The sequence below is a fragment of the Leptosomus discolor genome, chromosome 22, assembly GCF_034619465.1.
Source record: "Leptosomus discolor isolate bLepDis1 chromosome 22, bLepDis1.hap2, whole genome shotgun sequence".
NCBI classification, from domain to species: Eukaryota; Metazoa; Chordata; class Aves; order Leptosomiformes; family Leptosomidae; genus Leptosomus; species Leptosomus discolor.
Genome location: NC_141412.1, coordinates 3139228 through 3278692, shown reverse-complemented (window position 1 = coordinate 3278692; position 139465 = coordinate 3139228). Strand labels below are relative to the sequence as shown.

General features: G+C 47.0%; 4 protein-coding genes across 4 annotated transcripts; all 4 read right to left on the bottom strand.

Moving 5' to 3' along the window:
* Positions 1 to 39558: 39558 nt before the first annotated feature.
* On the bottom strand, positions 39559 to 40712 carry LOC104341978 (TLC domain-containing protein 5). Its single transcript, XM_009947137.1, has 2 exons — positions 40514 to 40712; positions 39559 to 40097 (listed from the first exon to the last, which is right to left on the bottom strand). The coding sequence occupies exons 1-2, from the start codon at positions 40710 to 40712 to the stop codon at positions 39559 to 39561; spliced, it is 738 nt and encodes a 245-aa protein (XP_009945439.1).
* An 8068-nt stretch (positions 40713 to 48780) lies between these two features.
* TLCD5 (TLC domain containing 5) lies at positions 48781 to 50163 on the bottom strand. The gene is made up of 2 exons (XM_009958719.2): positions 49968 to 50163; positions 48781 to 49319 (listed from the first exon to the last, which is right to left on the bottom strand). The coding sequence occupies exons 1-2, from the start codon at positions 50161 to 50163 to the stop codon at positions 48781 to 48783; spliced, it is 735 nt and encodes a 244-aa protein (XP_009957021.2).
* A 7167-nt stretch (positions 50164 to 57330) lies between these two features.
* POU2F3 (POU class 2 homeobox 3) lies at positions 57331 to 99248 on the bottom strand. The gene is made up of 14 exons (XM_086476855.1): positions 98963 to 99248; positions 94569 to 94622; positions 93713 to 93781; positions 82695 to 82729; positions 69045 to 69149; positions 67339 to 67441; positions 64042 to 64124; positions 63719 to 63901; positions 63187 to 63328; positions 62162 to 62298; positions 60729 to 60890; positions 59074 to 59140; positions 58352 to 58484; positions 57331 to 57370 (listed from the first exon to the last, which is right to left on the bottom strand). The coding sequence occupies exons 1-14, from the start codon at positions 99246 to 99248 to the stop codon at positions 57331 to 57333; spliced, it is 1599 nt and encodes a 532-aa protein (XP_086332981.1).
* Positions 99249 to 104921: 5673 nt separating this feature from the next.
* OAF (out at first homolog) lies at positions 104922 to 115252 on the bottom strand. Its single transcript, XM_086476956.1, has 4 exons — positions 115016 to 115252; positions 106456 to 106590; positions 105711 to 105891; positions 104922 to 105196 (listed from the first exon to the last, which is right to left on the bottom strand). Exons 1-4 carry the CDS (start codon positions 115250 to 115252, stop codon positions 104922 to 104924), a joined length of 828 nt encoding a protein of 275 aa, XP_086333082.1.
* Between the last annotated feature and the right edge of the window lie 24213 nt (positions 115253 to 139465).

Genomic DNA, 139465 nt, shown 5'->3' with positions numbered 1-139465 from the left:
ATGCCTTTCTGCAGATAATTCCCAGAATTTGATCTTGAAAGACATGGGAAGAAACAAAAAACCCTCAAATCAACCAACCAAAAAAAAAAAAAACAAAAAACCAACCCAAACACAACACACACAAAAAAAGAAAGTCTGTTTGTTTTTTCAGTTTGCAGATGCACATATCCACCAGAGCAGTTTTTTGCAGGGCTTAAAAGCCCCGAGAAAGGTATTATGGGAGAGTGCTGACATGACCTGAACAAAAGCAGTACCAACGTGACCTTAATGTAGAGCTACAGGCAGTCTTCTGTCACAACAAAAAGGGGTAGACATGGGGACAGCGAGTGAGTAAAAGGAACTGATGAGATAGCAAATGACAGGCAGATAGAGAGAAACACAGATGCAGCAAGTGGACAACTATTAGCAACCAAGAAAAAACGCAGACAGAAGTCTGCCATTTCACTGTACTGCCCACAAACTACAGCTGTAACCACATCAGCTATTCTGGGAACAACACTGATTCAACATATCAAGTCTATTTACCTTAGCATTACCCCACTTAAAGAGCAGCTTCATGCAGTGTCATCTTTTCCCCATATCAAATTCGGTACATAAGCTCAGAAAACGACAGTTTTCTTCCTCAAAAAAGCCCCACTGCATACTGATGACAACAGATTGTAACGCAAGGTGCAGAGAAACAGCCAGGCTGAAGAAGGGACCCCAATGGCGTGGATTCCTGGGAGCTGTCAGAGCCTATGGACAGATCTTAGGAACTTGTAGCAAGTGCATAAGGAAGCGAAACCGAGCTAGGCAATAAAAGTTTCTGTGTTATTTTTGTAGGAGTCCAAGGCAGCAACCACAGCTGACGCAATGACTCATGGAAGAATTGTTTGTGGCATTATTAGCTTTAGATTACTGACAGCTTTGAGAACAGGCCTAGTCACTGCCTTCTGAGAAGTAACATAGGAAGTTTAGTGAAGTGACTGGAGAGCCCTTATAGCTACTCCACACAATTCTCCACCTTCTAAACATTCCCAGCAACTTCAGCATCAGACTTGCCCTAATAAAGCACCAGTGAGTATCTCCAACTCAGTTTATTGTTTTTCTGGCCCACCAATGTTTCTGTGCATAACTACAACATGCCCTTCAATTTTCCTTTTAGGTTAGAAGACACAGAGTAGCCAGAACAGCCCGTCAACATGCTTCTTGATGGATCAGTATAAGGATCAATGCAAGGGACCAGCACCATGGCAACCGACAGTGCTCAGTTAAGCAGTTAATGCAAACTAGGTTAAGATAAATTTGACAGAAATCAAGGAGAAAAAAAAAAAAAGTTATGGCTTTTCACAAGTCTGGAAAGCTAGCAGGTTTCTGATGGTCTTTAAGAAGAGAAGGTCAGGACTCCAAGAGGAAGGTATTTCTACAGGGAAAGAGCATTCCACTGATGCTATTAAGAGCATCTTTCGCTCACAGAGATGTTTCCTTTTTGAGCTTTAAAAAAATATTTCCCTATATCTATATATATATCTGTATCTATAGATATATCTCTCATTCTTGCAGTTAACCAGAGATTTATTTTGGGTGAGGGTTTCATTAAGAAGGGTGAAGAGTAGGTGGCAGGATGAGAAGTGAGCAAGAAAAGAGAAAAAAAAAATCAGTGTAAAAAGATGTAAGAAAAACAGAACGCAAAGACAAAACTTCTTCATGACACAGATTACAAGAACATGGGGATTTTGCCTCCACACAAGGACATACATGGAATTTCCTGATGATACAGGTAATATGTCCATCCAAATGAACATTGCTCTCTCTGGGAAATACTCCTTTGCAAAGAGATGTGACCAGCTCTAAAAGCAGCTTGCAAGTGTCTGTAAAGCTGACAAAATAAAAATAAATGAAAAAGCAAAGCAACAATCAGGGTACTCTGAATATACTATAGCCAACTGCAGTTCTTTCCTTTGCACCCTTTTGCTGTAAAACTTTCAGATGGGAAGGGTTTATATTTCTCTATGAACAGTAACGTTTGGAAAGGGTAGAAGAAAAGCATCTCTAGAGAAGTTTCATCCACAGTTCAGTCATTCAGTCCCAGCCCAAGCAAGTGCCTCAGCTATTTTCCATGACACAAGCACTTGGATTTTTCCAAGAGCTGATGTCAGGGCTTTTCATGGAGAAAGAACTGCATTTACAGAGCAGGCAAGGAAGGAGGGCTTCCCCAGCAGCTATTCTCAATGTGGCCTTTGTGTTGCTCTGCTGCTGAAGCCAGGACCCTGCAAGAACTTTTAGTCCCTGCAGAAACTCTACAAAGGGGAGGGGACAGAGACATTTTCAGCAGCCAGTACTGTTCTTCCACTCCTGACTGACTTCCAAGGCTCAGTAGCATCAGCTTTCCATCTACAGGGCCTGAAGTTACAGCCTTTTAAGACAAGGCCACCTATTGTTTAACATCTCTACAATGGGGTAGAAGCAGATAAACAAAACCGGCCAGGGGGGCAGTAGAAGAGAACATAAATGAACCAGGTTGCTCATGTTACCCTAGTGATGCTTTCAGATTCAGCCCAAAAGCAAGATTCGAGCAATAGAGATGCGGTTTGCCCACAGAATGTAGTTCAGAGCAGGAATAAACTCTGTTCAGAAACCCATGCACAGAGGTTGCCAAATAACAGGTGACTTCTTACTAGTTTCCCAAGGTGACTGGATACAAGTAACTACATCCATCAGCTCCCACCTCCAGGAAAGAAAACCTGACATCTTTGAACTGGAAAAAAATTTAATTAATTAAACACCACAAATACCAAAAAAGGCCAAGTATTTTCCTAAAGAGACCTTCAGAAAATGTTATCATTAACAAAAATTTAAGCAAAACTCCAGTGTACTGCAGAGAAGAAATGTCCAGATTTGTTCATTTGTTGCAAGCTTTTATTGCATGACCCACTTAACAGAATTGACCAGGTAGAGGAGAAAGGTCAAGCCTTGTGATTGCAGAAGTTATGACCCAGTTTTTACACTTACTTATTTTTAAGTAGGCTATAGACAAATAGTCCCAGGCATAGAGAGCTCAAGACTCCCTGAAGTAAGGAAAAGCAGCTGAAGTATGCACCATTTGGCCATCCCAGAGTACCTCCAAAACAGCCCTTTTCTTGATGTTCTCACATCATCTTGGCAACCTGAGCTTCTGCTCTTTGAGGGGAAGAAGTGCAGAACATGTGCGTTCCAATTCCTTTCTCCCTTTTCCATTTCTGAAAATCATTTGAAATCCCTTTGCCCACAGACTGCTCCTCTATGAAAGAATGAAACAAAGCAACAAGGTTTCTTGCGCAGACAGGGTGTGGCAGTCAAAATTAACCTGCCTCCCTAAACTGGAGCTAATTACGGGGAAATGAAATGTTTGCTTTGCTTGCCAATAATTGCAATACAGAACTGGCTCAATGGAAGCAGCCCTACTCCCCGCCTCCCTACCACCACTCCTCCTACACGGCGTCTGGAAAAGCTTTCTAGTTAGATGCACAAAAATCAAAGCAAGAGACAAAGGAACAAGAGCGCTGCACCAGACAATTTTATTTTCCTAGACCAACCACAGCAACCTAAAGCCATCAACTGCCATGGGATTTGCTTTCACCCAACGCACGCATAAGGGCTTGGAGACATTCGTGTTGCCCTAGCGTGTCAAGCAGTTTTTGCATTTCATTAGCCACACAGCCTAGTTCCTTATTAATGCCATACCTACCTTGTGGTTGTTATGAACCAGCAACGAGACTAGTGTGGAAACAGTTCTTAAAAACCAGCAAAAGACAGCAATTAGAAAGGGAGGAGAAAAAACACAGCGAATGTACTACAACCGGACGTGTAGTTTTTAAAATACCGTAACACTAACCCCAATTACCCAGCTTTAAGTTTTGCAAATATATGTACAAGCTTCAGAGCCACAATCCAATATTTGGCCCAGAGTTCACATTTCTGGTGAGTAAGTGAGTACAGTTGGCTGGCACAGGAACACCACACCTCTATAGCCTGTAACTAGTCAATGTAGCTCAGGTGCTACATACCACTATGAAAGTATTCACATTAAGACATATTTACTATTCCTCCAACACATCTTTCAAAAGATGTTTTAAAGAACCACAAGGTTCAGTTGTTTTTCTGCTCCTCAGCTTTATGAAGTCATGCCCGACTTAATATTTCACTGGAGATTCACCTTGATACAGATGTTACTGCAATTTGAAACACGAGCAGAAGTTCACAGCTCAGCCACACCTTCACCAATGGATTTATATATTCAAAATATATTATCAGTTTGTCTGACCGACTGTACAACGCAAAGTTATATTAAGTCACTCCTATGCTAAATAAGGTCAGCATGACTAAAATGCTTAGCTCCAAGAAGGGCAGCTTCCCTTAATTTAATTTAAATTTAATTCTTTGTTACCTTGTTTTAAAGGTTAATGCGCGTTTACTGGTCCAGAAATGTAATGCAAACACTTGGAACCCAAGACTTGCCTGCTTATCAGAACTAGAAATTTATCAGTTCAAAGCTAAGCAGACACTCAACCAAAAAGCTTTTTCAGCCCTGCCTTCCCTTCTCCCACCCAGTCATGAACCTTTGGCCAAACTACACCCATTCTGCATGGGACGTGCAGACAACATCCACCCTCACGACCTTTGCAAAACTTCTACATATTTGCCAGCTGCAATAAACTAATTTACAGCTAATGTGTCTTAAACTACCCAAAGGCAAAGTGCTCCCAGTGGCCTAATTTACACCAGGGAAAAACTGGATACACAATTTTACAAACCAAAGGTGTAGCACAGGGAGGACCAAGAAATCATACCACATTGTTGCTTAACCTGCACAGTGTATTATTAGCTTAGTCCTCTGCAGCTTCCAAGCCATCTAATTCTGCTGGTGAAGTTGTACTCGTATAGATGCAAATGCCAAGGGTAACAGAAATCTAAACTATTTGAGACCAAATTAAAAATATGCAACTAACTGAACATTTCACCTTACTTGCTTCAACACCTCCCAAGAGGGTTTCTATCCTAGCATTAGCTCATATTTTAAAACTACACATGCAAAATTTCTCAACCATACATCTCAGTTTGTCAGAATTGACAAAAAAGAAAGTATGTGATGTAAACTGAACTATAAAGAGATTAGCAATGCTATGTACTAAAGTTAAAGCTATCTTAGTTATTTACATGGTCTAAGAAAAATAAAGAGACTTCTGTGATATGGAAACCTATTATTTCTCCCCTTAAATGCACGTCTTGCCTATAAAACACAAGACAAAAGACACACATAGCATACATTGCATGAGAAGTGAAAAAAATTTACACAGGCATTCGTGGCATGCTTTGGGTCCTTCGAATTTCATCTTCCCCCCTCATCTAAATTACAGTATAAATCCAGAAAGACCAACTGTAAAGGACTGCAGCAGAACATAGGATTAGGATTTCACAGCAACATCAAGCCCTGCTTCTTCTAGTATAAAATGGAAGAGAAAAAAGTAGCAAAGCCATGGTACTCGTAAAATGGCTCAAGATCCCGAGAACAGCATGTGAGTTAAATACATAGCTATTAATAGGCCTCTGAATATGTTTGTATTAGTATTCTTCTCTTGGGTCTCTTAAAATAAATAAAAATACAAGAAAAGGAAAAACATTTACTCGGGAAACCTACCAGCTGCTAGGAGGTGATGGCAGCAATATTCCGCAAGATGTGTGGCAGCAGTATAGAGATAACCAAGCTACCAGAAATATCAATATCAGTTTTAAGCCGTTTCCCCACCCACTTCACTTACACCAGTTCTTGGTACCTTCTCCTCATACAGGCACAATGCTGAGAGCTGCCAACTCTCACTGCCTTTGGCGAGTACAGAGCTTGCAATAACTCGCAGATTGTTACTCCGTATTTTAGACAGTTACCTCTTCGTGTCAGAGCCACCTACAGCGCTGCCTTCCTGGAAAATGAGCATCTGTCCACAAAGGCAAGTAACCATTTTATAGCACAACCACGCAAAAAAAAAAAAGGCTTTTTACATATATACTTTTAATTTTTTTATATATATATATGTGTGTGTGTTTAAAAACCAAATCCCCCCAGCAGTGATTAGTATCTCACAGCCCTTCTACATCAAATTCTCACACTCATACATTAGCAGAAACTATTGCAAATGGAAAGAAGTCTCTCAATGCTCTGATGGCTGTCACTATATTAACGCTGTCTCAATTCTGTACCAACAGTACGCTCAGACCATCCTTGTGACTACCCTACGCAATTTGCTTAATTTTTAGAACACTTTATAATAAAATAATTTAAAAAAAAAATCAGTGAAAACCGTATTCAGAAGAAAAAAAAAACCAAAACCCACAACACAGCACCCAAAGCACTCAAAGATGGTTTCTTTAACACCAATAGCTAATTTAACATCAACATGCATAAAACATCAGCTTATGAAAAAAATCACATTCACTTGACTGCAAAAGCTGGTGAGAAGGTTCTGCTAACACACTGGTATGTAACTCAGCATTGGGAAATGTAAAGGCAGTGCTCCAGCATCTATATCTAAGGCATCTTTCCCAGCTGTCAAAACCTTTGTTCTTGAGCTGAGACACTGAGGCACAGATTTTCACAGCAAGCATATTTAATTGGCCATTTTCACAATGAAAATAGAAAAGAGTAACTAACATTCACACAACAGCTATTAAAAGAGGAAAAAAATCCCAACAAACCCACAAACCCTACAAGAAAAACACAGACACACCCCTTTCCAACAGATATTAAAGGAAAAATCCTTTCTCTCCTCTGCATTCAAGGAAGCTATTTTCTCATCTTTCACTGTATTCATACATCACAGAATAGGAACAAAGACTCTCGGATATTACCTGTTTCACAAGATAAAGTCAGCTGAACAGGGAGATCCCAAAGGCCCATTTCCAGGGGGAGCACACTGAGACCAAGTCCTCTCCAAGGAGCACAAGCTACCCCTCTTGCAAGCTTTCTGGGTATTTTACGCTTATCCGATATCCTTGAGAGGCATCTGCCTGATCGTTTCACTGACCACTTGAGGGAAGGGAAGAAACTCCACCTCTTCTTTCCCACCTCCTCCCAACCACTATCAGCCGCGGCCCAAGCTGCGCTGCTAATGGACAGACAGAGAACAGCATCCACATACACCCCAGAGACCGCATGCAACAAGAAAGCAGAAGAGAGCTAGGATTTTAAAATTTAGCATTTCCAACTGTCCTGAGGGACAGAACAATATATAACTATCTATGTATTTTTATATATATATACACATACATAAACACATAGATATGTACGTTCTGTATTCATGTATATGTACGTATGCACGTATATGTCTATATAAATCTATATATGAGCATGCATGTCATTACATCAGCTCATTGATCAAAGAAATTGCACCACACGAGGCACGTGAACAAAGGCTTGGCATAGGACAGTGAGATTCTTCCTTCAATCCACTTTCAGGGATTTTCAGAGACCCCTTTTACAGGGTCACCCTATGCCACGTAACGTGTTTTGTTCTCAGGCAAACCCCACCACCGTGACACCTGAAAAGCACACACAGCCTCAGAAAAACAGAGCCTCTGTATTGTTTTAGAAGAGAAGAGGGCAGAAAAGAGGGCGAGAATGAAAGCATGCCTCTCTCTGTCATCCAGGGAAAGAAACTGGGAGGTCAAAACAGGGGGGCAATGAGCTTACTGCTCTTCTAGCTTATATGACTGGTCAAGCCCTGGGGAAGAAGGATTGGAGGGTGAAGGGGCTGTTTTCTTTTTCTGCCCCAATAACCTAATTAAGTTTGTGAGCACTGCTAGCGGGATAGAAATTTCTTCACGCTACACTGTCTGTTTGTGTTTGATTAATGTAAATCTTCCCAGGGCTCTAACCGTGCCCCAGGCAGTGTGATGCCTGGCTCTCCATTAACAAGCATCCAAGCCACCACTTACAGCAGGATGAGAGAGAAAGCAAGATCTCTATTTTAGCCTTTGCCATAAAACCACCCAACTCAATCAAAATAATTTTTGGTGATTTTATTTGAATTACCATTCCTAATTCAATTCCACTTTTTCCCAAATCATGGGGCCTATTAAAATGATGAAACTGTAGCAAACCACTTAATATATTACGAGTAGTTACTTTCTTTTGCATTTCCTCAGTTCTCATGACCAGATTTTTTAGACTACACTCACCACAACTTCTGTGCTGCCCAGTCCAATGCATGCTGGTACCACATATAATCTCCAAGCCACAACTACACCAAGGCTACAATTACACAGCAGACAGGAAGCCAAAGAAATCAACTCCTACCCCTACATCTATCTGCTCCATGGTTCTAAGCATGCAGTAACTTCCCAGCCAGAGCTTGTATTTTCCATGCTTCTATCTTTTCCAGTGGCATGCATTATCATTTTCTAAATAGTAGTAAGCTGTATTTCATTGGTTGGTATTTTGAAACATTTGCCCAGCTCCTCATTTTCTAGGAATTTCACAAATCAGAAAAGAAAATGTCAGCTCTCAAAAAGAAAATGGTAACCAGAGGAAAGCAAAAAAACCCAGTACATAGCCAGCTGCTCAGATACTTCCTGGCTAGCACCCCTTCCTTTCAGAGTCCTTGTATACGACCCAAAGCACAGGGGGAAAAAAAAAAAAAAAAAAAAAAGAACAGTACATTTTCTTAAGCAAACACGAAATCACAAAGAGTTAAGGGAGTGAGGGAAAAGTCGTTGCAAATCCCAGAGCAGAGCTTCATATCCAGTTTATTCGTGCCTGAGTGAGAATCACGTGCACCAAACAGCCACTGCTAAGGCATAAAGAGGGTGTCAAAACAAGAGATATTTTTAAACCTGGATTACAATTTTAAGATCAAGTATTTCCTAATTCTTTTCCCTAATGCTCCACATCATTATGTGAAACACAGATGAAACAATGTGAGCAGGCCAATATGCCTTAGTTCACTAAACTGTATTTTGCCTAAAAGACTGTTGTTTCCCATTCCCTTCGTTGCACAGAGTACTCTTTTGCTGACTGCAGCAGTCCAAACAATGCACTCCAACAAGAAGAGCTTGGAACGGATGGTCAGAACCAGATCTGCTCACCTCCACAGAAATTCACATTCCCTAGCTGCGTGCCTTAGTCTACCCTTCAATAAAACTGTGTATTACTCTACTTCAGGGAAATACCACAAGTTTAAGATTTGTAAGTTGCTTTACAATTATAAGAACACATAAATACCACATTGTAGAGTATTATTTATTATATCCTTGCAAAACTCAAATTCCTCTGAGCAGAATGTTTGGGTTTTGAAATTTGCACGTAAAATATTTAATTTGAAACCATTGACATCAGTGAACAAATGGAGGAGTACAACAGGAATATGCTTCAAGGCTGTGCTATGCCTTTACTTCAGAAGGGACATTTTCAACTCCCTTAAACATGAAAAACCTCTTACTGGTATCAACACTTGGAAAAAGAAATGTGTGTGTACCATGAAACAATCTTAAAAGCTTCAGAAATAGATATTGCAGCCTTCTCTTCATTGTAATGAAGTCAAAAACACTTCAAAAAATCCAAATGAAATTTCAGTCTATCAGGAAAAGTATCAGGTAGAAAAAGGATTTAAGCACAGGGCACAGCAACAGCTCTTTTGGAAAACTATTATGAGAATGAACTCTTGAGCCCAACATTGAATTTGTTCATTTCTTGCTCTGAGGTCTGTTTCACACAGCAAAAACAACATAGAAGGGACTGGTCCTGTAGATTGCTGCTTTCCTGAAATACTGAATTTCTGAAAAAACAGCTTTCTAAAGCACCAATCACTTTTTGAAGGCTGTTACGTCCAGACTCAAGATATCACAAAGGTGGTATGTATCACAACTTGAAACAAAGTTCTCTTTCTTACTTACAATGAGGAAGGTTATATGAATAACTGATTTTTTTAACAGGATTATTATCCAGCATGATCACTGCAAAACTACACAGATCAGTCATGCAAGACTTAACCGTTGGCTGCCATTTTTTTTGCTCATGCACATAAACTCATAATTTTACATCACTTTACAGTATTAATTTTTATTTATATTTTATCTACAGCTTTTGGGAAAATGCAACACAATGCATTCCTTTCAAGTACAAACCAATGCAGCTGCCAGGAAACAGTGTAAAAACAAGAAAGATTCAGGAATGGAAGCTTATGTCTTGCTTCCTACTCTGATTTCCCAGATTTCCTTCCCTCCGTACTCTCTCAGCCCCAGGACATCAGAAGAAAACAATTTGGAAGGAAAAAAAAAAAAAAAACAAAAACACCAATAATATATATATATCTTTGACCAAAAAAAGCAATAAAGAGCCTGGTGCAACCAGGTGTTTAGAAGAAATCAGAAATAGCTAAGATACGGCTAGGACTGTAAATGTAGTATCACTATTTTAAATCTACGGGGATTTCTACTGTCCTGGAGAACAGCAGGAAAGGAAGATAAGGAAAGAAAACAGGGAAAAGAGATGCCACTTTCCACATCATTACAAAAGAAATCTCTCCTAAGAACATAGGAAAGATGGTAAAAGAGTAAGTAGAGAACATCTCCTCATCTAGCCAGATTTCTTTGTCCTTTTAGAAGTGTGATAAAACATAAGACAATTAAGTTAAATAAGTGCTTCTAAAATTTCACACTCCAAGTTACAAGCCTGTATATTTCAGGTTGCACTTTCTAGAATTTTCAGATCTCTTTGTTCTATCATTCTTTGTCAAGTGACTGCAATTTTGGTCCCTACTGCCTCCCTTACCGTCTCTGTTGATTATGGAATGCTTTACTTCTTGCCCATACACAAACCACACACCCTGCAAGCAACATAAGCAAAGCTCTTCTCCATGTTCAATAACAGTATTAGCAGCTCTCAGCTGCTTAGGCTGGGATATGGTAAATATTTACGCAGAATTCACAGACCTTTACCCCAATAAGGAGCCAGGCATGGGAAAAGAACAGCTTCCCAGAGCTCCATACAGCGGAAGCAAAGTGCTCCCCGAGGAACAGAGTCCACACCCCTGCGAAAAAAAAAAAAAATCCACGGAGCAGCAAGAAGAGCTCCGCTTCTCATCACTACCACTGCTGGTTGAGTTTCTAAGAAAACCTAAGGCCTCACACACTGAGCACTAAGCATCCTGGTCGCAGCTTAGCCAAAGAGGCTGAACCTCGGTCACCATTTTTGGGAAGTTCAGAGAGGCACAGACAAAGAAATCTATTCTTGAAAAAGGATTTTCTATCAGATACTATCAGGATATGGGATAGATGGATACATGCTTTTTCAATCAATGAATCCTCAACATTGTAATACATCACATCAATATACAAACAGCTTGCCAATGCTCTTCCCTAGCCCCTAAAACCATGAGTGACAGGCAGAAGGGCTGCCCAGTTCCCCCATCAGAATACCTAAATACTTTATAAAGCCATATGTTGTGAGGACTGTACCCTCATCCTCTCCCCTTCATTTGATGGGCTCAGGACATTAATTTCTCCTGTCTTTTTACATAAAGCAACAAAATCCATCCCGTGCATCTTAAATAAATAGGAACTAGCAAAAGACTATTATGCTTTTTGGGGTTCTTTTTGAGGAAGAGTGTGTAAATATAAAAGTACAGACAAGAAGATATGCAAGAAGCCTGACACATTTCAGCAAGATACTGCAAGAACACAGAGTCCACTAGACGACCTGCATCTTTTAGACACATCCGAGAAACACCAGTGTTTTCAAGTACAAAAATAGCAGGCCACCGTTTAGAATGTAGGTACCTACTGAGGAGTCAAAGGTGACAGAGGAACTGAACTTCACCTTAGCAGAGGAAAGCATGGCGAATGTATTTTGTTTTGGGTTGTTTGGCTGTTTTTTTCATAAAAAGACAAAGGTCAGAACTCTCACACTTCATTCACAATGGTACTTCTTTCTTGTCACCAAGAGAACTATAATACACTATACCCTTTTTTTTTTTTTCCTCAACGCCTCTGCTGCATTATGTTCAAGTCACATACATTTTATTTTTGCTTTAGACATAGCCTGGTCTTTGACCTTGTGTCTTTACAGAACTGATATCGATCCTCCAATACAGTTTCTGACAGCGGCAGCACACAAACGTTGCCTGACCTGCAGCTGTTAACCGCACACTTGTTCCGTCGCCTACAGACGATTCCTTTCTGCCATGTGCAGGACTGTGCAGATCTGACACACATGCAATGGGCAAGTTCACCCTCACTGCCTTCACAGCATAGATCACCTTCTTTCATAAACCTTCACTGGCCTGAAATAACAACTCACAAGCAGCGTACAACTAAGAAATCATCTGTTTGGCTACTCTGGACATGCTTTATGGAAAACTGAAGACGTCTTGATGAACAATCGAGTATGTTGCATTATATAACAGGCAGTGGAAGTTAAAGATACAGAAGCTTCCTCTTAGGAATTTCTGCAAGTCAGAGTAGACAGAGAGCAAGAGCAGCTTACGTCAGACAAAGTAGTAATTTTACAAAACCACTGCTTCACATATATAAACCCTTCATCATTTCAGTTCCTTAGAAACATGCCTTAAATTACTGGAACTAAGTTTGAAAATACCAAACTGAGGTACAGAAAAAGGAAATCATCTTTGCAGTAAAACAGTAGATCAACATTTGCTGAAGTAGAAATATTATCCAGATTATTTGACCAGTACTCAGCCATTTTATCTTAAATCAGTACCACAGTTCCTTTTTTAAAAAATTGGCAAAAGAAGTCTGTGTGGCACCCTGTGCGTTACAGAAACCAAGTCACAGATACTTGGCATATACAACGTCTTTGGAAAGGAAAGTAAAACCGAGTGCTAGCAATGCACATGCAAGTAAGCCAAAAGACCTTCAAGCTTTCGGGTTTCAGAGCATTTTGCTACATAAGAGTTCACCAAATGCTTTTAGGATGCTAGATACCAGGTAAGAACCCCCTAAGAAATAGCCTCAGCTTTACACTGGCAGACACAGCTTCAGCAGTCACTATGTGAAACTCAAGGGACAGCATCTGTACAGTGCCAGGCAAAATTCAAATTAAAAACTGGCATAGAAGAAACAAGAGCAGATCAAATCAAACGCAGGCCAAGCTCCAGGGAAGTACTACACACAAAGGAAAAAGCAAGGATTATTTAGATACAGGAGAACTTGATAAACTCAGCAGGATGGGAAAATACAAAAGCAGGGGTAGAGGATAAGAAAATATAACACCTGTCTATTGCTTGAGACACAACACAATTTACTATGTACCTCACTGAATGATTCACCATATGATTCCTCTACCTCTGCTCTGAACAAAACCCACCATGTGGGCTCCAGCCAGCTGACTGAAATGCACGTATCAGCACAAGTTAGGATTAGACTGGCAACCTACTTTACAGAGTCAATCATTACAAGACTGAACCACATCTGTCTGTTCTTAATGCATGGCTGCATTAACCCTAAGCAAAATGCAGTGCTTAAAAAATCATCTTCAAAAAAGAAAACACTAAAGTCTTTAAAACTTCAAGCACAACGGTTAATTGCAAGCATTTACCAATACTAGAACTTACTGAAGCAAAGAATCTGCTAACCACAGAAAAAACTACAGAAGGACCCACCATTTTCTACTGTGACACACATGTGAAACATGCTACTAGGCTATTTTCCACAGGCAGTAATTAAAGTAAGAAAGTTCTGGTAAAAATACGGAAATTGATTAAAAGACAGCTGTAAAGTCTGCTAAATCTGTGACACAATCAAAAAAAAACCACCTATGTGTAAAAGCATGAAGTGAGAGATCCTTTACAAAAGAGAATCCTAATTGTTTCAGTCTCTCATTGTCTGGGCTGACTTCTGGCATAGGAAAATGGGATATATGGAGCTTCACTTAAAAGGTCATACTGTTTCCTTCCTTGATCTTTTACCATGAACAATTTCTGAAATGTGTAGAGTCTTCTGAACAGCCTAAACAAATTTTTACTTATCCTGCCACAGAATTAAGTTCAACCAATTCCAGTAAGCCTGCTATGAAAGAAAGAAAGAAAAAAAAAAAAAAGCCCCCCAAAACAGCTCCAAAATACGGTATTTAAGCCACTCTCTAAATTTGAACTTGAATCAATGCCAAAACAGCATACTAAACTGAAGAGAGAGACAAGTAATTATTGCATAGTTGACAGTTTGGAAAGAGAGAACAGAGATACTCCATTTTCTAAGACAAAATCTACTTTATTCACAGCAAACTGCTGAACAGTTGCTAAAATTGTGTCATAATTCGAAGAGATAAAACCACAAGACAATAACATGGTTTTAGCACTCAATACCTTGTTATGGTACACTCTAGAGCTGGAAATCCTCAGCAATAAATAATTTCAGGGCTAAAAAAAAAAACTTCAATCACTGCTCACCATAGATTGAGAATCAGGGCAGGAGGAGAGCTTGACTTATTCTTTCCAAAGGATTGTGCAGGTCATTCTTAACTCACCACAGATTTCATCCCACCCCAGCTTTACAGTATAATCCATACCAAAAAAAAAAAAAAAAAGTTAAGTACATGAACTGCATCAAAATATTGACCCCAGAAGCAAGGCAGCACTGGCTTTATCATTACTGTATTCCTCCTCCACTCCCAAATTCTAAAAGTAGGAAAAAAAAAACCAACCCCACAACAAACAAAATGCAAGGTAGCAATACCTGTATTCATAGCCCCAGCCTCTGAAAACGCAGAAATCCATGCCTTTAATGCACTATGAACATACTTTCATTCCCTCATCGCTTCACTGCGACAAGGAACGTACAACCACAGATATTGAGAGTTCACAATGTTTCCAGACGTTGTCTATGAGCCAAATACCAGTTTGAGTTATCTGCCCTAGAATTAATTTTATTTCAGAGTCTGTCCTATTGACAATTTCTCCTTTGCCCTCGAGCCAATGCATAATCAACAATCTTTTCCAGGGCTCTCCATCTCCCCCTTCACAGCAATCGCCATGCCTAAAGCACACCACTGAAGCCATGCAAAGGGTCAAGAGATGGGCAGGGAGAAAAAGAAGGTTTAAGGCCTTGCCAGAAAGGTTTGCCATTTTAACTACAACAGCGCATCTGCCTCTTACTTTGAAATTCCAAAGCAAGAGCATTCACATAGCTAGTTATACCAGTGTAATTACGACAGCACATTTCCTCAAAGAGGCAGGCCAGCACTTTAGTGGGGCCTGGTAGCTGATTCATCTGAACTTTTTAATATTTGCTCACAAGCTGAGTACTGCTGTAGCCTCATGAGACACTTCCTCCTTTAGCCTCTGGCAGGGCAATAGTGCTAAAACCAGGCGAATTTTAACATGGTAATTGCAGCTGCTTTTCAGGTAACATACGATCATCAAATATACAAAATTAAGTATTATCATTTCCATTTAAGCAGAGCATGCATGCAGCCTACCTACAGAAACTTCAACATACCTGTTGTTCTTATCAGCTAGATCTGAGAGTCATCTATGCTTGCAAGAAACCACAACTCCCTCCACGTTGTATCAAAGCATGCTCCAAATGCCAATATACAGACCTCCCTCTCCAATTTCCACTATACTGTATTAACCGAACACGTTCACTACCCATCAGCAGTTGTCCACAAACATCCTCACAGGATTAAACAAAATGTTGTGTTATCACCATAACCAACAGCTGAGTTTAAGTAACTGAGATGATTCAAGTTACCACATACACAGGAAACTTGCAAACATAAAAATTAAGCACTGGTCAGCAGCAAAACATCAGTACCCAGCACATTAAATCATTAAGGGAAATACAGTTTTCTGTAAATTTATGAATGGCCTGCAGTAAGGCAATTTCTCCCAAGGTATTTTCTGCCCGGGGTTCTGAAATGCAATATATGTAATCAGACCCACTGCAGCGTGGAAACCACCAGGATGCCAACAGAAGTGCTTTAATCTAAAGCAAACATCTCCACGTAATGGAAAAGAGAGAGAAGGGGGAGAGTACAGGCAGCTCGCAATCTTACAGGACAGAACTCATTTGCTACTGGGCCTTTCTTCCTGCACAGTATCGTGCAACTGAATCAGGTTGACTGCCATTGAGAAACAGATCCTGGGGTCACAGTGACAGCCAAAACATTTGTCACTGACAAAGCGCTGCCCCACAGATCTGTTCTTCCTGTGCCAGACTCATGCAGCCCGACATCTATACGCAGCGAGCACACAGCTGGAGAGGTAACGGAGACAAAGGGAGGATGCAGCGCTCACGGATTCTCAAAGCATACAACCACCTTCAGGAATGCTGCTAGCTTTCACGCGACTGAGAAAGTATTTCTTAAAAGCCCACAGGAAACAAGCTTTCCATTTTTGGGTCCCAGATATTTGAGTAGGCTTTTCATTGCCATACAGCTAATCACTGTATTTCAAATTTACCACCGCAGCAAACTGATCCAAATACAACTCTGAGAAGAAGACGAAGAGATTTCACATGGGGATTTAAATAAACAAGGTGCCTGAACAGAACAGTCCTTGTTTGAAGTGTCCAGAGTCCCTTTGTGCCTTTCCTCACAATTAATGACAAATATTTTCTTTTTTTTTTTAAACAAATAAAAAAAAAAAAACCCAACCCCACCTCATTATTTCTATGTTCTTTGGGGTTTTTTTTCCTCTTTACCTAGGTGTTGAAGTACTCTTCTGGGGCCAATCGCAGTTTTGATCTAAAAGACATTTAATTTAAAAAAAAAAAAAAAAATAAAGAAAACTAAATCCCTACATACACTCTGAACACTTATTTTGGGCAAAATATATTCCCACTTCCCAATAAAAGCAGAGGAACCAACTTATCTTGGTGGAGTAAGCTTCAGCAAGTTTCTGAAGCCATTTGCTGATCCAATAACTGACCAAAACCCATTAATATTCCAAGCAGCATGTTATAGATCTGAAGGAGCCATTTTCTCTGTATATGAAGAGGAACAGATGGAGCAAGATTTTCAGCACACTCTGAGCTACTGTGATGTTCTTGTCGTTGCAGCGAGTAAGAAAGCTCAGGGAAGCTGCCTCCCAGTAGCTGCAGAGCCGCAACAATTAAAAAAAAAAAAATTAAGAAAGGGAGAGGGAAAGAGGCAGGTTCTCTCCATCTGGCTGAATTCCAGCAAGAGCATTTAGATTTGCATGCTGCCCAGAACTCAAACCTGTTGCAAGGCTACTTCCTCTCCCCCTTCCAGCTAAGCTTAATTATCTGCTTCTGCTTTACACGTGACCCAGGAGCTCTGCCGGGAGAAAGAGCCTCCTCCAACAAGGCTGGTGCCAACTGTCAAAACAAGCCACGATCAGCACACAGCGACTCTTCCCCTCTGCCTGGCACTCGCCAGGCAGCATTACCGTATCTCACAACTGGGCAAGCACGTTTCACACCACCAGGAAAGCAGTGTTTTTCTGGCCTAAATCAGGGACTGCACATCTGGATTAACAGGGCCAGAGCGCAGCCAGATCCCTCACCTACGGAGGGGGAGTCAAAAGCATGGGTGAGCAGGTGCAGACACCAAAAAACATAGCTAACGTCTCACTGATGAGTGCAAAACCTGATAATAAGCCTACTAAAAAGAAAAGGCAGAGGAGGTCAAGGTTTGCTATGCAATACATACAGCTGAAGCTGCACTGGTTAACATCCAAAGTAAACAACACTCTAGCATTTAAAGCTGTCACCAACATTCCTACACCTTTCCACACTGGAAGAACAAAGAAGTGTGCTTGCCTCTTCTTTTTTTTTTTTCCCCTCCCCTTTTTCCCCTAAGTATTATGGGGTTTTATTCTCACAACAAATTCCAAGATCTAAGTGGGACATTTTACACAACTTCATAGACCTGCCATACCTGAGTGTAAAACTAGGGGCTTTCAATACTACTCCAAGGGCTGCGGTGCTTGGCAACATTATACTTACCGACCATTGCATTAGCATTATCAAACTCGTACACCAAGGCACCCGTCACTGAAGAAACTCCAGACACAGGGCAAAGTTCTTTTAGATCATGTAACCATTTCCAACCTGTTACAAGATACTTTCTTTTACTGCTGAAGGTTCCACTGTAACTGAACGGTAGAGAAGCAGTCTGCGACAAAGGTGTTCGTTCTATCAGTGCCCTACAGACTTTGACGCATCCTTACAACAAAGAAAATCCCACAACAATTGCTAACATCTCTCTCTGCAGTATCCCCATACCACCTTCACCAGCCAAAATGATTGAGCTTGTTGGTTTGCTAAGATCAGATCTGCACCCACATGAACCACTTCCGCTACTGAAACCGCAGGGACTACGCAGGGCAAACCACAACCTATCATTTTGTGTCTCTCAACAGACAGCAAGAACAAATTGCCAGCTGCAGTTCACCATTATGAGATCTCTAAGCTACGAGCTTTTATCCTTGACACAGAAGTATTTCTGATAAACCATCATCCCCCCCCCCCCCCCCCCTTTACATTTAGGGAGTTGGCATCATATAAATTCATCCCATTCTGTCTATTACAGTTCTCCCTGAATATTTTCTCAAAGTTGACATGATGCTGCCTACCTACATGAGATTACATGGCTATACAGCAGTCTGTAACAGTGGGGAAAAAAAAAAAAAAAATCACTTTTAAAACCAGAAACGATTGAGAACAGCTTACTTTTGGCTGAAGTCACTGCCTAATTTGGGTCATCACATGATCATAAGGCAGAAAAAAATATCCTATCGACACAGATCAGAAAACCGCATTATTTTCTTACTTGCAAGCACCAACTTTGAATGCCTCTTTACAAAAGAACAGGATTTGTTATCATCATCGCTCAAATACTGCAACGTGGGACTTGCTGTCAATCAAATCATAGCAAAATTTTAGAAGGCATTGCAATGGCTGAAAGAGTTTTCCGGTCCCAAACAGTATCTGCACAGCCTCCTCAAGAAACAGACAGGTACTCCCAGATACCAAACACCTATCTTCCGTCCTCCATAGAAAACTCAACGCAGATGTAACCCTGGCTTGTCAGGGTTTTTTGCCTTACACCAGCAGGTCTTAGTCCTTTATGGATGACGTGTGCCTTCAGAATGCACTGGCAGACAGGAAACCTCTCTCCTATCTGGCAGTTGCCACCACCTCTCCCATTTCTCTCCCTTTCACTCATTTCCTATTGACTTTCTCATGTCTTACACTGCAGCTTTTTCCTATTTCCTTTTTCTCCTTGCTCATTATAGCTTCCCTCCTTCAATTCTCTTCTTTTCCCCTTTTCCGACACTTCTCTGGTAGCTTTGATCTCAGTCCCTACTCATCAGAACAGTCTTTTTGCATCTGGGCACAACAGAAATATGCAATGGTGCCTCTGTGCCACAGGAGTACTGAGAAGAGACGCCTTGTCTGATGTGCTGCCAATAAGGCACACTAACAGCCACTATCATAACAGGGTAAAAAGACTTTCAAGCAGCCATCAGATACTTTAGGTAAGCCTGCAGGTTGAAGCTTGTATGTTTATGGGAGTGGTGGACTCAGAATCCTGTACCTGTCTCGGATCAGTCTAGTGCTTTATTAAATAGATGGGTCTTCTCCTCCAGACTGGGAAATGCTTGCTCAGGTCAATTCAGGTCCCACCTAAGCTTTCCAACCCCCTTCCAGCACTACAGCTCACTCAGGACTCCATAAAAGAGTATCTAACGTCTCATAGGTTACTGGTTCACTTGGGAAGTCACCCAAGCTCTTCGTAAAATGATTGCCTGAGATACAACAAACCAGGATTCACAGTCTGCAAATAAATTCAAGGTCAGCTTCTCACATAAACAAGAATAGTTGTGCTGCTACCCATGGTTTCAAGGAGGAACAGCACTTGGATAACATTAAGATTTCCACCAACATCTCTGAAGACTTCCAATACATATTTCAAAAGCTCAGGAGCAGATGGAAAGCAGTTTGAATCTTGCCCTTGCACACACATTTCTTGCGCCAACTGAGAGCAGCCAAGAACTCCCATAACCCCTAGGTTTCTAGCATCAACACCGAAACTTTATAACCACTCTTCTTTATAAAGAGGCCCTTTTGCTCCATTCACACAGTTCAGTCCATCTTTTACATAGCCCTGTTCCTGGATCATAAAAGGTTTAGTTTTTCCGAACCCTTGAATGAACTCAGGCCCAAGCGCCACTTCAGGACAGCACGCACTGTTAGCATGCCAGTCCTGCAAGGGACACTGCCTGTCTTCAGCAGGACATTTGACAGCATCCAAGTAACTAATATGACAATGATCCTGACAGACTACAACCAAATTATTTCAAGTAGAGGAACTCATGTGCTCTGCCTTAGGATCTTTTCCACCTCACGTATTCAGCCTCAGGAAAGACACCATTCATTTGCTTTTCCAGTGCCAGAGCCATTTAATCAAGTACCTTACCAACCGACATCACAGAGCCCAGAGGTTTCAATGCTGTCAAAACAAAGCTTAAAATAGCCACGTAGATAATATTTAAGCATTTGCCAACAAATGTAAACAGCAGCATTTCTTATTTACCATCAGACTTCACTAAATGGTGCGACTATGCAAGAAAGGGTTCCTGCCCATTGGTCTTAGAAGTCAAACAGAGACAATACCAAAAATACTAAAGGAAAGGATGCAGAGTAACAACACAGCGTAAGCAATGTTTAGTAGACAATTTGTGAATGTCGCAGTCTGGACATTGTTTGTTTTGTTTTTACTATTTATACTTACGCTTACAGTTTAAACACAAGGACATGGCTTTTTCCTGTCATTTTTAATATATTTATTTTTAAATGTTTTCTTTTAAAAGATAAATGAGTAAGCCTTGTTTCTTCCTGTCTTTTTCTAAGTGTGCTGTTCCTATTTTGTATGTATCCTGCCTTGTATTTTATCCTAGTACATTCTTAATCAAACACTGCACGTTTTGCATCCCCTTTCATTTTACTAATTATTTTGTTACTGCTTCCCCTGTCCTTACTTGGAGCCCTCTCTTCTGATGTTAAGACATTATCTACATCCAGGCTCCTGACCCTTACTTTAATCAAGCTGAGACATGAACTAACACTTCTATTCTTTAAACCTATTAATTATCCAGAACAGGGCCACAGAACAGAACCTAGCATCACCTACCAGAAAGTACGCATTCAAGTCTATTTTCTCTTAGTGCTATTGACATCTCTCACAAAAGAAAGATCTAGTTATCTCAAAGTAGACAAAAATATCAGGACTAGAGTGAAAGAAGGGAATATGCTTAGGCAGAGGAGTATTTGCAGAGCCTTAGGAATGCTACAAGAAGCATTTTTATTGGGATCTCAGATCATTCAGTCTAGAAACTCAAGGATGATACAAACGGGATTCATTAGTAAGTCTCCTACTGCTAATTTTCAGAGGGAAGGAAGTGGTATTCAATGTGAAACCTGGAGGATAAAGCCTTGAAAGCAAGAGCCTAAGCTTATCTTTCAATCAGCACAGCCAACATACTTCCCCAGTGACCCAGAAGGACCACAGAGATGTTTAAGCGGAGAATTCAGCCTCCAGACCAAGGCAAACACTGCTCCTCTTTGAGTCACTTTGCATCACTACAAGCACTGGGCTGGCCAGGGTGGGGGTTGACAGTTGTAATCATGAGAGGCAAATGATGCTACCCAAAAAACTGTGGGGAAAACTGGGGAAGGCAGTTAATGTCAAAAATCCTGTTCATTTTACTCCAAAGCTTCTTGTGCAGAGAAACAGAAGCAGGCACTGAAGCTACTCACTGAACAGGACTCACACAAAATGCTTAAGGCACAAACTCACTAGGAGACCCCACTTCTTGAAATAATCAAAAGATCTTGCGATATAGTCATGAAATATGTAAAATAACTGGTACAGGTGTCTGCACCGCTTTCCCCAGGCAAATACATGAATGCTCTACAATACCTTCAGATGGACTGCCAAATAATCTTCAATGCCTAAATCACTACTTTTACAATATGAGACAGAATAGTTCTGAGAGTAAACAGAAGACTACTTTGATTTCCAGTAGGAAGACTGTGATCAATGCTGCCACCCTCAAGGGCCAAGAAGCTCTTCTCCTGTATGGGTCATGCTCATCCATACAGAAGTCAGTTTTATAAAGATTGGTCTGAGAGGATTACGAATGAACACCCGCAAAGCTCACCAGTGACCTCAGCAACTTCTGCTCCAAAGGCAAGATGCAGGTTTCTTCTCAGGCATCTCTAAGTGCAACAGCAGCAGGCATTAACAAAACAGAACTGCGATCTTAAAGCACTCCAATGTGCCAACAATCGTCCACAGGAAGAAAGGGGAGGGGCGCAACACGGAGAAGGACAACCCATACATGACAGCCATTAGTTGTATCAAGGCACTACCAGCACTCAAACACTACCGGGATAAGTCAGTCTAAAAGTTCTCTGTAGAAGACTACATCAGGCTGGAAAAGTCAGAGGTCCCTCCACCTTGCAGCAGGGTTTGTATGTTTCACATTTACCTAGGCCCCTATGGACATCACACTGACAGGATCGGTACCTGAAGAGTTCAGATTATCACCTGGCCATTTCTCCAGACCTTTCATGCAATACTCTCATATCCTCTAGGCTTTCCACAACTAGCTCTGGCAAGAATTTTTTTGCCGCTGAATATAACGTGCTCCGACTCCTACGGATCTGGACAAGATTTTTTAAAGTCTAAAACTGAAGTAGCCTACAACCCAGTACCATTCCTAATCTACCCATTCGAAACACTAATAAATGCCATAATAGGAGTTATGTGCACAGGGAGAATTATACAATTGGGCTAACAGATGAAATATCATTCCTGCCTCCACCCAAATAATCATGACGCCCACAGCTCTATTCAAAACTAGAAAATCAAGCTCACCTCAACTTCTGTCTCCAGTAAAAACCTTAATAAACTATGCAGCATGAACTGGCAGCATTTGCTTCCTAGCCAGTAGCAAACATCACAGACAGTACTCTCTTCTGACAGCTTCAATAAAAGCAAAATAAAAAATTAATTTATGCACAGACTATATCAACTACTAATTTGCAAACACAGTGAAGGCACAATGATGGAAAGCACAAAACGACTTGCCTCGATGACTATTACACCTTTAGTCCATAGAAACAGATGTTGTGCTGCATCTCACTTTCCATAAATGTCAGATCTTACAAACTCTACTAATTAAATAAATGCATGATAACAACACCTAGCTACTCAATAACACTAGGGCGTGGCTTTCTATGAAGTTCTTACCCTTATCCCGCTGGAAAACAATAAAAGCTTTTGTCCCACCATACAGCTGAAAAAGTCCCAGTTACTACGGGGACATATAAACAGTCAAAGACAGGGAAAGTGCATCTAACCAGATAAGAAACAATTAGGGTCTATTTTAGTACCAGGTCAGGAGCAAATCAGCAATTAAAACCTGTCAAGGGTAATTATGTGTAAATTCTACCTCTCCTATTTTCCAATCATAGCAACAGAAACTACAGCACTGTTATAAATAAAACTCATTTGCAAGCAACTGCATAGGAAGACTCATTGGTTCCTCAACAAGGTACTGCAAAAGCAGCAAGAGCCTCCACTCTTTTATTGTGCTTTAATAAACAGAACAAAACACAAAGCAAGTTCTGTAGCTGTGCAGTTGCTCAACTCTGCAGCATGTTTGGAATGGTTACAGGAAGAAAAAAATACAGTTAACAGAGACAAAAAAAAAAAAAAAAAAATCGCATGCAAATGTTTCTTCAGTGTCATAACAGGATACAGCAGAGTTCTGATCATCCCTTAGTGGCCAACCAGAGCCTGCAAATGGCCAAATTTCATCCTGGCCTCAGTCTGTCCTTGCAAAGAATAAAACCCTTATCTCGCTCAGCCATGTGTCGCCTGCCACAAACAGCAGAACAGAGCAACGCCCAACGCCAGCCGGCCTGCCCGAGTGCGTCCGGGCCAGAAGAGCTCTGAAGCAAGCGAATGCAGGCATGCTCATATGCAACCTCATAGAAAACACCTCCTCTAACATACCCTAACCCAGCCACCCCCTACCCAGAGCAAGGTCCCAAAGCTGGCCTCAAACGGTCCCAGTAGTCCAACCTCCCTCTTCCAAAATCCTCACACTGACAGCCCAAAACAGCATCCAGCAAAAAAAAAATCCAACCTAGCATTAGTAACTAGGCAGGAATTCAAAGAACAAAAATAGCAATTTTCAACCTAAAAGGTATGGCAAACCTCACCTAAATCCAGAGCTGGATGAAGACAAGCAGGCATTTTGTCATTCACCTGCCCAATTTTAGATACCTACTTTAGGATAAGAAACAGTCCCCCAGATCTGCCCATTTTCTTCCACTAACTATAAAAGCAATCTAGACAAACAGCTCAGAGAGGTCTACCTCAAAGACTTACTAAGTTAAGCAAGATAAATGCCACCTTAGGAGGCCTCTGAACAAATACAGCATAGCTAAGACAGAATCAAATTAAAAGGGTGTAAGCGTTTACAAACAAAGTGGCACAGAATAAGGCTGAAGATGACTTGTTTGATATGGTCCACTGGGCAACTGGATTATGAAAAGAAGCAGCTGACAAAGTAAAAGAACATCCTGAAAGAAAGAAGAGGAAGTAAATGTCACTGCTTAAAGTTCTGACTCTCTCATACCATCAGAAGCCACACGGGCACCACGGCTATCCTGGATCACTCTTTGCTTATATATTTCTAAACCTCAAGTTCTACATTATAAGACAATCTTCTTTCTGCTAGCACCCTTTACGTGTTTCTCAAAAGGCCGAGTAGCTGACTGGGAACAGCATGTGTCAGATGCTTCTTCAGTAACTTTGCTGAGCACTCACTACACTCTCAGAAGTCTTAACATCTGTTATGTCTTTTTGTTTAACACCTGCTATTCCCCCATTCCCCCAGGCACTCGCTTCCCTCCAGACTTATTAAAACAGTGGAGGAGAAAGACACAAGAAATTGATGTTGCTTCATGAGACAGCTGGATAACAGAATCCAACTTGGGGATGAAGCATAACCATTATCAAAATTAACTGGGTTTGGTCCACAGAGAAAATTATACCAGACACATGACAGATGAACTGGCTTGACTGTATTTCAGTATAGTCACAGACAGTAAAATCCATTGAACCTTCTTGAGAAAAAGAAGAAAACACTGTTACGGAGAAAAAAAAAAAAAAAGGAGGGAGCTTAATGAAAACATCATTTGTCATCCTGGCTACAGAACAGCACTAGAAATGGCCATTCATACATTCCTTCTAATTTACATACACTTTAATGCCATATATGACATCATGAAAAAGAATGTAAAAGACATAAAACATGTAAAGTATGGGACAAGCGCAACCTGGACAAGGGAAAGGTCAGACAGCTATCAAAACACATGGTGTGATTGCCTCCTTAAACTGAAGGAAGTATTTGCTGTCTGTAACAGGGATGTAAGCAGCTATACTTATGTAAAATGCAAATACGTAAAGCTAATATGGAGAAAAATGCAGGCCCATGCTACCCTATAATATACATAACATCATTTGGCACAGATGCAAGCTGGGTTTTTCTGTTTTAAGGCAGTTCCCAACTCGATCCCATCAAGGAAGGTCACTGATAAACACAGAGAGAACTGAACATGTCATATGGTTTATACCATGTAGATCTAATGACACTAGAAGCATCGAGTTTATTTATATTGCACCTGCTTTACATTCCAAGCTTAAGAGCTGGATTTAAAGAGGCCATACAGGGGCTTCTGGGGCCTAACGGGAAAGCAAGCTTTCACCGACATACTGCTAGGACAACAGTGACGGCAAACCATCCCCCTCCAGATCCTGAACAATGCTGTAGATGGAAAGGAGCGGCCTTGCTCCAGACACGAGTAAGCAGACGTCCACATGGTGAGAACACGCACCACCACCACCACCAGCAGCAGCCCTCTGCTGAAAGGTTCAGCCAGGGAATAAATGGGCCACAACAACTGAATTCCCTTCCCACTCGCGGAGCCGGGGTTCCTTCAGGCCAGAGATGAAGAGTGGTGGCTAGGCCAGGCCCTGCTTCCCCACATTCCCCCAACCATCACACAACCCTGCTGCCAGAAAGCTCCAACTGCCAGGGTTGTACAGACAGCTCCTCGCCTGACACTAAAAGTCCTTTGAACCAAAACCTTAATGGAACACCAAACAGAAATATCCTCTTGACGTGACTGAAAGAGAAACGAAATGAGACCTTTTTTGTCTCCACTACATTTTCAATTTGGCTGTTCCAATTCAATAACGGAAAGTATTTTGTTTTACTAACAAGTGAATTAAATTCCCTGTCTTCATGCTTCTTCCCATACATCACTCAGCTGCTTCTTGGTATGAAAATCCTGTCATTCCTTTTGATATCTTGCAACCTGTCATAAGACAAAGCTTTCAAGTACGTGACAAAATTTTCACAAAACCACTGAAACGCCACCTTCTTCTTACTGTCACTCTTGTCTGGTACAGAAGAAAAATGTCCTGCAACTCAAGAATCTCTCATGTACCTGCACTGCGAAAGAGAAGAAAGTTAAGGGTTTTCTTTCGTCACCTACTCTGCTAGTATAAACACAATTTCTTTCAAAGACTTAGTACGCCATGAACAGCACAGTCATAAACACAGACGATACGTGATTCTGAGCTGTACTAGAGCCCTTTTGCACCGCTCCAGCACTGCACTGCCTGCTAAGACCTGTGGAGCCGTGAAAAAGCCTAAATGTGAGAACTACACTTGCTCTCTTTCCTGCCCACACCTGGAGACCAAAAGCTGGTATCAGGCACCCAAAAGCATCATCCCACTGTACCAGCCCTGGCTTCCCTCCTGTGCCAGAGCTGCTTGCGTTGGTCATGAAAAGCCTAAGCAGCAAGGCCTTGGTCACACACATTCACACACTAACCACCACTAATATGCAAAATAAAGGAGAATATAATAAAATACATAATAAGAGAGAAGCTTTTTTTGGCTTATAAGTGTCAAAAAAGTTATCTTTTCCTCTCATCAAAAAAACCTGAAGACACATATTCCATACTTCTGGCTCAAAAGCATGCAAGAGGTTTCCTACGTGATTTTTTTTTCTGACAATACTTTTTTTTCCTTCTGCTTCTGAAGCATCCCAGTACAAGTGAGGGAACCCCCAGACTGCTAATGAAATGCACATGGCAGCACCTGCAGAGAAGCCCAGAGGCCTGAGCAAGTATCTAAAGCAAGGAACAGATTACTGCTGAGGTAGTGTAGACACCAGCAGACATTCCTGCTTATCAACTATCCTTCCTGCTCTCACCTGAACTGACCTCTCTTGGGAAGGCTACAATGCTTGACCTCATGAGAAGCAAGTGCATCCTCTACGTGGTTTTTGAGTTCAGGCTGAAGCTGTGCCCTAAACTCCTGTCACTTTTCCTGCTTTAACTTCTCACAGAGGCAGTTCCTTTTGGTGTTCCTCTCAGCACCTGTCCGTCCTGAAAGCTAAATTACAATCCCTGGTTCTTACAAAGTCAGCCTGGCAGGCTTGAAAGCAGTTGGACTTGAAATATCCCAGTTTCAAAGTTAACCCAGTTCCCTTGACAGTCAGCCACCCCAGGTACATACTGATTCCCAGAAACTCTCATTCAATCCTGCTCTCCTGATCCCGTCTGTCACTGAAGTCAGAACACAAAGTACACAAGCTCTGGCAAGAGCCTAGACTTCAGAAAAGAAAAAAAAAAAAGAAAATAAATTAAAAAAAAAGAAGTCTCATTTCATACTGACCTGTCCGTGATTGTGGACTGTGTGCCACTCATTGGAGCCTTTGGCAAGAAGTCGTATTATCCAATTTATCCAATTTACATTTTACTATTACTGCAGGAATATTAACGAGGCTTTGCCCCGCACATGCACTGAGGTTCAGGATCCAGCCTTGCTCCAGAACAGGCATGCACAGAAAACAAATTCAGTTCAAGTGCAGGAAAAAAAAAAAAAAAAATTAAAAATTCCAAAACAACTCCAAAACTCTTCTTGCAGTCACCCAGAATATCCAGACCACGGAAGTGGGGTGTGGGGGATGTTCAAGAAAAACTCCCAACACAACAAAAAAATCAACAAAACAAGCCGTTCCCCTCGATGCTCCCCTAACCCCAAAGAGGGGAAAAGTAACGCGTGCCAAGAAAGAAAATCCTCCGAAGCAACCAATCCTCACCGGTCCGGAGCTTCAGAGCGGAGGGGAACCCCCGGTGTCCGAGCAGGCAGCTGGCCAGCAGGGAAAACTTGGGGAGCGTCGGGGCGCGTGCGGCTGCTCTCGGGGCTCCCCACGCCGCCGGGGACGCACACCCCCCTCCCCGGCTCGCTCTCGGCAGGAGGGGGTGCCCGCCGGGCGCGGGGTGCCCCCCTCCGCGCCGCTGTTTACGGCCTCTGGCCCGCGGGGGGCGGGCGGCGCGCCCCGCCAGCTGCCGGTGTCCTGAGGGCCGCCGCGCAGGGGCCCATGTCCCGCTGCCGGCCCGCCCCGACCCCCCGCCCGCCGGCTCGCCCGCAGGGGGGTCGGGAAGGGCGGCCGCCCCGCCGCCTTTAGGCCCGCAGGTCCATGCCCCACCGCTCCGCCTGTCCCGCTTCGGCCCGAGCTAGAGCAGGGCGCCGCGGCCCGGCCTGCCGGCGAGGCCCCAGGCGGGCTCGGTCCGCTCGGCCGCGGAGCCGGCGGGTCTCGGCCTACGCGCGCCTCGGTCCCGGCCCGGTTCGGGGCAAAGTCCCGCAGCGAGCGCTGGAGGCGGGGCCCGCTCCTGCCGCCGCTCCGCTCCGCTCCGCTCCTCCCGGCCCGGTTCCGGCCCAGCTGCGCTGCTGCGAGGCGGGAGCGGCGCGTCCCGGCGGAGCCTGCGCCGAGCGGAGCCGGGCCGGGCCGGGCCGCCTCCGCGCTCGCCCCTCCCCCGCGCCGCCGCCACCGCCCCCTCCCCCGCGCGTTCGGGGGGCTTGTACCTCCGGGCCGCCTCACGCCCGCCCCTGCCCCTCCTGCCGTATCCTTCCGCCGGCGCTCCGCCCGCCCGCCCGACCCCTCCGCCGGCAGCAGGCCGCCCCTCCTCCCTTCCCTCCCTCAGTCCCGCGGGGCGCCGCGCCGTCCCGGCGCTTCCCGGGTGTTCTGTGCCGGTGTTTGGGTGCCGGGGGTCTTTCTCCCTTTCCCTTCGGCGCAGGGGGGGGGGGGCGGCGGGAAAGGGTTTCTCCTCACCCTCCCGCCCCCCTTGTCCCCGCTCGGGCACGGGGCTTTGCTCCTCATGCAGCCCCTTCCCTCGGGCCGAGCCCCGCCGTTCCCCCCACCCACCCGGGGGTCCCCGGGGCTCGTCTCCGGCAGGTACACGGCAGCCCCGCTGGCCTCCCCGCCCCCCCCCCCGTTAGGGCTCCCAGCGGGCCGCCGCGCCCGCCGCGGCCGCGGGGGGGGGGGGTGGGGGGGAAGGCGGGTGCCAGGCCGGGCTGCCCCGCACTCGGTGGCCCCTTGCTTCGACAGCCTCGGCCTTTTCCAGGCCAGCGGGGTGTTTCCTTCTCTTCCCATCACAACTTATTAAGTTACTCCTCCTTTGGCCTGCCGTATCGCTTCCCTCTCCGTTTCCCATCCCTTCCGGAGCTCCATCTCCAGCCATCCTCCTCCCTCCCCTCCATCCCAGCCCGCTCCTCTGTTTTGTCTTGTCACACAAGCTCTTAGGGGCAGGGAGTGTCCGTGCCTCCATTTGCACGGTATGCGGTGTGGAAAATATGACACCGAATAAACTTACAACAGAAAGAAAATAAAAAGCAAATTAAAATAGTGAGGTGGCAGGAGCCATGCAGCTCTGGGGCCCCAGATAGTCACCAGCTGACCTGTTTACTCTCCAGACTTTTCATAGCTCTGTATCATATCTTGCGTTCCCTGCATTTCCACAACACAGTTTATTAGGAATTTTTCTCACAGGTGAAGGTCAACAAAAATCCAAGATCAGAATGAGAACTAATCCCTCCCTGCACATACCTCAGCCTTCCAGAAACACTGCAGCCAAGGGCCCGTTCCCGCTCCCCTTCTCTTAACGCAAAAAAAAACTCCCTCCAATATGAAAAAGTGAGCAACAGACTGTCTATTACCATACCTACTAAGTACAGAATATTTGGACATTCAAATATCAACATGTGTGGATTTCCTGCTCCTCAGCCACAGCTCTCAATGGAAACACATCCTTGCTGCTGCATTGCTGTAACTCCCTGTGCCACCTACAACACGACTTCAGGGAGAAGTGCCTGTCTGAACTCTACACGCATTTCAGCAGCACAGCCTGTTTCTGACAATGCATGAACAGCATGAAGCAAATTGTAACAGACCAGAAGCCAAGTTCTAGGTACATTACTTCATCTCAAAATCTCATTGCCAACACAAGGGGATAAAAAAGATTCCAGCCAGGCACTCTTGTTCTCAAGCACATAGGAATAACATCTATATCCTAAAAGTTCAGGAACTTTCCACGCTACTGCGCCTTGTGTTGCCAGGAATTACAGCTCACGAGCACCACAGAGGTAGAATGGAAAGCAGGACAGCTCTCCTGCCAGGGAAGGTAGGCATTATTACCTGGCCTCCCAGCACAGAGGAACTTGTGGAACATCAGTCTTTCCTACCAAATGCCAACAGACCAAACCAATAATCTTAGTAGCTCATCCCAGTCATACTGGACATCATCCTTCTTCCCTTTAATTAGTCTTACCTTGAAACACATCTTCAAAGCCAGGACACTGGACTTGGAAAGAGTCTGGAAAACAGGCCTCTGGAAACTCAGCACCAGATACATCATTAGGAACACAGGACCATACCTTGGCTTCAAGCTGTGTTCAGGACCCTGCTGCTCTACAACATACAGCTTTTTCCTCCTTGGAGCACAGTGAGCATGAACCAGGAATCCAGGAGACTGACAGTCTGAAGAATTTGTTGTTTTGAAGAAGTTCAGTGCAAAGAGGGGAAGCATGGGATGAAATAATTTTCTACATGATACTTGACATATATACACGGGGCATTTACACTTCCTCTTTTGGTTTCCTTTTGAGGAAGACAGAGGCTTGGGAAAAAAAAAGAGGGGGAGGGGGCAGTGCAAGACATGCAGCCACGACTGCCTCTTGTTCTGCAGCTGTATGCAGAACATTGGTCAGTGGTAATGGAGTGACGGAATTCCTCTATCTATCTCTATTTATTATCTATCGATTATATATTTCTTATGTATCTCTATTGCATCTGAAAAAATGCAATGAATTCCTCCCTGCCTTTAACCTAGGGAACATCAAGTACTGTGCCCTGAGAAAGGAAAGCTCCTGGGAGACCTTCTTTTTCATGGCAGGCCCAGCATTCGCATATTTGGCTCAATGTTTGTTTATTACTTTAATTATATTTTATTGTGCAATGTCAACATAATGACAATTAGCTGGAGGAAATCCCAAAAAAATAATAAATATAGCAACGAGAAGGAAACTTATCCTCTGCTGCAGTAAATGTATGTAAACTTCAGTGGAGTGACAGTGACTAACATTTGCCAAAAATTTACTCGGTGTTGTCAAAAGAAGCATAACACAGAACTACATCAACGACAAAAAGGAAGCACAAAACCCTTATGCCACACAGTTCAGTAGATTAACTCTTGCTTGTAATGGGCTGCATTCACATTCCAATGTTTACTGCAACAATTAAAAAGAAAAAGCACTAATAAAACGTTTCCAAAGTAGACTCTGAAGCCATAATTGCTTCTCTTTTCTGCTAATGCTGATTGCATACTTAGATTAATATAGATGCCTATTCATTGTACTTCCACCTGGACAGTTTTACAGTGTAAAATCTGAGGTGGGAAAATCAATAAGCAATTACACTGTGCAGTACCAATTAAATTAATTTTTTTCAGTAGCTCTAAAGTCATCACTTAGCCTGAATTTACATATAGTACCATCATACAGAAGTGGAAACTGCGTATTAACCTCATCAGTCCATGTCTCCAGAGCAAAGCACCCATGTCCCCAACCATCTATTTTTTTACAGTCCAGAGCAGAGCTAAGGGGCTCAGGTAAGGAAGACCCTGAAGCAAAGAAGGTTGACTCCTACCAAGTATGACTTCTTACTTTGCCTTGAAGTAAAGGATGGCACAAAAGGGCCAGATCCTTGGCGGTGCTTTACACGGGGCTGCTGAGAAGGCAGGCTCGTAGGGAAAGGTTTCACCGAGGTTCCTCCTGCAGAGACCCAGGGTTCCAGCCTGGCACCCGGAGCTCGCTGAGGAGCTGTCGCCATCTGCTGGCAAAGCCTGGTGTGGCACCCCTCCACCCAAACGGTCCCCACTGGCACTTCAACGGCGAGGTCCTGCTGGGTGAACCCTCGGTCAACAACTCACCTGTGGACGGAGTGGATCTCCCGCAGACCTCAAGTGAAGAATAGATAGCTTTGTAAAACTGTGCGCTATAAGTCAGAGGTGATGGGCTATTTGCTGAGTTTTGCTTACCTCCATCATAAAAATGAAGTGGATAAACAGTCCTTTAACTTTTGCTACTTACGAGTAATCAACTTAAAACCAGTGGTAGAATGCGCCAGTATTTCGGACTGTTATTCAAACTTACCATAAATTGCTATGCCAACTGCTGCTCTGGCAAACAAACAAAACAAAAAAAAAAAAAGGAAAAAAAAAGAAGTCGGCTGCTTTTGGAAGGCAGCAGCCAACCTTTACGCCTTGCACAGCTGGAGAGGAAAGGCGCAGGGGAAACGATTCCCAAGGCCGACAGAGAAGACAGCTCATTTCCCAAGTGCGCATGTGACTCCTGGAGAATGGATAGCACCTTGACCTTGTGTCAGGACTGGGGTAAGCCTGGCTCTGCTCTCAAGCTTAGCACAACTTAAACCTTCCTGCCCTACTGATTTTTCGTAGCGCCCTGCAATTCCATCCAATCAAACTCACCTAAGCACTAACAGCTGCTGCTTAGTTCAGCATCCTTTGAGCCCAGAGAACTGCTCTGGCATGAGGTTCTTCTGAGCCAGCTGAGAACGTGTATAGGATTTCGTTATTTGCCAAGATTCTACTTTTGAGGAAGCTGAAGATAGTAATGATACCCTGAATCGAATCCAGACACGTGTCTATCTCCTTGCATTTTCCAGCCAGGTGCTGGGCTGATGCTAACCAGCTTCACTGTGACGTGGATGCAACCTGTTTCAGAAACTGATACGACCGATCCAATAGCCACTAACAGTCATCTGGCTGCAACTCTAATCTGAAAAAAACCCACAAACTTCTGCTGTGCTCCACATGGCTATGCAATTTCAAAGCCTTTTACCATCTCATACCTTCAAATAGGCACATGATTTGCTGCCTACAGAGAGGCAGCTTGTTCTGCATCCAGTTCACTGGAAATGCATACAGGGCTGGGCTATGCTTTTAAGTCGCTTGGACACAAATGCAATACTCCGCTGACTTTGTTGAGACACAGATAGCCTAATCTATCAGAGCTTCTACCGTGACAGCTTATTACAGTTCCTAAACCTGGATAATCCACATGACAGTAAGCATTTTTATAGCCCTAAGCTTTCTTTCCATATCAGCATCACTACAGAAGCAACCTTTGTAAGGACAGGCGAAGCTGCTGTACCTTCTGTCGTGAGTTTCCTTCTTGCTCTCTGCTAGAATCAATGTCATCTGGAGGGGGGATTAAAAAAAAAAAAAAAATTGAAAAGAGGTATTTTTTATTAGGGTAAAGAGATGGAGAATAACAGTATTTCTCACCACATCTGAGTATTATCAGTTACACTGAACATATCTTAACCTTCTGACGTGATACACGATTCAAACAACATCATAGCAGCATTGATGAAAACCTGTACTTTGTAACATTTGAGAAGCCACAGAAACTGACACTTTCTCCTTCCTGTACGAAATGAACTACCAATAAACCGTTCTTACTTTGCAAAAGCTTTTCCATACACCTTGATCTGTTCAGTTCCTTCTTAAAGTAATTTTCTAAAGATCTCTTATTTTGCCAACTTATCGGCTGCCAAACTCCCCCTGGAACTTGAGGGAAACAGGACGAAGCCAGCAAAAGCTAACACCTTCTCTTACATGCATTTCCTAGAGCACATATTGATGCTGACTTGGAAAGAAGAAAGTGCTGGTGTATTGGTATAACCAAAAGAGTTGCGCCTTGACCAGAAATTGCTTATGCAACACAAAGCCAATGCTGACTGATTCTCTTTTCATCTCTCAAATTTGATTTCTTTGGAAATGGCAGCAGACGTGTTATTTTACTTCCAGCCAAGCTACACAAAGTCTGCAAGTATCAGGAAAATACCCACAACTTCTATGAAGCTTAAAACTTTCTCTTATCTTTTTTTGTCCAAGAAACCGACCTGCTGACAGCACTGGTATTAGTCTAATAGCAGACTCCAAAGACTTATAATGCTATGCTTTTACATCAGAGCTTGGACTACTGTTGCAAGGGAATAAAACCTTGAATATCATAAAATTGCAATTTCCTTTAGATACAAATGAGTTCAGCTAGAAAAAAAGGGCAGAGAACTGAAAGAGGAGGTTAGTTTTATAAGCTCTACTGCAGAGCCAGCAGTAGAAGAAAAGACAGGCAGCAGGAAAGGAATGGCTTTAAAAGAAATAATGGGAAGATAAATAATGAAATTAATTGGGGGTAGGGGGACAGATTTCACTCTTCACAGCCAGAGCACATTTGCCCACTGGCTTAAGGCTAGATTCTGGCGTGTTGTTCCTTGACGACATGAAACTTGGAAGACACTTGCAGCTCTAAAGCAAAGCTTCAGAATGCTGCTGTACTTTCTTCTCTGCTTCTGGACTACCTCAGAGGTTAAACAAACTCCCAGCATAAGTTATTGCAGTCCCTGAGACCTCTTCATCACGCAGCCAGGCTGCTCGTAGAGGGTAAACAGTGCAGCATCTTTTTAGAGGGCTGAACACTACACAGCTGCTCCCCAGCCCTGGAGGATTTTGAGGTAGATTTAAGGGTTACATCCAAACAACTAAATTGGCTGAACTATTTATAGAAAACAGACTTTTGGCACGCTGGATCTCTGGCAAAATGCTGTGACCATAAGCAAGGCAGAGCAGCGACTCTTTACCAACACAACACTACAGGTCTTTCCTGAGCGTGGCTCAGCCACACAGTTTGAGAGCTGCTAGTACAGGCCGTGCAGGTCTGGGTCTGCACAGTGCCTGGTTCACAGAAGTTCTTGGTGCCTGGGTCTCTTGCTGCAATCGCTGAAAGAAATTTTTTCCTCTCCTCTTGCTTTAGGAGCATCCTTTGAAGCAAAACTTTGAAAAGGAGTGCACAACTTTCTAAATCACTTGACTAAGCTGTTCTGTGCATTGGTGGCTTTCCCAGTGCCAAGCTATTGCGTCAAGGGCAAAAGAAGCCCCTGTGCAAACAGACCTGAGCCCTGCACAACATCCTCCTGGCAGCTCACATTTCCCACAGCAGATCAAATGGCACAGTCAGTCCTGCCCAGGGACCTCTGGGGCATGAACAGAACATGATATACACAGCTCCCAGCAGCTGCACAGCCCTGCAGGTTCTCTCTGGCTCTGAATGAAGACAGCTCTCCAGTAAGCAATTACACCACAGCAGGCACATGGATGACAAACTAGCATCACTCGGACCCCAGATTAAATCCGTACCTTTGCACAGTGGTGACTTTGGCTCATCTCTACAGCAGCAAGCACCCCCACACAAGGCAACATTAAATAATGCTAAAACATACTCTCTTCCTATCGGACTTTCTGGTGAAGCAATTCCCAGGCAACAATGTTTAGTTTATAAATGAGAAGAGCTCATGGTTCATGGTGTGGAAACACAGGAGAACCTTCTCCTTCAGCATACAAGGCATGGAAAACAAAGGAGACATTTTTGCTCCATGAGTTGCCTGAAGACAGGCGCATGAAAGGCCCGGGAACAAACGCTACGGAAGAAATGCACCAGTGTTCAGCCAGTCAATAACCTGAAAGCACCTATTAGCAAACGCCAAACCGCTACATACCTCTCATGACAACCTTGCAAAGAAGAGTGGTTTCTCTGCCTGTTAACATGTCTAAGAGGCAATAATGGTGAAAACTGAGCAAGCAGTTGGCTCAGTCCATAAAAAGCACAACCCCGACCATCACTTTGTTCATTTACACTGGCAATGCCAACTCATCCAGCAATACACAATACAACTTAAGAACTGCATCCAAGGACAGAAAACAAATTCCTCATAGAATTAAATAATCTTTATTTTTATAAAACATAATAATACAAAGCATCTACACCATTCACTGGTGGAACATTAGTTACTATTACACAGTAATTCAAACACAAGTTATTTCACACTAGTTCTGCAGTTTCCTTTTACAATTTGCTCTAGCCACTACGGACTAGCCTGAGGACAGGTCCCACCATGTGCTTCACAGCTTGAAAGTTATACTACTTCTGGGTCTGTGATTCTATGCTGGAATCCACTAGACAGACTATGAGGCCCTGCTCTGGGACATCGTTGCTACCTCTACCTTATAAAGCCATTCCTAATTGTTCTTTTGGTTTTTGATGCCCTTGTTTAACTTCTAAAGCCTCAACATTGATCACAGTGCTCTACTTCTTCCAACCAAATTTCCCCCCAGTTCAAAGAAGGGGACCACTCAGCCATTAAGAGCATTATCTTTCAAAACATCTTCACACAAGGTGTTTCATAGATACCTGCAGTCACTAAGTGACATCCTTATTCACTTGGGCAAGCATGGGCTGTACAGGCTGCAACCATGCATTAAGCTGCACACCAAACCTCAGCAGAGATCAGAGTCTAAACCATCAGGGCTGCTCAGGAAACTCTTCCTGGTGGGCAAGTCAACAGCTGCACTCAGAAATGAACAGGCTTTTTTGCCTACATTTCTTCAGGACTTGCTCAGGAAAGCCCTTATTCCCTGGTTAGGCTGGCTGCTGAAACTCTTCTGGCTGCAGATTTACTGCAAGCCGTACTAGGGAAAACCCACTAGACATCCTTTCTTCAACCTGGGAGTCCACCTGAACAAGCAGCAACACGGCTGATCTTTATGTGACTTTATGTCTAGCTTACTCCTTTTGACTCCCACCCATAACCACCACCACCAGACACCTTGGACTCCTGCTTTCGTGAGGCAAGGCAGATGCTGGGAAGTGCCACGTTCAGGTGACAAAGTACTGATGACGGGTCATAGTGAGAAGTGCTTCCCTCAAAGCAACAGCATTTTGCCTTTATACGGAACAGCTTGACACGGACCACCGAGCATTCATCAAAGGTGGCTTAGTGTTAACAAATGAAAACACCCCACGAGGTAGGTAATACTGTACCCACGTAATGAAGTGGGTAAGCTGAGGCAAAAAGGCTCCTTGACATGCCTGACAGCAGCAGCAGAGCTGGGAAAGAACCAGCAAGCCCCAACTAGCCCTTCTTGCCTCCCTTCAAGGCTCAACAGTCGTATCACTGCGCTGTGCTACATGAGTCAAGTTTCCTTTTCACAACCAGCTCACCCACCAGTTGGCTCCGCTAATTTGAAGTGCTTTAGGCTCTGCAGGTCTTTGGCTGCAACAGGCATGGCTCACAGCAGAACTGGCACCTGAGCTGCACTGGAGGCCTGGTGCTGAGGCTCAAAATAAATGATCATAATAATGACAGCAATAACAAAGGAACAGCACTGAAATAAACACCAGAAGCTGCCAGCTGGGGGACAGTTTTTCCCTGCAAAAAGAACCAGGTAAGTAATGCTTTTTTTCTCTCCCAGTCAGGTACACTTTTTTGCTTAAAAAAAGGGGCAGATTCCATGCCTCTCACTTCTTTGTTAGGCTGTAAATAAGTCTCTCTTACTCTATAAATGCCCACTTTTATAAAGTGACCCAGATTCAGTCAGGGAGACAGAAGCAAATTCAAAGCCCAAGGGTCAAGGCATCAATTCAGATGAAGGAGAGCCTGGCTTGCACAGGGCGGAGGACAGATTTGAAGCTGGGTAGCTCTTCGCGACTGCATTTTGAAGATGCACGTTGGCCACTCTTCAACCAGAAATCCCAGTTTGGATCTGAGGAAACACTCTTGTCGAAACTGGTATCTCTGGTCCTGGGGAAAAACATCAATGCTTGTTTCAAGCATTTTTCAATCATTTTTCCATAGAGCTTCCAGATATTCACCTCCAGTACCCCACTATCCCCAAACACTGTGGCAGACTGGGTTCAGATACACCGATCTGAATCTGGGATGACACTTTCAAGGGCAACAGAAATACACAGCCTTCTCTACAGATCAGGTTCTGGCCCCTGTGCCCTTTAGACTGCCAAAACCGGCAAGTACAGATTGTTTGCAGATTGCTGCAGTAAAACACTCTGCCTTTACTGTTCTTATTTTTAAGTTAGTTACAGCTTGGGAAAGGTATTTGACAATCCCAAGGCATGCCATTTGGTCTCAGGCTGGCTCCACACTATGCCTGCATTTGGGCCAAGAAGCACAGCAGAGGGAATTTTGCCATTCTGGAGACAAATCAGTGTTTGGTCCATCACCCAGAAAACCACTTACTGGCAAGTCCTGATGGGGCTTCTCATAACAGAGAGTATCGGTCACTCAAGGAGCTAAAAGCAGTTCTTCGAGGGGGTGGGCAGAGTTTTAAGAGTCAGGGATGAAGAACAGGGAAAAAGTCAGAAAAGCATTTCACATTCAGGGCTGTGTCTTTGGGTGTATTCACAGAGCACCTAGTTCTGCAAGGCGCCAGTGCTGACTAGAGCTTCTGGACACTACTGAAAAATAAGTTATCAATATGTTATTAAATAAGTTATTAAAAGGAATTAGAGAGGGTAGGAAACAACGACCTACCTAAAATTCTATTCTTTCTAGAGTCACACTCTATCTAGCTCAACTACCAAAATCGTTTCTCCCAAAGGAAACATAGGGTTAACGAACAAAGTGCAGGTAACAACCATCATTTTGTATTTATATAGCACCTCTCAAGTAAAGATCTGAAAGTGCATAACACGGATGGATCAGCTCCATCACCCCCAATTCACAGATGGGGAAATTAGGCACAGAGTTAGTTACGTGACTTGCCCAAGGTCACATAACGAGTTGGTGTAATTGCCAGGAATCCCAACTCTGATGAAACACTAGAACACGCTTCTTCCTAACAGTATGAAGAGTCACTCTAGCTGTCTAGACTGTACAGGACACTAAGTATGAAGATCTAGTGTTATTTTCTCCTCTCTTCCAAGATTCTACCAGTGCTGGAGGAGTTAGCTACTAACATTACTATTTACACCTGCACTGCCGGACTAGTTATGTTCAGTCTGTAAAATCAGCCCTTCTTTCACTCATACCATTTAGCATATGCTTACGTACACACTGAGCCAGCCTCTGCCAGGCCAAACGCTGCAGGTCCATCGAATCCATGGCATAGCTCCATGGATTTCAGTGGAGTTATGCCAGGGATAAATTTGGCTCCAGAATTGCTAACATGTGTTGGCTTCTCTCCCGACAGTGGCATTTCAGGGACAATCCCCTCCTTCCCAGACTGTGAACTCGAGGAAGTCTTTATTCAGCATCCAGTCAGTGGTTTTTCAGATGTCCATTAGTTTGCAAACATAACTCATCAGTCCTGTGACTCCTCCAAGCGTGGTACTTCTTCAGGCTCTTCCTCCTAGCGAAGCGACAGATGCTGACCATGAAAACCCAGGAGACAGCGTACATGATGACACCACCCAGCTTAATGTACCACCTGGGTTTGGGAGAAGCAAGCTCACAGTACATCAGCCAGGCCCCCACACCAATCCGCACCCCAGTGAAGAGGACCACAAAGAAGAAATCCACCACATCGCCTGTGAAACTGTGGTAACATCCCATCTCCTTCAGGAACCAGCGGGCCTGCAGCAGCGGGTTAGTGATCTCACTACCAAAGATGACGGCATTGACCTCCGCAGCTGACTCCCCAAGTGCCAGTGATGCTGTGATGCCCAAGATGCTCACCAGATGGTGGGCCAGCATCAAGGCACCCTCTGTCTGGAAGTACACACACCAACAAAGGTCGAAGAGGAAGTAGCTCAAGCTAAGGCACAGCACATGTACCTGAAGAGTTGTGTTTGGTGATCCTGAAACACAAAGACATCGACAGAGCTTTAAAGCACGGAGGCAACAAGCAGGCAGGATCCAAGACAGGGAAGGGGTATTCACCTTCAGCACTGGAAGGCTGGTATTAGTTTGCACTCAACTCAGCTGGAGAAGTCAGACAAGTCACAACACTAGAGCTGTCAGTCTAACAGCTGCGCACACGTAACGGCCACACAACGTGATCACACACTCCGCCAGGCTGCAGCTGGGGAGAGCCATTACAGTAGCAAACTACAGTACCAGTCTCTCCATTGCTCTAGTACTTTCCACCACAAAGCAGCTCAGATATCATTACAGTTATCATTCCTCAAGTGGGCTGGATACTGAGGTGGTAAGAGAACCCCACTTTGTGCCACCACCCATTGGAGGACTTGGGACCCCAACTTTCATTACTTACCCGGGTGACTCAAAGGCCAGGGACCATCAATAAAGCCAATGTAAGCAGAAAGACAGGTAGCAAGGATGCCATGGGTCAGCGTGACCAGCCTGCAGCTCCATTCATAACTCCGGTGCTTGTAGCGATGGCAGAACCAAGCGTAGAGAGAGAGCCAGGCAAGCAGACTGCAGGCTACGCGCAGAGGCAGGGGGAACAGCATCCTGTCACAGGAACGGAAAGACAAAATGCATCAGAAGGTCTAGCCTTCAGCAGTGCTGGCACAACCCAGTGCAGCATTTCACCTGTAACCATCTCAGCACTGAGTGCACTACAGTGCTGTTTCCTGATAGTATTGCTTGCTCCTGACAAATTTTTTTATGCAGAGGAACTGCAGTTCCTCTGGGGAAAGGCTTACATCAAAGAAGTGTATCATTGAGAATTAGGGCAGATTCACCATGTGGCCACCAGCACACAGACCCCCACCAGTGTCACCTCAGTTGTGGGAAGAGTCATTGAAAGCAATGACCTGGTAAGGCAGCAAGTTCCGAGCCTGGCTGAACAGAAAACATACCACAACTTGGTAAAACACCTCAGAGGACTTCTCCAACCAGTCTATGATGCAGGATTTGCTGGAATATGTTAGTGCTCATCTGCACTGCCTGAAGGACAGGCTGAGGAGCGCCACATCAAGCAATAAGGCTTTGATCCAGAGCTATGCCTGCCCCTTCGTTTTAGTTCCCTGCCTATATATCTGCATCTGACTGGTCTGCTTGTGTTGCCCCACCTGACCTACTCATCCTGTCATGCTGTTTGCTAGCTTGATTCCTCCCCTCCTGAAAGAAAAAAACCCAAGAAAACCCCAGAACCACACAGTCTCTTGCTAGGTCCACTGCTAATCAATCTTACCAGTGGCCAACTGCAAGTCAGTCAAGAGAAACACAAAGGCATTGCCATCTTCTCCCACGACTGAATTTTAACCTTTCAGCACTAACACATTTCCAGGACAATTCGGGGGGAAAAAAAACCCAACCAACCAAACAAACAAACAAAAAAACCACTGTAAAATCCCCTTGTCCTCCCCAGGAAAACTTCCAGTGGAACAACATATAGGTCAAGCTTCTCAATGAGCATGCGAGAACAAAGGTCAGATTAGAGCAGCAGCAAACGGTGATCGGATAAAGCAGCCCAGCACCTTTGGGAGCAGCCAAGTACCCACAGCCAGTCCCTTTCCTACCCCTGGCTGCACTCCACGAGTGCCCCCCGCTTGCCTCACATTTTCCCTGGGCAAGGCACTGGATGCTCCCTCCTCTTCAGTTCTAAGAGGAGTGAGACAAGGTGAGAACCACTTAACTTCCCTAACTGCAGACTTCATTTCACCTTTTCTGTTACCAAGACCTCCAAATCTTTTTGATGCAAAAGGATTAGAATCTATGCCCATGAAGATTTTTTTCAGCAGTATTTCTTTTACACACCTTCCCTCACTCACTGTGCAATACAGAATCTCTCAAACAAGCAAAAGACATATTGCCAGAACAAAATTACAGTGCATAAACATCTGTGGAGGACACTGCTCTTCTCGCTAAAAGCCCCCCAAATACACAATACTCTTAATATTTACACCTCCTTCATATTTATAATACCTTTCCATGAAATAGAAGATGCGTCTCATTACTCCTGAGCATTCAGGGAAGTGCATCAAAAGAAGCCGAGTCACGCTCTGGGATACGTGCGTTTCCAAGCTGTGTAACAGCAAAAGCACCACTGGTCCTGCCAGTACCTGCTGACCGGCTCACTGAGGGCTTCAGAACACCAAAAGGACTACATGTGATGAGGAGTCTGAGTTGCAATGCTCAACCTTCCTGTTTGGCCTGTTGCAAATATTACTAGGAATGACTTAGGAGGCTGGGTAAACAAAACCATTATGCTATAATAGGCCTTGGGAACATGGGAAGTGAAATGAGGATGTGATTCACTGCTCTGATGAGGGGTTTCCATTGACATCCCTGGTACCTGAAATCGGTATACATTTAGAGTCAGCGCAGGTAAGGCAGGAAGAACTGTGATGTGTAGAAGGAAGAGGAATGACCTTTTAAACATTTTGAGGTGTTTTCCACACCTACTCATGAAAAGATGTTTCCCCATCCCCTGCAAAGACAGAAGCCGGCTATCTTCCAGCTGTACATCAGAGCTCAACATTTGTCATTAGCATAGAGAATACATATTGCAACTGTGAACTATGCCTGTCCCCACACACTGGAAAGGTCAATATCCTTTAAAAACATCCGTAGTTATAATAATTCGTACCACCAGTTGCAATCGGGTCACAAGCGAAAGCAGGCTCTACGATAACTACATGTGCCTAAAAACCTGGTCCAGAACAGCCCTGCTCTCTCCAGAAGAGATTAAAAACCAGATGGGCACCCCCACCAAAGCACCGTTATCTTTTTTTTTTTTTTTTTTCCTTGTTGGTACAAACGAGAGAACAGAGGAGCCCAGAGAGACCGAACAACGCGCCCCGCACCACGGACACAGCCTGCCAGCCGACCCGAGCCCGCCCGCGGCCAGCAGCCTTCCTCCCCGGGATGCTGCCGCCCCCGCACCCGCCCCGGGGCCTCCCCCCCCCGCCCGCGGGCCTGGCGACGAACCGGCCCCGCTCTCCTCCAGCGCCTCCCGGCCAGCGGGGCCGGGCCCCGGCCGCCGCCCGCGGGGGAAGCTGCGCGCCCCGAGGCGCGGGCACGGCCGGCGAGCGCCCGGCGGCCGCAGGCCCAGGCCCTTCCCCTCGCCGCGGCTCCCGCAGCCCTCCCGGGGCCTCCCCGGCTCCCCGCACCCACCTGGAGGGACGCGGCTGCTGGCGCCGGCCCGGCGCCGCGCCTCCGCCGCCCCCCGGCGCCCGGGAAGAGGAAGCGGCGGCGGCGGCGATCGGCCGGCGGCCGAGGGGCACCTGCTGGCGGGGAGGAGGGACGGCAAGGGCCGCGGGAAGGCGAGGCCGGGCAGCGGGCCCCCCCCCGGCGCCGCCGCGGCCCCGCTGCGCATCCCTCCCGCGCCCAGCCGAGAGGCCGCCGGCCTCCGGGGCTGGCCCCGGCCGCCGTAAGCCGTCTGCAGGCGCGCCGGTCGGGCGGGGAGGGCCTCGGTTCGATGCCCCACAGGTTGTTGCTCCCAGAACAAGAGGCCGGTCACGTTCGCAGCGGGCACGCACGCCGCACACAAGAGCATCGCTTTAGCCTGCGGGCACGGGAAACCCGTCCCACGCACCCACGACCCGCTTCAATCATCTCCCGTGTCTGACAGATAAACACGCGTGACCACACGGCTGCCGGCAGACGCCGGCTTGCTTTGCCCACACCCAGGCAGCGCCTGATGCGAACCGACTCTTCCACAAACCTTGCAGAGCTGTGTCGGTATAGCACCAGCTTCGAGGTAACGTACCCCGCGGGGTGTATCACCCAGGCACAGCGCAGAGCATGCAGCTTCAGCAAGTTGGGAAAGCACACGGCCCTGCCCTAAACATACACTCTCATCCAGTGCTTATGCAGCAGTTACAAAGCCCAGCAATTTCTTCTCACTACAAGCATTCAGTGCTAAACCATATCTTTTCTCTCTCCTGCATGAGTAGCGAAATCCAGAGCTTATGCAGGACACCTGAAGTAGCTTACAAAAATGTTCCTCCAACCAACACACTCTTGTTGTAAGTTGCAATCAAAACAATCTCTCACACCCAGAAACAGGCTTCCCCCCCCCCCCCTTCATCCTGTCAAGTGCTACCTTTCGAAATACAGATGGGGGAGTGGCTCGTCCTGCCTCTTACAGCACTTGTAACAAGCCTGTTTTCAACTGGGTATCTGTCTTTTCCAGGTCTGGCCAGGCACACGTTCTTATTGCTACAAGATGTTCATCCTTCATCCATTTCAACACTACATCCTCACTAGCACTAATAGTGCATTTGCTTGTCTGAGAAATCTTAGGTCTCATCTCAAAGGTGGTTTCCTCCACCTTTGCTGGACCAGGGACCAGCCCCCCTCCAATAACCTCAACGACAACTGAGATGGAGTTGTTCTAATATTTAGCTTAGGCTAAAGAAGAGTGTTGACAGAAAGCACACGGTAAATGTTGACTCACAGCACAGAAACTGAGCAGCCAGGAAGAATAACAGAGATGGTCACTGAAGAGCACTCTGGAAGTCCTAACAGGGGAAGGACCACTTAATGCCTGAGGCAGAACACAGAGGAGTTGTAGGGTTTTTCGTTCTAGATCACACAATGTGCAAAATTTGCATCCAGTGAGATGCAAGGTGGCAAGTTAAATCATCTCCCAGTGGATTTTACCAGAAGTTAGGTGCAGCTTATACGCTCATTTTCTTGTTTGCTTTGTGCAGAATCAGCCATTTAAATAGGCAGGCTGAGTTGCACTGGCTTATTTTGCCTGCAGATGAATAGCATTCAGCAAAACAGCTCAGGACAGGAACCTCTGCTAACAGTTATTTGCACACTACTACCCATTTTAGTATAGCTACACCCTCCCTCAGCAGTACGTACTTTCTCCTTGTCTTCTTTCTGTACCTATTCTAACCAGAGCTTACAACACTGAAAGGGGCACAGATCATACTAGCTTGCCAACACTGGGAAACATCTTGTCCAAAAAGAAATTGGAAATATACAAGAACTAGCAATGCACAAGAGTCCAACAGCCTTCCTCAGTGATAGGCCAAGACTGATTATTGCTTTTTGTGACTGTGAAAGCCCTCAGGGATATTTTACAGATAAAAGTCAGACACCTGTATTAAAAATCACATTTGTTGAAATGTTAGCAAATAAGAAATCCAATGGGATGGATATTGAGGGTGGAGCCAGATGCTTTTCTAGCATCACATTAGAGGGTTTAACACTAAAACTATCCTTAGATGAGACATGATGTATAACCACCTGAGGGCACTACCTTGGCTTCAGATCTCACAGGGTAACTACCACCAGTTCTGTTTTGCATGCAAGCAAGCGGGGTGCACTGGGTTCCAGCCCCTCAGCTGAAGAGAGTTTTCTTGTGGGAAGTCAAGCCCAGACCCACTTCCACTCCAGACAGCAGAGTCCTGGCCCATCGTATCAGGTTCTCAGCTGGGAACAGCCACTCAGCAGGGGCTTAGGTCATCTCATAACACCACAGGTTTTCTCACACTTTCACTTGCTTCTCCAAAGATAGCACAGACAAACCACCTTGCAACTCAAGCCTCTGCATTGATCATTCCTAGGGTGAAACACAGCAACAAAGGCATTGGTGCTGCAGAGAAAAAAAAGGCACCCGCAACATAGGCCATGACCAGAATTTAACTTACCCTGTGTCATGGTTTGAGCCTACCCAGCTGGCTTCAAAAGCACCATGCAGCCACTCACTCACCCCCACCCCATCCCCTGAGGGATGTGGAGGAGAAAACACAACCAAAAAGGCTTGAGGATCGAGACAAAGGACAGGGAAGGCTCGCTCACCAGTTATGGTCCTGGGCAAAAGACAGACTCAACTTGGGGATAACAACACACATTTAATACAAAACAACCACACCATCAAGGAAAATGAGAGATATAACCATGTCTTAAATACAACACACCTCCCCGCCCCCCCCCCCCCCCCCCCCCCCCGGTCTCCCTGGGCTCACCTCTGCTCCCTCCCTCTTCCCCCCCAGCAGCGCAGGGGCAGGGAACGGGGGTTACAGTCTGTCTGACACAAGATGTCTCCACTGCTCCTTCCCCCTCAGGGAGAGGGCTCCTCCCAGCTCTCCCCTGCCCCACCGTGGGGTCCCCCTCAGGCAGACAGTCCTCCACCAGCTCCCCCAACATGAGTCCTTCCCACAGGGCTGCAGCTCCCCAGAGCTGCCCCAGCGCAGGTCCCTCCCGGGGCTGCACAGGCTGCTCCAGTGCAGAATCATGGTCTGCTTCAGGCTCAGACCCCTCCGCAGGCTAGAGGCCAACCTCTGGGCCACCGCTGATCTCCATGCTTGGCAGGGGCTCAACCTGACACCCCACCATGGGCCACAGGGGAATCTTTCCACCGGCACAGCTCCCCCTCTCCTTCCTCACTGCTCTGGCTGTCTGCATGGTTGTCCCTCTCCCATCCCCCTTCGCTCACCAACACAAACAGAACAAGGAGACACAATCAACAGCTTCATTCACTCTTAAATAGTTATTGGCAGAGGTGCCCTTGTTCTGGCCTTGCCTACAGCCAGGAGGAGCTTCTCCAAGCCTTTTACAGGAGCCACCTCTGTAGCTACCTGGCCCCGCTAACCAAAACCGTGCCAAAACCCTGCCAGCCACCAAACCACCACACCCCGTGACCTTGTGTCCATCAAGAGCAAACACCTCCGTTTAAAGGCCCATTGTTAAGCTCCCTGTGACATTGACCATGACTCATTGGCAAGGCAGGTCATGGGTACATTAGCCACAGATCTGAGCTTCAGCTGACCTTCATCTGACCTTCACACCTCAAGCCTGAGCCCCAGAGCACATGGCTCAGTCTGTGCTTGTTCTCCCACCAGCTCACTCCTTCCTGAACTGCACAGAGGACATAAGCTAGAACTTTGTCAGCAACTACTAGCCTTAGCATGCTTACACTACCCTCAAGCCTGTTTTCCTCAGTATTAACTTCAGTTGCCTCCTTAAGACCCAGAATAAAAGAACATTACAGCAATTTTTTTTTTTTTAAAAAAAAGGGCATAACTTTATTAGAAGTCTCATCACTCATAGAAGTTTTTGGAAGAGCACAGTGACTCTTGCCAGAGTTCACACCTCACAGCCAGGCCCCTCAGAGCCATGCTGGCAACCTACCAGGAATGCAAGGCTCCTGTTTCTATAAACATACTAGGCTGCTAAGTTGCCTGGATTCACAGCTGCAATGCATTCAGAGGGCATGTCAAAAGTTAGGCTATTTCATGTCATTTTTAATCTCTCCAAACACCTTATTCTAACCACCAGCCAAGGCAGGTGTCTGCCCCAAACAGTGCCAAAGTTAGTGAGACAAGAGGCATGGAGGAGCTAGTAAGGCTGCATCACCACAGCAGCTGTATTCCTAGTAGTGACACCTCACTTGAGCAACAACCACATGGGCTGTTTCAAGGGCTCTTTAGCTCCATCAAGAAGCTCCTCTGAACAAGGTCTTTGAACAGAAGGAAAGGCAACCAGCCTTGCTAAGCCTGAGGGCAACACAAGGCCATTTGTTTCTCAGCTGTAAGCAAGGCTTTTATGGGACAGTAAATCTGAACTGCAGCCTTAAACAGAGGGAAATTCACATTAAAACCCCAGGGGAAATGTCAGAACACAATTTTGAGAGGTAAAGAAAACAAGAGAACTGGTCCATACTCCAAGACCTGCTGGTATGGAGCACATGTTACACTGAGATTTGCCTAAACATTACTGTCACCCCTGAAAATACAGTTGCATACTAGACTTGTTAGCCATGCATTCAGCTTAAGTGGCTTGTCAATGAGCCCAGAACAGAAAGCGCATTCAGACAAAGCTCTTATCACCTCTCACCCACAAAATGCCTGATTTGTTGGTTTGTTGTTTTGTTTGTTTGTTGGTTTTTTTTTCCAAAACAATCCAAGGCTAGGTGAATACCTGCTTACAGAGTTTATTGGCACAAGTCTAATGCTTGATTTGTTTGCAGGGGCCTGAGTCAATCCCAGTGAAGTCATACTGCTCCAAGTATTTAAAAAAAAAAAAAGAAATGTATCATTAAAAACAATGAGGTAAAACATTGCCTCACCTCAGGTACCATCACTTCACACACTCAAAGGACAATTCTACTATACCCCTGCAAGCACCTGAATCTTGTTCAGAGGCTTTCAGAGTACTTCAGTCAAGCATATTGTCTGACTCCAGGATTAAGGCAGAGTGAGGCTCAGTAAATCTTTGCTAGGCCACACCTCTACCCAGTCCCACTGGCAGGAAGATGGGATTTTTCAGGTTTGATTTTTACACTGTAAAAATAATTCTACTTCCAAAATGACTACAGAACATACAGACTGTGCAATTATTGGTTGCAGACTGAATAGGTATGGCCTTGCCTCCCTCCTTGAGGCTGTACCACTGCTGGAGAAGTCAAGGAATCAGAGTTCAGTAGACATGACAGGTTCCTCAGATTTCCACTCAATCTTCTCTTCCATCAGCCTTCCTGTGCTCCTTCATCTCCAGGGGTAGCAGAGCAGCACCCATGCCAGAAAGTCAATTCCACATCTCTTTTAGGAGGTTTCACAGGAATAGGCTTCAGTAGCCAGGACTGTAGCCCAAGGGACTGTCATCCACAGCCCATTAATGAGCTCTCAAGTGCCCATTAGTTTTCACAGGTGCATTCATAATCCTCAGGCTTCTCCAGGAACAGTATTTTTTCAGCATTTTCCTCCTGACAAAGCGGCAGATTTCAACCATGAACCCCAAAGATACAACGTACATGGCCAGGCCTCCAGCCTTGAGGAGCCAGCTGGGATCGGGGGATGTCACCATCGCATACATGATCAAAGCTCCTCCCCCGATTCGCAGCACCAGGAAGAGGAACACAAAGAAGAAATCCACCACCTCTCCCAGGAAAGTGTGGTAACGTCCCATTTCCCGCAGAAACCAGCGGGTCTGGAGCAGTGGGTTGGTGATCTCGCTAACAAATACAACAGCATTGACTTCTGTAGCAGACTTTCCAAGCCCCAGCACCATGATCATGCCACAGATGCTCAGCGTGTGATGGAACAGCATTAGGTCCCCCTCTGTCTGGAAATATAGGCACCAGCCCAGGTCAAAGATAAAATAACCCAAGGTCAGGGACAGCACATGGATCTGAAGAGATGTGTTTGGAGAACCTGAAATGAAAGACGTACGTAAGCCTGGGGTCTTATTTGAGGCATTGTTCTACAACATGGAGCAATACAGGTTGTGAGTATGCCCCTTTCCTCCTTACTTTCCAGCCTTATTCTATGGGCCAAGTCCCAGCCTGGAAGCTTGGATGTCTGGTTCTGCTCTCCTTTTACACTTCAGCCTGCCTAGCGCACCCTCCCATTCTGCCACACTTCTGTTCCTCTTTTTCTCTCCACTCTTTTAGAAAGTAGGGGTGGAAAGCTTGACACCCCCCCCAGCAAAACTGTTTGAGATTTAATGATAGAAAACAGCAAACAAAACACCACAGCCAAATGCCAGGAGTTATTACATCCTTAAAGATGCGAACAGCACTTAGTCTATTCTCAACATATTGATAGACCTAATGCTGCAATAAGCTGCCTGCCTGAAAACTTTGAATATGTACACTGATAAAAAACACCAACAAAATATTAAGAGTAAGAAATGATAAGGGCTGGAGAAGAAGCAAGGGAGTTAAATAAAATCCTGTCCCAAAAACATACACATAAGAGAGCAGACAACTGAAGGAATCAGCCCTGCACTCCACCTGTAACAGAACCAGGGATGTCTGCACTGCATGACAAGGACGTGTGTCAGGGTGACTCCAAACATACCTGCATGGGTCAGAGGCCAGGGGCCATCGAAGAGAGCAACATAACCAGAGAGGCAGGTGACAATCACCCCATGTAGCAGGGTGACCAAGCGACAGCTCCACTCATAGGAACGCTGCTTGTTCCAGTGGCAGAAGCAGGCATACAGAAACAGCCAGGAAACAAGGCTGCAGGTCACCTCGAGAACGATGGAAACCATCCTGCTGAACAGAGAGCGAGGACATTACGAGCACAGCAGCCCTTACGGCAAGGGGCGTTCCTCCAGACTACCTGCCTCAGTATCCACCCCAGCCCATCCACGGAAATCCCAAAGGGAAAAAAAAAAACCAAAAAACCCCAACCAAACAAACAAAAAAAAAAACCAAAGCAAAGAACCAAACCCAAAAGACACACAAGGAAAACAAACCAAGCAAACCAAACCACCACACCAAAACACACCTTGTGCCCTTCCCATACTGCTCTCCTCAGGCCTGCCGTAGCACCACCTCCCCGCAAAGCCCCTCCTCGTCACCACGGCCCTAACGTGCTCGGGGAAAGACAAGACCCCAGCACCCCCCGACCCAAAGCGCCTCAGCCCTCCCTGGCCGCCGCTCGCTCTCGGATGCCGGTGGACAGAGCGGCGAGGGGCCGGGACCCCCGGGAGGACCGGGACCCCCCTTCCCCAGCGCGGCACGGGGCTGGGGGCAGAACAGGCGCCCCCTCCCCGCCCGCTCCTTACCCCGGCCCGGCCGCCGCTGCCGCCTGCCCCTCTCCGGCTGTGAGCGCCCGGGACGGGCCGCCGGGCTGCGGTGCTGCCCGCGGAGGGAGGCGGTGCCACCGCGCACCGGGAGGCTTTTATCTTCCCTCCCTCCCCGCCCCCGGCTCCGGCCGGGGCAGCTCCTGCCGGGGAGGGTCTCCCCGCCCCGCCGCAGCTCTCCGCGCCCCCGGAGGCGGCTCCCCCCGCCCCGAGCCCCCGCTGGGCAGCTCCTGCTCCTCCGCCCCCCCCCCTCCCTCCGCGTTTGCGCTGCCCCGCGTACCTACCGCGGAGGGGAAAAGGGATGCGAGCAGCACGGCTGCGGGGCACGGGGGAGGGCACACTGTGCGGGGAAGGGGAGAAATAAGGACTGTGAGAGTCTGTCCCAAAGTGTTCCCAGACTTTAATTTGGCTGCATGTTTTTCTCCCTGATGAAGGTGAATAAAGTGGAGAATAAAGCTGAATCAGGCAAGAGGGGAGGTGCTTTTGTCCTCTTGTTGTTGTTGAGTTTTTAAGAAGTGTCCTCTTTCAAGTTTTGTACTTGGTTTTGAAAACAGAGGCTGGGTAGGTGGGCTTACGATGCCCTCACCTTGGTGGTGTCCTGTGCTGACCGCGTGGAGGGGAGGCTGAGACAAGGGTCAGCAAGTTTGGGACTGCTTGGGTCCAGAGCTGGGGAGTGGTGTGGGATGCGCGGGGAGATGTGACACAGAACAGGCAGAACAGGACGAGTGAGCGTGGAGCTGAGCTGGGGCCCAGCACCAGGGCCAGGCAGAGGCAGGAGTGAGTAACCAGGAAAGGGCCTGCTTTCCTCCCAGCCCTGACAGCCAACTCGGTGTCAGTGCCATGTAGTTTCTGTTCATTCAACTTGCTTTAAAAACTGTCTAAAGGAGGTTGGGAGTCCCACACAACCAAACCTTCCCTACAGCCAAAGAGCTCTACGCTGGAAGTGAAACCAATCAAACAGACCACGAGAGGCCTCAGCTATGGTCGCTTAGGTCTGTTGTGTGTGCTGCACTCCATAGGATGTTTCTCTGTTCTATAAAAGCTCTGGTAACATGTTAAAGTATGCTTCTAGTTGGATTGTAGGTTATAGGTTGCTCTTATATTTGAGCTAATACTTCCTGATTTTTCTCTCCTTTACCAGCATTTTGGCCCCTGCTCTGAAGCAAGCCCACAGGCTGGGCAGGCAGGGACACCCCAGCATGGAGAAACGGGGTCCCACTGCAGCTCTCTGCTGGCATCTGTAAAGGTGGGCCTGAATTTAAGCTCAGCTACTCAAGGCGTTGTATTGGAGTGTTAGGATCTATGCTAATTCTACCAGGACTGTAAGTCCCAAGGCTGTGAACATCAGGAATGATGAGGGCACTTGATGGGATCCTTTGGACACTTAGAAATGCTCTAAGTCTCCCTTCAGGCCACAGGAAAAGCTGGGAAGGGCAAGGAACAGAGCCCTGTTCTCCCAGCTTGCACTCGCTCTCCTCACAGACAGAAAGCAGAGAAGGAAAGAGAGAAGAACAAAAAATAAAGAAATTAAATACCAACAGCAAATTGTTAATTTTCAAGCCCTTCCCAGTCTTGCTTGAACTTGGGCACTGCTAAACATTATGGATGTACCCCACCTCCTACCCGGTCTGCACACTTGCTTAAGAGCTCTGGAGTTGCTACAGCTGAAAAGCAGAAAGGCGACCTTGATGTGCATCTCCTACATGCAGAGAGGAAAGTCGGGAGCATTTGTCCATTTTATATTCTGAGGATGCCAGGTCAGTTATCTCTGGCTGAGAACAGCAGATACTGGAGAGAGAGGTGTACCTACAGACAGACCATAACTTCCAAAGGCATAACTTGTCCTTTATTTGATTTTGGAGCTGCGTAGGGGCTGACTTATTTTTCCAGAGAGCTTGTGAATCATCAAACGGCAGATAAAATAGAAGATGAATGGGGTTGCACCCATTATACTCACAAGCGATAGCGATGGGCCCCACGGAGGTGTGTTTGGACAGCGAGTCAGCTGACAGCTGGCTCTCCACTCGCACCTGGGATGCACATAACTGATGCTTCAGGTGGAGAGGCAGAAGAGCTCTTCTCCTCAAGAGAAGAATAGGGACAGAGAGTGTGGAGACTGTTCAGGCACAAGGGCTGCTTTGGTAGCAGATCAGGTTGTTCAAGGAGATTACATGAGTCCTTATGGACACTGTGAGGCACATCTGCTTGTGAGCAATTGCTCCCTGCATTGTTTATTTATGACTTTGGGAGGTGACTCTTAGTCTTGGAAAGCTGGAATTTCCTGATCTGTATATTTTTCATCACTCGTGTGAGACTGGAAGTATTCCTAGAAGACAGGGGGATGAAGACCTTTCCCTTCCAACTGTAGCTTCTTGTGAAACAAGCAAGCTGCTAGTGTTTGTTTTCCTACTCGGGACCAATAAATTTGAGAGGCTTGTTACTGTGTTTATAAACTTTTCAGTGGACGTCAACTCTCACGATGTGTTTGCACAACACCTGGCACAGCTGAGGATTGATCTCAGCTGCAATACTAATGTGCAGATCCGTTATTCAGCATTTAATACGTTGGTAATTTCCCTCCCAGCTCTCAGAAATAATATTCGAAAATTTATGCAGTGCTGCTTTTGTGGAAGCAAATTACTTAGAGGAATTTCTGAAAATTAAATGGAATAGTCCTTGTCAGTTAAGAGCCACATTTTGATCTTAATGTACCTCTATACTATAAGAGTGTATACATGCACAGCAACTTGTAAATATATTTTTGTAAATAATTAGCTGACTTTCACAACTTTATTTTTTACCTCTTTTGACAAGGAGGTTCACAAACCTCTGGGAGCCTTTAGCAAATGCAACTGACTCTAAAATCAATAGCCAAGTTACAGCTCAGCTACTAGCTATAGGATTAAGGCAGGAATTACTGGGTAAAATTTGCAGGCTAGGTTTACAAAGGCAATCAGAATAGTTACTTCTGAGCTTTTAAGTACTTACTTACAATCTACGAAATAACGAGATTTTTCACAGTAGAAACGAGCTGGAAGCTACAGCTTTGCTGGGGGTCAGTGTAATAAAAGTCTTCTGTGATGGCTGGCAGCAGAATCAGCTGTAAAGTTCATTGTTGGTGAACTATGCTATTTAGCACAAGTTGAGGATTGGAAGAAGGGAAGGATTATCATCACCATCACCTAATGGGGATTAAGTCACTTGTCAAAGGTTGTGCAGGAAGTAAAATAAGATAGGGTGTCCCAAAGGTGCAGATCAGTGGTTTAAATTTGTTCTTCCTATCTGCTAACCTTTAAGTATTCATAATGGCCAAAATTTAAAAAAAAAAAAAAAATAGGAAGAAGAAAAAAAACTGAGAGAGAGAGAGGGAGGGTCATTGCCTTAGCAGTGTGCCATCCTGTGATGCACTTACTTCCATTATGTAGAGTATTAATTTTAAGGTCTATATCTCAGGAGGGAGAGGCTGGAGCAAAATCCCTTCATGCCACCTGAACATCTTTTTCATACAGAACTGGCTTTGAACAAGGATTGTAAAATTATTGCTCAAAAAGCCAGAAGCTTCTTAAGGGGTCTTCGTAATTACAGAGCGACAGGCAGCCACCCCTCTTTTTCATCCGTGGCCAGGGCTGCTGTTTGGTCAAAATCCAGATCCTGCTGACTTTATTCACAGGGTTGCAGCACACCCAGTGAACAGTCACATGCAAATCACTTCTCAGGCATGAAAACAGATTGTTTGTCTCATCCTCCATCCTCCTCCCACAGCGTTGGCCAGCCCTCACAGGAGCTGGAGCGAGGTGTTTCAGCGAAAAGCCCGAGAGTAGAGGCAGCTCCCTGAGGGAGAGGTTATGAATTTGCCAGGTACCACCTACACCTCTCCCTTAGGACTTGCAGCATCTCTTCTCCAAGGGCTCAAGCCCACAGCAATGCACCTGGCAGGGTTCAGCCATGGCAGGTATGATTGAGTCGTCAATGTGCACTGGCTCATCTTAGCATGCAATCCCAGCCAGGGACAGGAGAGGAAAATTCTTCTCCCACACAATTTATCTGCACATGAGTACAGGTCAATGATTTGGTTTTGGAACTGATTTTTTTAAAACTATGACAGACTTGGAATTTCCATGTAAACGTATACTTTTTTCCCTAATCTTTTGGACCAGATAAGGGAGAAACAGGATTCTGGAAAGGTTTCTTTCCAACAAAACCGACAAAACACTGGCATGTTTTAGTTAAAAAGCAAAACAAATTTCTGCTGATTTGTTCATTCCTCTTTCCACTACCATCCACCATTTTAGTACAGATCCCTTAGTCTCACCCCACCAGCCTCCCAGCCTATTTAACTCATCTGCTTACATGAAATTAGTGGAAATTAATCAGGCAAAAGACTTAAATATAGTATCAACCACAATCCTCTATCCATTAACAAAGATCTTGTGTGTGAATAAAGACTGTACCAGTCCCAGGTTGGGTATATGTGAGTGCATTCCTTTCTAGACATCTCCACTGTTAGTGTTTGGCAGCAATCGTGCAGGCTTTTCCAGCAGGACAGAGCCAGTGCTGGAGGGGAGCCAAGCAGGTATTGCTCTCTGTCTCCAGAGCTTGCCGTAGCTCATTTTGATAGCCCACCGTTATGAGCAAATGCATGGAGGCAAATGGCAGGGGTCAGTTTGCACAGGGAGGGCACGTTGGCGTGATCCGTCCCTGCAGCTGACCCAGGGAACAACCAGCTGAGTTTAAATGCAATTGGCATAGCATAGTTGTTTCAAAATACTGTTGTAGTACCCTTCTCTTGGCTGGAGGAGAATTTGGTTTTTCATCAAAAATCCTGTGATTAAGGCACACCATAGAAAAAGCTGTCATGTTTAATTCAGGAAATCCAGGAAACAGAAATACAGTTTCTCCCTTTTTTGTGTTAGAACATTTTGAAAAAAAATTTATTTTAGTATTTTAAAAAAAGAAATATTTTTCTTGATTTCCACTTTTCAAGAAATGTTAACTTATCTTTTCCAGTCCTCTCTCATTATTATCAGTGTCTGCTTCTATAACAAAACCTCACTCAAAGCAACAAATGCAGTTCTATATACAATGTGCATGTAGGGCTCGATACTTTGTGTGAAGGTAGCTGATAAACTCTTAAGGTCCACAGACTCCCTATAGCAATAATTCATCACACAGGACTGGATGAGTATGATAAGAAACAATGGATCCAATATTTTTTTCCCCCCCGAAGTGATGAAGGATAATTTTTACTTTAAAAAAAAAAAAAAAAAAAAAAAAAAAAAAGAACAACTCACATTTACCTAAAAAAAAAAAAAAAAAAAGCCATCAGAAAAAAGGACTACTATTCAAAAACGTCTATTTACAATCTGTGAACCAGATACTCATTTTCTCTAGTTCCACTGAATTAATTACTTGTACCCATAGACAACCTGACCAGGAATTTGTATTACTCAAGTCTACTTTAACAAAATTAAATATCTACCTCTTTTCAAGTGGAGAGTTGCAAAGTAACAATTTCCCTGGTGATATGCTATGAAAAGTGAAGTTTCGTACACTTTGGCATCTCATGAAATTAAGAAACATCTGCACACACAAACCTCAAGATTCACACCTGAGCAATACAACTTGTCCTCCCAGGAACAGAAGAGCATGCTGCAGAGAACAGGCAGGCTACATTACTTACAATTCAGGAAAGACCAGAACACATGCACACCTCTACTCCAGAGAGGTTGGTTTCGTTTGGTATCAGATAAAACCCAAAGGATGAATAAAAGAAGGAAGGGAAAGTCAAGACTAATCCTTGTCCCATCAAATCAACACAAGCTGCTTTTGTGTTCGACGGAGTCAGAAGTTCACCCAAGGTTTTCAAACAGTGACGTCCTCCAGTGGGGCAGTGAGGCCAGCTGTGACAATAACAAGACCTGGACACAAATTTTGCAAAAGACAACAATTTTTTAAAAAGGAAAAAATATGAAGGCTCTAAAATACTTAATTAAAAGGAAAAAAAAAAAAAAAAGAAAGAAAGAAAAAAAGCACCTTTAGAAACAGAGCAGAATGGCTCAAAGCAAAGCAAGTTTGACAGTGGATAAAGCACAGTGCCATTGACCTTGGCAGTCTATTGAAAAACCAAGGCTCACATCTAGACACAGGTCTCTGGTGAAATGAACTGGGTAACCTCGGCTCAGTTTGGGGGTTTTTGGTATGTGTGCGTGATAGTAACAGCATGATAGACCCTTCTTATGGGAAGCTCTGAAATGAGTGAGGGGAAAAGAGGGTCCTGACATAGAAATCCTTCCAGATTAGCGATTGCCAGGCAATCCAGTGTGAATTCAGAGATTTGCAAGCAGAGGGCAGTGTTTCATGCTAATAGTGCTAAGCAAGGGCCCATTCTTGAAGTGAATGCCTGGAAGAGTATTATGATGTCACTGTTGGCATTGAGAATCCTTGGGGAAGGTCAGCTGCAGTTTGAGTCCCTGGAGAGTTCTGCTGCTATGGGTTCCCTTAAACAAGACCTTCATTTGGCAGCATTTTGAAGGCACTGGAACACCAGATGTTGCCCCAAGCATTGTTCCTAGAGAAGCTGGTCCATAGCTAGAAGTCAGAGCTTCTTTTAGATGTGATGGAGGAGTCATCTCAGTGGAGGTAGGTAGGTTGATTCCATCGGTACCAAGATCTGTTTGCAACACAGGGAATAAGAGCTACAATTGCCATGTTGTTAACAGTTTCCCCTTTTAATAAAAATCATTATTATTCTGTTTGTAACCTTACTTCGACTTGGCAGCCCACAAATGATCCTTTGCTCTTATAGTAAGCTCATAGCAAACCCCCTGTCTTTCTAAGCAACATCTTCCATTATGCTCGTGATTCAGCATACTACCTGACTGTTAGACTTCCTCCACGTAAGAAGAGGTCTGATTCATGACACCGGATGATCCATGACTCAGAAAGCCCAGCAGCTATGGGTAACGCCCTCTGCTTTCTGTTGCCTTCCTACTAACACAGCATCTTTGATGCGATGTAGCAGGAACTACAAGTGCAGAGAGAGCAGCACCGAGTGTGGCAGAGGCATAGTCAGTGAAATAACCAGAAGGGCTCTGGGCCCATACCTGTGGCTTAATGCTTTTGTAGCATCTAAAGGCAGGGCAGAGGAAAATCTTTATTCTCATTTCCTTTGCCACAGTGGAATAGTTACTGTGCAGCAGAGCTCTCTGGGTGGCACTGCAGGAGAGAAAATTGGCTGTGGGAGGGGTTATCCAAGCAGAAACAGCAAAATAAGCCTTCCTCTGCTTCCTCCACGCAAGGAGTTAGTTTAGGACAGTACTTATGGCTGGTGTTTCTATTCATGTTTTTGGTTGGTTTGGGGTGTTTTGTGGTTGTTTGTTTTTTTTTCTTTTTTTCTTTTTTTTCTTTTTTTAACCAGCAGAGTTTTTCAGGCAAAACTTGATTTACTACTTGTCTTCAAGCAGAAAAATAGCCATATCCCAAGAAGCTTCAGGTTAGATGTGAAGCTTCATGTAAGAACGTGCCACCAGGTAGCTCCGCATTGCTGGAGTCTCTAAGGGCTTGCACCTTCTTCTCTAAGGTCCTATTGCTTTTCTCCCAAGCCCTCCGATGCCCTTTCCAAGGAGCAAGCTGTGAGCCCCTGCTGCCTTACCCTGAAGAGTTGAAACCGGATGAGTTCATTGCAGCTTTGGAGTTGCTCTGGGCTGTGCTGGGGCTGCTAGCATGGAGTGCACTGCCGGGGGATGAGGGCCTGCTGGAGTTCCCTGGGGAACACGATGATGTTACTGCGTAGCAGAGAAAGCAGAATAAGACTGGGATCTCCTTTTCCTGCCGAGGACAGCCCAAGCCCAAACATTTCCACCATATCTTGTACCCATCCTGTGGTTCACCTGATTCACTGACTGCCCTGCAGCAGCAAGGCAGAACCTGTGCCCCAGCCCCAGAGAAGGCAGGGTCTCCGGCACTGCTCTCTCTGTAGCACTTGGCTTCTGTTACTCTGAATCGCACTTCTTGAAGGAGATCTGAAAACATTCTGCTGAAGAAATGCAGTAATCTACCCCCAAGCACTCCTCTTGTTTGACTTCTAGGTGTGCCTGGCTCCCGGACCTAAAAACCCCAGTAAAATTTGCCTAGGGTTATCCTGGGAATGTTACCGGGCCCAGGAGGCTTTCCATGTCTTTGTTCCAGCCAAGAGAAAGACTCAGCTGTTCTTATCCCTTGTACACTAGTTGTACAGGGATGCTTTCCCTGGCCAAACCCAAGGGTCTTATTAAGACAGGCCTGCAAATGTGACCTAGAAACCAAGTAGTCAGAGAGCAAAAGCAGAGGAAGGAGGGAAGGAATCGTGAGTGAGGCAGGTTTCCCAAGGCTTACCAGTCCCAGGCATGGTGCTATGCACCGGATTGACAGAGAGGGGCCCCAAGGACCCTGAGGTAGAGACCTAGAGAGAAACAGAAGCAAACAGTAAGCACTTAGCACTATGAAGGTATAGATCACAAAATGCCACCACTTTCACACTCCCTTTAGTCTGCTGGCTCCCAAGCAGACTTCTTATCCACACCTGAGGCTCCCACAGATATTTCTGTTCATACTCTAGTGTAGAAGCGCCATTCCCATATCCAGGGCCATGGAAAGAAACCAGAATGAGTATTACATGTGCCTGATACTCTCTACATAGGTCTAAATTTATCGATCAGCTATGGAAAAGCCTGAAATTACCAAATGCAGGCCAAACTTTCGGGAAGTCCCAAGATCCATTTCGTAGGAGCCGCTGCCCTTTGGATGTTTCAGACTGGATGTTCTCAGTCTGAAACTTCCCATCTCACTCTGGTCTTGGGCACAAATAATCCTTTTTTCCTTTAGGGGAGTTCTTGATGGCTGAGAATTCTCAGGTGACAATTACTAATTTGGTGACTGCAATCAAAGTGAGCCTGAGGCATTTGTCGTTCAACTGTGATACTTTAACTACAGGCAACACGTTGTTCAGATGAGCAAAGGCATACCTTCTACAACGCATTCACAGGACAATTATTCACTGAAGCTACTGCTTTAAAAATTCATGGCTTGCAAGAAGTATTTTGTGTCTGTGACTGTAGACAAAATCTGTTGTGCAACAAGTGACCAAATTTCTTGTGATGTTTTCCTGCCTTCTGATGGGTAATTCCAAAACCCGGAAGATTTTAAGATAAAATAGTGCTTGTGAATATGTACTCTTCCTCCCACTCACATGTGCGGCAGCACTAACAACTCTGTAGGGAGGTCCCTGCCACTTCTATATGTGGAAGCAACTAAGCAACTATTAACTAGCAGAAATGCAATAGTGGCTTGTTACTCACAGTTGCCACTGACAGTAGATTACAAGGACATGCCTTCACCTACTCTTAAAACAGTTTCCCTATCCTTCCGGGCAATAAAAATACACTTGCCAAAATGTGAATATATGACATGAGAGAAGGACAATTAGCACTACTGAGGTGTGTTCTGCATTTCTGCACAGATGTGAAACAGTAAGCTGATATGTAAATGGTTACCATTAGATTTCAGAGTTAACAACTGACATGAGTGGATGTAATTCTCATTCCAGGAAATGCTGATTCCTCCTCCATTAGCTCTGGAAAACTTTTATTTACCCATCTAAGGGTGAAAAGTTTTGCGATAGCACCCCGGTTTGAATAAATTATCCTGCAATTAAACTGACCTGTACCTTCTAGGAAACTTGTGTTTTCTTTCTAATGCTTTCATTAGTGGAATGAAAATAAATGTTCTGTAAGCGCAGGCATGAGATTCCATTGAAGTTGGGATGTTGAGTACATGCACACTCCATGGCTAGCCCTACTGCCTCTGCACACTCCCGCAGGTGTAGCACCCTACTGGACTGTGGAGTGGGCTTGCCAGCAACTCAGGGATTTGTGTGTACAAGGAAATGTCCTGTCCTGTTTCCTTTTCCAGCAAACGCGGCTGCATTCCCCCACCCTTTTCGCTTCCTGTCTGAGACGGCATGTAGAACTCCTTAATCCAAAGTCTCTCACCAGTCTGGAATTGTAGATAGGTGATTTGATGGGGGATGGCATTGGGCAGCTGATCCGTTTTTCCTTCTGGCGCCGGTTGCAGAACCAGACCCGAACCACCTCCTTTTCCATGGAAAGCTGCTCTGCTATCAAGGATATCTCCTCTGAACTGGGCTTGGGGTTCTGCTGAGAAAGGGCAGGAGGTTAAAGAAAGCCCCGAAGGGCTGTAACTTGCAGCATCAATGTAGGCTTCTGCTGCTGGAAAGGCAGAGGACAGGGGTGGCATTGTCTGTACACTGGGGAGGGGAGAAAATTTGCTTTGAAGACAAAGGGTAAATACTGAGGTAAGAGATTATGTTCTGTGAACCAGAAAGTGCCTCTGATTCAACATCAGGATTCATGGAATCAGTGGGGGATGAGTCACAGTACCTGGCCCTGTTGTTGCATAAGGCACCATACTCTTTGATCTTAACAGCACCCTAAATCATTGCTTGGGGGGAAGCTAGTGACTGGTGGTCTTCTTACCACTACACAGGACACACAAGCTCTGAGTGCTGTTTGTATGCCTACCTGCAGCATCTCAGAGAAGCCACTTCTATTTCTTTCTCCATCCCTCGTTTATAAAGGAAAACAATAATGCCTATCCTTTCTTCCAAGTCACTTATTTTCTGGTGCATTGACAGCATTTGGCTCTATGGTTTTTGATCTGAGCTGGAGGCTTGAGGGTCAAAAATACCTAGCACAGATGCCAAGACAGTTTTCCCGTTACAAAGAATGCCTCGTACTAGCTAAAAATGAGGTGCCCATAATGATCTGACAATGATGGTCTTTTGTTCTTATTAACAGTCTTAGGAGGAAATTTTGATATGATCAGATACGAGGGAGAAACCAAGAAAAATGAGGGCTGGTCAAAAACAGTTTTGATGAAAAATTTTCAATGCACAATATAGTCCTACTGATTTAAAGGTCTATTTGCTCTCTGTAGTGATTTGTCTTGTAACTCTTCATGCTTAAAAAGTAAAAGGCTCCACTTCTGAAATAATTCAGCAGCAACATCTGCAGCAACTAGTTCTGTGGTCTCACAAGACCTGCTTAACAAGGAATCCATTTCCGTGCTGCACTGTGGCCACACAGTTCCCGTGACACATGCCTGCAACCCGCAAAGACAAGACATGGGTGCAGATCAGCTTTGACTAATGTACTGATCAGTGGATGATAATGGGGAGATGTGGTGAGGAAATTGTGATTCCTTTAAAACATTTACCAAGGAAATAATTGTGTCTGGTTTCTTTGTTTTTGACACTTTTCCTGTTATCCCCTTCAAAGCATTTTCTAACCTGCTACCAAAACAAACAAACAAACAGAGATCTTTCTTTTGAGGATTCGGTGCTACTATGACCTAGCAAAAACCAAACAGAAGGAGTTTACAAGACATTGAAAGATTTTGCCCTCACATCTTGAAATCTTTTCTCCAGCGTGGAGCGAATGTTGGTCTCAATGCTGGTTCGCTTCTTTCTTTTCCGTCCGAACATTTCATTCACCGAGGGGTAGGAATTGGGAGTGCTCATGGAAGAATCCAAAGGAGCAGATTCTAGGGAAAGAGGGAGGGTAAAAGAGATGTTCAAGGAGATGAGTTGGTTTTGTTCCTAGATCCTTTCTGGAATCTATGCCACCTCCTAAAATACGTAAAATGTTCCTGCAGTGCGGGTCCTTCCTCCAATGATTATTAAAATTGTTCCAACAGTCCCAAATGCATCAATGATCTTGTCCAAATCGGGAAGAAAGAGTGCTAAAATTTTAATCAACACACTATTTTTTCCCTTTTCCCAGATTGATTTCTAGTCTGCTTTGGTGGGGACCATGTATTTTCCAACGATTTATTTTCACAGTTAAAGACATTGATTTCCACCACTGGGATCAGGTCTTATGCAGCTGAGACACCTCCTGACATGATAAATTAGTCAAACATGCAACTCCTGAAGGGCTGGGTGAAGCACGTGAGACAAATGCCATTCCTACAGTGCTTTGCAGCCAGCAGAGGACACCAGCCCAATCCTGTTGCTACTGGGGATTCCCCTTGAATACGTTCCTTTTCCAATTACTGCTCATGGGCTGACCTCTGAGCACTTTGGGAGCCCCTTGCTATTCTTTCCAGTTTAGACAGGGAGGGACTGAATGGACTGAATGTGATTTGCCCCAGGCCATGCAACAGAGCCAATGCAGGAAGGAACTGCCCCAGATCCCAAATTGCGATGTGAAACCCACGTTGCCAGAGAGAAAGGACAGATGTGGTTTGATATCTAGGCTGCTACGCAACCTGCTGTGTGATCCACAGAGGAAAGCAGTCTGTTACCAGCCCAGCCACCGATCTGAGAGATCTTAGCTCCAGCTCTAATTTTCCCGGCTTTTATTGGAGGTTCCTGGATGGATCCTCTCTGTGGCCAAGACTGGTGGCATTTCTGCATGTCATGTCACCTACCTGCGTCACTCAGCCACTTCTCCAGCAGGGGTTTGAGCTTGCACATATTCTTAAAGCTCAGGTTGAGAGCCTCAAAGCGGGAAATGGTGGTCTGGCTGAAATCATTGCCATAGAGCTTCCCCATGGCAAGTCCAACGTCACCCTGCCAGAGAAGATCCAAATCACAACATGATCTCAGAAAAACCCCTTACAGCTTGCTGCTGTCAGACCACCTCTCAAGTTGCTTGCAGGATAGGTTCAGCCTTGTTTCCATGATCTGCCTTCCAGAGAAAGTGACTTCTCTTCCCACAGGAATCTGTCCCACACCCCTGAGCCTTTGTATATTGGAGAAGTCGCAGATAAAGAGGTCATAGTAATGAAGTATTAGGAAGGTTTTAACTTTTAATGTGTTTGGAAAGGGCTGCTCCAAAGAAAGCCAAACTATATCTAATACAGCCCTTCCTCCATCCGTGCCTCTGCCACAAGCGCTCCCCCAGTCCACCATGTCCACATTGCAAGTGACACCACCCTTCCCACTGACAAGGCTGCTCACCTGTGTGAACCCCAATTTGATTCGCCTTTGTTTGAAAGTCTTAGCAAACTTTTCCAGCTCCTCTAGGTCACTGGGTTCCTCAGATGCTCCTGATGGAGTTAGGTGCTTTGCCACTTGCAAATGCTGGGGTACGTCCAGGTGGGGTTCAACTGATGAGCCAGGGAGTCCAGAGCGGCCCACAGCCTGTTAAGACAACAAAAAATATGTGTTGAGTCACAACAATAGAAAAGTATACAATTTTCCCTGCCATTTGCCCTTAATGAAGCAGCACTTTTTGTAGATGGGTGCTTCTCAGGGTAGGACTGTATGTTGAGGCAAGTTACCTGTGATGCCAGGCTGGGTCCCGGTTGGGAGAGGAGAAGGCTGCCCTGTTGCTGAGGGAAAGAGAGGATGTTGGGCTGCAAAGCTGAGAAGAGAAAAAGAGATGAGTGTGATCAGACCAGCTCCTTCCTCAGCACCTAGGCTGCTGAACTCTGCACAGGAAAGGCTCATGAAGCTCTGAATGGAGTTAGTTAGCTCTTGTTCAAAATATGAGAATTTCAGCCGTTGCAAATGTGGATGGCTGAGTTGGTTATGAGAAAGGAAAGATTATTTCCATGGCTTTTTAGTCTGAAAGGGATTATTACAACAATGACATAGGTAAAATATCTCATCCACTGATCCCAGCGACTGGCTCAGTAACCTAAGGCTGAACTAGGGCACAGACATTTTACACAGACATCTAACTTTGATTTTAGATGCCAGGCAGCAGAGAATTTACTACATCCTCAGTGGTGATCTCTCCTAGTGCTTAATCATCGTGACTGTAAAAAAAAAAAGTGCATCTTATTTCAAATAGAAACTTTTCTGACTCCAACTTTCATCCACTTGATCTTGTTTAAAAAAACCTGATCCTACAGTTAATCTCCTGAGCCTACCCACTCTGCTTTCTACTGTACATTTCATTTTGAAGTGTCATTTTCAAGTCATCTGACCCTTTCTTTTCTACCCTACTGTATTTCAAATAAATTGAATTTCTTTTGGAATATATAAACTGACACAAAATGATGAAAGGAAAAAAAGAAAAGAAATCTATAAAACTAACAAAAACTAGTATTTATGGAGACTGCGTAATTGTTTAGTTGACAAACTGCCAAGTACAAGCCTGTATCTCTTACAGGGAACGTCCTAAAGGATTAAGTAGCAACCGAAGCACTGTAGTTCCCTAGAAATTTAGTTAGGTTCTTCAAGTCTGTTGTGGGTGAAGCCTATAGAATTTAGTGAGGATTTATAACCTTTCTTGAAACAGTCAATATATTCTATTGATTGTAACTGACAATTATAGGGAAAACTATAGAAATTTATGGACTTCTGCTATAAAAAAAAGGAAAAAAAATCATCTCCTCTCCCCTCTCTCCCTCTTTCTGTCTTTCCTTTTTTAATTTAGATCTGAATGTGCAGGATCCCGTTTATTTATTTAGATTGGTATTTCAATAAGCCTTCTCTAATGCTGGAACAACTTTGAATTTCAAATGCAGGCTGGTAATGAGGTGCACATTTTTAACAGTGAAGGTAATTAATCACTGGAATGGCTTGCCTAGGGACATGGTGGATGCTCTGTCATTTGGAGTCTTTAAAATCATGATTGAACACCTTTGCGAAAGCTAAGCCGTAGCTCAAATGAAAATTATGGACTGGATTCAGGAGTCACCGGTCTGACAGCTGATGAGACTGAGGCTGTGTTTTCATAAGATGGAAACTTCAACAGCAATATTTTGGCTGACAGTATTCCCAGCATCTACCTGGCTGCTTGTTTCCACCTTTACAGTACAGAGCTCTCACCCCCTTATTCAAGTGTGCCAGCATTAGCTGTTTGAAGGGCTGCACAATGAATCACATCAGGGCATAATGAACCAGACCTGGGAACTTACCTGGCTTAAAAACAGCTTTAAATCATGAAAACCAAACCAATATGCATGTGCCCTTGGAAAGGTTAAGCCCACAGCCAAGTCCCTTTGGCCATGAAACCCATGAACTGATGTAGTCAGGAAACACTGAGGGTGTTCCCATGACAGCCCAAGGGACAACTTAAGGAATGTTTCGTGCACCTCTTCGTTATGAAGAACGCTCCACCTCCAAACAACTAATTCCACAAAACCAGTCTGTGCCTTCACTTTCACTCCCCAGTTGCTATGTATGCACATGACACAGGAGCATCAAAACTTGGCAGTCATCTATTCAAATGGAAGTGCTCTTGCACAAAAAGCCAGCTACTGGCCAGAATATCCAGTCTTTATCAAGTCTGGAACCAAAAAGGGTCATGGCCAAACAAGTGGCCATCTGTTGGAAGAGTTATAGCTGCCAAAGGAAGTCAATTAACAGAAGAAACTCCAACTCTATAAAAGGAAGCAAGTTCTGGTTTGCAGTATAATATGTTTCCTGTTATACATGAATAAAAGCAGGCAGTAAGCAATGGATTATCCTGACCCTGCCATTTGAAACAAACTAAGTTCTAGATTATTGGTAAATATACATCAAGTAGTTTCTTTATACATCACTCAGCATCATTTGGCAGAGAGAAGAGTTTATCTATCGTCAATGAGAAATAGGTACCCTACTTGCCTACAATACAGGTTTTCTTTTGGAACATATGTACCAGTGGGTTCAAGCTTCAGAGATTTTAATGTTTGAATTCTGAATTAGAGTTCTTACAGGGGGGGCCTCTGTGCTGGAATAAATCAAGAATGTGAGCAAAGGACCCAAGTCCCTTTGCATCTGTCAGGTTATGGATCAAAGCCTGCGTTTGTCAATCCACAAGCAGCATAAAACTTCATCAATAGCATGCCTGTATCCCCATTTTTGGAGAAATGCCATAAAAAATATCAGTGGTAGAAATGGAAACACAGGGACTTTCTCAAGAACTGAGTTCAGTCCTCAGTCCTTTCTCCCCTTTCACAGAGCTGATTACACTGTATTTCAGAAGTAGTTAGACCTCCTGTCCGCTCCTGCCCCATGGCTGGGAGCAAGATCTGGGAACAACCACTGGCAACTCCAAACCTCTCAGCTCTCATCCCCAGGTTGCTCCTGGCTAGGTTAGACCTGTTTGTTCTCGTGCCAGCATCGTCCTTCCACCAGAGCAGCTCAGCTCCTTCCCTGGATTTGCTTTCCCTTTGAGGTACTTAGAGGGATCAACTCAACCTCTCATCAGTTTTCTGGAAGAAATGAAGAGTGCTAACCCAGCGAGACTGGGAGCCCAGGCAGGCTGCAACTGCTCCCCAAGGAGCAGGCTCCTTGTTATTTTGCTGAAAGCCAACCTGAATCTGTCCTGGATTTCAGAGGTGGGATCCTTACCCAGCCTGCCAAGACTGGCCCCAAGGTGGCACTCTTGGCGCACAGAAGCCACAGGTGCCAGGAGCATCTCCAAAACTGACCCCTTCTACAAGCAGGATCATCCCAGGTGTGGGAAACAGCACAGGGGGAAGAGTGGGGAAAATGCATCTGGTAACATAGCAAGGGACCAGACACCATCATGCTGGAAAACGTAACAGACCAGATTAAAAGCAACAGTCATGAGAAGGGAGACTTTTCCTAGATATGTATCTGCTTATAACAGTGTCCCTTTCAGCTTTTATTGCTCTTACCTTGTTGCCCAGCCTGAGACTGAGAGAGAAGAAACTGGGGAACTGACTGCATATGACCAGGAAGCAATACAAGCTGCTGTAGGGTGTGAAGAGAGCTCATATCCTATGGGAAAAAGAAAAGGAGCAACAAAACTCAGAGATGTCTGCTCTTCACACAGCGTGACCTCTTCTATAAAGCTTCCCTGCTCTTTTATACTGTCCTTGACCCTATTGACACTTTTCATTTAACTGCCAACACACCAGATTTCTGTAAGTCGCACACTGGAGAGCTACAGATCCAGAGGTACTCCAGAATCTGAAGTTTTCAGCTGTATAAGAAGAAACCTGTGCACACACAGACATCCACATGGAGAACTGTGTACTTTTATCTGAAAAAGCTAATTCTTGAAAATTACATTTTTGAGGTACTGGCGACCAAAACCTGTCTGTTAGAGGTAACAGTGAAACCTCTTGGATTTCAGTTTCTTCCAGATAATATATTTTCAAAGAGCGAACTCCCTAAAATTACACAGGAAAGTGCAGCTGACTGTCCCATCTCACAAATACTTAGAGCCTACTTTCCACAGAAGGCTGATTTGCCAGCCAGCTGTATAGGAAAGAAGCAATGCCCAACAGTGCCTGATTCTCTGCACCAACAGCAAACGCGTTGCAACGGACACAGTGACCAGATCCCACAGATTGGTGTGTAGCTGTCAGGAATTCCCCACTCCACATTGAGCAGAGCAGGCAACAGGTAATGAGAGAAGAGGATTATATCCTAGCGTTCTTTCACATTTCTGGGGTCCCAGCCCCAGGTCCTTTGCCGGGATTAGGGCATAAGAGTTTGCATTTGCTTGGGATAGACAGACGGACAGACACACACACACACAAATGCCCCAATGAGACCAACTCTATTTAAAGGTACATTTTTAAAGGAACCCATTACTCAATAAGATGAGGTCTTTGAGCTTCTCAATAAGTGTTTTGAAGCTTTGGGAAAATTGAACAGCCCCTGAATTGTGCAAGGGATCCAAATACCGCCCCCCACAAAAAAAAAAAAAAAAAAAAAAAAAAAAAAAAAAAAAAAAAAAAGAGGGAAGAGATTGCTGAGCAGCTGTGTGGCCTTCTGGCATCTAACTCCCACTAGGAATTTAACAAGAGTTAAACGTTAAACTTAAATTTTTTACCTCAGGGAAAAAAAAAAAATCCCTCAAGGAATTAATTTCTTCTCTGTGGTAAATCAGTTTGAGGCAACATATTCAAGGATGGCTATACTGGTTTGGATCAAGTGTTAAACTAGCCTAGAATCCTATCTCCAACAATAGCATTAACCAAATGTTCATGAAAGAGGAAGACCAGAACAAGCATATCTAACACTTCCCCTTGGTGTTGTCTCAGCCTCCCATTGTTTTCAACTCAAGGAATTCCCTGCGCATGGTTTGGTTTGCCTACTTAGTAAACACTCAAAGGAAATCTCTTCCAAGTTTGTGTCCAGTCTACCTTTGAACCCATGTAAAACTTTCTGCAGAAAAGAAAGGCTGGGGAGGAAATTGACTTTTTCCAACACTTTTCTAACTTAATGTGCATCATACCCTCAAGTCTCCTTTTGCCACTGTCAAAAGGCATACATAATTTGGCAAGTGTCTCAAAAACAGCCTCTTCTCCGAAGGTTCACCAACCAGTGCCATTTCAGTCCTCTGAATCCCTGAAGCAGCAAAGTCACTTACCCCTGTGATTTGGCCTCCGGGCATCATCGATGATCCCTGCACAAGGTGACCTGACCTAGGAGGGATTGTAGATTGCAAGGAGTCACTGAGGTCTTCAGTTTTAATCTGAAAAAGAGCAAAGTAATTGTTGCATTATGGAGCAGAGACAAGGGGAAGCAGGAGGTGTGGGGCGGCTAGGAGTCTGAGAGCCTGGAAGGGGTCGGGAAGAGGCTCCTTTCAGAGAAAAGTTAGAGATCAGGACTCACTGCTTCCATTCCCGGCTTTGCAGAAAGGCATGGTCATTCCCCACTTCTGCTTTTCAGTTTATAACATGGACATAGTTTTCCTGCTCTGCCAAGCCAAGGGAAGACTTGCAGTTTGCTCAATTAAAATGTATTAATTAAAACACTAGGAAGTAAGCAAGTTCCAGTGACTTAGCAAGGTTTAAAGCATGTGAGTGCTTTACTCAGACAAAACATGGAGGCATTTTGTGGAGTTATAAGGAAGATATGAAGCAATTCTCCTCTATAGATTGTGACTTATAACCCGATGGTGGGGTTTCCTGTAGATAGCCTCTCATTTTGCTCTGTAGGTAGCAGAGAACAGTACAAGGGGATGGGAAAGGAAAGGTCATGAAGTAAAAGACCTCAAAAAACAGTGTAATCTTCCAAACTTGAAAATGCAGCACCCCAGGCACTGAATGTATTTGCTCAGCTTCTACAGAAAGCAACAAGAAACTGTACTGGTCTGGCAAGGAAAAATCTGCTTCCTTAGCTAGAATGAGCTGTAGGAAAAGAACTGGAAAACTTCACAGGTGTCAGCCCTTTGTCCAGTGGTCAATTTGACCCATTTTAATGTTGAAGAAAGATTCCTGCCTACAAAAACCCAATGATTTCTGAGATCACATTCTTAAGACAAGAATTTACCCAGGGACCAGCACTGAATCCTTGTTTCTGATTTATTCCATAGTCTCCATGTTAATTTCTAACATCGCTACATCAGAAAAAGAAAAAAAAAAAAAAACAAACCACAAAATAACCCAACCAACTAAACAAACAAAAAACTGTTACATCACTTTATACTAGCTGAAATCCTTTGGTAAGGCTGACTGTGACAGGAGAGAGGGGAACCCGGTTGGGAAGATTTTACAAGTTTTTAGGTTAATTCCTGAAAGCTGTCTGAGGAGTGTCTACGTGCAGATGCCACGCACAGGAGACAGAAAAGTCACATAAAGCTCTTGTAACACATTTTCTCTAAGAAAAGATCCAAGCAAACAATTTCCAAACTTAGACTCAGATTTTTTCTGAGCGTGAGAATGCCTGGAACAAGGCTCACATCATGAGTCCCATTCCTCATCTAAGTCTTTCCAGTGCAAAAAAGGCTGACGTTTCCACAAGTTGGAAAACCCAGGAGGACACCAGAAAAGACAAGTCTTGAAAACCCTGTCCACCGGCTCAGCATTGCAGATTCACCCTTACTACTAGGGCTGAACCTCACCATCTCACATCCAATTACTCCCAAACCAACATCCCCCAGAAGACGAGCAGGGTCACGTTTGGAGGGTTTTGCAGTGCTGATGTGGACTTCAGGTCATACAACCTCCTACCAGCAGAGGGGGACAAGAAATCCAGCTTTTAGAAACAATGGCCCAAGCGAGTATTTTTGGTGGAGGGAGGTTTTATTTCAATGTTACTAAAGCAAACAAACACACAAATCTCCACAGGAGCAGGAGCAAAGGAGAAAATGTGATCGCAAGAGGCTTGCAGCTGCAGTGCAGGGAGCTGGCCCTGTAACATTAACCTCCGCATTTTGGATGGTACTACACAGAGGGAAGAGAATTACAACATCTCCTTTCGTTACAGCTATAGCTCTGGACACTGCCGAAACTAGTTTTGCAATAATACTAGCTCCTTGCAACAAGAGTTATACATGCTATGAATTCCAGTTCTTTCCTACCTTTCAGGTTGGCATGATCATTCCTCTTAGCCTGGTGAAAAAAATCAGATGGAAAGATCTTCTTGATCACTATCAACGCGGATAGTGTCTAAGTTGCTAAATATTAGACAAAACGCTCAGGAGAACACACCGTTACCCCTGAGCCATCCAGTCACTGCAGGCAAATGGTTTTATGCACGTTTTTCTTTCTGAGGGTGCATTAAAAAGAAGTCATCCGAGCCAAAAAGAAAAAATAAATAAATTACCCCGGCTTGCAATTCATGTGTGTCTGCCTCATGCAACGCAGTCGTCCAAGTCTGAACAGTCCCAAAAGAAAAGTTATCTGCGTCTTGGAGAATAAGGCACTTGATCCCAATAGGAGTGGAGTGTTGAAGAAGCACAAGCCATTTCCAAACTGAAATCAATTTTTACAGCTGCCAAGCGGAATGATTTGGAAGCGTTCCAGGGTGAAAGGGGTGTGTAGCTGCATCCCGGCATCGCACAATGTGAGAACGAGAGGTGGGTTTGGCAAAGGACCGGTTCCCGATTTAAAAACAACAACATCTCCCACTGCTCCTTCCCCCATCCCTGGAATTCTCTGGCTCCCTCCTGCGCAGTGGGCGGGAACCTGGGTGTTCTTGACAAATCCTTCTCCCCTGCACCTATTTTCATTGGATTTGGGCTCAAATTTACCTCTCCCTCCTCTTCCTCTCCCCAACAGGCCTGCAGCTGGCTAATTGTTCATTAGCAGGAGTTCAAGGTATATCCAAAACTTCTGGGATGGTTCATGCAAATCCTGCACCTTCATTTTTTCCCTGGCTAAACCGGCAGTATTACCAACTGTACATTAAAAAAACCAAAACCGAAAACCCCAAAAAACCACACACATTGTGGGCGAGGCCACTCAATATCATGAGACTCCCTTAAAATAATGTAAATTTCAAATTAATAAAACAAGGGCAGGAGTTGACTTCTCCTTTCCCAGTGCATCTGACTCACATTTGCAGGCATTTTCTACAAATATGAGGAAAGTTTTCTTTAAGGAACCAAAAAAGCTTGAATTTATCACAGAACTGCCTCATGTAGGTATTTGATGAGAACCCTGCTAAAACATTGCAAGTGAGCAACAGTGATTTAGTTAAAACCAGGACCAGATCCCACTGTGGTTCCTCAGGACCTTGGTTTTACATGACGATCAGGCCAGATGAGGAACAGGGAACAAGAAGTCATTGGGAGATAACCTAAGTTTCTTCCCATTGAATATGATTTGGGGAAATAACACTGTCTAAGGAAAAATGATCTTATAAAGCAGCGGGACCAAGTAATGCACTGCAAATGCATCCCCCTCACCGTCGGCTAGGGAGAGGTGTGGAGCCTGGGTTGACAGCTGTGAATCTCCAGGCACCTTCTTCCCCTTGGGCTCGAGGGGAGTCTCTGGGCAGGGCTGGGAGCAGCTTCCAGCTCCTCCGGAGGAGGTAACGGCAGGTGGCGGCACCGGTACGTAGAGCTACCTGGGGCTTCTCCAAGATAGGAAAGGAATCACACTTGCAAATCTCAAGTGGGTGTTTTCACAGCCTTAAAATAGGGTCAGCTGCCCCCAAGCAATCAGAGTGAAAAACACAGGAAGGGTGACTGGATGGAAAGAGAGTCCTCTCATTAGTTGGCTAGCACGTCTGCTGGGCCTGGCCAAGGATGGATTGTTTCTTACCTATCTCTGGCCTAAAAACAAAAACAAAAAGCAAAACAAACTAAGAAACATATTGAGGGCGATGGAAAATGATCAAAGCTCTTCAGCTTGCTTGCGTAACCGATTTGTGGAAGGTGTTTCATAAACATTTCATAAGAAGGAGAATTATGAAGAAAACATCTCCCAACCTGCCTGCAATTACTGCACAAACTCTTCCTTACCAGTAGGAAGAAGGGGAGAAAAAAAAAAGTACATCTGTTTTGTAACTGATCTGTGAACTTTTGGCAAACATTCATCTCGTGAAAACATCCTGCAGACATACAGCAAAGCTGTAAAAAGCCAGCCTTACATGAGGAGGTTGGAAAGATTCACCCTAGCAGCCTTGATTTCACTGCATGGAAGGCCATACCCTTCCGACAGACCGGCCAACCCACATTTGATTCAATGGACTGACAGTCAAATCGCATCGATTGGGCAGGACTCTGGCTGCAGCCCTCCTCATATAAGCCCAGTTTAGGGTCACTGCTCACTGGTAATCTGAATTGGTCTTCCTCATCTATTAGACACCCAAGCAGGCAGCCTGAATGCAGTCCCAAGCCACCTCCTTTTGATGAGCACTTCTGATGTAATGTTAAGAACCTCTCCGTCATCCCCTTCGCAAAGGTAGGACCCACAGACTGATTCAGCACCCAGAGATGGTTTCCCCAAAGCTAGCTAAGAGATCTCCATACCCTGTCAGAGCGAGGCCGTTAAAGCCATGCCAGCCTTCTCCAGTACCAGTTATCAGGCAGGAACCACGGTCACTATTGTAAGATAGAAGACAATCATATTTGTTGTGTAGTTTCTATTTAGACGGTAACCGCTTTGAAACATATTTATCTGCCTTCGTATCTGGCTTATCTCATAGTCAGCAACTCACAACAGTTTAAGAGTTTGACTTACTCATATCCCTCCCTCGCTCCATAGAGTGGTAAGGCTACTTCACTGGGTAGAAGAGGATCGGGTCCACACAGACTTAAGAGGGTCTGAACCAATTGCCCCTCACTGAAAACGAACAGCATGGTTCTTCCAGGGCTGCATCACTCACAAAGCGCTATTCAATACAACAGGTCTGTCTGAAGCTGCCCCAAAGTGATTTGCCTGAAGTCAAGGGAGGAATTTTTAGGACAGAAACAGGTATCTGGATACAAGGCTATTGCAGTTCACTAAGCCTTCCCACCTTCCAATGGCGTAAGCGTACTTCTCTGTGAATTACCTGCACACGTGGGCACCATAAAATAAAAAACACACTAATAAAAAATTATAGCAATAATCATAATGGGCTTGCAATTACTATTTCCACATGTACCATCCTGCACGTACGGCAAGGCTTAACAGACAACCAGGAAGAAAGCAGAAAACCCTTATGTCAATGCAATGATATTCACCCTATAACATTTGATATCCTTTCACACTGAAGGGTGGGATTTTTCAGAAGCTGTCAGCATGACAAAAGGGAAGTTAATCCCATGCTGAATGTCTAACAGACTATATCCTAAAACTCAGCAATGGCAGCACTCTGAAAAATTAAAATGTAATCCCTAACCTCAACACACCTGCATCACAGCTATATAAGGCCTTTAAGTTTATTAGTTGAGGCCTGGTCTGATATGCTTTATCCTCTAAGCTTCAGCTTGGGAAGCTAATAGTTGTGCCTTAGCTGTAGTAAAAGTGGGGGTGGGAAATCAAAACTTACAGAGTAACCAAGCTACATGCTTCCCAAAAGAAAACAAACAGAACCGCACTCAGGTTTGCATTCACGGGCTTTCTGATACAGTATTTCCCTAGCATTTTTTATTTTAAGCAGAGAACAGGAAAAAGAAAGAAGTCACCTCTCCCCTCAAAATGGTCACGTGTAGCACAGCAGGCTTCAAAAGCAGGCGCTGGGCGAGGGAGTGGAGAACCAAAACCAGAGGTGGGAAGAGCACCTGCCCTGAATGGCCACACTCGTATTGGTGCCTGCTCAGGTAGGCACATCCTGATGAGGGGCTGCTCTCCACATGAGAGACTGCAGCCTCTGCAAGAGCCTCAGGAGCACAGAAGCTAGCTAGTTCTTTCGGGAAGGTGATCTGAGTTCATGGAGCACAGAACTGGGAAAAAGATACTGAAAAGCAACTGCTTACAGCATCTTCACTCTTACTATTGGTACTCAGGCACGTGGTACCTTCTCTGCCAAGGCCTGTGGACATGCCAAATTGGAAGCATTTAAAAAAAAGGGAAGGGGAAGGTGCCATTTTCTTGGTCAGAATGGTGAAAACCTCCAAAAAAGGCACGGAAAATAATTTCACCACCATTAAGGCTCTGATTTCGCTCATGTCTCCATTCCAGGACTCTCCCTGCATCCTCCTCCCTAGCCATCTTTAGCCCAGAGGTCCTGCCCTTCTGCCCCAACCTTCTCATGCATTGCAGCACTGCTCCCTGCATCTCTCTCAATTTCACTTGCCCAACTTCCAAAGCTCTCCAAAACTCCACCTCTGCCTACACCTTTGTGCTTATCTTCTCTGCTCCCACCCTGGGCTGCATCCCTGCCCCTTATCAATCCGATTTCACACACACCAGGCTTCATGGCTTCTCCCATGCCCTCTTGCATGTTTACACAGGTTCCCTGGAGCCTAATCATGTTCCTGTTGAAGTCAGCAGCAAAGTTGCCTTATTGGGCTTTTGCGGGGCTGGAGCTGTTCTCCAAATTCCCTGCATTAAAAATTTCCCCTTTCTGTGGATCTCTTGTCTAGGGGGAGCAAACTGTGATTGTTCCGGATTCTCTGTGCCCTCTGGCTGCCAACCAGTCACAAACCATCTAAATACCTGGCACTGCCTCCCTGCCGTACAGTACTGATGTCCCCAGATCAGTCGTCCACAAGGAGGGCAGAGCAGTGTCCACCTCGCAAGGTGTGGCAGAGGTAGCCCTTGGTAGCAAGGCACTTTCCACCACATTCCGTGTTGGAAAGGGATTACTTGGAATCAGACGGCTCCTGTGACTGGGGCTGGCTCCAGCCCAGCTCTGCAGGTTTCTCCGATTGGTTCACAGTAGTTTTGGCACCAGTTGCCACGCCCCAGGGAACCGGGACACGAGAAGAGCAGCTAGAGGGATTGCATTAAATACACACAAGTAGTATAATTAAAAAAGAAAGGGAGAGTGAGAAAGATCAACTTTGCTAGAGAGTAAGACGTAGTTTTTCACTTTGGGTGGAGGGAATGAAGCCTAGTGATTGAGGGGAAGAGAGGGCTCAGAGCCAGTTCTCTGCTCTCAACTCAGTGGCTCTGGACAACTTCTATGTGTTGGGGAAGCAGGGCAAGAGGGTTTCTTGCTAGCCTAAACCAAACATCCGACTCCTGAGGGGCTGAGCAGCCCCAGTTAAGCCCACATGGAGCGCTGAGGGATCAGCACCTCTGGGAAGAGAGAAAGTGCACTCTGATGTCAGGTTTCCAAAATTAGAGGCCTTGCTTGAAACTCCATCGCCTTCACCTTTTTATGCTACGACTTGCCGTTCTGCAAAAATTGGTGTAGGGCCCCACCCTTGCTGGGTGGTGCAGGCTTTTGATTGAATTCTTGGAGCTCACCAGATGAAAGGCCTTCAAACATTCAGAGTGCTCTCCTTGTGACCAATGAGCCATTCTCCAGTAGGCAGAAGAGTCATATCCATGCACAGTAGTTCGTGCAACTCACCACTTAAAAAGGTGCCGGGCAACTTAAATAGTGGTTTGACAGTGACAACCATGCCTTGAGCTTAGTTTCTATTGTGGAAACAATTGTTATGTCCATTTAGACAGGTTCATGAAACTAGGGCTTGTTCCTTGCGAGCCTAGAAATTATTTCACGAAGGATTATAGGACCCCAGTTAGAACAGGGCATTTGCACGAAGAGAAGACCTGTCTGTCTCTCCTTCACCTCTAAGACAGCTTTGAAACAACTGTACAAGGTATATTGCCAGTGGACCAAGGCAACAAGTGTAGGAAATACCTTATAAATATAGGTTGCTCTTTAGAAGCCTGGAAAGCAGGAGTTTGTGAATGGACTGCAGCTGAATCTTAAGGAACAGATACAATCCAGTATCTGAAGTGATGCTGGGTTGTTGTCAACTGTTATAGGCAAACATAAAATTAATTCAGTGATTTCAGTCCACCTCTTGAGAAAAAAATTTTGAAAGGCCAAATCCTTCCTCCTACTTCTATACTCCTTTCCCTCATAACCTTCCCCAGAGACTCACTGGCCTGTTTTGGAGTTCATTCCCAGCAATCTCATCTGAGGGCCTCTGCAAGGTGCCAGAACAAAACTAGCTGGAAGAAGGGGTTCCTCTACATATCTGTCCTAAGCAAAACAGTGCCACATATAGAATGAGAGGACTTTCCCTCAAGCCAGGGCTTTCTCTGATGTTTTCCCAAAGGGCTGCATTTCAATGAAGAACGAGTGCACACATACAAATTTATGCAATCAGTCTATCCCTAGGACAGAGCAAGGAAACTTCAAAAGGGAAAGGCCAAGGTAGTGTTCAGCTTAGATCCTGTGTCAGTCAAGGCAGATACGGACAGCCAGGCTGATTTCCAGTTAGTGAAGGCTCAAGAGATGAAAAGCAGATGCAAGACTTAGGCTGATACCCTGGGGCAATGTGGAGAAGAAGAGAGTGAAATCTGAATTGGTCCCCAGAGGGGAGAAGGAAGCAGGATGCGAACCTCTCCTTGAGAGGAGGGCAAAACAGGACTGGGATGGAAATCTGGAGGGCAGACTGAAACCTGAACTACCCACAGGGAAAAGCCAAGCAGGAACAGAAATGACATACAGGGAACACATGAGATTAGGGGGAGGTGGGAACACGAAGTGGAATGAAAAACTGTAAGAGAGATCCCTGGGGGGAAGGAAGCCCTGATTGAGCAAAATTAAATCTGCAGGGAGTTTTGCATCCCAGATATTAATAACAAACTACCTAGCAAGTTAGGCCCTTCTTTCCATCTTCAAAAGGATGGAAGGGAGGAAGAACTTGTCTGTGGTTGAGCACAAGACTATGAATCAGAGAATTGGAGTCCGTATCCCAGCTCTGACAGGGAGCAGGTCCCTGGATTACAATACACCTCAGTGTCCACAGGCAACTGTCCTATAAAGCATCCACTGATTTCAGGTGCAATCACGGTGCTCAGCATCTTTGGGAAAAGCCAGGTAGTCAGTCTGTGTCTGCCTCATCTGTAAGGGACAGAGTTAAACACCTCCCTACCTTCCAGAGGCACCTGGGTGCTAAGTGCATTAGCAAAGTACCTTCAGACATGTGGGTGGAAAGTACCAAACAAGGTCAGAGTGTTATTAATGGCACTGAAAAAGAGCCACAGTGATTTTAGATCTCAGATGCCGCTTGCCCACTTTAATTTCTTATATCATGTGTCTGAAGGACATTAGCTGTGAAGACCTGAGATAGCTCAGATTATGACCTCAAAATAACTGTTGAAAACCCCACATAAACCCTCAAAAATTGAAGTTCCCTTGGACAATTACTCTGTCAGATACGAACAGCACAGGGAGATGAGTTAGGTAAGGAAGTCCCAAGGGAGGAACTTGGCACTTCTTGCAAAGAGCAGGGCAGTAACACACACGAGGCTTCACTTGGTTTTGGAAGGGAGGAATTTTTCAATGGACTCAATCCCTCGCTGCTCTTTGTTGATATACTAGCAGACACACTATTGGCCAAAAAAAGTCTACTCAGGTCCTACTGACTGGGAATCTTAAGCAGCTCAATTATTTAATACTGACTGACCACTGGAAGGGAGGGGTTTTGAAATGTGTCCCTTCCAGTCATGTGCGAGAGTCAAAATGGCAATGTCTATAACCCAATGTGCAAATGAAATACGAAGCCATTTCAATTGCATATCTTATTTCCTTGTTTTGTTCTAGATGCTTCCCTTTGTGCTCTGAAGCAATACATCTCCAAGCTATCTCCTTTTCCCAGGTAAATCCATCCCAAGATCCTATTTCTAGGAAGCCTGTTGGAAAGAGATATATATCCTTATTACATCCCCTGATTGATGTAAAGCAGAGAAAATAAAGTAATAGGAGTAAAGAACCAACAGGAAAACTCAAGCTGTGTTGAGCCCTGGGACGCTCAAACACACTATAGTGCCTGCTTCTCTGCCTTAAATATTGCAAAGTCTGACGGCAGGATCATCTTTACACTGATACGAATATCAAACCTGTCATTATCATTAAACAAATGACAGCCTGTCTGCAAGGGTTAGCCTTTTGCTGGAATGAAACTGCATGACATATGTGGATACAAATCACATTCAGATCCTGCTAAGCCTTTCCTGCACTGGTCACACATAACCTTTCAGTTGCATTTCAAGAGACATATTCTTTCCCAGCACTGGAGTACAGCTCAGTGCTTGAGACCATGAAGGAGCTTGGAGAGGATCTCTCATTCCCTCCTCTGTAAGGAGAGGAGATCTGAGCACTCAGAGACTGCATTGCTGCGAGGATCAACAGATGACAGGGTGCTACACATCCTTTTCCTAATTGAAAAGAAATCAGTGATTCAGCATCTGTGTTTTTTCCTCCTCCAACTGTAGATAGATGCACAGCACTATGTGCTGGGCTACAACACTCACACCATGCACACAAGCCCTGTCGTCTCCCAAAATCATCAGCCCTAGGTCCATGTGTGTATTCCAGAAGGCAATATTATCTCAGGGATTAACTCCAGACACAGGGTGAGCTACCTGGCTCTCTAGAACAGCTCTCTTCAGAGCCATCTACAAAAACAAACAATGCAGTACTTCCTTAAAGGCTGAACACTGTGTATACCAATGGGGAAATAACCCAAACAAGACCTGGTAAGACCACAGCAGCATCGCCTAGTGAGGATCACCACATCACAGTGAGTTAAAGTTCTGATTTCAGCACTTCCAGCTAGACCTTCTCCTGGTCCCACTCAATGCCCTTTCATGGCAAGACTCTGAAGCCACATTTGCAGAGTTACTCAGTTCTGTCCCTGAAATGTTCTGGACATTATCCCAAACCATCAAGAAGCAGATGTCCCTATCCAGGTTGCCAGCACCGAAGGTGAAAGTTTATTACTGTCTCTTTGCATTTCCCTTGATATAAACAGGAAACAACCAGCATTAGACTCACTAAATAAAAAGCCAAACCAGATAGGCAAGGCAGAAGATGCTTCTTTTTCCATACACACCCTTTTCCCGCTCATTCACATACAAATTACTGTTGCATCCAGGTGGGAGGAGAGTTTGGGGGGGGGGAGAGAAACGTTTGCCAAATAGGTTGAGGGATCAGAAGGCAGCTTTCTCATAAAGCGCAGGGCTGACCCACAAACTGCAAGAAAACCTCAAACTCCACAAGAGTTTCCCTCCTCCCCATTTTCAGGGTGAGAGCAGCCACAGCAGGGAATTTGTAGGCAAGTAAAGGGGTCTAACCAGGTCACTCCACCCTTCTCTTCCCGCCTGGAGCATAACATGGGAGGGAAACAGACCTGAAATGTAGGCCATCTACAAAGACTGGGGGAGAGGCTTAAATGATGTGAGATTTATGATCTTCAAAGTGATTAGCGCCCAGCACTCCAAATAAAGTCAAAGAGAGCTCAGCAGCTCTTGCATTCAGTTTGGAGTTGGGTTTCAAACCATACTTCTCTGGCTTCAGTTTGAAAACTTGAATTGCAAGGTAACAAAACAAAAAAAAAAAAAAAAAAGCCACCCAAAACCAACCTCAAACCCCAAACCAAAATTAAAATCCCACCAACCTCCACCCCTAATGAAAGAGCTCAGCATCTGATTTTACATGAAAACACTTTGATATTTTCATATCTCCCTTCTTCCTTTTTCTCATAATTTGAAATCTCTTTGCTGAATTGAAGATGAATTCACCAATAGCTGAGGTCAACCTGAAACGTGAGTGTATAACCCGTGTGCATTTTGGCTCATGCTCATCTAAATTAATAACAATAACGGCTCAAGCATACACATGGCCTTGAGAAGGCCAAGAGAGGGAGACAAAGAGCCATTTGCACATGCCTGTGTCCACTCACATGGACTCTTACAACCCCATCCCTGACATCACTGCAAAACCCCTTCTGCAGACACCACCTATGTTCTGGGGAATCGGATCAGATTACAAAAAGAAAAAACAAAAAAAAACCCAACCAACATTAAAATGAACTTGTTCACAGGCTTTTGCTTCTTAAACCTTGATAAGTCCCCAGTCAGGTTTGCTACTCAGTTACACAAACAGATACGCTGGCACAAATGAAAGGGGTTTTGCGGTACCCCTTTGGTGGAAGAGGAAAAACAGAAGTGGGAAGTGAATGCCTCCACAGTCTCTTTTTGGGAGGAGGATGTTTCTGTCAAGAAGACTCTGGCCCAAATCCTACTAACTGCAAGGCTGTCTGCCCCCACAACTTTACCAGCATCGGCTGATTCCGTGGCATGCAGAGGACTAGGACCTTAAAGATAATGGGTCAAATCATCAGTGGGTGTAAATCAGCACTGCTTCACCGCAGTCAATAGCGTTTCCTTGATTAACCTCAGCCCAGCTTCCAGTTCTAACATCTTTGTGGTGTTGCCATAGGAAAAGTTTGCAACGTGTAACGATCTTTTACTTTCATAGCTTATTTCTGTCTTGAGGGAATTTTCTTTTATCACTAGCTATAAGCAGATTGGATTCTTCTCCTGGCGTGTAAAAAGCCTGTGCTTTGGGTTTTGCAATCCACAGAGCTGGAGACATAAGACTTTTTGTTTTTAGCTGGGTATTCCAAAAACCTGGAAGATGGCTGAACATGTTAAGACACCTTTGATAGGAAGTTACGGTGCACCCAAAACTAGAGCAGCCAAGCTAAACAAACAGCAGCTCGCTGACATCTGTCAGACGAGAGCCACCAAGGCAAGCTTGAAGGACAGCGAAGTCATGGCGAGAAGCTTCAGCTGCCCACCTGCTGCTAGCAGGAAGCCTTTGCAAAGGATTGCAAAGCTTGAACCACAGAATGCATGGTTGGAAGCAGGTAGGTCACTGTACTGTTAGGAGTGCCAGCATCTGCTTCAAATGATAGTGACTGCCTGTGGCCTTACAGCCCCTTTTGCTTTCCTTGCTTCATCTCCCCAGCCAGCCCCTGGACTCCTGCAGCAGATCAGTGGGTTATCTCTCTAGATCTCTTCTTTTTCTTTAGAAGGTCTCAGTCCAGCTCCATTGATGGCCACAGGAGTCCTTAGTTTGGGTTCAGAGAGCATTTTCTCATATGTCTGCACAGATTCAGGATCTATATGCTCTGGAGAGCTGTCACCTTCCTCCTCTTGCAATTCTGCTGTGAGATTCAGGGATTTCTTAGAGCCACATATGAAAATCTCCAGGCACTCAGTGAGACAGTGGTTATCTTTAGCTGCATGAAACAGGAGGATGACAGCGAACACAGCAAAGGCAACGGTCCCTCACATGTTCATTTGCAATTAGGGCTTGCTTGCCCTACAAGAAGCACTTGCTTTTATCTGCTGTCCCTTTCCCCACTGTCTTGCAAAGAGGAATCTGCTGTTGTAGGCAGGCCTGGTCTTGACCTATGCACTCCAAGACCTCAAACCACCTCATCTTCAGTCCTTGCTGATACTCCTGTGAGTCAGCCCAGTGCTCTTAGACTTGCATACCGCAGTGCTTTCGGCGCCAGTGTCACAAGCAGTAGAAATGTATGGGGCTTTGGGGCGGGATTTGCACATTTGCCCGTGTAACTGAGGTCCCTTTTGTTTCTGAGTGACAGTGGAAAAAAAATAAAAAGCCTCAAGCAAACGGTGATTTAAAGAAACTCTATAATTAACTGAACTTCTATGAAATTGGAAGGCCTGGAAATCAGAAGTTTAATCTGTCATTCTATCCCACAAGGGGAGTTGGGAAGAATCTATGTGGTGTCTTTAATGATAGCTTCTGACCTAACAGTTATCTCTTAGCAGTAGCTGCCTGGGACTCAGTAAGATGAACAATTAAAAAACAGTAATTCAAGAAAGCAGGAGAATACCTGGTAACCCAGGGAGCATCTTACCTGCCTGTTAAAGTCCAGCCCATTCTGTTCATTTCCTACAATGAAACAAGCAGAAAAATATCTCAGCATGAGAATGACAGTCAGCATCTATGTAAACTTTCCAGAACTTAGAACACACACAACCAAAGACATGTAGCTAGCCCACCTCAGTTTACTGTAAGAGCAAGAAGAGGAGGAGGAAGATGGAGTCAATGTAAATGCAGCAATGGAAGCTTTTGCAACATTTGGTGTTATCAGCCTTTGCTGAAGTATAACAGAAGTGCTTCTGCCTAGGAGATGCCTTGCCAAGCAGTAAGGGTGGGGAAAGCTCATTGACTGCAAGGGAGATTCCAGAAGAGGTGAGCTGGAGGACTTTACAAGTCTCCAGGGAAATCCAGGACCAAGGCACTGTACATAAAAAGCAAGAACTAACTGTGGGAGAGGCTAGCAAACAGGTGGCCGAGGCTGTTAACCAAGGATCTTCAGGAACCCATGTGGCACTGAGTAATTACGGGATATCTAAAGGAACAGAGGGTGCCGTGGGGTTGTGCTCAAGAGGCGTCTCCTTGATTCCAAAAGAGATTGGCAGGCACAGGGGGAAAAATCAGACAGGTTTCAGCCTGAAGGTACCGCACAGGCCCTCACTCATTCCCCTTTGATGATAAACATCCCCCCCCCCCCCCCCATCACACCTGCCAAATTCATCAAGAACATCACAGAGGAAAGGTTGTACGCTACACAGATATGAATGCTTTAAGGGATTCCACGAAGCCTCTTTAGTTGCAAAGGCAACCCCAAGAAACCCCTTCCTTTCCCTTTGCAATCCATCCCCTAAGTCTTTCTCTTCCAGTCCAACTGAGTTGGGTGATAAATAGTGTTAAATTGTTCACATCCCACCAGCACAAGCCCCCAGGGCTGCCTCCTCCTGTTGTTTTTTTGTGGGGTTTTTTTTCAGTATAACTTTCCCCATAAAGCATAGCCCATGCCCTGTGATCTGATCAAGCTTCAACACATCATATTTTTCAGTAGTTCGTGTGTCTTTTGCAAAACAATTGGAAAGCACTTAAGGCAGGCTGTGGAGGCAGGAGTGCAAATCCAACTCTCCCATTGACTTGCTTTCTTCAACTGAACAAACCTCTGCCCTAACCTAGTACACAGTTTTTCAGCTTGCACCATACAGGTAATATTCCCAGGTGAATCAGCATTGTTCTTTGAGATCCACAGGGGGAGCACGCTTGGTACTATTATTCATAGATGGCAAAATATTTTAGAGTCAATGATAACAATTTCATGGCACCTTGTCTCTGCTATCTAGAAACAGCTCTAGAGATTTAATCTGCAACATGTTAACAGCATTGACTGTGGAAACTGAGCTGCCTTTGTTACTCTTGTTAGGCTGAGCTGTAGGTCTTCGCTATCAAACAATACCAGAGCACAATTTCACAGCAGAAAAAGCTGTTGCCCCCCAGCTCTGAATTCTCCTCTATCTTCTCACCATCTGCAAGTCAACCTAGATCCAGCTCTGCACCTTGTCCCCCAGCCCATCTGCATTTCTGCTGTGCTAGAGCCTGCCCTTGCTTCCTGTCTTCCTCCTGACCTGCTTCTCAAAGCTTTTTCTCTTTCCAGTCTCAGGTCTCTATCTTCTTCCATGTAATTCCCTATTCTGCTAAAACCTCCAACTTGCCACGCGCTTCCATGCTCCCATGTCTCTAGCTGTAACCATCTGCTCCCTGACCACCTCTCTCCAGCTGCTCCCGCCCGAGGAATTTGTTCGTTCATTGCGTTCCAGATCTACGCCCCAAGAGCCAACAACTGCACATATAACGATGGGAATGCTGATAGTGTTAATAGATGATCGCAATCACTATCCACACACCTGAGCAGGACTGTGTGAGGATCTTCAAGGCCTGCAGTTTCTACCTTTGAAACCCACGGGGGGTTGATGCAATCTAAAGGCAGTAGCTAAAGGGAAGAAAGACAAGGAGGAGAGAAGGAGGAAATAAAGTTCTCAGTTGCTAAAATAGAACAGGAAGGAAAAGGTAGTATTCTAGTTTCTTGGATACGAGAGTTTTGCTCATGTTCAAGTGCAGCATGTTGATGATGCAAGACTCAAAGACCTTGAGGGAAATCCCTAGGTCCCAATGATGATGGTTCTGAGTCACTATCATACACCCCAAAACCTGGAACTTGAGATGTACAGCTGGAATGGAGCCTTTTCAGTCCACATCACTACCCCACCAGGCCCAAGTTCTCCAGCATATTCTTTACTCCTCTTCCAAGCTTCCCATCTCTTACTTTTTCGGTTCTTCACAAGCACATGCAACTGACAGACTTCTACCTTTCTTTTTCCCTTCCTCTCCTACAAGGCCAGACACAGCTTCCTCCAAGTCCTGCCCTCTACTTTCTTGCACATCTCACCCCAGATCGACAGGGGTGTTCAGGAGCTCCTCAGCCAGGTATTTTGTGACAGTGGAGCATACTGCAAATATGCGTGGAGATTGACATTAACTCAGTCGTAGCTTGGGTGTCTAAGTCTGAGATAACTGCCCCAGGCTGTCTTGGTAGACAGCAAGGAGAAATAGGCACCTCCAGAGGCCATTCATCTGACTTATCTTAGACGCCTATCTTAAGTTGAGATGAATGGCCCTCTGGAGATGACTATTTCTCTTTATTGACTACAAAGGGACCCAGGGGCAACTAGTTCAGACTTAGATGTCCAATAGCGAGATATTTAAAACTGGGTGAGGTGACTTCTACTCCCAGTGGTTATGTAAATGGAGCTGGATACACAAATCTCTTCAACCTTTCAGCAGGACCAGTAAGTGTTTGTGCACAGATTTATTTGCAAACAAATCTTGTCTTTTTCTATTTCAGTAAAAGCTTGTGTTTAAGCAAAATCAAAATGATTCCAGCTGCAAGCCAAGGTTTGGGTGTGATAGGTGCAACAACTCTCCTCTTTCAGTTAAGTCTGTAACTTTCCTACAAATATTTTGAAAATAGACTCTGTTTCCTCACAGTTTCTATCAACATCAGCACTCACACTGCAGTAGTCATTTCTCTCCTTAAAGGAACGGGATGTTCAAACAACGAGGATCTGCACTTAAGATTTAATCTTTTCTAGCTCCAGGAGATAAAAAGAAAGAAAAGTGTAAGTGGCAGCAGATTCTCAGCTGCTGTAAAGTGCCAGAACTCCACTAATTTTAACGGAGCTTCACGTCAGCCAACAACTTCCCTCTTGCTACACCAGCCAGACACAATGGGATCCAAAGTCTCCAGCATCTGCTAGACGCAATCCTCCCCTCCTTAAATTGCATGAAACTGGGGAAGCCCTGGTATTTACATGGAGAAAGATTGCTTTGAGCCCCTTGCACCACAGTTGCTGGGAGCTTCTCCATCAAACAAGCCTTGATTCCCCTCTTTATGGGTGTTCTGGACAGGGGGAAAAAGGCAGCGATAAGCTCAGCTGGCTCCCCATAGCACGGCAGACAAGGACTGTGCTGCTCTCCTTGGTTCACCTGGCAGCTGTTTTGCATAGCACTGGCATCAGATCTGGTGCGAGTTTGCCTGGGGAGGTTTCTCTGGGGATGGGAGCAGCAGAACAGTTCCGGACAGCTTCCCCCCACCCGCTGCTGTTCCCCCCGCCTGGAACGTGGCGTTTGCTCCGAAAACCGAAGACTAGCGCTCTATCAGAACAGACATGATTCCCACCGGAAACCACCAAGCCAGTCCAGCACTTGAGGATAAAAGCAACATAATGGGAGAAAAGTAAAATCAAGATTGCAGTGTGCCTTCATTTTTGCGAGGCAAACACATGCAGCAACGTGCGGATGTCACTTACTGGGAGTGACAGCCACCTGTGGCTTTCCACCCAACGACAAAAACAGGTCCCCAAACAGAAGGTTAACCTTATCCCCCTTCCCACCAAACTGCACACCTAATTCACCTCACAGTTTGATCTCAGCTGCACAGAAGGGACAGGGAATGAGAAGGTGATTTCAATCTTTAACAGGTGTTGGGGAATTCCCATAGGGAATCAGTTTTCTGCTGCATACAATTGGGAGGGAAATTCAGTACAGCTGAACAGCAATGGAGGAACAGTGCCAGGCAGACACCAGGCAGGGGATTCAGCTGCCTGGGCTTAGATGTCTAACTTTTAGGTGTCTAATTCTGAGCCAATTGCTCTAGGCTCCCTTTACAGCCACGGAGAGGAAGCAGGCACTTCCAGAGGGCAATTCATCTCACCCCTGAGATAGATGGCAGAGAGATGAATCACCTTCTGGAGATGCCTATTTTCATCATTGACTGTACAAGCAGCCCGGGGTGAGTAGGTCAGACTTCAGCCTCAGAGTATTGAATATCTAAAATTAAGATTAATCTCACCTATCCTGAAGATTTTAGCACTCCAGTTGATAAAGCACAATGCCATTAGAGATTGACAAAACAGGCCAGATACAGAATGCCTTTCAATGTATGTTTTCTAGAAGTTGAGAAATTAACTTGTACACATTAACTGAGACAAGAATCAAAGCTCTCACCTCAAACAACATGTGAAGTTAAAAGATTACCCAAGAGCAGGTACAGAAGAGTGGCAACAATTATAACTATAAACAATACTTGATCCACACACTGTAAATGAAGCAAAATGCTCACCTGCACTGAGAGGGATGTGGTTCTATTAAGCAAAGAAGGTAATACTCCTCAGGATTTCAGTTCACTTTGGACACTCAAACAAATACCAAGTCATAGCCCTCATGCTACTGTTCCCAGCAGTCAGACCAGCAACTTCTCCAGAACTAGCAGGAAAAGTCCTGGGTGGTAGGAGCTCATTTAAATCACCTTCTCTCCATTTTAGTGGCTACCCCTGATTCCCTCCAGCTGTGTTCAGTGGCACTGGGGAGCAGAAACTGAAGTCAGTTCCCTGGATCCTTATGTGCCCTGCTGGGACGCTTGCCATTCCCAAGCCTTCCTTAAGAAGTGCTTTTTAAAAGGAGCAGGTGAAAGTGTGAACAGGATGGGGAGTTTTCGAGGCAGCCAGAGAGAGATGCAGTTTTCATCTTAACTGCTTGCTCTAAAGATACAAACAGACCAAACCGGGGCATCGGAGCATCTCCATGGGAAGGTTAAGGCTGGTTAGCAAGAGAAGTGTATCTGTGCTGACTCAGACAGACAGCTACAGACTTCAGGGAAAACTTTCACTGAAGACTCAAGTGTTTCATTTGGGTGGAAACCCCTGGGTTATAAAAACACCTTTCCTTTGTCAGCAATGCCTCAAAGAAATGCCGTCTTCTAGTCCCACTGCAGCTCTGAGTGAAATATACCCTTCGTGTGGGGCAGGGAGAGGGGGGAGAAAGCAGGACCACGAGTGTGGGAGACTCAGGCAGTTTCCAGAAGGAAACCCGAGGGCAGCAGTTGTTCCCACGGAAAACATTTCACCTGCAGGTGCTGGGAGAGGGCAAGTCTCTTCTCTTAGACCAGAGGCAAGAGGCAGATCAGACCAGCTCTTCCTTTGCCCCTCTAATTCAAGTCAAACCAGCCTTTTGTTCCCCTTTCCCCTCCCCATCCTTTTTTATCCTCTTCCATAATGGGATGTTTAAGAAAAAAAAAAAAACCAACCTCAAACCCTAATCACCTTCATTTGAATTTCAAATATCCCCCTCCTGGCCTCCCCCACGCCCCAACTGACTCGGAGCTGGGAATATGGAAATTTCTCCTGCTTGCCTTAAATGTGGCTGTGCTATGAAAATCATCAGCCTTATGCAAATCCCGAGCAGGCCCAATTGCCATAGCAACCAGCTGTTTCCAGCCCGACTGCTGCTGCTTTCATTTATCCGGGACTTGTCCTGAGGCTGTGCATGGCTGCAGGGGGAAGAGACAAGAGAAATCCTGGAGGCTTTGAGGGAAGTTTCACGAGAGAGAGCTAGCCTTGGAGAGCAAAGGTGTAGCCAAGGACTAGGCTCAGTGTGGGGCCAGAGAAGGCCAAGTTTCCTCAAAAGACTTTGGCCTGGCAGTCTGTTTTCAGCCCAATATAAAGAGGTAACAACAAAAGGAAAAAAAAAAAAAAAAAGCTTGCCTGCTAAGAGCAACAACGAGCGCCCCTGTGCACCAAACAGCACAGCCGGAGCACCCACCAACTCGTCTCACACAAGCCATTGCCCTGCTCAGTCTGACAACCCTCGCTTGTGAACATTCCATTTTGCCTGAGTTAGAAGCAAACCCAGAGGTCAGAGACTCCATACCCTATGCCACCATGAGCCACCACGTTTACGAGAGACCCTACCCTGACACCTGCTATTGGAATACAATAAAAACCAGCCTTCTCAGAGCCCAGCAGAGATCAGGGCTCCAGAGCTGTACCCATCCCTGAGGAGAGCAGCAACTGCATCAAAGAGCCTACACCCTGGCAAAAAGGTGGGAGGAGAGATGGGGACCCTCGCTTCGGAGCTGAGGAACAGAGACACTTAATTACGTTTGTACAGCGAGTGTGCGGCCGAGAGGCAGAGACGTTGTCTCTGTTTTTCTATTTGCCCCGATATTGATTTAATGCAAAATGCACCGACATAAAGCTGGGGTAGGGGGAGGAGTTTTTTTTTGCTTGAGCAGAAGTTTTGGTGTCTAGTTTCAGAGATGCCTTTGCTTTCTCTCCTCCACTGCCAGGGGACCTTAGGTGTCTTGCGGCAGTAGCGGAGGAAGCTGTCTCATGCTGACATCCTTCCACAGGCACAAGCTGGCTGAAGTTGAGGATGCAGGGGGAAAAGAATTACATTCACAGCAGTGTCTCCTCAAAAGGGACACTTTACAAGACCATAGGACCAGATGCATCATAGCTCCTCACCGCTTTCATTTTCTTGGGGTTTAAAGGGAAGGGTCTTTCTTACCCTCAGAGAGAAGATATCTGCTTTATTGCTTCCTAATGCTCTCAGATAGGTTACCCAAGCTGTGAGGGTTAGATAACCCTGCTACCATTGCCACCACAGTCAGAAGCAGGCCAAGAGACCAGCATTCTGGCTCCATGCGCCCTCCCCGTGAAACCGCACTCCTCTACCTGGCTGCTACTCTTCCAGATCCCAGACCCAACACAGCTGGGCAAAGCTGCCGGGTCAGCCAACCACCGGTGTCCCAGGGAGCAACACCAGCTGCTCCCAAGGCAGCGATAATGCTGTAGGGCTGTCCTATATTGCACCCACATGTACACACCCCAGCTCCTCTCCCCATGTGCTGGGATGCCCATCGAGCACCCCGCCCTGGGCTCCTGGCAGGCTGGCCAGTTCCCCGTGTTACAGGGTGGGGAGGGAAGATGTTCGGAGCGCCTGCAGCTATTCAGTTACCAATGGTTATGTTTGAAGAGCTTCCCTATCGCCCTTTTGTTAAAGCTTTGGCTTCCCCCCCATAGCCTCAACAGATGAAATCAAAGGGAAGTAGCTTTGCTTGGTGTAACCTGTTTTGATCAAGCAGATAAAACGGGGAACAAGTGTCTGACACAAACAAACAGACAGACAGAGGCAAGTCCCACCTCAGCATTTTGTTGTATCAGATACAGAGGGCTTAGATAAACCACAAGAAGGGGGAGATCTCTGCCTCTCGGCTTGAAGACCAGGGGCGACACTCTGCAGTGCCAAGCCCCCACAGTTCCCATAAAAAAAATCAACCAGAACTTGCTGGCATGGCTTTCATCAGTTTAAGAAGATGAAAAGAGCTTACAGCCAAGCATAAAACTCACGCTTGTCATTACCCCCCATGGAGTCAGTGGGACTGCCTGCGAGCCCAGCCACAGCCGCCGCACGCCAAGCGTTAAACCACGCTGGCATCACACAGGAAAGGGTGAAGAGGACCCTCAGACTGGAGGGATGACCCAGTGCTTGGGCTGGGGCTGCCCTACACAACTCCTGGGCGACAGGGGAAGGCAGTCCAACTCCCGGCCCTTGTGGGAGAAACTCGTGCCTACTCCCCTCTTCACCCTCACACACACACTGCGACAAAAAAAGGCAGAGCTAAAGCAAAGGAAGCCTTAGGATTCACAGGACTCAGAAGGGTAGACGATATTCCTTAGAATTATATTTTTTTTTAACCATAGCTTTTTGTAAAATGGCAAAATTTCACTACATCTTACTAAAAAGCTTTGAAGGATTTTCTAAAAAAAATGGTGTGGATGACAAAAAAAAAAAAAGCTTAGCTTTCCTAACCTGCTATGAAAAATTTTATCAAAAAAGAAAAAGCTCTGCAATTATTTTAAGCGTGTTCAAAGTAAAACAATGCCCCATATTACCCTTTTTTCCCCTCTAAGCCTGGAACTGGTGGAGATATGAAAGGATGAGATTATGCTTCTGCTACTGACACTTCCCATCAGATCTTTAGGCACCAGTTGTAGATCAAGGGCTTGGTTTACAAAAGCATTTTGGCACCCAACTCTCTCCAGTTTTGTTTTTTTTTTAATTCTTCTTGGATCCAGTCTGCATCTTTTGGTGATGAAAGGCCTTTGTAAATACGCACCTAGAAGGATTTCCACTCTTTATAAGCTATAATACTGTTAGTTTGGTAACTGCCCTCTCCTTTGGGGGTAGCAAGATTCCTGGGGAGCTGAGTGGATTGGCCCAATTCATTAGGGTCTTCAATTAATGAGTCATTGGAAAACAGATTTTCCCACTTGAAGCTAGTAAACAAAACACTAAACTATTAGGTGTTGCAGTAAATATTCCTTTAACACTGTGTATAAGGGAAAATAAAAACTTCCAGGGAAGTTCAGTACAAAGAACTTTGTTGTTTATAAACATAATCGTCGGAAAGAGAAAAAAAAAAAAATGGCAAAGATGCACAGAGGTTTTAGGTAAAGCATCGAGGCAGACCCTCCATGGGCTTGGCTGGTCACGACTGCCAGCAGGGTTGATGTTACACCACCTGAAGTACAACATATACAGCTGAGCAACAGTGTGTGGACCTGCCCTGGCTCCCCTCTTCTCTGAGAGTCCTGCAAGGGAGCAGGCACCCCGCAGGAGGGGTTGTGGCTGTTTGCTGGAGTCCTACAAGAAGCTCCTAATTCTCTGCAGTGTCTCTCATCACAGCTAAGTCTGACGTGGTGATCTCTGAAGATCCTGAACAGATCAACCAGCCACGGGGACTGCATTAGAAAAAAGAATAATGTAAACAGGTTCCTTGTATCAGTCGGCAGGGAAGTGGCACTCTTTTGCAAATGAAGGAGATTTACTTGTTCTGATTTCCCTGCTTGATTTGAAGGCTCCTAGAGCAGAGCTAATGCTGCTGCAAACATTTTTGTTATTTTAAAACAAATAGACTTCACTTCTCTGCTTTCTTTTCTCAATTACCACTAGAAAGAGGTGCTACAGCTAACACTAATAGCTGTCTGGGAAGCTTAAACTGAAAACCAGTATTTTATCCAATCAATCAACTGTGGTGCCAGCTTCTCGTGTATTTAACGCTATTGACTACAACACCAGCAGCCAGAGTCTCCCGCTACATTTAGTAACAGCCAATACCAAAACCAAATACCGACTCTCAATACAGCCTTCCCTAATCTTGATTCAACTATGCTATCCATCTGCTCGTGTGCCAATATGCACAAAATATTTCGCGAGAGTCTGATTCCCAATTTAAGGCCCTGTAACAACTACCAGGGCTTTTTAAAAGAGTTCGGGAAGCTGGGGACACGTTTGTTGCTAGGTGGCTTGGAAACATTTATCTCTAAAAACAACCTGGGGTCATCTAAAAGCCCTGAGCAGAAGCTGACCTGGCAGAAGTCAATCAGAGTTCATGGACACGAACAGAACCAGATTTTATCTCTACGTTAGATTATGTCGAATAACCCATCTTAATAGCTAAGAGCACAGAGGATTTCTAGTCCCCAGTGTAAACTGTAAATAAAGGGGTAGTTTTAATCCCATTAAAACATGCCTAGAGTTCTCTCTGATTTTACCAAAATCTCATTTTTTCTAAGTCCTCTCAAATGACAGAAGTAAAAGAGAAACAGTAAAATCATTCCACGTAAAGTTTTAATCTACTGTTACACATTCCTCCCCACCCCCCGCAAGCTTAGGGCTCTTCATTACTCAAAGAACAATGACTCTTCTACATTGTCTCTACCAGTTTTGGTTTTAAAAGGTGTTTATTTCTGAGTCTATAGATGAGCCTCACGGTTTCTAATAATCTTTATTTTTTTAATACCTAGTGGGTGCTAAAAATATTCCTTATTGCTGTTTGTTTGCCTAAAAAGGAATCTGACCTTTGTGAAATCACAGACTAGAGGTCTTGCATTCAAAGCCTACCGCTGGCAGTGGCAGCCAGAAGTGATGCCAGCAAACACAAAACTGATTTTTCTGGTGTATATCACACCTTGTGGCAGTGCAGAAGTTGGTAGGTAACCTGGCAGAAATCAGTGCTAACACCAGTGCTATCATCTTCAAAGGATCACCTTGTTCTTCAGCTTTCCATATTCAAGGAAAACTGGGGCTTCTAGCCATGGAGAAGTGAGAATCTGAGCAGCCGTCAGGTGGGAGTAGTGAAGATGAGAAACTCAATCATGCTTCAAGATGAAGAGCGATAAATTTATGCTAGAACTACCTAGCTGGATTTGATTATTCCCAAAGTCCCTCACATCTTTCTACATATACATGGCCAAAAAAGGCTTAGTCACCAGGGAGTTTTGTGTAAGGAAATGTTCCCGACATTAACCCCGTGTAAATCGAAGAGCTGTTTGTGCTAAACTGAGCGGACCAAGGCTATTTCAATGGCATTAGTCCTTTGGCAAGACGTGAGCATATTTCCATGTTAAAACCACAGAGGACATTACTGAGACACACACTGGTTCCTGCTGTTACAGAAGGATCTTGCATGCTGAGCAAGGTACGCATGCAATCCTAGCCCAGAGCACATTCTTGATCAACAGCCAGGCTGGTTGGAAGAGCGCAATGTAGCAGCAACAGGAGTCAAGCAAAGCATGGACAGAAACTTCCAGCATCCATGCCCCCCTTTTCTTTCCCCTCCCTCCTCAGGCTCACTCCCTTGCTCCCCACGTCCCCGACCCTCCTTACCTGGCTCTACCTGGTCAGGTTCGTGCCGAGTATCTGTGGAATCTGCCGCATCACCGCTCATCTTGATCTCTGGAAAAGGACACACAACTGATTTTAATAACAGGTCACAGTCCCAGGCAACAGGCACATGTGGCTTCCACTAAACAGCACAAATGAATGTGTAATTATAATAAACCATCAGACTTTCAAATTTCTGGTTCCTCAACATACAGTCACTAGAATATTCATCAGCTCCAAGGATGCACTTTCCCTCCTGTTGCTCTTTGCATCTCCCTCATTCCTTTGCCTCTCCCCAATTTGCTGCTGTGTTCTCACCTGTCACATTGCTCCTCTCCCACACAGAGGATGAGGGGCTGTTTAACCACCAGGAGCCCTCACAACCTCGGTGGCCTCTCCCCGAGTTTTATGCAGTCTTCCTAAACCAGCTGGTGTGTCTCTCAGCTTGACACCGTCCTCCAACACACCTGTAGAGTCAGGGGATCCCTCCCAGCTTTCCCCTCCTCTCCCACATCCTTTTCTTGTCCCTGGAGATGTACAGTGCTTGGTGCTGTACAAGGTGCATGCAGGGAGGACCTGGGTCCAGAGCAAGGTGCTCTCAGAGAGGGAAGTGAAGTCTCTCTTCTCCTCTCACTCCCTTGCAAACCCGGCTTGCTTCTCTCAATCTGCCTGATCCCTATTTGCAAACTATTTACCCTGCTCTTTCCCACATGCACATGCTCACACCCCTCACAAAGCACGAAGAAGCTGCCTTGCTCCAAAACACTGACCCCAACCCAGGAGCAAGAAGAGTGCTTTGCCATCAAGCTCCTGCGTATTTCCCCCCATCCTTATCAATGCCAATAAATTTGTCATTTACCCTTGAAGTGATGGCTGCCACCACACCCGGGGCCGCGTTCTCCTTCGGGGACAGCTGAAAGAAAAGGTGGGAATAGTCAACTTTACACTGGATTGCCCATCTCCTCCTGAAAAGAGGCAAAGTACACACCAGTGAAAGAAGGAAGAATATCTATTCAAATTCAGATGGACACCCCCTCATGCTCTTCTACCCTTTGCATGGGAATTTTAACTCTTTCCAGGCTAGTTGGGGGAAAAAAAAAAAAAAAAAGATAATAATTTTTTATAAAGAACCAACTGATTTGCATGTGCTTCCTGCAGCCAATCCCTACCACAGAAGTCATCCGATTTGCATCGGGTAACAACAACAGCGTGGAAGCTGGGCCAGTGTTTGCTGTGGTTTTGCTGGGGTAGAAAAGGCAGGTGGAAGCCTTCTTAAAGGCATCATGCAAACCTTTTCCTCTTTCCTATACATATGTCTTGTATTATTTCCAAACAGCCAAAAGGCTGAGAAGAACCCTATAGTTTTTTATACCAATTTCCCTCTATTACTCACACTAAAGCAGGCAGGCCTTTTTGTTTGTTCAGGTTTTCTTCTCCCCCATTCAAACTTCCGGCGTGCAAATGGCAAATTATCTGCTTTTTGGCCAAAACTGAGTAACTTTGCTAAAGCCTGAAGCTTTTTCTTCATCAAATGAATAAAGGAATATAAAAATGACAAGATTTTATACCAGAGACAGAGTGCAGAAACATTTACATACTTCAGAAACTTCCTTTCTTTAAATTGTATTAAGGAGTGAGGGGAAAAAGGAGAGAGAAAAAGAGTTGTGGGATTTTTTTCCTTCCCTTCAAATAAACCCGCTGCAATTAAGACATGAACATTTAGTGGGGCTTCTAAGCGTTTCTACTTCAGGAAGAGTAATTATCATCAGCTATAAACATCTTCTTGTCTTGTAATACTGCCAAGGGACCCTAACTTAGGCAATCTACAAAGCACAAAGTTTTGCTTGCTGCCAAAAAGTATCTTAAAAAAAAAAAGCTGAGTTCTCATAAAATAGAGTAAGAAAACCTGTAAACTGTGCAGAAGTTTGGTGCTTGCTTTGGTGAGAAAGTCTGCAAGTTTGCAAAAAAAGTAATGCAGATTTCATTGTGAGCACACAAATAATGAATGAACGCATGTTAGTGAAAGAAAATTATCTAATCCCCGAGACCAAGGAGCCCCTTATGGGCACAGAGCAAGAGACAGAGCTGAAGAAGGGCCGACACAAAGGCAAACCACGAGAAGCTCTCTCCCTCTTGCTGGAGTGAACCCTCCGCCCCTCTGCCATTTATAACCTGGGGTGGCAGGGGGGAAAGGATGAATCGCAGCTGTGACTTGGTTACCTATCACATACTATTCTTCTGGAGTCAGGAGATGTGATTTTCTCATACACAGAGAAAAAGAATTTTATTTTTACAAAGATTCAAATTCTCATCATAAATGTACGCTAGTTATTACAGTTTAAATACCTTGTGGGAAAAAAAAAAAAAAAAGAAAACAAACAAACAAACAAACAGAAAAAAACCCTTCAAAAACCCAGGAGAAAAAAGAAGACCCTTTTGATCAAAGCTTACTGATCTGAGTGGTTTGGGGCTGGCCAGCTTTTGTACACCTATGGACAGCAGTGCAGCACCAGCCATCCTCCAAGGGATCCTTAAGAACAAGGAGCAGATATACAGAGGAATTACTTTCTAATATAAGTGTAGCCAAGATAAAGGCAACACCTTTTTATTGACACCCAAGAATCTTCCACTACAAACCAGGACGGAGTGATGTATCTGGATTTGACCCTCCCCTCCACCTGAAAAAAAATCTCAAGACAAGACAGGCTGTGAGATTTGGAGTCCAACTAAATGCAGGCTCCTGCTGTACAGCTTTGTCAGGTTGGCAATATACAGAGAAGAAGCAGGCTAGTAGAAAATTCTCTGGGAAAAATAATGCAACTTAGGACTGCCTAACTCCTAACCACAGACCTATTAGGAGCCGCCACTGTGGCCTGGGCCATATTAAAAGTGTGCTGCTATACCTCAGCTAGCAAACATACCTGGAGTAGGGGTAGTCTGGTTTGTTCACCCAGACCAAAGAAACTATACCAGTGCAGACACTTCTCTGGGGATATATCTGCATCTATATTTTTGCTGAAACAAATGGTGTCAGCAAATAAAGCTTTCCCAAGCCCTTATTCCTAGTAGTTGTTCAGACATGGGCACTAGGGTAAACCAGCCTGATGACTTTAAAAGGAAAAACAAAAGCCAGTGGTGGGGGTGGGGGGAACTCATTTTGGCTGAGAACATTACCTAGAGACTATTGAATTTTCAGCACTTTAGGTGCCTGCCGGAGCCCCTCTGGAGGTGAAATACCCAAATGCCTGGGGAGGAGGCGGTGGTACACGCCAGGGAACGTGCTGCTGCAGGGAAACCCTCTCGGCAGGGAGGAGGGTGAGTGGAGCCCAAGCAGCCCACCTTCTCCTTGCAAGCTGTGTCTTCTCTGCATGGCCAGGGAAGGAACGGAGCACACCTCTGCAAGCAGCTTACTGCATGCTCTTCAGGGACCCCAAGACTGAACATACTGAACTGCCTTTGCACAAGGGTGAAGAAACACCCTCCCACCAGAGTGGGGCTCTGGCACAGGACAGTGGTTGGGCCCAGGCTGGCCTCCCTCCCTGCGAAAAGCCTAATTAAACCTTAGGTCCTCCTGACGGACAGCAGGGTGGGATGATTTGGTAGAATGGAAGTTCAGTGCGCACCCAGCTCTGTGCAGCTCCTGGCCAAATCCACTCTGGGACCGATGCCACTGGCTTTGACAGAGGGCACGGTATCGATTTTGGGAATCTTCTCATGAAGAAAGAGTCGCCCACAAGCAAAGCAGATGGGTGGATAGGAGCCTGCGGGGGATGCGTCCCCGAGAGACACCACACACAAGCACACCCATTGCAGGTGCTCAGACTAGTCAGGCTCACAGGCTGAGCCAAGACCACGAGCCTCACGCCTGCTGCAGCCTCTCCTCGTGGCCGGCTGAGCCGCGCCGGGTGCTCCCCAGCTGCCCTCCCCGTGGCTGGCACAGGGAGCCAGCCTGCTCGGCAGGGTGCCAACTGGCCACGGAGGGGCTTCTGGCATCCCAGAGCCATGGGGAGATTGCCACACAGCCGTAGAGTAGAGCTTCCACCATCTCTGCTGGCCTGTTGTAGGCTGACACGGATGGCACTGCCACAGGATCTGCCTTGCCCTGCAGGCCTGCCTGCAAGCCCATGTGCAGGCAGGGCCTGTTGAGGGTTACAAGCACTGGCTGTGGATCCCTAGGTCCCCTCCACACAGCAGGACCACCAAACCCCTGAGCTTCGCTGCAGCGTGCCACTAGATATGTAAAGGGAACAAGCCTGGGACAGACCGATGGACGTATCTGCCCCTTCCCCTCCAAACCTGCAGATAACACGCACTGTTTTGTCCTGCACAGGTCACCAGCAGGGCACACGGCTCCCGTACCCCCAACACCCTGCTGCCTGCCCCTGCCACAGAAGGGGCTATCAGGATCTGATCTTCACTGCTGTCACTGCTCTGCTCCTACTCCAGCATCACCCTCAGCTCCGGCATGCCCAGGGATGCCATCCTTCCCCTTGAGCATAGGGGCTTGAGCTGAGGGTAGAATCTAAGCTCACTCTGTGGGGTGAGCCAGAGCTCAGCACAGCTCTGAGAGATTTGGCAGTGATTGCTCTTGTTCCCCAGCTAATTGCAGAGGGGAGGTCTGCTTAGAGAAGATGTGAGACTACCTAAGCTGTACCTCTGGATCAGACCCCTGGAATGAGCCTCTCTCTTTCCGAGTCCCCCTGTTCATTCATTCCTCACTCAACCCAGCCTCCTACAGCTCCCTCTTCATTCATTTCTCCCTCCTTTTCCCTCTTTGTCATTAACTTTTCTCCTTCCAAACCACGTCCCATCTTGCTGTCACACTTGTGCACACACATGCCCCTCCACCCTTGCCGCATCCCTCTGTGAATTTATCCCCTTTCACACCTCCCAGCTTTATCCCAATGACTGGACCCACAAGTCAGTCACTACATGCCCATTTTCGAGGTACCCAAGAGACCGCTGCGCTCTGCTCCCCAACCCACGTTAGGGCTGGCAGCGTGAGTGATGCGCCCACATTGTGGGCATGGCTTGGCAGCCCCCTAAATAGGATCAGGGCAGCATCCATCCCCAGGTTGGACTGTGGGCATTTAACCAGGTGCTGGCTGTGATAGCCGACTCCAGCAGGAGAAAAGAAGAGGGAAAGGAGGGAGGAAAGATCACAGGAATCAGAGCAATCCCATTTCCTGCCCAAGTCCACGGTTTCGGCTACGTGGTGAGCTCCAGCCCGATCCTTCCTCAATTGCTCTTTACCTGCGTGCACAGACTCCAGGTTCACCATCCTGCTGGTGGAGGGAAATCCGCGGTGCGCCCAGCCTCCTGCCGTCAGCCCCAGGTTGCCAGGGGCTGCCAGTTTGCCCTCCCTCCTCTGCCACCCGCTGCCTCTCAAACCGGGCGTGGGTCCGCTCCCGAAGGGACCTAGAGCTCCATTGCCTGTTGCCATGCAGGGCCAGGTGAGCATGCGGCGCCGCGCCACGCCTCGCCCCACCTCCGGCTCCCTCGGGTGCCCTGACACCCAGCAGCCTGGCGCCCGGCCCATGCAAAAGCACCCATTTGCATATTAGTAACTCGGGAATGGATGAATCCCTGCAGCGCTACCAGGGCGTAGGGTGGGGTGGGAAGGAGGGAGGAAGGAAGGTGGTTTGCCCGCCCTTAGCTGCACAGATACACCCCTCAGCACCTGCTTGCTGGGCTGCAAGCGAGGGGCTTTGAGGGGGGCTCTGACGTCAGCCCCAGGACTGAGTTGTCCCCTTGTGGATGGGCTTGTGGCTCTGTCCCTTGCAGTGCATGGGTAAGAGAGGCCAAGGCATGGAGCCAGGCTGGGCAGCAGCCTCCAGCACTCAGAAGGGAAGGCGTCGGAGTTGTGGGAACAGCCCTTCCAGTAAGCAGCCCTTTCACTTCATTTCAGGCAACTCTGATAAACCCTGGAGCGATGAGAGCAGCCTGTGCGGTTGAGTCTTTGCATCCCCTAGGTCTGGGCTGAACCTGAATGATGCTGTGTGAAACAATCAGCAGAAAAAAAGAAAGTTAAGAGCAGAAAGGTAACCTGACTTGGCTAAAGGCATGGGGCAGGGTTAGGGTCAGCACATGGAGACTCCCCTTTCCTGATTTGTGCTCTGCTCCTGTGTCAGGAGCCTCTTCTTTCCTCCATGTTGTTTAAAGCTGCGGTATTTAACTGACTTCCAGGGAAGCCAAGGGAAAAAAATCCCCTAATGTTGACTTCTTTGGTAGCAAGCTGCCAGAGGCCAGATCCTCAGCCTACGCCCTCTGCAGTGACGGGAACCAAGAGTCACGCTGATGGAGCCAGGCACTGTGGTTTCTCCCTGTCCATGCCATGCATCACCTTGATGACCCCTACCACATCCCGGGGTAGCAGGACACCTGCGTTAGATGCCTGAGCTCCAACGCTGCTCTAACCCCTCCTGAAAGCGTTAACATGCTCAATTGGTAGCTGCCAGGTACAAGCTATCACACATTCATCTCTCCCTGGCTAATTCACGTTCCAGGGCTCTCGGCTTTCCCACATACTGCTCTCCCTCCCTGGAAAGACAGGTTTCTCTGAAGAGATGGGTGGGCGGGCAGGCAGGCTCTCCAGCCTCACCTCCAACCCAGTCCAACGTTATAGGGCTGGAGTGCCTGCCCTTGGCTTGCGTGGTCAGAGAGGACATCCTCAGGAGAAGGCAACACGCTAGGAGGAAAGGGTGGATGTGTTAAATGAAACTCTAACAAAGAAAAAGTGGAGGGAAGTGGGGGAGAGATGGAAGGGGGAAAGCAGGGAGGAGGGGAAGTTCCCAGGTCAGATTAACATTTGCAGGACAGGGTGCGAGGGGAGATTTCTGCAGGCTGCGTTTAGCGCTGCTCCAGGAAGCAGAAAGGTGACATGGGGTGGTTTGCGCAGGCAGCTTGTTTCGAGCTGCTGGAGGGGCTGGACTCCTGCCACCGAACCCGAGCCGGTGGCAGAGCCCCAGCCATTCAGGCCCTGATCCTCGGGGCATTCCTGGGCAGCTGCTGGTCTGTTTTCTAGTGTTTTCGGCATGACCCCCACATCTGGGTTTTCCCCATCTTGAAGCCTGACGTGATCAGATGGCTTCACTGCGTCAAACATGGATTTGCTGGTGGCTTCCAGCCAGTTTGAAGGGCCTCTGGGGTACAGGAGAAAGGTGGTGGAAAGGCTGTGGACCACAAGAGCTCTCCTTCCCCCACACACCAGAGCACCCCCACCAAGGGGAAGTTTCACTTGGCACCGGTCTTTTTGCTTCCTGGTGCTTTTCCCTTAGCTCCAGAGCCGAGCAGCCTGTCCCGTAGCCCCTGGGAGGCAGGTCCTCTCCGGTGGCACCTCCAGCTGGTGGAATCCCGGGCATCCTCTGGCCGGGGATGCTGTCCCGGCCACGGGCAGGGCCGCAGTGCCCTCTCCTGGCCCTGCAGGCGCTGCGAAACACAGCCAGGAATCCTCCAGCCACCAGTCATTCTCTGCAGCTGGTGGGATCTGCTTTTTCTATTATTTTGTGGTCAGTGGGACACTATTTAGGTGCTTTGTTCCCCAAACAGCTGCGGGAGCAAAGCCCTTCAGCTGGGTACCCTTAGCTGCAGTGATGTGCTGTGCAAGCAAGAGAGAAGACAGCCTCCTTATTAAGCTACTCAAAATATGTCTGCTACCCAGAAAGAGAAAAAATAGGGGAGGGATCACAGCATCAACACTCCTTTCTGCTGTGGAAATGAGTCCATCTTCTCAAGGCAAAGGCAAATTTGCTTTAACTCTGTCCTGAGACGACCACTTCTAGATGCCAGCAGATATGCTGCTCTTTTTTTTTTTCCATGGCCATCAATGAAGGATCCATATGCACCTATCTTCGCTGTATGCATGTATTCCTCCATTCCTGCCACCAATGTTTACTCCCCTCTTGGAGGAAGATAAGCTCCACAGATAGCAATTTATAGAGTATGGCTTTTGGATGGGCCCTGAAAGCACAAACTGCAGAAAGGTGTTACAAAATCCCCCACTGTTTTTTTCTAGCAGCAAGGATTTATACCAGTTCTTCTGGCCAACTGTGCCTCTCCGTGCCAGGAAGGTCCCCTTGTCTCCACCTGCAACGGCCGCTTTTCTGGGATGTTACTGAAGTGCACCAAGAAGAAGGGGTTTTCTTCGGAAGGGTGAATGCACTGCAGTGCAGCTCTCTTCTAGCAAGGCTGGGGAGGCAGCAAGGTCTAGCAGGGACCGAGGTGGAGAGCTGCGAGCTGGGGCATGGACCACACGCCCCCCTGCCCCCCGGAGCTGCGCCCCGTCCCTGCCGCCAGCCTCCCCGCCCGGGCACCCTTCACCTCCGCAGAGCAGAGCCGTGCTCCGCCAGCACCCACTTGTGGAGGCCGGGAAAGCTGCACCGCAAGCCGGGCTGCCCCGGGCAGGACCCCCATCCCCGGGCAGGACCCTCATCCCTGGGCAGGACCCCCCACCCGCCGGCGCCGCCAGGGCTCCCCCGCGATTCCCGAGCCCCTCGGCACTGCTGGCCGACCCTTCGGAGCCCTTCGAGGCCGGCGGAGCGCAGAAAACTCCAGCTATGGGTATGGAGCTGAGCTCAGCGTGTACCACCCGTAGTCATTTACAGCTCACGTCCTTCATTCACCTGCAGCTCCCGCAGTTCCCACGGCCCAGCGCTGGCCCTGCTGCACACAGCAGCTCCAAACACCCTCCGACCCGCACTGCTGAACACGGGTCAGCTCATGAAAGGCCCCTCCGTCTCCCCACAGAGCCGAGGCAATGGTTTGGTACTGCTGTGCACCAGGCTGCTTGCCCGAGGTGGCCTGGCACCTCAGCTCAGCACTGCCCAAAGGACCGGGGAGGGCTGAGGTGCCGCTGCGATCCAGGCACCCCGGAGCCTCACCACTACAAAATAAGCACATTCGAGCTCCCCAGGATATGACCCAATGCTCCCAGAGCAAGCTCATATCCCCTCCCAGCAGCCCTGTACAGGAGGTAACAGTGGAAATGGGCTACGCAGGGCTCCCAGCAGAAGGGCACACAGCCGCCCTGTGATTCTCTCCCACTCTGCTCACAGCCCACCTCGCCCCACAGCTGGATTTAACTCCATCAAGCAGGGACAAAGTCCCACAGTATCCTGCTGCAGCAGGAGCCGAGGCAGCAGAGACACACCCCTGAAAATGCTGACCATGTAAATGAAAAAGAAGAAGAAATTTCAGCTTCCTCAGAAATCACAGTAAGGAGACGAGGTGCTTTGGTGGCTCAAGCAGAGAAGTGCTGAGGTTGCAAAAGTCCTTGTCCCGTCTTTACATTCACCACACTAGGGGGAATCAGCACTCCACATTTCTCCCTCGAGCAGCCACCGAGCTAAGAGCTCTGAGCTGGCCAAAACTCTGCCACCCTCATCTCCCTTCAGCTATAGCTGCAGCAGAATAGACAAAGAATACTTTATTGAGGCTGCTGGACCCAGACAAGCCTCCAGCCACATCTGCATAATATCCCCTCATGGGACCCCACCATCACTCGGAGAAGAGCAGGCATCAGCCTGCCTAACTCCAGGACCTGACCCTACTGCTGGTCTTTTACTTCACCAAAACTCAGGCTCAAAACTTCCAGAGTGGCTTGAGAGGAGTCAAAGCTGTCTCCATACTGAGCGGCTGGGTGGACAGTATGCTCAAGATGCAGGACCACATTGTTAAGTGCTCTGGTCATGCCGAACAGCACGATGTTCCCCCCCATCCATGGGTCTTCATTGTCCTAGGTGCAGGCTTGAGGCTTACCCATAAGGTAACAACTCTTAATCAAGAACTCGAACAACTGGATCACACAGAAATTATCACGCACAAAGAATCTTTTTGGCCAGGGATGCTTTAAAAAAATCAGTTTATTTTACCTTACAAATGATAAATAATTTGTTTTAAAAAAAATCATTTCAAGTGTGTTTTACTTCATGTTGTAATATTAAAATACCTTTCCTTTCTCCCCCCTTAAGCAATCAATACAAAAATAATTGTGACCAAATTATCTTTTTTTGTCAAAAATTCTTCTATTTTAGGCAAAAAGGCACATTGTGAAGGCTTTTCACCAGGAGGTACAGGGGTTCACAATGACCCCAAAAGCCTCCCTTCTCCCTCCCTGCTTGTTCTAACTTCAGCAGAAGAGGACACAGGAACCAGGCAGCACTCCTGCAGTGCTTTTTGTCTGATGACCTTCAGATATATACCAGGGCCAAGGTCAGCTTCAGCGTTGTCCCTGTTTTACATATAGGTGAAACCAAGGCACAGCAAAGCAGTACAATTATCTACGAGCTTCTTGTGAATAGCTGGCAGAGCAGGACGTAAAACTGGACGTAGATGTAGAATGTTGTCTTCTTCAAAACGACAGTGTGAACCCACCTGGGATCAGCCTCCCCCCTTGCAACCACAATGTTATGATGGTAGTTGTAAGTCTCTAGGTGTTTCTTTCTTAGTGGGAGAGTCACAGGACCAACGCAGAAAGTTGGGCCTACGCTAGTCTAAACAGGGATTAATTAGATCCCTAATTACCAGCCCTTCAGGGGCAAAAGTCACTGCTGGGATATATCCCCCCATCCTATCTTCTAGCCACAGGAAGGATATAACAGCCAGTCAGACACTAGAAAAAGCTACAGGCAGGCTCTTGCTTTGGGTAGGCTTTGTACCTTCCTTATTCAGGGTATGTGGTCCCATAAATCAGCTGCTTTCCCATTGGGAAATTCTGTTGCGTCACCAGGAGGAATTGAAGTCAGTGAAGGGGCTTCTTAGGTGGTAGAGAAGTCTGACAACCCAGGTCATCAAGACCATTTCTCTCCCTGCCCTGCCCACTCATCAGGATGCTTGAGGCTAAACAACTGATCAGAACTGCCCCCTTTCACATCTGCTAACTCCAGAGCAGGGCAAGACACACTCCTCCCAGTGTTTCACCCCAGAAACATGTATCTCCTGCTTCTTCCAGGAAGCCAAATCTCCCGGCAGCTGGCAGGAGAGCATCAACATGCCATGAGCTGAGCCCGCTTATCACAGTATGAGGCAGCATCAGGTGGGGAGGGAGTCACAGGGGGCCAGACGGAAAGGCACACACACAGAGCTCTCCTGGTACAAGGCACCACTGTGAACCATACTCCTTCTTCGGAGCAGCCAGCTCCAGGAGGCCCTTAGCATCATAGATGGTGGCAGGAGGCAGATGAGCTGCCCCTTGAAAAGGTCTGGCATGGCTGTGCTAGGTCTCCTCATCCCAGAGACACAGCTGCTTCTGCGGCACGTAGTAATCGAAAGTGTAGCCCTTCTGGCAGCTGCGGATGCCACATTTGTAAGAAGAAACCTTGCCCCCAGCATCACGACTCTTGCAGTACTTCAGCATGCACGGGTACCACTCGATGCTCAGTGAGTAGCTGCAAATGCAAGGTTTCCAGCGGTCTGCACACAGCTTGCAACGCTGCAGGTCAGGGAGATCAGATGTCTGTGGCAGGACCTCGAACATGGAGCCATCCACCCCTGCGGGAGAAAGCAGACACGTTGCTCAGGGCACTGCTGAAATGCAAAGCCAAAGGAGAGAGCCATCAAAGCAAGCGTTGCTCTCTCTGCACAGTCTCCAGGACAGTCGAGGAGAACGAGGTTAGACAGAGTGCATTTCCAGGGGCTGTTTGGACAAGAGTCTGAATAGGAACCACGGGAGAAGAAAGGGCCCTGGGGAAAATAAGCCAAAAGATGCAAAAAGTGTGCAAAGAAGATATTTCTTTTGGGTGATGAACCAGGTGAAAGGCTACCTTGAAAATACCTGCCTACTTAGGTTCAGTAGGAGAGCACCCCCAAAAGAAGTCAGGTATGCTAACAAATAGACTAGTGCAATGTGACATGCAAGCAAGCGATACACATGCCTTATCCATGGCAAGGATAGGGAAAGATAAGCCAAAATGATCTGTGATCACCAGAAACCTGGCAGAAGAGATCACAGCAGAGTGCCAAATTGCTGACAGGAGCAGTTCCAACGAAACCGAAGGAAACTTACCTTTCTCCAGCCAAAATTTGACATCTTCTTCTCGAGTGTAAATTGCTTCTTTGGCCTCTGCACAGACATTGTGGATGTGAGAGCTCAGCTGGGCCCCCTTGCTGAAGTTGACAGCTACATCCATGCTGAGGTGCTCCAGGCCCCGCACCTCCTCAGCCTGCCGCACCGTCCTGGGATTTTTCTGCAGAGGATAAAATAATGAAAACTTGAATCCTGGTTGCAACAAATTATTCCTTATAGTGTGTTGTGATTTCACGGCAACATAAGATGATGTGCAAATGGATGTTCCTCTGTAAATGCACCTGCATCCTATCTGGATGGAAGGCACTTAAACTTCTTGCTGATGCTGAAACTGATGATAGTTTACTACTATTCTGATGTACCTCTGATTGTTTTTCAATGCTTTGTCATGATGAATGGTTCCAAATCAGTACTTGTTTCGTTGGGCAATGTGGGGCAGGGATTTTCATGGTGATTGCTCTAGCCATCCACCTACCCTTTGACACAGACTAGACTGAACTAAATCATGCTTCCTTCTAGTATATTAGCAGAACAGGATCAATACTACTGATGAACTTCGTTTAATACAGAGTCCCCCAAGCAGGAGGGGTGGTCAAAGGTGGGTCTAATAGCCAAACACTCGGGCAGCTGCCTGGGAAGGGCATCCAGGCAGGACAGCTCTAAGAAACCCAGACGGACTGGGGGATGGAGCTGGCACTGCAGCCAGCTACAGAGTGCCTCTTACCTGCCGCAGCTTTGCCATAGACTCGCTGGGGATGATCTCGTTGCGGTGAAGCCGTGTGACGAAGCAGAGCGCTTGGAACTGGCTCTGGCCCCTCTCCAGCTCCCCTAGGATTAAGGCACGGAAGATCTTCACCTCCTGACAAAGAGATAAATAAACAGAGCGAGAGTCACAGATGTTTGGCATCAGTACGGTGAACCGAGAAGTCAGAGTCAAAGAGGTAGGCTCCAGCCAAAAGAACAAAGTCAAAGGTCTCATACTTTTGCTACCTGAGCACAGGGGTGTAGTCCCAGGTTCAATCCCACCCAAAAGCCTACAGCATAATAACTGGTGTCTGTAAAGAAGTAAGGGTTTTCGCAATCCCACTGTGGCAAGGACAGATTGCTGCCAGGTCACATCCCACATCCATGGCTTCCTCAAACAACAGCTGGGTGTTTCCGTCCTTTTCCAAGAAGAGAGGCAAGCCTCCCTCTCTTCCAAAGAGTCTTGTTTTGTTTTGTTAAACAAATACCACATAGCCATTATCTCCATGCATTACTTAGAGTGAGCAGTCCCAAATTTCCTCTGATGCCTTCCACACTTGCTTCTGAGCAACTGGTATCCCGGAGAACAAATTATTCATTTCTGAACCCGACAGCATGTGGAACACAAATGGAAGTCAAACTGTTAAAGCCAGAAGGAATCCATTATGATCAGCTGCAGCTGACCTTTTCTGCCCAGGTCAATAATTTTGACGTTTTATATATAGAGCTTCTGACATGGACTGTAGTCCATCTCTAAAACCAGCCTGGAAACCAGCCATAGTTACCTTCACATAGACTCACAAAATACCTTGTTCAATAGCAAAACCTCCCTACAACCTGCTCTGGCATAAATCAACACTGATTTCTACACAGGTATCAATTAATCTGGCTTCTGGCTTCAGGGGCATCTGTACGCTCTGCAGGAATCTGCCATTCCCTGTCCCGGTGTCAGACCATTGCTACTACAAGGCCTAAGCAGATGGATCAGAATGGCGCTTCCTGCTCAGTATGAAGAGCAATTATTGCCTTTGGCACCCACCTGCAGCCATCGCTTTTAACAACGGCCTCTCCACAGAGAACTGGACAGATACTGGTGGCTAGGGACCAGCAAGTAGAAACTATGCCAAGCTGCTAAGATCATCCCTCTCCTCCTGAGCTATTCCTGCTGTGTGGCTCATAAGCTCGGCTTCTTCCAAACCTCTCTCTGTCCCAAGAAGAAGGGAGCCTTTCTCTTTTCTACAAGCTCTAAGCAGCGTCCACGCTGAGTTTTTCTGCAGACTAGCTCATACAGCCCACTATTTATTCCTCGCCTTCTCTTCCATGTCCAGAAAAGGGTATGCAATTCAGTACACATGTGGACAGCTGAAAGAACAGCTGCAACCTGGGATGTGTTTCCCTCCCCAGGACAGGAGAAAGGATTTTGCTGGGTGCATTTGTTGACTGAAACCTCATCACAAGAGCAGGACACGAAGGAATTTTGTGAAGAAAGAGATATCAAAAATGCTTGTGAAATTACTATCTGATCATAATTTTTTTGACAGCTTTAATGGGGAGAATTCCCACTGAGACACTGGCACCACTGGAATGACCCATGTTCCCAACTACATTTAGTCCAGCTGCATTCCAGCTGAGCTCTTCTGCTGTGAGCTCCCACACTGTGCAAGGCCCAAAGACTAAAACTAGTAGCTGACCCTGGCATACTCTTCAGCTGTGGATTTAATTTTAAGTTACTTTGAACAATCAGCATTCAGTCTGGAAAAAGCAAACAGGGATAGCCATGTTTTGCTCTTGGGCCAAAAACCTCTACAGGCAAGAGATCAAAAACAGTGCAGTACTCCCCAGGTTGGAGGCAAATTTGTAAAATGAGAACATGCTGAGTAACTGATTAATCCTTCTGATCCACCTATTTAAGAATTAGCCCTCAGACACCCAACTCTCTCTCCTCCTCATGGCTGATGCGTATGAGAGATTCATAGCTCCCACTACTCCCAGGAAACAGCCCAGAGCTCCCAGCCGATCCCATACAGCTGCGGGTCCCTCGCTCTGCCTCCAGAGCCCAGCTGCCTGTGCAGAGTCCTGGCAGAGATAAGCAGCCTCCCAAATGGGCTCAGGTCCAAGGCACCACTTCCAAGCATACAAAGGGCTCCTGGATTCAGTGACCCTGACGAGTGATGAATTCGGACAAAGGTTTTAAGTATTTGTTTTAAGTGTTTCTGAGTTCCTGGCAGACAGGAGAGGAAGGACCAAATTTGTGTCATGACAATGCACCAGTGGAGCAAAGAAACACCTCTCAGCCATCGAGGCAAGCATCTACTCCCCCCTCCAACCCAAGGCAGACACGAGGAGCAAGCTCAGAGTGCACAGGATCACCAGCCACTGCTGTATTGCCCTCAAAGCACCTTATTGTACTGCCTCCAGCTCCAGCCTTGCTCCCATCACACCACCAAGCAAGTGACCCAGGGCTGCTGCTCAGCTAATCTAAATATTTATCTGCCTATCTCTGTGTGCTTACTGATTTATAGGTTGATGAGTCCACATAATCTCTGGTAAAGATCCCTGCAAAAACCATCATTGAAAGATCTCATTGTTAGGGGACAGAAGGAGAGAAAGGTAGGGAAAGCTGGCCTTGCAGTGGGGGAGGTAGAGCTGCATGAGTAAAAAGCAAGGGAGAAGACAGCAAAGATCAACTGGGTGGTATCCCACTGCATGTCCCATCCTTTCCTCCACCCCAGATTCTCCTTTCTCAGCAAGGAACAGCTGATCTCCCTTGTGTCTGCCCACTCCTGCCCTTGGGCACACACCCAGCCAGCCCTTTGCTCCCCACCTGCCCACCGCAGCCCCTTCCAGCTGAATCAGAGAGGCTCTGTGCCTGGCTGCCTGGACAGGTACACTGAACAGCAAAGCCTGATGTTTATCTAAGTCAGCCGTTCCAACAGCCCTGCTGACACTGCTGCCTGTGAGAGCGACTGCCCCGAGCTGCCACCCTCAAATGCCTGCAACCCCTCCACATGCCGGGCTTGGGTCCCCCAGAGAGGCAGTAATTTCTTCCTCTTCTCCTCCTCCTCCTCCTGGCATCTCCAGTGCTTCTGGCCCACGTCCCTCTCCCAGCTCGGTCTCACTCCACAGCATCTAAAGGAAGCAGCTCTGACGGGAAGAAGGCTCTGGTGCTGCCTGAACTCCAGATGTTAGGGATTTCCAGCACATTTGTTGATACCGAGGGAGATGGCACTGGGAAACACAGGAATGGTCCAGGTATGCCAGCACTGAAATAGCCAGTGAGCCAACAAACGGTTTTAATCAAGCTGTTTGTTCAAGGAGCTGGTTCCTATGGCATGCATTGTTCTGAAGATAGAAATCCCACCTTTACCTGGCTCTGAGCAACCCTTGCTGTGGATTTCAGAGCCAGGCTAGAACTGCACTGCAGGCTGGCCCATTTTCTGGTAGACATGTACCCGCAGAGAGAACTCCCTCCTGAGCAAGAAGCCAGTCTCTTCTTTTCCCCAGCCCTACTTCACCTCTCTGCTCGGCTGTTCTTGCTTGGCTTTCCCTAGCCTCCTGGCTCTCCCTGCCCCAGCTATGCAACCTCAGGTGAAGCAAGAACTGAAGCTTGTCACATCAAAAATATGTCATGCTTCTCACATGGAAAGAGCCACTGAAGTTTTCCCTACTCAGAGAGAGCTTTTCCCTCCCCAGCCACCTCACCTCTTTCCCACCAGCAGCAGCAGGGTGAATCAGTGCCAAGGCGGGTACCCGGCCAAGGCAACAAACGGCACCTTTAATTCTGGGTTCCTGCAAAATTTCCCAGCAAGGAACAAGTCCCAGCAGAACATTGCCTTTGCAATGCGGGGACTCTCCGGATGAACTCATCATGGGGGCGTTGAGAATCCTTGGCCCTGACCCGCACTCATGTGGCGGGTACAGTTACAGCTATTGTTTAGGTTTGGACGACAAACGCTTCGTGCTAACACAGAACAACCAGTTCTGCAGCCGTGCTCTAACCATGGCACGGGAAGTAACCGCAGCCTGGCCTTTCACCACAAGGGGAGAGCAGCTCCTCTTTCCTCAAGTCAAAAAGGAAATCAGCGCACCGAGCTCCCAATAGCCCAGGCTGCCTGCACCGACCAAAGGGACTTCCAGCAAAGACTAGCCTGCAAGAAGGAGCACGGAAAGCATTGAACTTCTGCCCTCCTTGCACTGTCCTCAGCCAGCTCCTCCAGGGACTGTCATCTTGGGTGCGAGAACAATTCAACCTCCATTTCTAGGGTTTATCCAGTAGAGACTTACAAGCCTGTGTGGTCTAGATCTGAGCCCAGTATCTTGACTTCATGTTGAGTGGAGCAAAGCAGTTCCCAGGGAAATAAATTATTTCAATGCCTTCCTCCCCGCAACCCATTCAATATTTCCTGCCAAATTTCTCTCCCCCAAGGACATGAGTGCTTCTGTGGGACTCACTTTTGTCTTTGCTGTCGCATGCCTGCTCAGAGTCGGGGGTACACACAAAGGAGACGAGCTGCTTGGGGCACTGGGTAACACTGGCACTCCTGGGCCCAACTCCTTACCCCATCAGCAGCCCTTGCTGTGGTCAGGGCCCTGCCCACACTGCCCCAGGGGAACAGCTACAGCTGGCCAGAAAGTCATCGTGCTTGTATAACATAGAGCATGTGTTATTGCATCCGCACTGGGGGTCCAGGCAGCTGAGCTACCCTGACTGGGTGGAGATTATGTTTTTTAACCCCTCTCCTACTGGAAATGGCTAGAATGAAGACACTTCGGTGCATTGTCTCTTATACTCAGCTATCTATAAAGGCAAATTAAGGAGGTACCAGGAGCGGGGGAAAAAAGCGCATATATTTAGGAGCAATAAGGTTTGACCCTGATTCTTACAAGCTCTGAGCAGCCAGAAACCCCCACAATGCTCGGAGATGCCTGGAAAAACATCCTGTAGCTAAGCATCCACTACCTCAGCACCCACAACCTGAACAATGCCTAAAAGTAACTGTCAGAAGCCAATTTTGAAACTGGATCCTACCTAACAAGTGATCTCCCCAGAGCCGTGGAGTGAGCAAAGGGCAGCTCTGGCTGCAAGGCTGGAGTTCAGCCCTCCAGCCCTGTGCTCAGCTCAGCAGCCATCGCACTGCCTTGGCCTGCGGTATAGCTACCATCGACCCACACTTGCATGATCCGTTCAAGAGACTGCATTTTTAGGTACCTCCCTACAGCTCAGGGTAACAAACACCACCGTGTTTTAATGAGCCCACCCCATCCCTCCTGCCCTCCTCCCAGAGGGTGCTGAATGATCCTCCTTATATATTTTCGGTATCTCTTCAGAGAAGAGACAAAGATATCATCTTTGGACAGGTGCTTTCCTGTATCTCCTGGCCATTTTGCTCCTATCATGATGGACCACAGGCACAAGGAAATTCTCAAAATGCCACCCCAGAATATCACGTAATATCAGCTTTACTAACAAGGGAATTGAATAGACTGGCAGTGCAAGCGTTAAAATACCATTACCCATGCCTTCTCCCTTGTGCTTCCAACACAACTTTTCCAGCAATCAAAAGGAAAAAGAAACTTTTCTATATCTTTGTGCTGACCTTCGAATAAAACCACCCACTTTGTTCTCAGGCTGCTGTTTAACAACTGGCAAGATCACGCTACTCAAATTAGACACAACATTTAGGGTTGCTGTCACCCTTCACTTTTTTTTGCAATACATTTTATGCCTGTCAGTACTATGCAGGAAAAGAAGAAGTGTTTGCATCGCATTCTTTTAAAATGCAATAAAAGGAACGGTTTTCACTACTGCACTTCTCAGAAAACACCAAGTTCCAGTTTGGACTCCCACTAAAGAACGAGGGAAAAAACCCCGCTGTGCTCTAAGGACGAGACTCACCAGGTTCAGCTCTGGAGGGGAGGCAGGGGTGGAAGAGAAATGAAAATCCCACCTCTACGGAAGACCTAACCACTGCTCAAGTCCCACCCAGCTTCCACCAGTGTCATCGCAGAGAAATGAACTGTGATCTTCTGTTGATTGCTTTCTTCTCCAGCCCCTGGTCTAGCAGCAACTTCTTGTCAGCAAAGGAAAAAAAACAAACCAGTCTGCCTTTGGACTAACCCCCTGCAGTTTAAGCCAAAGAAGTGGAAAAATCATTTGTGCAGAACTCCAGCATCCTGGCCACAGCATGACCACACAACCTAGCTTAGGAAAGCCAGACTAACCACCTCAGCTGCTTTTACCAAGGCCAAGAGCCTCAAGACCCTCTCTCTGGAGAGAAGTTGTGTAATGTTAGAGAGAGAGATGAGCACCAGAGCAGAACAGAGAAATGCCTGCATGCAGCCAGAACAGGTCAGAAGGGGAAGCCTGGCCAGGCAGCTGCCTGCTCACATCATTACTCACTGCACCACAAAGTAATCTCCTCAGTCCTTTATGTTTTTCTGGCTTTTTTCAGCCATTTTCCAGCAAAGCCATGAACCAGAGAGAGCCGGTACCCAACTGTTCTAAAACGGAAGTTTAGGAATGGACTTCAGCAAGTCCGATGCTTGCAGAGCCTTCCAGGGACCATCGCCTGTGTACTTCCAGCAGGAGCTAAGGGGATGCATGGAGCTAAGAATTTAACATACTAAAGTCATGATACCTTCATGGAACCTGTACCCAGAAGCAGCTCAGCTATAAGGATGAGAGCAAGAGAAGAGCTAACGCATGCTCTGTTGGGTTTGTAGACGAGATTTGAGAGCAAGCTCCCCTCAAGAAGAGATGAAACAAGCAAAAAATGCCGAAACCAGCAACAGCTCAGGACACCAGAAGTCCTCATCTCAGGTTCCCAAAGTGTCTACCTCGATGATCTGTAATGAGCTTGGATTTCCCTTGGCCAGTTTGCAAACTGCAGCCTTAAGAGTCCCGCAGTCCTCCTTCCCTCCCGTAACTTTCCTGGTGTGCTGAGTCTTCTTGGAATTTTTTTTTATGGGAATGCTTCCCTGCATGTGTGCTACAGTACACTGAGCATGCCATCACATCCAAAATCATCATGGCTTCTACTAGCATCTCAGAAAAAGGTGGGCTTGACCCTGCACTCTCCAGGTAAAAGAGGACCACCTGAGATGCTTGCAAGGAGACTGGGACCAAAGAGCATAGCTGAAAGAGAAAGAGACAGCAGAACAATCCCTGGCAGAAGGCTCCAAGGTTCACAACAGGTTGGGACACAACACCTTCCTATCTCATGGGTCTGAGCTTCCTCCTGCTGCAAACCAAAGTCCACCCGAGCAAACAGTCTGAACAGAGGGCTGGAACAAGATAATGCTGCCGTGCTACCTGGACAGCCGTGCCACTCATGTGGCAGCAAACAGCTCTTCCCTGCGCAATAGGAAGTTTGCTGCCTCCAGCCAGGCTTGGCATGCTCCAAAGAACGCGATGCTGGCCCAGAAGCTACCACTGCCTGCTGAGAAGCGTGGGATCTTGGGCTTCAGCTCAACAAGTATCACCTCCCTGGAGAGAGGCCACCTCTCACACGCTGGGCTGGAAGGAAAGGCTGTCAGGCCCACAGACAGCTGTTGGACAAACACTTCCCACACCACAAGCGCATACATGTGCTCTCAAAGACAGCAGGAGTCCACCTAAGGAACTAACTGTACCCCACACGCATCATGGAGAGAGATGTCCTCAAGATACAGCAGAGCATGAACACTCCCACCCAGAAAGCAGGAACCTGAGCTCTCCCCACCGCACAGAGATTCCGCTGCCCTGACCCTGCTCCATGCCCAGCTGCTGCCGAGTCTGCCATGCAAAACCATGCTACTCGCAGCTCAGCAAAGAGAAGCAGAGTTGCTAGGGTCGGCTGGGTGTGGGGAAGGCTTTGCCACCCATCCCGCTAGGATCTTTACCACCTATTTTCACCACAGAGGCAGCCCAGGTTACAGGTGTAACATCACTAGGGAACAGCAGCCTGCCTGGATGGCGTGGAGCCATACGTGTGAGAATTGCTCTGCAGAGGCTGCAAAGACCCCAACAGTGCTTGAGGGCAGATGGACTGTTCCCTAACACATCCAAAAGGGCCCTCCAGTCCTCAGAAACAGTCCTGGCTCCTGGACCTTCAGGCAAGGTTTCCCCAGGCTCCAAGTCGGTGCCAGGTCCGGAAGAACCCCGTGTACGGCTGTCACCAAAACCACACGCCAGAGTCCCGACCCGAACCCTCGCCAAGCCCGTTTGACGACCCGCGAGGTGTGAAGGGCCAGAGTTCCCATGCTGCACTCTTCGATCTCCTCGAGCTCAGCCGGGAGGCACCGCGGGAGTCCGGACCCGCAAAACACGCCGTGGCTTATCTCCCCCCCCCCCCCCCCCCCCCCCCCCGCCCTCCTCGGGGCCGGGGGACCACGGGAGGGGCCAGGCTTTCAGCGCGCCCGTCCTCCGCGGGGAAAGCGGCGCAACCCTGCGAGCGAGCGAGCGCGGACACCCCCCTGCATCCCTGGGACGCGCCCTCCCGGGCTGGCCGGGGATGCCCGGCGCTGGGGGGCGACAGCCCCAGCCCCAGCCCCAGCCCTACCTGTCTGAAGTCGGCGGTGAGGGTGACAAGGGCGCCGTCGGCCGTGCGCAGCTCCAGGCTGATGCAGTCAGAGCCGCTGTCGGCCTGCAGGCTCTCCTCCGTCACCTGCCCGCCGGGCAGCCGCACCCGCACCCGCAGCTCTGCCCGCGCCGCGGGGCCGGGCGCGCCGGGTAGCGGGGCCAGCGCCAGCCAGAGCAGCGCGGGCAGCGCCGGCAGCCGGCGCCGCGGGCCGCGCATCCCCCCGCGCCCGCCTGACCGCCCGCCCGCCGCGGGCTCAGGGCAGCGCCGGCATGGGGCGGGGGGCGCGGAGCGGTGCGGAGCGGCGCGGCGCGGCGGCGTGGGAAGGCGGCCCGCCGCGCCCCCGGCCCCGGCGCCGCTGGGGTGTCCCGGCGCGCCGCCCGCTCGCCCTTTTCATTCAAGCCCTCGGCGGGCTCTTCCCTCGCCCCCCGCCCGTCACTTCCTTCCCCCGGCCCAGGGACCGGCCCTACGGAGGCAGCGCGCCGCCCCGCCGTTAAAGGGCCAGCGCCGGGCGGGCGCGGGGCGAAGCGGCGTGCCCGCGGGCAGCCCGCTCCCTTGCCGTCGGCTGCGTTGCGGGAGCGGCGGGAGGGTGGCGGGAGACGTCGCCTCCTGCCAGCTTCGGGGCTTGGCGTGGCTTTGGGGTTTTTTCTGCCTTGGGGACACGCAACTATCTACAAAGCGCAGCTGGGAGGGAGAAGGGAGGGCAGCGTTGACGGCAAAGCCCGGCTCTCCTCCGGCTCTCAACCTCTAAACGTGTGGTTGTTGTGAATCAAGCGACATTTACATGATTGCTCAGGCTCACGCAGTTAGGCGTCCATTGTGAGGCAGGCTGGATGTATTCCCGGCCCCCGAGGATGTAACACGGGCCACTTCAGATTTTCTTTCACGGGCATGTAGACCCAGGTCACTTCAGACTCTGCAGTTCATAGTCAAAAGGCTCCCAATCTGCCCTTCACCCCCCCAGTTCCGCAATCACTTCCAGATGGGCAGATGCTTGTGAAGGGCCCCTTTGATTTCAAAAGGTCTCTCTGCAAACACAAAGGTCACTGTGGCAGCAGGATCAGCGCCTTAGAGAAAGAGATTTGCAAGGAGAAGCACAGAAATAAATAGAAACAAGCATTTGAATCCATGCTTCCGGGCAAAGAGATCCCTCTTGTCCAAGTAATGCTTTTTGTGGGACCTACCACCAGTTTTAACCCTAAACTTTCGCAGCCTATTTGTCTCCTTGAAATACTTTTCAGGATGACAGCAGCGATAAAAATACAAGCAGAGGAGAAGAAAAAGTTAAGAGGTGTAAATGAGGGAGAAAATAAATGGCTCAGCTCAGATGCAAAAAGAGAGGGAGGACCCACAAGGTCGAAACGGCTCCTCATGACAAAAGCTGCAAAGGAGAAGGCCCCACTCACAGTGTATTTACTCAGAGAAGGTGATGCAAAAAAGACAGGAGGACCCCGGCAGGGGCTGGAAGGAATAGTGCCGTGAGGTCAGTGGGCACAAATAACCCTTGGAAGACTTCCAGACCAAATGGCCATACTTGCTCCTCCGCCCAAATCTGGAATCCGGTTCCCTGTTGCACTAGGGTTGCTTCAGGTGCATCAGCTTGCAGCTGAGTCCCCAGCACCAGAGCACTACATGGTGTCTGTGCTGGAGGATAAAGGGACATAAGGCTCCGCTTTCTGCAGCTCCACATGTCTGCGGGAACACGCTCTCCCAGATGCAGGTTTCAGCAGTGCCCACTGTGTACCTGGATCCTGGGGTGTGAGAGGTAATTCAGGACCATCTTTCACTGTGTTGCCAAGCTAGCGAAGTTGGCTTGGACTAAGTGGTATCATTTTTCTCCTGGTACCTCCTAGAGCAAAGGAAACCAGAAAGCAGACTGTCTTGGAGAGCTCTTTCTGAGGCCTAGCTCCTTGCCGGGAATGCTGTAGTCCTGTAGATTGCAATTTGAGTGAGGCACAACTGAACCTTGAATCTGACCTGGGAGTGGTAGATTCGATCCCAGTCCCAAAATGAATGGACATACGGACAAGAAGTACTGGAAGGTGGGGAGAGGGTTCAAAACACTGGCAGCAACAGAATTAAAGAGCAAGTAGCTCTTTAATAGCAGATAACAGAAAAGTAACCAGGGAGCACAGGAGAGGAGAACTTTGCTGAGATTTGAAAGAGACTGAAAGCTGACGAGCGAAAGGGACAGACACTGCTGGTCAGCATCCCAGCAAGACACACTTCAACAGGTTAGTGGTGGGTGGAGAATTACTGGCCATTAAGGGTAGCTGGAGAAGAGTACATACAGCTCAAAGACTTTGGGACAGGTCTGCAAAGCCAAACCAGTTCTTTACTGGTGTCAGTCAGCCTCTTCTACCTCTGCCGTTTGCTAATATGGGACAGCTCTTCATACATGTAATCTCTTTTCTGAACTATAGGAAAGTTGAAACATGCCTTACAGTTCAGTGTCTCATTGCAGGATTAGTTACTGACTTGCATTTAGTTTTACTGAATGTTAAAGGTCTGGGCCAAGAGTTCCTGGTATGTGTCTGTGCTGCAGTCTTTTTACTGAGAGGAAACTTCCATAAAATACCTTGGTCATGTTTGAGAACAAGGTTGAGGAAAAAATATGCTTTTAAAGGACAACACTCTCCGCTATGCTTTGTTGTGAAGTTCCAGCAGGGCAGTGCATGGGGAGCAAGGGATTACAATCTGACATGGGATTTGCCTTGGTGCTTTAGATGCATCTTTTGCCATCCCTGGGGAAAACCACTAATATTTGGCCAAGCTACAGATCTTCGTTCCCTCTTCCTCACCTCAAACCTTCATTTACAGAAGCCCAGTGTCTCATGAGCACCTTGGAAAACCAGGAAGGGATCAATGCCAGTGAAGACCAGGACTCTAAGACAGCCCTTGCTGTAAAAGCTTAGAGCCTTAGCAGGCAAAGGAAAAACAGAAGCAGAGAGCATGAAAAGTCCTATAGCATCCCACACAAGGCTCTGTGGGTAAACTGCTTGCAAAAGCCCGGCCTTCTCTGCATGCAAATTTACCAGGCAAACAAAAAAGTCTGCAGCCACCCTGTCTTCACCTCTTGCCGCCCACTTGCTGTTACGTGCATGCTGTCCAGCTGGATGATGCATAAATACCTGCCCTGTCCTCTCCCTTCCTCCATTCCAGGAAAATATCTGCCCTGTCCATGTCGTACCCCTGCCCAAATCCTTTCCCCTCTTAGTCCAAAATCAGACTACTTCAACTATCTCTTATGCAGTCTAGGATGCATTCTGCCCCCACACCTGAACACAGGAGCATTTAGGAACAAAAGAGAACGAAGGCCTTTTCCCCTTGCTCTTTCACCCCAATGTGAGTAATCAGTCAATACTCTAGAGGCCATTAGCATCTGAAATTTACCCTCCCATAGAGGAGAGAGCAATAATTACTGCTACTTTCTCATCAGCTTACAGTAAGGCTTTGCGGGCATTTTTCTTATTATGAGCATGAAACCAAGGTATTTAAAACACCACAACAGTACCACCAATACATCAAAGAGAGACTATATTTGCTGTGAATGAGCTGTTTATTCTAAGAAACGCTCTTGGTAACTCAGCGGGGAGCTGGGCTGTGTGAGGCTGGGCAGTGGGGAAGAGCAGCTTGCTGAGAACTGCTCTGCTGCCAGCATCTCCTCTGCATCTCTTGCCTCCAGGGAGGCAAGAGACACGGCGGCCATCCTCTATGGCAGGGAGAGAGCAAGCTCTGCCTGTGTCGGGTGACTGGAGGGCTATAGGGGGCTTCCATGCAGGCGCAGCGCCACACCTCTTCCAGCTCTCAGCTGATATTAGTCCCACACAACTCTGCTGCTGCAGAAACAAGCTTTATCACTGCCAGCATGGCTCCCATCAGACTGACTGCTAAATCAAGAATCACACTGGTTCCCAAAAAGCTCTAGGTCCTCCAAACTGACTCTGCTTCTTCAAAAAGGCTTCTTGTTCACCATTTCAGGTTGCCTTTTTCTGTAGCATCGCGCACTCTGTTGAACGGAAATTCAGTGCAGAAGCCACCAAGCAGCTAGGAAGCCCCGGTTGTCAGGGAAGGCACGCATCCAGGCAGGACACGCTCAGAAGGTCTGTTCCATACCTAACTGCTGGGACAATTAGTGCTGGTGTGCTCAGGGACCTGACATCAAGTCTTTTCCAAGCCAAACCTCAAACAAAGCACTGATGTCAAGCCATATTTCATTCAAGGTGATTTATTGGGCTGTGTCTAATGAACTGTACACAACACCCTTGCACTTGCTTGGTTAAGGCATGGAGAAGAAGGATGGAGCAAGCATCAAAGCTGGTGTGCATATGCAAGAGGTTTAAGACTAGATTTCACTCACTTACAATAGCCCGGAGATGCCCACAAACTGCAGTGGGAAGATGCAGGATCTTGACCCTGCTGAAGCTGTGAAGCATGATGTGCTTTTGGATGGAGGTAGAACAGGGGCTTGAGAAGGCCTCTCTGTGCTCCTGGGGCAATGCATTTCTCTGGGAGCTACTCACAGCACACTGACAATTCTGCAGGTCCTTCCTGCAGCACTTTCAGCAGGGAAAACACTGCACAGCTAGCTCATCTTGGAAGCTGCGCAGCTGAGCAGAACCCCAGGAAACATCCTGTCACCGCAGCCTCAGGCCTTGTGCCCTGATCAGACTGCTAATCCAGCTAGCAGATCCTGAGAGCCATCCTTTCTCCCAGCCTTCCCCGGGCAGCTTGCCTGTGGTTTACCAAGGCTTTCCATCCCCTGCCCTGGCCTCATCAGGTTTATTTCCCTTGCTGGATTGAGGAGAGCTCTGTGCGCACACACTGAAAGCCAGGCAGACCTTTCCTTCCAGCACTTCGGCTAACTGGTGGCACGGACAGAGTTCAGGGCAGTGATGTGAAGGCAAGGGGAAGGAAAAACAGAGTTTTGGTTGTGCTCTGAAAACCCACCCAGCAGTTGTCCAGAACAGCCTGGGAGATCTAAGTCTTCAAAATGAAAATCAACCAAGAACAAGCTTTTGCTGCCTGTTCAGTCCTCAAGTTTCTCATCTTATTTACACTGGTGTTAATCTCAACTCAAGTTGGTGTAACTGAGGTCAGGGATCAGACCCAAATGTTCTGCCTTGATCTCTTTAATCTTCCATGCTTCATTTTCATGCCAAACTCTACTTTTAAATCTACATGAAAGAATCATCAGTGCTTTTTGAAGAATTCAATCAGGGCAGCTATTTTGGGGATCTGAACACATAAAAACCAGCTTTTTACTATTGTTCACAGAACTGCAGAACTAATAGGGCTCTGGGAGAGTTAATTGGATTTTTTTTTTTTACTCTCCCAGTCCCCCAGCTTGTTGACTGAATGCCAGCTGTTATCATGAATACTACTACAGAGGACCTATGGCTTGATCTGAAGCTCTGGGAAAGGGTTTGTATTGTGGTGTTCAGTAGAGATCTTCCTGTTATAGAAGTCATTTTTCATTAATTAAAAACTATTCAGCATCCCTTTTGAGTGTTCCCTGCTGCCCCTCCCGAATGCCCTCCTTTTCTCAACAATTACAATAAAACAACCTTCTGAATAGTGTTTAAAAACAGCTTTACTATTCTATAACAATGCCTACCATCTTCTATCTCTGACCTGTTTACCACCCTATTCTCTGTCCTGGGCAATTAAAAGGTTGAGGAGTACAGCAGCTTGGGTGTAATTAAATGAACAGGCCCCAGTGGCAGAGCTCTGGGAGGTTAACTGAGTGCTCAACCTCTATAGTCGATGCAGACTCTCTTCCAGAGATGCTGATGTCCCGATTAGATGCACATTAATTGAGATACCATGCTCATTTATGCAGAGGCTGGATGCAGCTGCAGGGAGGATGAGAAAGGCAGAGGAAGGGGGGAGGAGAGCAGTTGGAGTGGTTCTTGGCATGTGCAGGAGGGGTTCTGCCCCTTTTCTTCTGGGTAAATTCGTGGGAAGAGACTCAAAAGCGTGAGCCTGCTCCTGCTGAGATCTGTGTGACCTGGTTCACAGCCAGGGTGGAACAGTGAAATGCCACAAAAATAGTACCCTTGAAGCCACGCCACGCAATACAGATGAGGATCCCTCACAGGGTATCTGAGGCCCTAAGAGAGAAATCCTGGACTGTGGGAGCCAGTGGGGACCATCCACTGACAGTAGTCAAGATATGGGCTGCCCTTCCTTAGAAAGGCCATGAGAGCTGGAAGGATCACATGGAAAAGTCTGGGCTGTCTGAAGGAGAGACCTCAGAGTTCATGCTGATGGTGTAGATTTGGGAGCTACGAGGAAATGCCTGGAAAATCTTGCTTGTGGCCAACACTGTCCTACAGCTCCATACATGAGTAATACTGCTTCTGTGAAGCAGGCTCACAACTAAGCATTGGCTGTGGATGCCTTCTGCAGAAGGTGCCTCTTGGTGTGGGCCAAAATACATCACACTGGAATAGGAGAGTAGTATTTTGTAGTTTTTGTGGGTCAGCCCTTCTCTTAACACTGAAGATTTGGGCAGGGCTTCCCTTCTGGTCCAGCTTCTGTCCTCTGCTGGGCGCAGAACGGAAGTTGTACCTGCAGAGTCAAATTCGCATCCCTTTTGTGTTTGACTGGCAGGGCAGGCTTTGTGCCCCTTACTTTCTTCTGCTCCAGCTTTTTTCTGTCCCACTCGCACAATTCTGCTCCTTCCCTTAACATCTGGATTCAACTATCAAACAGTAGGCCTTCTGCACATTCCTCGCCTCCCTCGCTGCTTCATGCCTCATAGGGTTTGTCCTGTTCACAGAGGGAGGTCAGAGAGAGACAAAGACAGGGCAGCAGAAAGGCGTCAGTGGGTGAAAAACTTTTTTCTTTTCCTCTGCTGAACCCAGCTCTTGGCCTGTTTGACATGGGGTCCCAAATGCTGCACAAATACAGGAATCCCATTCAAACCCACTGCAAAAGTCTTCTGAAACAGTCCCATGAAAGCTGCCCTGCAGTAATCGGTGAGTAGAAGGGAAACCTTCCTGCCATTTCCAGGGATGGAGAGTATGTGCAATCCTCTGCACTGCTGACAGGCTGTTCTTTGGTTGGCAGGTATCTCACGTTGCCAAGCCCCAGGTACTCAAATGCTACAGCTGTATGAGTGGCATGCCTCATAAGCTTTTAATATTCCTGGACACACAGTAAGCTCCAGTGTCATGTTTTGGGAAAGAAGAGATTCAGGAGGTTGGTTTTGTCTCTATGTGAGACCTCTGAGTGAGTGCAGCCACCGCTGCCAAACAGAGTACTGATGGCTGAAGACCTTAGTAGAGATTAAAGTCCATCAGCTCAGGCCTTCAGCAGGTTTAGAGATAAAACTGGGTAAGGTCTGGGAGCAGTGGTGCACTTGGCCCACTGTCCTGCCCTCCGACAGAGCCCTGAATCACATGTTTCCAGAAAAGCAGGCAAATAGCCTGCCGTGAACATCTGAAATAACAGCCCTCAGGGACAACTACTGACCCATCTCAATCAGAGGCTGGCTTTCGCCCTGAAGCACATGGATTTAGATCCCTTCTAGATGATTTCTTACGCTGATGTGATCAGAGCTGGGTAGGAAATACCAAGCCAGGTTCTCTATGGCTGTTAACTAGAAGAGCGGCTTTTTGGAGCACTGCTGCTTTCCCCCTGCTGTGGTCTTGGCCAGGGTGTTGAGGGACCAGCTCTTGGCACTGGAATTTCATGTCCTGCAAGGCCTCAGCTCAAAACAAGAAGCAAGGGGGCATGGCCTCACCCTGTGTTCCCGCTCCCCCTGCAAATTATGGTCTTGGGGACACTAGCAAGTAGGAAATGCTGAGGAGCGAGATGCCACTAGGCCTGGGATTGACAGCTCTGAGCTCTCCTTAAGATATTGGGGTATTTGCCTGGAAAAAGGAAAGTGGAGAAGGAAATACTGCTGCTCCCTCAACGCCCAGTTGCTTCACAATTAGGGCACTTGCTTGGACAGGGAAAGCCTAGTTTGGAGCCTATGACACCCAACTGGACACTGATCCTGGAGTCTTGCATCCTGGGAGGGTACAGCGCTGGTCCCCTGCCATGCTGGGAGAGTGCACTCAGCTTCCCTATGATGGTGTGATATTTAGTGTACAGGAAAGAAAGGAAAAAAAAAGGAATAAAAGTGGCCTCTCACTAACTGGACTCCCACTAGGTGTTCTGAGGAACCCAGTTAAGTGAGATGATCTTCACTACATTTCTGCTGGTGCTGACTTGGAAGAGGTTCATTTAAATCAGCACAGTTTATGCTGGAATGATCCCAGTAGAAATTAGGGGGGCAAAAAAACAGGTGGTGATTTTTTGCCTCATATATCTAATTGTGAATCTGACCAAGGTCTAGATAAAGCAACATCAGGGTTGAGTTAAGCACTATCTTTTGAAACAAAAAGGATGTGAATCTCCTATGCAAGACAAGCCTAGTAAAAGAAATATTATAAATCTAAGTGAAGCCCTCAAATTCTAAAGGGATATAAATCTAATTAAAGTGATATAAATCTAACTGAAGAAATACACTGTAAATCCAGCCAAAATTATATCCGTCTAAGGAAAGCAATGCAAATGCACTAGAAACACCATAAATAAAATCAAAGCAATATATACGATGTAATGGAAGCAATCTGAAACCTAAATCAGGTGATATAAATATAACAGAATGATATAAAACTAATTCAAGTGATTTATAAAATGGACATTTAAAAAAGAGTCACGGCCCACAGAAGGTGAGAATAGCTGAAGAGAGGGACCAGGATAGGTTTATGAGCAATAAAAACACCTGCAGCTACAAAGAATAAACCAAGGTTAATTAAGTGCTGTGCTTCAGGGCAATCTCCAGTTGCAGAAGGGGTCAGGTAAGCTGCTCTGAGTACAACACTGAGTCACAGTCGCTTCTGACCGATGTTACATGAATGGCAAGAAAGCAAAATGGGGATGTTTGCTTGGGGTAAACGTAATGTGGTGAAGGTGACAACAGTGCTGCTCAGGGGAACCCCAGAGACTTCCAGCCCAAGGCCCTGGGAGCTTTGGGGGATACTCAGCTAAGCAGTTCGTGGGAACGAGCGTAATCCCCTGCACGGCTGAACGCACTCATCCGACTCTATCAGACCTGACACAGCAATGCAGGCTGGGAGAGTCAGCCCCGTGTTGGGGGTCGGCTCTCAAAACAGTTAAGAGAGGTCGGAATCAATTTAAGCCCAAAGCAAAAGGTTAGGCACATTTTAGCCATACTTTGCCACGCGGCGATGCTGGGTGCACAGTGCCAGCAGCGATGGGGCTGACACTTGGGAGCTCTTAGTGCAGTGGGAAGGACGAGCTGTCGAGCGGTTAGTGGCTTCCCCCTCTCCCCAGACCTCCAGAGGGGTCTTCCTCCCCAGCGGACAAGAGGACAAGAGCAGAGTCGGCCAGCACAGTCCTGTCTGAAATTTCTTCCCAGGGAGGCTCATTTCCACTTCAGACTTTCCTGTATACAGTGAAGCAAGAAAAAGAAAATTAACTATTTGGGATTTTTTCCACTTCAGTTATGAGCAATGAACCCCTCCTTCCCCCTTCACCTCCCATGTTTAAATGCAAAACTGTCCCAAGTCTTTTGTGTTTGCAGAGGGAGATAGTGGTTAATATTTTTCTCTTAAACTAGAAACATCTCATTGGTAGTTTCCATTTTCATCCCCTTTCACATAAAATAAATGCCTAAGGATCTTCTGGGTTTCACTTGTGATTTAATAACTGACCTAATATGACCACAATACAAATAACTAATAAGGCTGTTGCTTGTCTCTGGAAAAAAATTAATTTCAGGAAATAGCCAGATCTGTTGAAAATTCTGTCTTCCTTTAGCTAAAAGAAAGCTTTCTTTTCATTCTGAGTGATAAAACATCCTCAGTTCAGCTTTACAATTAAGCTTTTCCCTTCCAATCTTATTCCAAAGCAAAATGCCATATGTTTTATAGTTAGGATTTCAAAATTTTCTCGTGCTTGGAAGTCATTTGGTATTTGAGCATCTGCAGTGGTCTGAATTTCATTTTTCCAGAGTAAAGGAAAATATCTATTTTGTGGAAACTTACTGAAAAGCAGCAATCCCCTCCCCAAACCCCCAACCCCAACAATTTAGGTTAGAAATCAGCCTGGAGGAAAATGCAAATATTTTTCTTGCAGATTTAGCTGGAAATTTTTCCTCTGCCTTCCTGGAACATGAATGCAAAATTAGGCAGTCTGTTGGACTGACTGGCCCACTGAATCAAATAGCTTTAAAAAAACCCCCAGGTTAACCAAAATATCTATTCACTTCATGTATGGACAGATGCATTGCATTCTGCATCACCTAATCTCATGCAATCTTGTAAACTATTATGATATGACATTCTTCTCATCAAAGCCATGTGGGGGGTCTGACCCCTGGGTTAAACAGCTGGGGATGACCAGGGGAGAGTGACTGAACAAGCCACCCTTAGCAGAGCTGTTTGTACAACACCTCTGTTTTAAGGTGTCCCCAGCAAAACCTCACAGAGCTCGTTACCTGCAATCAAGGAGGTGGGCAGACATTCAGCATCACTGAAATTCAAGCCTGATTTATCCCAAGCTGGAAGGAATGAGATGTGACACTTGGAATTAAAGAATGAGGTGGAAATTGAAAATAGGTCTGGTGACTAACGGCTAGAAGTTACACACCAAACCCAAAATGAACTCCTGAGAGCCCTGGTTCCCACAGCTGCACATCAATGCTTCCTGCTTTCCTTTGGCTGTCAGTAACCCTTCCAATTATCGGAAAACAGCAATAAGCCTCAGCTACAGTCTGTCGTGATGGAGTAGATCATACAGGCCACTAGAGTTACCATTCTCTGCTAGATTTGTATAATTTTACACTGAGAAATATTTCACCTCTGCAACTAGTCCTACCCTGACATCAGATGTGAGGGACAGTGCTAGTCCCTGTGAACACAAGGGCCAGGGTCTGGCTCTGGGGATTTCACATAGTGCAAATGCAAGCTGGATCCAGCCCTGGGACTTAGTGGAGATTCACGACCAGGCTGTTTCTCATCCTGTTCTTTTGCTGAGGTGGTTGCAAATCAGTATTGAATACAGACACTGAAATAATCATGGTGATACAATCAGCAAACAAAAGCCCTGAGGCCACGAAACACTCACTCTATACTGCTACTAAAACTTTTCTGGTGGCTACAGGAGGATGAGCGCTGTCCAGACCAGCCTGAAACACAGTGTAAAGCACTGTGGTGCATTGTGCACCACATGTACAGACATTAAAAAAAAGGGTATGATAACCTAGCACACTTTGAAAAATGATGGGGACTGATTTAGGATAGGGAACATAGCTAGTTATTACAGCAAGGTAGAAGATGGGGTTGCGATGACATTTGAGGAAGGACAAACAAGATTTTACTCATGGTTGAGTACTTCTGGGGTTGAGTCTCTGTCTTTGTGCTGCCTGTTGACAGCACCTGGCCAGTGAGATCCTAGCACTCACCTGAGAAGCCTAGGTCTTGCTGCAATAAATGTAGTAAGTGATGAAATGATTATCCAACCTGGAGAGATGGATTTAACAACACAAGGTTAAAGGAGAGAAACTTCATAGCCTGTCAAGGAATGAAACCAAAACTCAAAAGCTAGGCTTGATGAATCCAGAGTGGACTATTTACAAGGTCCAAGGCAGGAGTCTATTCCTGTGAAGAACCTGGGGTGGTGGCTGGCTCTGAGAATCAGAGTAGCACAGGCACCTCGAACTCAGAGGGGAGTGATACAGTCAAAAAAAGGGAACTTAAACTTGGCTACACAAGGAGTCTTGCAGTGGTGTTGCTCACCTTTAAAAGGGTTGGGACCTCCTTTGGGTGACATCTTCTGCCTGCTCAGCCTGTGCTTCTTGTAGTGAAAAGGCTCTACAGCCGCCCTGCCTCCATCCCAGCACGGCAAGGGACAGAGCTGCCATGCTCCCTCCTGGAGCCACACCGTTCACCTCTGAGTCTGGGGAGGACACGACAGTTGAGTGTAAGTTAGAGCAATGCAGAGGCTGCTCCACCTTACACAGGGGTGAGGGGCTGCTCCACGCCTGCTTGGGAAGGCAGATGAAGGTGAATGTTACCTTTCCTTCCTCCTCAGGGAAGGCTGCAAGCTCCTGTGCAGCAGGGCTGTGGCGATGGGCCTGCAGTGCCCGGGAGGGGTGTCACGTCCCCACCCAGCTTTCTGAAGCAAAACCAGCGGCAGTCACCCCAGGCTTCAGTGGAGGAGAGAGAGGAGTAGAGCTGGTTCAGGTCCAGGTCATAGAGCTAGCTTCACCAATTGATCACAGCTCTTGGCTAACACTTGTAAATCTTTGCTGGGTGCTGCCAACAAGCCATCAAACTAGAGAATCTCCCCTGTGCCAGTTCCTGCAGTCCCCCCTGCAGCTCCCAAACCCTGCTGCTGCTTTGGCTCCAGCTCCCGGGTGCCATTATCCCGACGTGTGGCTCCTGTAAACAGTTCACCCTCCTTCATCTCTGTCTTCCTAGCTCAAGGTCCTCCTGCCTGATGTCCCTGTAAGCAGAGAGATGGAGGCAGGCCAGGGGACAATCTGTTCCTCATTGAGGTCATCCTGCAGCTTGCTGCTGATGTGGCGTTTGGGGGATGGAGGGAAAAAAAAAAAAAAATCCTCTTCCTTGCCTGGCCTCTGTTCCTGAGCTGCTGGGGGACTGATAAAGCATGAGAAGCACAAGGCCAGCAAAGGAAACATAACTCTTCCAGGTAACCCTTTACACGCCTCTGTCCTGCTCCCAGACTGATGGCTAAAAACCATGGCAACTCAGCAGCTGGGCACAGTACCAGGACTTTAGAGGAATATTTTCCATATACCTAGTCAGTCTTTCCAAGGTCTTTTTCCATTCTTGTCTCTTCCCCAATTATTTCAGAGAAGGGGCTTCCCCCACCCCTGCTTCCAAAGGCCCCCCCATGGTGGGAAGCTCTCCTTCCCTACAGCCCAACTGAGCTGCTGTGTCATTTTAATGACCCAGCCCTAAATGCAGCTGCCAAGCTCAGACAGTTTCTCAGATTCTGGTGAAAAATCACAGCTGTCTGAGAGTTTCCTGTTGTTTTGCCTCCCTCTATTCCCCCCCCCCCCCATTAAGGAGGTGGGGAAAGCAGGAATGCAAAAGCTGAGAAGCCTTCAGAGCTGGGAAGTTTTTTCTTCCCTCCAGTGCATCAAAGGCAAGATTCTTCTGCCTTCCCTTTCTGTGGCATGTGGGAGAAATCAGCAGCACCTTTTGAGAAGCTACCTGTTCCCAAATCCCAGAGCTCCCAGCCCTCCCTCATGAAAGAACTGGGCTTTGGATTTTGAATACCCTAAAATCCAAAGAGGCTTGGCTCAAGCTGTTACTCTGGACTTTGAGATGTGTCTTTCAGTCATGCTGTGGAGTAAAACCAGAGCCCAACCTATTAGACAGTGCTTCATGGAAGCAGGGAAGCGTGAAAGAAAATAGAAAGGGGACACGAGAGCTGGAGTAAAACAAGAGCTACCGCTGGGAAGAGTAGGAAGTCTCCTTTGTGTGCCCAAGGCACTGTGGCATGAAACTCAGAGCTTGGCTAAGGACAAAACAAGATGGTCCTGCTTGCAGCTGCCCTGCCAACCACTTCCAGGCTGGGCAGCCCGCAAGTCGCTGTGAGTGCCAGGCCTGAGAGAATACATCACGCTGTTTGTGGGACGCTGCTGCAAGGAAGTCTGCAGCCCAGAATTAATTGAGCAGCTCTCAGCACTGCAGGAGAAATCACATTATATTCGCTCCACAGCTCTTGCGGCAGGATTGCAAGAAAACAAGAATCCCTGACTGGGATGGAGCCACAAAAGGGTCAGGGCAGTCTTGTCTGTATTAGAGAGAAAAGAGATATCTTTTGCTTGAGATAAGAGGCACTAATCACAGCAGGAGCTAGGTAGAGCCTGGCACTTTGTGCTCTGCCTGTTAAAAGCAGAGGCAAGAGAGCAGAAGCTCACGAAGCCCATGCTGTACTCTGATGAGGTACACAGAGGGGCCCCACACCCTGTAAGCATGCTCAGAAAAGCCTTTTCCAACAGGGGGATCGATTAATGGGGAAAGTTGCAGCCCTGGTGATGCCGAGAAGGTTTGTGGCAACATTATCAGCAAAGCCTGGGTTGTGGAAAAGAGCTCTGTCCTTTCTTCTCAGAGACACTCCTGCTAGCTGCCCCAGGATGCAGCTGGGGATCTCTCCCAGCTGATCAACACTGGGGGTTCCCCTGGTCCTGACCAAAAGCTACTCCTATGGGAAGAGGACAGCCCAGTTGTACCAGCAGATGAGGAATGACCCCTGTTCCCCAGCTCCAGGAAACCATCCCACTGGTTTATGATTCACAGTTACGGGAGTGTGGAGGCTGGTACGTGCATGTAGCCTCTTGCGTGCTAATCACAGCTGAGGATGGAGATGGGGGAGGTGGGAAGTGTAGGGGGATGAATTCCCATTCCCTGGTATGAAGAGATCCAGACAGCCCACTGAGTCAGCGTGGGGTCAGCAGGGTGAGGCCAGACACAGGCTTTGATTCCCCCAGCAACTGGCTTTCAGCTGATGCCTTTCCACCACCCAGCTCAGCCCCTGGCATAGGAACCGTGTGCACAAGGGGAGCTAGCTTATCCCTTTGCCTCTCTTTCTCACTGTGACCTCAGCTGGAGCCCTTCCCTACAATCACGTGGCGAACATGGCTCTGTTTCAAGGGACAAAGTGCAGGAGTTTCTCATTAACAGAGAATGAAAACTGCCTGCTGTGATCCAGCTGCAGTAACTCTGTTGGAGGAGGGAGAAAAAGCGCTGTGGGGGAAGGAGGAGGTAGAAAAAGGAAATCAAACAAGCACAACTGCCTCGCAAAGCCTGAGCCAAGAGCTCTGCGCCTTGTGGTGTTGCCCCTGCACTCCTTTCCCTGTGCACCCTGCTGAACCCCCACTAACCCCTGCATGTCATGCTGGAGAGGACCTTGTTCTGCTCCCTGAGCCTCTTGGGGCTGCAATGACCTGAACTTCAGTGTAAAGCCCAGCAAAACCGCTCTGGACACACAACATCCATCTGGGGCTTCCCTGTCTTGCCCAGATACCTGCAGCCCATCTCATGATGTCAGGAGCGGGGAGCAGGGAACTGAACGAAGAGGAGGAGCAGGAGAAAGGGAAGTGGTTGCTGCAGTGTTTACATCTCCCCCTGTTTTGCTCCCAAAAAGAAGAAATGAGATTTAATTTCCCTCAGGCAGCTCCCAAAGAATTTACCCAGCATTCAAAGGAAAAGGCCTCTTTTTTTTCCCACCTACAGACTTGGCTGCAAAACCAGCCTCTCACTCTAGAAGAGGAAAAAACCCATATTGTTAGTGAGAGCCCACTACTGCCAAACAGACGGACCCACGTGGGCCAGGGCTCGGAGTAGGAGTGAGACAGGGAGGGAATAAAGTGGCCCTTTATCTGTGCCTGGGTTGCCTGGGCTGGGGGTGATGCGTAGTTAGCATAACTGGAAAGGTCAAGTTTCATAACAGCCTGAAGAGGGGGATCTTCCTTCTGAGGGAACTAGGGGAGGAATAAGGAAGAGTGTCTGATGAGCAAACAGCCAGATAGTTGTTGACTTGCATGTGGCTTTTTCATACGGCAGGGGAAAGGAGGTATTATGGTAGGAAGTGCTATGCACATCGCATAACCTGGTGAGAAGATGGGAGAGCCAGCCAGCCAACCTCCTTCAGCAGAAGCAGATTCCCAAGCCCTGGAGATGAAGGAGCAGACAGGGCAGAGATGGAGGTGGGGAACTGGGTGGCTGTGTGAGAGACAGGGTGACAGTGTGGGGCAGAAAGGAAAATGCTGGGTTTGGATAAAGCAAGAGCACTGTTTTCCTTCCACTGCATTAGCTCACCAGAGAAATCCAGTCCCAGGGGAACTGTGCTTGTTTGTGGCGAAGTGCAACAAGCTGCTTTCCTTTTACCCCCAACACACACACTCACCAGCACTTTATACAGCAAGCTAATTTAAACTGAGGACCTGCTAGCATCTGCTGCAGCTTCCCCAATCCTCCCCAAGGGAGGTTACAGACAGTAGAATCATCCTTGCCTTGTCCTCCCAGCAAATGCCTCTGCTTTTCCCCAGGAAGAGGTGGCAGTGTTGGCCAGTGTGGCACACTGTTCCCTTCCCATCTCCTGGTAGAACCTTTAGTTGAGGGTGAAGGGCAGGTTGCAAGAGACAAAGCCCTGATCCTATTGCCATGGAGACATTAATTCAAGCTGAGTTCAAAGGAAATTGTTCCAGCTAAAGCTAACAAGCCTGGCAGGAAAGCCCTGCTGTCAGTTGAAAGAGGCCAGCTTCTTGTAAAATAGGAAAGGAGGTGGGGTCAGAAAAAGGGGCCCCCGTTCAAAACCTGAGCTCCAAATACACGTAGCCCTGCCTTTGAGCAAAGCCTTCCCCCCTCCACCAAAGCCACCAGCTCTGAAGCAAGACAGTGGAAGATGCCAGGCAGTCTTCCCATGCCTAGACCCTTACAGAACAGTGGCAGGGAGGCAGGGGATGGAGGAGCTACAAGAGCTGCTTCTTCCACCCAGGGCAGACGTGGCAGGCATGCACTCAGGCTGTCACAGCTCTGCAGCCGGCTGCTGGGCCCTCCCTGGCCAGGTCACTCTGCAATGGTATGCGCTGGTGACGATATAAAGCTCAGGTCCCAAGCAAGGCTGGCAAACACTGGAGGCGTGGGGGAGAGGCAACCCTTGACACGGGTAGCAGAGGTACTACTGCCTTGCTGCCACGTAAGCATTAAATGCACCATGTGATAACCAACACCTTCCTCCTGAGGCTGCAAGGGACTGCTTGAGGGCAGGACGGTGAAGGGCAGGACAGCTCTTGCTTAGCTTGTCACTGAAGTCATTCAGGTTTTCATATAGCCAATGCAGTTTCAGTGGCAGTATTACATTTGGTGTAATGATTAATCCTGGCAGGTGAGACTTGTCGGCAGGTATAATACCTTGTGTTTGTGCCTGGTGTTTAGGGAATGCTTTGTCTCTGCGCTGGGAGTGAATATTCACAGCCCCTCTGAGGATGGGTAGGACTGACCTAGTCATTCTTTGGCATTGCTGGAGGGCATAAGGGTCCATCTAGAGCATCTGAAGAGAAGGAGATGTGCTCTCCCACACAAAACATCCATAAACTCACACGGAGGAAGTGACTTGTGGGGGTGCGAGGAAGGCAGAGGCCATAGTCTGGGGTGGACAGGAGAGGGTGCAGAGCTGCAAGGTCAAGAAACAGCTTTGAAAGAGGTGATGAAACAACCAGCTGCCAACCCTCTCCCCTGCCCTGCAGGAACACTTTGAACATCTCCTACCTTGAGTCGGAGCAGGAGTGGGCCTGCTTAGTGCAAGATTTGGAGAAGAATTATGAGCAGCCCAGGTTAGTATTAGAGACTTTTACTGTGGTTCTAAAAAAAAGAAAGAACAAATCCCCCTAAACTCAGAACAGACTCTTCCAACTGAGCTAGAATATCTTCCCATCTGCTCCTCCCATGCCGAGAGGCGAGCCAGGCACTGGACTTGAACTGCTCCCTGACAGCCAGGCAGTAAGAGGAAGATTTCGTCTGTACCAGGCAGCCCTGGAGAAACTCCTGGCTGGCAAAGAAGGGCCCTGAGGGAGTCCTCTGCAGCCCCCGGCCACTACTGGACCCTGAGGTGCCTGCGGGGCTTGCAGGAAACTGCTAGCAGCGCAGTTCCTCTCACATTCCCCCATCTCCCTTTTCCTCCTTCCCTTCTCTATTGCCTTCCTTGCAGCTTCTCTGCAGCCCCTTCTCTTGCAAGCTCACCCTGCTGCTGGGTTTAGAACTATTGCCAGGGAAGTGGCAGGGACCAGTAAGAAAGTGCTGACAGCCAGTTAGTACTGCGGGCTTCACATCCCGCTGGTTTAGCAAGGCTTGGGCCCTCTTCTTTCATCTTCCTCTGCTTCCAGGCTGTAGCTTGAGGCCGCAGTTGCTACAAAAGCAGGACAAATTTCCTAATAGACAACAGAGAGATTTCCCACAAATCAGAACAAGAAATATTTTATCTCTCCTCTTCTTAACTTTTTCTCTCCTCCTTTCATCGTACCTTCTCCCTTTTCCTGCCACCTCTCCCTCTCTTAGACTCCTTTCCTTGCCAGCCGGCTCCTCTCCTCCTGTGTCACTGCCGAGAGCACACGGGGCTCCCTCCTGAAGCAACACTTACTTTTGGCCTACTCAGCAGTGTGCCTGAGCAAGAGAGAAAGTAAGGAAAAGGGGAAGGACAGACTTGGGTTACTGTGAGCTATTAGGGCAGCGAGAAAGAGAGAGTGTGTGAGTGCATGTGTGTGTGTGTGTGTGTGTGTGCAACGAAGCGGAGGAGGAGACCTGAATATGCTAGGGTCAGAAATAACAGGAGTGATGCCTGACATCTCTCCAGCCTTATTTGTCTTTGCACTGTAATCTCAGAGACGGGGTCACAGCATGTCCATGGCCGCACAGCCCAACGGCAGAAGAGCCAAGAGGAGAACCCAGACACCAGACTCTGCTCCAAACTGCCTCTTCACTGTGCAGTTAGGGTAAACCTTCAGCCACTGAAGGGCATTGCTGCCATGAGCCTGACCTCCCCACCCTGCCTGGGACAAGGCAGCCACGGGGCACCGCTGAAGAATTGGGCAGCGCAGCGAACTCCGCAGTGACTCAGCTGGGAACCTGCGCAATTGAACTGCAGGGTAAAGCACCTCCGTGGCCACCGCTCCCAGCACAGGCGTACACGTAAGCTGATAGGCAGCAGTACTTCTCAGAAGCCCTGTCTCCTCCTCCAGGAATGGGAAGGGATCGGCTAGAGTAGTATTAAGAAAAATACTATCATGCGCTCCCTTCCTTGAAATAGCTCAAGCTTCATCCTAAAGCAAGATAGAGAGTTTTTTGTTTTGTGTTTTGGTGTTTGTTGTGTTTTTTTTTTTTTTTCCTCCTCAGGCTCTATCTACAAGTTGAATTATTCTAGAAAAGAAAAACAACTAGTTAGAAAAACAACTTATCCCTCCTAGGTGGCCACAACTAATTTCATTTTCAATTTATATGTAGCCTTAACACCTCTCCTGCTTTGCTCTGACATCCTGCAGCGGAATGAGGTAGCATTTCTGTAGTCATCTACAATAATCTGTCCCAACCCCATCCCCTTTTTAATTGTAGGTATTGAATTAGGTGCTTTGGGCCTGTGATAATGCTGAGATGCTACAGACTTGTCAAAAACCCTGATGAAGGATCTGTGATTTCCTCCACTCCTCTAGAAGCAGAGGGGAGAAAGTATTTCCCTACATACCCCCCACCAGAAAGCAAACTCTGAATTTTGTTTCTACCAGCAACTTGGCAATTTCCCTTTGAATACCGTTGCCTTCATTAGCCCTTTTCCCCACTGATGACTAAGTCCTTCTGAGGCAATATTTAGATATGCCTTAATCTCTACCCTATGCTGATTGCAGAACATCACCATTTCTTCCTTCCTTCTTTGCTTTTTTAGTTCTGCACCCGAAGAACTTAGGGCTGGTTATTTTAACGCCCATTGCGAGGTTAGTTAGCTCAGCTTTTGACAACTCTCATTGATTCCTCCAGATGCCAACCTCTAAGCTGCTGCTTTCTTTGCAGCTCTGGCCTGTTTCTACATCCCTTGCAGGCATTCTGATTACTGTTAGCATCCTTTTGAGGTGGTTATTCATCTGGCTAGAACGGGAAGCCTTCCTTGGAAGGTGTCAGCACCCCCCACCTCTCAAACATTTTGAACTTGGGGTTTTTTTGATTTAGAAAAATTGCAAGCCTCCTCTGAGCTCCTGAGGCCAATTTTCATTCCTGTGGATTTCTCTCAGCCAACAAGGATTTGCCTGTTTGAAATCAAGAACCTTATTTGCAGGCTTTGTTTGTCTTTCCATTTAATTTTAATTGAATCAGCAGTTAATCTCTGAATCCAAGGTTACTTTCTCAATACGGTGCCCTCATCGCTTATCAAAACCCAGTCCAGAGCAATACCTTTCCTCACTGGTCCACTGAATGCTGATGAAGAAATTCACCTGCTGTCACATGCCAGACTATATTCCCTACTGTTATTAGTGACATTGATTTTTCATGCTAAATAAGAGACTTCCACTTCCCGAGTAAGAACACACTTTCCTAGTCTGTATCAGGCAAATAATTACGCAGGAAACTCTGTCCACATCCTAGTCTGACCCTGGAAATCTACAGCACAGCCCCCTCACAACACCAGGACTAGCCCATCTTTCTTTCCCCACCGATCTTAAGTCTAATAGATTCCTTTTATAGCATGTTAGTACTTGGAGGATTCTTGCTATAAAGCACTGTATTGCCCCTTCTACCACATATTCCTTCAGGGAATCATAATTATTTCAGATCTCATCTCAGGGCAAGGTTTCCAGCTAGCCTAATGTTTCTGCACCTCATCAGACAGATGTTGCATTGCATGGTGCAATACATCCTCTGCCTGGAAAGCAGGGCACACTGCAAATGGTGATGAAATGTAGTTCCCTGAACTAGGGATTCACTGAAACTAGGATTCAGCACAGAATAGACAAGGCTTTACCTTCCCTTTTACTTCTATTTCCTCAAAAAACAGAGTTAAAAAACAAGGGTCTATGCTTAGATCTTAGTTTCTGTTAAATCTTCCTCTCAGTCTCCACAGGAGCAACTGCTGGATACATAAGTGCAAAGAGTGAATAGGGAAACACAGGGCAATAATACAAAGCATGCTATGCACCAGTACCTCGCTCTAACACGTGCCAGGGGTCGTGAAGCAGTACAGAAATTTGCTTCAGTCTCATTACATCACTGCAAGAAACAAACCAAAACAATCAATGCAGAACGCCAAGGGGATTTTATTTTCTCTCTCTTTAATCTGTATTTGAGTTCCTCTCTAAAAACCTTCCCTTTCACCTCCTGATGTTTCTGCCCCCTCCGTGATCTTCAAAGCATTACTTCAGCCTGATAAGGTGGGCATCAGGCCAGGCTGCTGAATGGTACTGTTTGCTTAGTTTAGCACTGGCTCCTGTCAGGAGGAGTCCTGCTGGCTGGACACACCGTTTGTGGCCATATGTGGTGTTATTTACACGGGGAAGGGAAGAAAAACCATATCTTTGTGAAATATGAGTTGAGAGAAAAGAGACACAGGCAGAGCAGAGTGGGAATGTGCCCATCTGAGAAAGCTATCCCAGCTCAGATCTCAGGAGGAATTAGCACAGTGCTCACGGGGAGGAACGCTGCTCTTAAAGCAAGCTGCAAGGGTCTGCAACAAAGCCTCGTAATGGGAGAAGAAATTGGACAGACTTCTGGAATCGCTGCACGGAAGCTCTGCTACCAGCTGGGAGACTAATTTAGTTTCTGTTTTTTTCCCCTTCTCCCCATCCTCCCTCTTTCTTTCTTTGAATAGGAGAGCAACGCAGCCAAAGGCTCAGCTCCAGCCAGATTGTACAGGCTCAGATGGGGCAGGCTGGGTCACTCAGTGGAGGAGTAAACATCAGGGAAAGCTGAAACGGCTTTCTTAGGCTAAAATGCTGAAGAGAAGCACAGGAAGCACATGAAATCCCCAACAGGTCCCAGCCTGTCTGCATCCAGCTGCATTACATGTTGTGAAGTAGAGCAGCCCGAGGACTGCTCTAAATCCCACAGCAGCCGTGGCAGGTAATGAAACCAGAGACAGGCAGGGGCTGAAGCTGGTGAGTGCTCTGTCATCTTCCTGCTGCTTAGCACAGCAGTACTCCGCTCTTTGGTGCCTAGCAGCACCATTGCCATTTTGTCATTTCCCAGGACAACCAGTCTTTTCCCAACACAGCCTGTGTCAGTACCCTGACGCACTTGATGAGAGATGCTGTGCCAGTGGAGGTGCCACCTTTTGGAATAAGATGTAAAACCAAATATCTGACAGCCTGGACTATAACAGTTCCCTTGGCAGCTTCTGCCAGTGTTATCTTCCTCCCTCAGCCAAATTCCAGGTTAGAAACTGAACAAAGCAGTAGTGGTGAGCTGCCAGTATTTTAATGAGCAGTTCCCACAGACACCTTCCTACCTCTGCCTGCAGAGCAGGTGCACGTGTGTGCTCCCAGAAAAGGACCTGTATTTACTTCTCACTTGTTCAAACAGCAGCAGTTACAAAACCCCTCTCTCATAGCCATCACTCAAGCAGGGAAGTGGCTTATTTGGCAAGGAAATTGTCATCAAGAGCAGTTTGCTGGAGATGTTTACACTGTGTTTCTGAGGGTATAATGAGTGTGCTGATAAGATAGTGCAGGAACTAGCTGACTTGAATGAGGGGGGGAATATGTTGATGGGGAAGCTGCTAGTTGTATTCTGCAAGGTGTCTGGGAAATACCCTGCTGGCTCCCTACAGAGGCAATAGCATTTACTCTCGAGCATTTATTTCAGGCTGCTTAGGAAGAAGGTCTTTCTAGGACAGAAAAGCAGGACTGGGAGAGCTGGGATTTCCAGGATCATGTGTTTCTCCCCCAGGAAGGAAGAGGAGGTGTTTTCCCTGCTGTAAACACAACTATCCCTTCCCAGCATCTGGGGCATTCCAGCAGGGAGGAGAAGAGAAGGTGCTGTCAAACTGGGTCCTGGGAAACCGGGGATGCAGCCCTGGGCAGGTCCAGGCATCCATCTTCCCACCAAAGCCGTGGGCTTGCGATCACACCCCCCTGCCCCTGCTCAGCCCCAGGCACTCCCTCCGACCCCCGCCGGGACAGGCGGGTGGAGGGGGGCTGGCCCGTCCCGGCCGGGAGGGATTTTCCAGCAGGGCCACGTTTTCGGAGGCCCCTTTCCCCGCGGGGCTCCCGACACCCGTGTGCGGGCTACGGAGGACACCTAGCGGCTGGCCAGTCGTGCCGGGGTGCCCTCGCCCCCCGGGGTGCCCTCGCCCCGCAGCCCCCTCCCCGCCTGCTGCCCTAAAGATGCTCGCCCCACCGCTCGCCCCGCGGCGGCAGAGGCAGGGCCGAGGGCTGCCGGGAGCTCCTCTCTCCCCGAACTCCCCTTCTCCATCTTTAGGGTTCGCACCCAAGCCCCAGCCCCAAGGAAATCGCGCGGTCCCGTAGCACGGAGGGGGAAAGTGGGGCTCAGCACCTGTAGCATCCTCCTAGCCAGCATCCTTGCACAAGTGGGCTCTGTAGCAGATTATTATGAGCATATGGGTGCAGAAGGTCAGCGAGGAGGAATAAGCACCTCCTGTGTATGCCCAAGCTGGACTTCTTCCACATCTCCCCAGTATGGTGCAGGGCACGGGGATGGGCCAGTGGATGCTAGGGAAAGCTTGCAGATGTGGCATAGGGGAGGGGGGATTTGGGGGGCCAGTAGGGCTGCACCAGCTAGCCTAGGGGTCCTCCCCCCCACCACTGGGATGTTCAGAGAGCCCTGCTCTATAAAAAAGTCACAGAAAGGGCGCTGGGAGGGACCTCTCCACTCACTGTTTCATTTTCCCTTGCTGTATAGGCAAAATATGGACACTGAGTCCAGGAAAAGCTGAGCGCCACAGCCCACCAGGTTAGAGACCTTCCAGCGATGTCCAGCAAACCTTCTTCATCCATTAGAAACTCCCTTTTACAAATCAGCTGTTCTTCAACTGGATGGTGAGCAGCATGTGCTCTCCTCAGCAGGAGTGAAGGTGTCCTTCGTGTGTGTCCACACGTACACACCGCCTCTCTCCTCTTCCTGCGGCCACGGGGCTCGGATCTCCAGGAGAGGTACAAGCAAGTGGGTGAGGGCAGACCTCTGCTGCTCCCTCCCTCCCCTGTAGTAGCAGAGGTGGCACTGGGCGGCAATATGTTCCCCTGAGGGGACCTCACCCTGAGAGGCTGTCACAGGCAGCCCAGAGGGCAGGATCATTGCTGCTAGGGCACACGGAGAGAGTCAGGGAGTGTGAGGTAAGGGCAAGCGCGCCCTTCCCTGTACCAGAAGAGAGCTGCAGCTCCCCCAGGCCTGCAGCTTTCTCACCCAATCTTCCTCCACCCCCTTGGCTTTCCTTCCTGGGTGCCAGCCAGCCCCATGACGCTACTTTAGGCTGCGTTTGGACTTGATGGAGCCTCAAACTTAAATGCAATTAATGTAATAAAGGCCAGCAGCTAGCGCATGCATGGAGCCAACCGGAGCGGCAGGGACAGCTCCCTGAGTTGCCCAAGCTCCAGGTGTTCCCTGCCCATGCACAACAAGCAACATCCCTTCTCCACTTTCTGGCATTCTTGCACCCCACGGAGCTGCAGTGCCAGCACACGGCTCAGAGCTGCCTGGGAATCTCCCCCATTATTTTACCCTCTTTCACAACTATACCACCAACGAAGAGGCCAAATCCTACCTCTCTGCCAGCATCTCACTGCTGGAGAAGCAGGCTCTGCCAGGAGGTAGCGAGGTGGGGAGGCAGGAATGCATGAGCTTTTGGGCCCTCTGGGTGCTGGGCACTTTCCAAAGCTCACAT

What these genes read in the sequence shown, in the direction of transcription:
- LOC104341978 (XM_009947137.1), bottom strand. Translation starts at nt 40,712, where the DNA reads ATGCTGTTCCCCCTGCCTCTGCGCGTAGCCTGCAGTCTGCTTGCCTGG. An exon ending in CTGGCCTTTGAGTCACCCGG is followed by an intron (nt 40,098 to 40,513) that starts GTAAGTAATGAA and finishes TTTGTGTTTCAG; the next exon opens with GATCACCAAACACAACTCTT.
- TLCD5 (XM_009958719.2), bottom strand. Translation starts at nt 50,163, where the DNA reads ATGGTTTCCATCGTTCTCGAGGTGACCTGCAGCCTTGTTTCCTGGCTG. An exon ending in CTGGCCTCTGACCCATGCAG is followed by an intron (nt 49,320 to 49,967) that starts GTATGTTTGGAG and finishes CTTTCATTTCAG; the next exon opens with GTTCTCCAAACACATCTCTT.
- POU2F3 (XM_086476855.1), bottom strand. Translation starts at nt 99,248, where the DNA reads ATGGGCCGGGCGCCAGGCTGCTGGGTGTCAGGGCACCCGAGGGAGCCG. An exon ending in TAGCACCATGCCTGGGACTG is followed by an intron (nt 58,485 to 59,073) that starts GTAAGCCTTGGG and finishes TCTGCTACGCAG; the next exon opens with TAACATCATCGTGTTCCCCA. An exon ending in TCCGGTTTCAACTCTTCAGG is followed by an intron (nt 57,371 to 58,351) that starts GTAAGGCAGCAG and finishes TGTTGCAAACAG; the next exon opens with ATCTTGGTACCGATGGAATC.
- OAF (XM_086476956.1), bottom strand. Translation starts at nt 115,252, where the DNA reads ATGCGCGGCCCGCGGCGCCGGCTGCCGGCGCTGCCCGCGCTGCTCTGG. An exon ending in TCACCGCCGACTTCAGACAG is followed by an intron (nt 106,591 to 115,015) that starts GTAGGGCTGGGG and finishes TCTCTTTGTCAG; the next exon opens with GAGGTGAAGATCTTCCGTGC. An exon ending in CAAATTTTGGCTGGAGAAAG is followed by an intron (nt 105,197 to 105,710) that starts GTAAGTTTCCTT and finishes TTTCTCCCGCAG; the next exon opens with GGGTGGATGGCTCCATGTTC.